A 144,179-nucleotide genomic window follows, 5' to 3' on the forward strand; every position below is an offset into this window, starting at 1 on the left:
CTAAAACCTGACATCTGCCTCTTTTTGCCCATATTAATAATAGCTTTTCTACCTCATCTAACACTGTTGATGTGACTTGCTAATTTGAGTAGCACCTTTAGCAACACTAGCTTCCTTATACAAATCCTTTCTCTGTAAAGCTGTTGAGATGGTAGATTTCAACATACTGTACATGCTAGTGAGATCAATCATATGAATGCTGTTCTCATTTTTTTTGCCAAAATTTCCTCCTCCTTTTCAACTGTGATTGCTTTCTTTACCTTTCCTTCCATCCTTAGCTTGTTTTCCAGGTTTTTGGAAGCCTATTTTGTTATCTTTCTAGACCTTATGGTTTCTGCTGGCTCACAGGAAGGGCCATGACTGTCCCTGGTTCCTTAGGTCCACTTTGATAGCACAAACTGTAGTGATTACATAAAGCATTGACTGAAATCACACCCACAAAAAACATATTCAGGCTCAGACTGATGCTAATGTTTATTTACATATGCTTTTCTGGCATTGTACAGAATCATTGTTTATAGCTGCACAGATGGCTGATATTCAGGTTGTAACTCTGAATTTAGGTGGTAGCTAAACCTAAAATTCTAGTCATAACTCAAGTTGTTCACACGTGGGGCCAGTTGTAACTTGAGGGCCCACTGTACCATCAATCCTGTCATATTTTATTGGCCACTCAGATCCAGCATGGTACAATGTGGGGGTACCATGGGAGGAGATGAATACCAGGAGACAGAGTTCATCTGGGGCCATTTTGGAGACAGCCTGCCACAAGTTCTTACACTTTAAAGATAGAGAACGCTTAAAAAACTGAACAGAAGATACAAAAAGTTTATTCATAGAAAATACAAATAAATAAATAAATAAACATTAAGACATGTCTTAAATGTAAAAGGATGGTCAGTCAGAGCCCAGTCTTCTCCTGTGAGTCAGCACCATTTGCAGACTCCAGGGGAAGAGAACAAGATGTCACCAAGAAGCAAGCCCTCCTTGTGAACTAGTGTCATGTTCGGGCTGCGACCAGAAAGACAGCCAGACCCCAGCCTTTTCCCATGAGTCAGCACCATTCATGGGCTGTGGGAAAAGTGACCAAGAAATGAAGAAGTAAGCCTCCCTGTGAATCCACACCAAGTGCAGGCCACACTGGGGACAGCCAGACCCCAGCCCCTTCTGGACACAGGCTGGAGAACAAGACCTCCCCCCACCCCCCATAAGCAACTTGCTGATCCAGGGAACACAGCTATTAAGGTGAAATGCAGTTTGATGCTTGTGTTGTTTGGTGTTTCATTGACTTTGCAGGTCTAGGGCTGGTGGTCTGATCATCTATTCAGAGGACAATGGTATGCAGTGTGGCATCTGTGGGGAATTACCTTCTGAAGATGGTAGCCATTGTTAATTCCCTATTATCTTGTTTTGAAGTCCTTCATCATTTTCATTGTTTTGTTGGATTTCATTTTATTCTGTTTTGTTTTGTTTGAATTTGTGATAGCCGATGGCCTGGGCAGCTGTTTCAAAGATAGCAAGATATATTATGGTAGCCATTTTGGATTTACTCTTATCTTGCTTGGAAGTACTTTATTGCATTCATTATTTTGTTTTTATTGGTTCTATTCTGTTCTGTTTTGTTTGATTTTTACTGTCTGAAGGTATGGGCAGCTATTTGGAAGACAACAAGAGGCATTATGGCAACCACTGTTGATTTCATATTGTTTTGAAGTCCTGTGCCACACTGGACTGTTTTGATTGGCTTTATTCTGTTTTATATTGCTTGGTTTTATTCTCTTTAAAATAAAAAAATGTAAAAGGACATTCCACCTTACACAAAATAAGAATAGTGTAAGTCAAAACTATATTGAGATGCCATTTTTACCCTCACTGTTAGTAAAGATAAAACTTACAATTATAACTCACTGTATTTCTGAGAATTCAGGAGAACAGAGAATCATTTTGTTAGTGGTGATAGACACTGATAAAATCTCTATGAAGAGTAATTTGGCAATAACTATCAAAAGTAAAAATGCATATATATTTTTGATCCAATAATTCTACTTCTAGGCATTTATACTAAATATATTTTGGCACATGTGCAAAATGATGTTTGTATGAAGATACTTAGTGTAGCACTAAGTTGAAATAGGGAAAGATCAGAAGCCAGCTGCATTTCCATCAATTGGGGATTGATTAAATAAAGTTTACATATATGTAGTAGTATTCTATGGATTTCTTTAAAACATGTACTTGTTTAGAACTTTTTTTATATTGGTTTAGAATTTTCAGCAGTGTAGAACTGAAAGATATAAAAGCAAGATACCAAATAGCACATCACTATACACAATATATATGCACAAAAATATATACACAAGAGAGTATCTCCAGATGCATGACCAAGAGATTGGGACTAATAGTCAATTTTGCAGAACTTAATGGCTAAGGTACAGCGAAGTGAGAGATAATTATTTTTTATGTATTATAAGCTATGAATTTTATATTATTCACATGCACTGGTCACTCAACCTGTTTTCTATTGCTATTTCAGAATATTGGAGACTGACTCTGACTTACTCCAGAGAGGCCTAGTCCAGTTTCAAGAGAAGTAATCCAGTCTTTCAAGCAGTTTCCCCATGATCTATTCCTCTCTCACTACATTCCACTCCTTAGAGGTTCCTCCTCTTTTCAGTTATTAGAGGACCAAGCTTCCAGCACATGAAAACATAAATCACAATTTTATCTTTTGATGAACAAACCAGAGTGACTCCTCAAAACATTTTCTGAAATGTATTTTTAAAAACTATATTGTAATACTCTGACATGGTGGTAGCTTTGGCTAAGCGGGAGTCAATAGGAACAAAAAGAAAGAATTGGCAGGATATAGTGAATAGTTAGATTAAGAGAAGGAGAAGAATGGAGGACAGGGAACCTGAGAGCATAACTCTGATAACAACATTTATGTGTTTGATAAAACAACTAAATTTTATGGAAAAAACACATCTTTATAAGTCAAAATGTATTGTTTTCTGTACTCTACCATAAGCTTCTTGCAGTTGAAGATGTACTTTAAGATTTTTTGTATCTCTCACAGCACTCGTATAGTATCTGTTATAGTTTGTGTTCGATGGCCCCCTTCAAGCCTCATGCAATCATGGACATGACTGAATCCATTTGACTTCTTCTAAATGCCCATCAAATATGTCAGACAGATGTCTAAAAATTAAATTTCTAAAGCTGTAATCTATCTTTTCAGAGGTAGATTAAATATTTGCCCAGGTGCAGAATACAAGCACCAAAAAGATTGAAATACATCACATCATCTCATTACTCAAAACAAATGGAGAGAAGATGGAGTTCAAGCACCGAACTGCTAATTAGAACAAGGCACAGGAATTTCAAACCACAAGGTTAATTTGTTTTAATGCTGCCAAGCAAAGGGAAGAGTCAATTTAGCCACCAGAGGGCTCTCATCCTCAGCTTCTTATTTAATAGGCCTGAAACCAAATAGGAGATAAAGAAAAAATGCAGTTGAGGACCAGAAGAAAAAGAACACACGCATCCTCCTCCTCCCCCCTGAATTGATGGTACTATTGTAAGGACGTGCTACCGATTCATCTCATAGGATGAGGGCACCGAAGCTCCTCAGCAAACATGCTTTAAATGCTCCATCTCCAAATAGTGAGAACCTCCTTGGCTTTGGCTCATTGTGACTTAGATGTACCATATGTATCTCTAGTGCTCTGTAGTGCAAGGGCTACCAAGAAGCTGCTTCTATATGTTGGGTGGGAAGGAGGAGGATGTTGTCACTACCTGTTCTCCTTTAGGTGAGTCCATGAACATGGTTATTAGTTGAAATCTTAGTACTTCAGGAATACTTGAAGGTTCTAAAATGCAGGATTGCTGAAGTCCATTGCATTTATAATGGTTTTATTCTAGTTGAGGTTTGTTTCAAGGGATAGATGATATAGTATGATTTGAGAGCCTCTTGTTGATTTTGTGAATTCGTGGTGACTTATTAATCTCTTCTGACTCCTACTATTGCCATCAGCTCCTTTGTGCCCTGTGATTTACCACTAAATCCACCAAGTGCACAAATTATAACCTATAAAATCACTTATTTGATTTATAAAGCCTTTGAATTAAGGGAGCAGAGAAGGAAACGAATGCTTATTGAGAGCTGACACTGGGCGGAATGTTCTAGATCCATTATTATTATTACCTGCCTCACAGTAACTCTCCCACCATGTGAGTACTGCATCAGCAATTTGCATGAAAGAGAACCATGCTCTGCAAGGTTGAATGAGTCACCCAGGATTGTAAGTGCTGTGGAAATGGGATAATTGAATTCAGAGTGCCTATAAAGCAAACATTCTTTCACCCTGACATTTTAGTAGCCCCAGTACTGTGAGTTTATGCTTCGGACTTTTTTCCTTTCGATGCCACCCTGTCCTCAAGTCCTCCAGGGTCTCTGGGCCAGTAACTCACTGGTGGCACTTTAAGTGGCATGTTCTCTGGCCTCCCCAGTGTGTACTTGGAGTCTGGTTTAATGGTGGTTGTAGCAACACAAGGGCTTCTCCCCATGTGGTAAGAAGTGGGTTGCGGGGAGTAGGGCCTCCAACTCTTCACCATCCATAAGTGTGAGGCCAGCTGTGAGACCCTTACAGGCTTTTTTTTTTTTTTTTTTTGTAGTAACTGTCATTTTTTGGCCTGTTTTCATTCCAGTTACTGCTGACCTCTGAATTGAGATGCCAGCTAGTAAACATGGGAGAGGTTGGTGGGTCACCAGATATGAGACTATGCTCTTTGTTGTGGATCTTATGCATTGACCAGTCACACTGAGCTTAAGGAATCATAGGTCTCACTCCCAGGATGAGCTCCTGGCCAAGAGGGAAGCAGGATTTTTCTGGACTCTCCTATACCTTCTCATCCAAGTCACCTGGTAAGCAGTGTCTATGGGTGGGATGGTGGCCTGAGCTGGTGTACAAGCTGCAGCCATGAAGAACAATGGACTTCAGCACTCGTTTAGGGAGCCACACCCAACACTACATTCTCTGAGCATCATGAGCCACATGGGAAGATGTGACAAACGCAGACCCATGTGGCACAGCTCAAGGCACCCCCCCCCAACTAGAAGACGAGAGAATTTGGATCACCAAGTCCCCGTCCTGTCTTGTGTAAAATAGTCTCAAAAACTGATTTTTAAGGTAACATTTGTACATTTGAGTCTCTCCTGGAAGCCTGTACCCCTGAATGGGTTCCTGTGAGGGCGACAGACTGTTGTTTCCCTGGCTGGATGATGTGGGGTTTCAGGAGACTCTTGAATGAAGACAGGAGAGAGCTTGGCAAGTGGAAACTGAAGGATTATTATAGCCCTATGAATCACTGCAGGCAAATGACGTGAGTGAGTGAGAGAGGCGTGCAGAGCGGGCTGGAGGCAGAGCCAGAGGAAGCAGGGGAGCTGGGGGGAGCAAAGGCACGGGAGAGTTTAATCAGGGTTCTGCGGAAAAACAGGACCGATAGGGTATAGGTATACCAGGGTAATCAAAATATATGGCGAATGTTCAAATTTTAGAAGTTTTATTACAGTGAAAGACACATCGAAATAAAACACGCTCAAAGTACCGTGCTCCAAACATATGGGGTCATGCTTGCAGCTCTGTAAAGCTGTTCTGGAAGTCTTTCATGACTGCCTTCACAAAGCATTATACAAAAAATAACAATGAATGCAGCCGCTCAGTGGCATCCAATGAAAAAGCAAGCTCAGGTTCATGGAAACATCATGTGCCCTTGTTACCTTATTTGCCAGATTGGCACCACGCACTTGCTGGCTCTTCTCCAAAGTCAAAATGACCATGAGAGGTAAGAGTTCCAACTCGATTCAGGACATCAGGGCAGTCACGATAGCAAAACCAAAGACCTTCATGAAGGAGAACTTCCAGAGCTAGTTCAGGCAGTAGCAATAATTTTGGATAAGTATGTTTGAAGTAAGGGTAGGATTTTGAGTGGGATACAGGGCAATGTGTCTTTTATTATAATAGATTCTTTTTAACTTAAACATTCACCAAAGCTTTTGATCACAGCACCTATGTAGAAAGAGATTTCTTTTCAGGGCATCAGTTCATGTGATGATAGAGGCCGAGAAGTCCACAATCTGCAGGCTGGAGCTATGCAGGTCAAGCTGGAAGCCTGAGGGCAGCAGAATCCCCACTAGCCCGGGCTCCTCCCGCTCCTGCTCAGGAGACGCATCTACAGAAAGGCAGGAGGAAGCCCGATCAGAAAGCTCAGCAGAGGCCTGAGCACCATACTCTGCCTTGAAGTTACCTCTCTGTTGTCTCCAGAGGGGCAGGGCACATAGTCACACCACTAGCCAGCACCCTCCCACATGCTCCAAGCACTTTATCACTGAGCACACTTCGCTACACTCAAACTGTTGAAATTGCTAGGGCTCAGGAAGTGGATGTTGCAACAATGATGTAGGTTTTCTGAGGCTGACCCTCCCTCACGTAGCCTCAAAAGGTTGAAAGGAAAATGCTCACCTTTTGACCCTAAGGAGTCAGTAGGTAGGTTAATCTTTAGGCCACCATGAAGGAAAGAGAAGCAGGATTTGATAGCGCTTCAGCGATATACATGGAAGGGGCAAGCAGGCATCGAGCTGACCAAACTGAGCTTTGGACTCCATTCTTCTCGGGAAAATACCATCAACTGTTCCAAGCCTCACCTTTTTTACCCATGACATTGTGATAGTGATGTCTTTCTCTTTGAGCTGTGGGGAGGTCTTGAAATAATGAATAGATAATACAAATTACTAGGGCAGACAAGTGAGAAGAGTAAAAAGCTAAAGTTTAGTAGGCAATGGCCTCTGATTAGTGAAGCCGAAACAATGTGTGAGGTTGGACAATATCTCCTCTCCATCTCCCAGTGCTCGTGTTCATCTGGAATCTCAGAAAGTGACCTTACCCAAGAGTAGGATCTTTGCATTTATGGTTAAAGACCTTGAAATGAATCATCTTCATTAATGCAAATCCTATATCCATTCAATGACTTGGGTTTTTATAAGAGAAAGGAGAGATTTAGACAATTCAAATTCTCTGTAAGTAAAAAGACACAGAGGCAATCGGGCATGGTGACACACACCTGTAATTCCAGGACTGTGGGAAGCGGAGGCACGATGATCCCAAATTGGAGACCACGCTGGGCAATTTAATGAGATCCTGACTCAAAATTAAAAATGAAAAGGGTTCGCTCACTGTGAAGGCCCTGGGTTCAATCCCCAGCGTTGCAATAAAGCAAACAACAAACCCATAGGAGAAGAAATGCCACGAGAAAATGGAGGTAGAGATTGGGATGGCATTGCCGCTACTCGAGGATTACTGGGAACTCCCTGAAGGGAAGGCTGTTTGCTACCACTTTTAGAAGGATCAGGGTCCTGCCACATGTGACCTAAGACTGCCTGCCTCTGGGACAGTGAGAGGGTACAATTCCATTGATTTCAAGCTACACAGTCTGTGGTACTTTGTTATAGTAACTGCAGGGATCTAAAGTTGAAAATAACTATACTACTATGTTGTTTTAACTGCCCTTAGATTGTTGCAGATACAATTAGATTTAGTAATAAAATTCTAGCTACATGCTATAGGGACTATGTGGGACTGGATAACCAGTCTGGTGTGAAGGTGATCTGTGCTTGGAAGCCAAGGCCACTAGCACCCAGAGAACCTACCACGGTGCTCATGTGGGGATGAGGCAAGATGACAGGCAGAGAACACAGGGGCAATAAGTCATCATCAAAGAGTTGCCCATCAAGGGAGCCATCCATCTACCAACCAGTGAGGAGACCCCTCGGCTTTGGTTACCACACACGACATACCCATAACATACCTGTCTTGGTTACTTTTCTTCTTGCTGAGATAAAATACCTGACATCCAAAATGAAGGCAGGAAATGTTTGTTTATCTCACAGTTTGTGGAGATTTCAGTCCATAATCAGCTGGCTCCAAGGCAGGGTGGCACATAGCAGAGGTCACAGTTCATGGCGGCAGAAAGCAGCAAAAGCAACAAGAGCAAAATGGGAGGAGCACAGAGAGAAGACTCTTCCTGTGCCTTGTACTGTGTGCAGGCCACACCCACTTGGGTATAGCACTCATACCCATAACCCCAGCATTGGACTGGAGTCATTCACAGATTCTAGAAGCCCACCCCCATGACTGCATGAGGCTTTGGGGGGACATCTAGACATGAACATAACTATACCATAGACACACTCTTACACGGACAGCTTAGGGTTCCCTGGGCTCTGGGCTTGAGAGGACCTCTGAAGTCGAGCTTTCAGCCCCCTCCCCAAGAAGCCACCAGAGAACCATGACTGTGCATGTGGTGCTGTAACTTGCTCATGGGAGGGCACAGGTGACCTTCTTCAAATCTGTGATTTTGCTTTCTGAGGTTGTAGCTACTTGAAATCGACCATCATCCAAAAATATGAAATGGAAAATTCCAGAAATAAACCTAAGTTTTAAAGGGACTTTTATGCTACCATTGTCAAATGCTTCTATTTCATTATTGGCATGTGTCTTACTTTGTGCCTAACTTGTGAATTAATTGTATGGGATAAAAGCACAGAGGCTCTGGCACCATCAGACATGGTGAGCATCCCCTGGGGATACAGGTCCACATCCCCAAGGGTATGGGGTGCAATAGTTTTCTTCTCTATCTTGACTGAAGGATTACATGGAAGTCCACATCGTTTCTCTGGGCCTCCTTCTCTTAATTTGATCATGTGTGAGGACAATAAAGGGTGACAATGTAGAAAGAGTCTGGTGGAGGAAAATATCAGCAATGCCAGTACAATCTATTGTACAATAAAGGGAATTCTATTTAATGACATGATTTTAAAAATTGGGTTAATACATGCACATCAACTGACAGCATAATTGCCTTTAAGAATGTAGTTAGGAAAATACTCATATGGAATAAAGCATCAGTCTGAGGGTGTTCAGAATCACATAGCAGATTCCCAGCAAGGTAAAAGCCAGGCAATATTTGTTTCTCTAACTCTGTGTCATCATTGAACATCATAATTCAATTCTTAATAAAATTTAGTGTTGAGTGAAAACAAATCCCTAACGTGTAACCAAATATGTCTGCTTGGGCCAGACTTAAGCCACAGCGGAAGGTTTGTAAGCTCTGGCGGTGGACAGGATCCCTCCCTGCTTCCCGTCAGTACCTCAGAGGAGCTGGGTCCAGCTAAGCAGCTAAGCAGCTGCCCACAGAGCCGCTGGGGGACCAAGCTCAGCTCCGCCCTTCCAGATTGCTGCAGGATGGACATGTGCAAAACTCCAGCCCTCCGGCTAATGGTCCGCTAGAGGCCACCATGTCCTTACCCAGGCCGTAGGATGAGATGGCTACAGCCACACACACAATGGACACTTTATAATTATTTGTTTTATGATTGCTTGAGTTTTACAGAGCAGTACAGTGCCGTGTGATTTCCCTCATTGAATTAATTCAAACTATAGATTATTAGTTTAAGAAATGTATTATCTTTATAACACTATTATTGGATTAGGAAATCAATTTATTGGCTGCAACATAGTCTAAATAATGGAAGAGAAAAGACTGATGGGAATAAAGGGGTCTATTACATTGTAAAAGTGAACATGGTTCAGTGAAACTTTGTTCTGTCTACACACATGAACCTACATGTGTGTTATGTGTGTTTCATGTTTCTATGGAGTCATGATATGAAGTTTATTCCTGAGGGCATCTGACAAGAGCTCAGATCAGAAGCTGCTGGTGGAGAGCAGGTCAGTGATGTCTGAATTTCAGTTCTGATGCCACCATAAGTTGCCGAGTACATTACTTAAATCTGTCTGAGCACCAAATAGGTATTTGAAGTCTATGGGACATTGTTCTCTGTGTTCTGTGTTTGGGAGTTACGATGGGAAATGTGAACCACCTCCCCACCAAAGCACAGGATCCACCTTTCTCCAGCATTTCAAGGCTCTGAGACTAATTGATAGACAGGTGTTTGGGTAAAAAGAGACATCGTGGAAGCTCTGTGCTTTCAACTCTTCAGGTGTTCGTGGAATCTAGGTTTTTAACTGACGACCTCCATCTTGGGATAGAGTAAACTTCAACTGGATCTCTCAGGGAGGAGTGAGGAGGCACAATACATACTCAGTCATCTCACAGCATCCCCTTGATGGATAATTACAAAGTGAGGCTGCTGCTGGTCCCTTCTGAACCTGTTCCTTTATTCACAATGCCCCTGTTTTCGCTCTGAGCAGCATGCCCCCTCCCATGTTAAAACATTTTCAAACCACCTAACATTCTTCAATTCTTCCTCGATAGCTGCCCACGCAGGTGGTAAAGTCAATAACAAGTAGTTACATATTCACATAGTCTCTTCCCATGTAAAATGGGAGCTCTTATCCCTGGTAAAGGATTTTGTTTTTTTTACATTAGCAAAGTACTTGGGGTGGCAATAAGGTTAGAGCCCCTTTCCGTAACTCATGAAGAACTGTACCACTCGTCTTGACAGGTCAGCTTCACTGGTTTAAGAAGTGCCTAGCAGATTAGTAAAGCCTGCCTCTCTGGGTGTGTCTGAGTGGCTCATGGAGGCATAGCCTTGGATACTACATAGAGCCTCTTGCCTGCTCCCCTCTGCCAGGTCCCCCTGTGCTGCTTCCTGGCTGCCATTAACCAAGCATCTTTGCTCCTCCAGACCTTTCCACCATGATGTTTCTGCCTTGGAGCTGGCATCCCATGGACTGAATCTCTCGAAACTGTGAACTAGATTACACTTTTCTGCCTTTAAATTGTAGATGCTAGGTTTTATGTCTCAGCAATGATAAAGCTGACAAATGTAAAAGCGGTTGATGGTCCTAACCATGATGATGGCATAATAAAGTCAAACTAGGACAGTCCCTATGACAGCACACATCATCCCCTAGGAAGGGATGTGCAGGCATCTAAAGTAAAATAGGTTCTGAGGTGCATGCCATTTGCCTTCAGTGTTTCCTGTTCCATTAAAGTGTCACTCTTCATGCCTTGGACTCTAATTCCGCAAGGCTCTCTTCTAGGTACCCAAGTGTGTCCATCTGATCCATTTCAGAGCTCCACTTTCCTGCAATCCTTAGGCTCCAGCCCCTGCCCATCTCCTTATCATCAAAATCCTATGTCCCATCCTGTTCAAGTTCTTTTCCAGTGCCAGACCACATGCAACTATAATCTAACCAATACCAGGGATTCTGGTATTGAAGATGGAGAGAGATTCTTACATGAAACAATTGTCTCTAAGGGTGGAGAGCTCAGTTTCTGGGGAAGCCCAGGGTGATGATATTTGGTGATGAAATCAAGCTGTAAGTATTCCTTAAGTCAGTTTATATTTTCACTACTTTCTATTGGTGCAGAATTAAGCCCTATTGGGAATAAAGATGGCCTTTGGCTTCAAGAGTTTACAATGAAGATGAGGTATCTTAGGTGTCAGGAACTTTTACCTACCACTTTAAATCATCTTATCTAATCATACGAGATAATATCTTTATAGATAGGAATCAAAGCGCAGCAAAGCAAACTGTTCTCCCTGGTCTCAATACACAAAAACAAAGAGGGAGCCAGAGTCTGGTCTGAAGCGGGTCTGAAATGGTGTTCTTTCCAAGATTACATGCTGTGATGGAATCAGAGACCCAGAAGCTAAGCGAGTGGAGTGCAGCACAGGACTGATGAGGAAGGGCTGGGAGGTTAGAGAAGATGGAGAGCCAGGGCCTGGGATATGGAAGGACGTGAGGACTGGTTATGAAAATGCTTTCTAGCAGAGCTGGGAAGTGGTCTTGGTTGGTGGCTTTCCACTGCAGCCACCAACATTTATTCTACCATACTCTTTTTTATTTATGTTTCCTTTTGCAATGCTGGGGACGCCCGGCACCTTGGGCATGCTGGACAGGCACTCTAGCACCGAGCCAGATCCCCAGGCAATCCACCTAAGCTGGCAGAGAAAGGTCTCCTGGGGTTCACGTTAAGACTTGGGAATAAGGAGGACAATGTGCTGGAGGCCAAAGGGAAGACCATGAAGGGAATGAAAGGTGTCCTTTGTGGGCCACTTTCTCTTTGATGTCACTGTGGTCAGCTGAGGGAAAGACAGCCAAAAAGGCAGGAGGTAGTGTCCCTCTAGAGCAACAGGAGCACACCCAACCTCTCCTCAGTCACTTGGAGCCATTGCCCAGGTGGAGGGTGTCCAGGCCCCGGGGGTTCCAGGCTGGGGGCCTTTCCTTAGTGCCCTCGTGGGGTGCTGCTTGCGAACCCATGGGGAGTGTGGCAAAGGAGGTGGCAACTCCCCTTCCCTTCCTGGAATCCTGACCAGTTTCAATTTACATAACACAGCTTAATCCACAGAAACAAGAGCTGCTGCAAGGCAGGTTTTCTCTCTTTTTTTCTCCTTTCCAAGACATGGAAACCTTTATTTTCTCCCTACACCACAAACCGGTGCTGTTAAATAATATTGGATAATTGCACCTGCCGTACTCCCCATATTGTGCCGAGGGAAAATAATTGCTGGTTTTCTACTTTGCCATTTAGCTGTGACTCCGTCATTTGACTCGGAGCGTGTCATTTTCTCCCATTTTAGACTGTGTACAGTCAAACTGTGTGAAAGAACTCCCAGATAGCGGCCCTGCGTGTGTGAGTGGGCGCGGGCCTCATTCAGCAATGATTTCTAATTTATACAGCATTGAAAATCCACAGCTATAAATAAACACCTCTGACTGGCTCTGCTGCCTACTCAAATGCTTTATTAAAAAAAGAAGAAGAAAAAGCCAGCCTCACCACCAGCTACATGAGAAAGGAAAACAAGACTGTCTGGATGTAGAATGGGGCGTGTGACTCCTCCTGGGCCAGGCAGGGAGGACTTCAACCCTGGGATGGGCTCAGGGCTCAGCCTGCATCCCCGGCGAGGCCCAGCCTCGCCAGGCTCTCCGGCCCGCTCGCTCTGTGCTACACGTGCAGGCGCAACGTGTGCTGGGGGATTACAGTATATGAAACCCGCTTCCTGTTATGACAGATACTGCAAGCAAGTAGGTGCAGAGCAGCTCAAAATAGCTTGGGAAATGTGTGACCCTTCTGGGGAGAAGAAGAGGTAGTGGATTGTTTAGGCAGCCAGAGGCGTCTTCCACCCCCATTTAAAATTGGTTGCACATGTGCGATGGTGACCTGGGAACAGGAGCATGGATGTGGGCCAGTCCTGGGGTAGGGGAGGGTTGCTCCTCCCTCTGCGGGGATGAGGTACAGTCTCTGCCAACCAGAGAGCCCCCCCACTCCCCCTCTATCCCCAGCATCTTTTCTTGTCCAGTTTTGCAGATGTGCATACTTTTTTGTTTAAAGACTTTCAGATGACCAGTTATGGCTTTGACCCCTGACACAAAAAAGGTGGGAGGTGGACTTGGGAATTGAATTATCTGTGTGACTCTGCACCTGTCATTTTCCTGCTTTAAACTCAGAGCTTAATTTTTTCCCCCAGAGAGTTAGTTATTAAATATTTACCAGCTCAATATTACCAGAGCTTGGTTTTCACACTGTAAAGTAACGGCACAATACATTGTCTACTTGCAAAATATTATGAGGCTAATGTAAGACTAGCTTATAAATCACCTGATACTATGTAAATACTATGTATCATCATTTTGGCTCTATTGTTGCCATTTTTCAACTTTTAAGGGATTTACACAGCCCTACACAGGCAGCAAATGCTATATACCTTTTAATAAATGTTTAATCAATGTTCATTAAGGGGTTTTGTTGTTTAATCCTTTCTTAAACTACAGCAGCTTATTGTGTGCTTAATATATGCTTGATGGGAGATGGTGTGGAGGGATTTCTGGTGTTGGGATAGTGGCCACCAGTGGCCAATTCATGTTGCAATCAAGGTTTAATTCAGTCTTAGGGGACAGTAAAGCCACAAATAGAAATCTGCAGGTTCATCCCAGCCCCAAGCTTACTAGGACTCTGAGAATTATGTAGCCCTTTGAGTGTGGAAATTTGGGTGATTTCCCTGCAGGCTTCACAGTTGGGGGGTTTCCACCCTGACAACTGCTTCTGGACTCTTGCTGAGACCAGGTGCTCAGAGCACTTAAGAGACAGCAGGTATGGGGAGGAGGTGGTGTCCCAGCTGAATCCAGGCAAGGCTGGAGGCTCACGTTTATGAAACAGCAGAGGAGGGGAGAGCAGCCCTGCTGGAGCACTCTTCCCTCTTCACTAACCCTTTCTGTTCTAGTGCCTCCTTTTCCCAAATTTCTCCTTTATAAAGTTAGGTTGGAAAACCCATGTCCAGTTGGCTCTGGTGTCCACATTCCAACCCTCCTGACCTCCACAGCATATTAGAAGACTCTATCGCATGTATTTAACAATAGACACTAGCCATTTGTGTTCTTTAAAAAAATGTGCCTAAGAATAAATGTCTGGAAAACACCACCAGAAAAATTTCCACAGGGTTCAGCAATCCTTGTTAACCATCTGACAATCAGCTTTAAATCTCAGGAGTTCTTAAAATTATATAATTTCCAGGCTGTTCCCTAAGTTGTAATGCACAATTTTATTGAGGAATTAATCAATATCTGATTGGAAGAGATTTTAACAATGTCATTATGCTCACTGTTCATATCTGATCCAGATGCTTATCCCTTCAAAGGACAGATTTCCCAATGTTTTCATAACGTGTTCTTTTGCTGACCCAATTCATCTGCTGTCGTACCAAGTAGCTCAAAAACTTCAGTAGTGTCTACTGCCTACATTTTTAAATCAAGAAAAGATAATGGATGAGAAATGTATGCAAATAACTAGATTAATAAATACTTATTTTTTTTTTAAAAGAAAGTTAGGCTAATTTTTTAAATTGGCTCAGAACTAGAGTTAGGAAACCTGAGAGACTGAAGTTACCATTTTTATTTTGACTTAACTTCGATGCATTAACTTCTCCTTTGGATTCTCACCAATCCTCCTTCGGACTTCTAAGTTTCTCTCTCTCCCTCTTTAAATATTCTCTCTGACACCAAGACTATGTGAGCTTCCTTAGCCTTTGGCTAGATTTTGACCAAAAGCCACTCTCGGGGAAATCAGACACAGGTCACAAGTTTTGAGACAGCACGAATTGTTTTGGATGTGTACCATCAACATTTCATCAGGAATCTCCAAATAAAGCTACTTATAACCTCTCATTAAGTTTAAATATCGCCCTCTGTCCTTGTCTACTTTCTTACATCATTCTACTGCCTCCTCCTTATTAAAAGAAATAATAAGAGAAGATGAGAGAGAGAAAAAGTGTTGCTTTTTCTTCCTTCCCAGGTGTTGGAGAATAGCACATGATCACTCCATTTTCACCGTCCGGAGCATCCTGTTACCTGTGGAAACAGGAACAGAGAGAGACAGCTCAGGCTTCAAGACTTCTCTAACAGGTGCTCCTCTGCGAGAAAAGTCACCTTGATGGGGCAGTGGTAGGTGGGGATACTTTTTCGCAGGGGGGCAGAGATTCTGTAAAACGCAGGCACCGTGAAGGCAAGGGTAAGAAGCCAACCTCTCTCTCTTCCCCTGCTCTGGCCTCCATGTCATTCTGTGAATGAGGTTGTTGCTTTTGGTGTGTTTACAGCCTGCACCCATCCGTGGACCAGGGCTGAGTCCACAGGTGGAGACCGAGTGACCGCAACAAATTAGAAAGGAAGGTGAAGAGTGGATGTCCTGCTAATTGGGGTTAGTTCTATGACCTCTCAGCAAATTAACTTAAATCAACTTGGGTGGAAGGGTACTGACACATGAATCTTGTAAGCAAACTTCGAAGCAGCACTACATTGAAATTGCAGCATTAAATTTCTAGACTGACTTCCCTTCACCCAGAAGTTGTTGTTTCTGTATTTAATGGTCATAAATCTTCGCAAAAGCTTTGAAACTGATAAAATTTCATTACCTCATTGTACTTCCTGCCTGTTGCCAAATGCTATCAATCCTATGTTGAAAACTTTTTCACATTTCCATGTCTTTTCCTTTACTCTCGAAGATAGGTTTTTGGTCATCCTGATTTGGTATTTGTTCCTAATTCCAGATTAAATTTACTCTCTGCTCCTTGCTACGTTCACTGATTCTGTTTGCAAGGGTGCACACTAAGTATCTTACACCAATTCTATTTTGTTGCACTGATCAGTGACTGGGAGTCTTATTTTGTGCCCTCTTAACCACTCTGATTTCCTAGGACTGCCACTTCCGGATCCCACAGCTCACTGCTCACCCTTGTATTCTACCCTTTCAGTATTGTTAAGGTCAGAATTCTCCTCTTTCCTACCCTCATCAATCCCAACTCTCTCTGGTCATGCTAGCAAAGCCTTAGTATTTATTCAGTGGTGGAGGCTTTCTACTCTGTTATTTTCCGTTGTTGATGTGAAAGTCCTCCTCCATTAGGTTTTCTCCATATTACAAGTACAATAACAGTATCTTCTCCATTACAGTGTGAACTTTGGGCCTTTAATGAATTATTTATCAGCCCAATAAGCTCATTCAAGAGCTTCTTAAATCCACCCCCTCTGTAGTCACTCTGAGAGCTCCTAAATTTTTTCTTTATGTTTACCAGTTCCAGCCTTACTTCTAACTCGGATTGTAATTTCCCTCCTTCAGGGTGAGATGCCAAGGATTAGAAGCTCCTTTCTCCATTTAGGAAACACAACAGAACGCGAACACTCAGACAGCAGAAGTGATGGTGTGCAGTCCTGCTGGAGGAGGAAAGCAGCTGTCTCCTTCCACTAGCTGCCAGCCCCTCCACCCAAGACCAAGCAACCAGGGAGGACACGAAGATATGCCTATGGACCCGTGGCTGTGTTGTACATGTGATGTGGATGTCCCCCAGGGTTCACGGTAGTTGAAAGCTTGACCCCCAGGCTGGAGCTCTTGGGAGGCCCCTAGGCATACAGGTTCTCATGGACGCCTTCATAGATCCCACAAAAATTTGCATTTGTTCCTCTGTCTGCCTCTCTCGCCTCCTGATTCGAGACACAATCACTTGCTTGCCTTCCCATTGTGATGTACCACCATCTATTTGCCCAGTTACCAAACCAATTACAGACTTTCAGCATTTTCTCTTTGAAGTCAGCTTCCTAAGGCATTTCATTACAAGAATGAAAAGCTGGCCAATACACTTCGCGCTATGCTAAGGAAGGAATCATTCCCACACAGTTTTCTGTATTGAGTGCCAACAGCACTTCGGTTTTGAAAGAACAGAAAAGCATGTGAACCAGTGATATGGGAATGGTAGGTGACTCTTCTGCCTTTCCTATGCACAAAATCAAGGCAGGGTTTCCATACATCTCTTTGTGCATGAAAACGAATCATGGGTATTCTGTAAGCCTACTGTAAGCTTTTCTTTTCTTTAAATTTTAAAAATTTAGTTATTTTATTTAAGATAAAAAAGACACTGAAAAGAAAAAACAACAACAAAAAAACCCAAATAAATAATACAATAATAGTACCAAATATAATAATAGTACAGGTTTACAAAACAAGATGATAGGAATTTGACAATGGTTGTGATATTGCATATTGTTACCTTTAAGAGGATTGTTTAGATTAACACATATAGGCATGTAAAATGGATCTAAGCATATGAGTATTAACTGTTTTTTTCCAATAACTAATACAATTAGTAGTAGAGTCATTTTAGCTATGATATATATATATATATATATATATGAATAAATATACACACACACACACACACACACACACACACAAATTTGTCTTTTTCCTTTTCCTTTTCTTTTCTCCTTTCCTTTATTCCAATTACTTTTCCTCTTTGAACAGTTTCTTACCCTCACACAGTATTTATTGTAGATTTTGGAAAATACATAATTTTTCAGTTTCTTTTTTTTTTTTCCGTCTTTTGAGACAGGGTCTCTCTGTGCAATGCAGGCTGGCCTTGAGCTCACTTTGTAGCCTAGGCTAGTCTCAAACTCACAACAATCCTCCTGCCTCAGCCTCCCGAGTGCTGGGATTAGAGGCATGAGCCACCACGCCCGGCTCAATTTTTCAGTTTCTTATACTAGGGAGACAATTTGGTATTTACACATGTGAGTTTGATTTATTTCACTTATGAGTATGATCTCAAGTTGCATCCACTTATAAAAGTCTCATTACAACCTTTCTTTATAACTGAGTAGTACTCCGTTGTATAAAAATACCACATCTTTTTTATCCATTCTTCAGTTGATGGACACTTAGGTTGTTTCCAAGATCTGACTATTACAAATTGTGCTGCTATAAACATGGCACACATATATCATGGTGGTATGATGTTTTCAGTTCTTCTGGGAAAATGTCCAGAAGTGGGATAGCTGGGTCAAACGCGACTTCTAATCCCAATTTTTTAGGAACCTTCAGATAGGTTCCCATGGTGGTTGCACCAGTCTACACTCTCACCAACAGTGCAGGAGAGTTCCTTTTCCCCACAGCCTCTCCAGCATTTGTTGTTGGTCGATTTCTTGATCTTGGCCATTCTTTCCAGAGATGGAATCTCAGAGTTGTTTTAATTTGCATTTCCCAAATGACCATATAGAAAATTTTCTCATATATTTATTTGCTGTTTGTATTTCTTCACCTGAGAAATGTGTATTCATCTCAAATGCCCATTTTTGGATTGGGTCTTGGAATTTTGGGGGCCTGATTTTTAAAAAATTCTACATAGAAGTCTTTTGTCTGAGGGACAATTTGCTAAGATATTTTCCCAATTCGTGGGTTTTCTTTACACTCTGCTGGAGATTTATTTTGACATGCAAAAACTTTTTAATAATAGGAGATCCCAGCTGTGGATTCTGGGAAGCGTTTCCCATGCAGTCTGATTTTTTTCATTAACTCTCCGCCGACCACTATGTCATCAAGATTTCTACCTACTTTGTCTTTCAGCAGATTTAGTGTTTCTGTTTTAATATTTTTACATCTTTGATCCATTTTGACTTTAGTTTATGGCATGGTGATAGACATGGATCTAGTTTTAGTTTTCGGCATATGAAGAGCCAGTTTTTCCAGCACCACTTATTGAAGAGCCTATCTTACTTCCAGTCAACTTGTTTGGCCCCTTTGTCAAAGACGAGGTGACAGTGTGTTTGCAGTTGTGGCTGAATCTTCAGATCTGCTCATTGATATTCAAGTCTGTTTTTTATCCCAATAACATGCTGATTTTATCACAGTAGCTTTGTAATATAATTTTAAGTAGGGGATTGTGATGCCTCCTGCCTTAGCTTTGTTGCCCAGAATTGACTTTACTATTCTAGGACTCTTCTGGTTCCAGATGAATTTTAGGAATGATTTCTTTAGATCTGTGAGGTATGCTAGTGGTATTTTGATTGGAATTGCATTGAATTTGTGTAATAGTTTTGGGAGAATGACCATTTTCACAATGCTTGTTCTTCCTAACCAGGACAAGGAATATCTTTCCATTTTCTGAAATCCTCTTCAATTTCCTTTTTCAGTGTATTGTAGTTTTTCACTGTAGAGATTTTTTTTTTCCTTCCTTTGTTTGATTTCTAAGTGTTTCATGTTTTTGGATGCTATAGTGAAGGGGGTGGTTTCCAGTATTTCTTTCTCAATGAGTTTGTTGTTTATGTACAGGAATGCTATTGATTTTTGAATGTTGACCTTGTATCCAGCTACATTACTGAATTTCATTATTATGTATAGGAGACTTTTAATGGAGTTTTGGGGGTCTTCTATGTAGAATATCACATCTTCTGCAAATAATGATAATTTAATATCTTCCTTTCCTATCCTTATTGTTTTTATTTCTCTTTCTTGTCTAATTGCTCTGGCCAATGTTTCCAGAACTATATTGAACAGGAGTGGTAATAATAGACCTCCTTGTCTTGTTCCTGATTTTAGATGGAAAGTTTTCAGTTCATTTATGTTGGCTGTTGGTTTATCATACATGGCTTTTATTAGATTGAGGTACAGACCATCTATTCTGATTTTCTGTAGAGTTTTTATTATGAACAAGTGTTGGATTTTGTTGAGAGCTTTTTCTGCATCTATTGACATGACCATGTGGTTCTTGTCATTGGCTCTGTTAATACGGTGTATTATGTTTATTGATTTGCTTATGTTGAACCATCTCTGCATTCCTGGAATGAATCCCACTTGATCATGATGTATAATCTTCCTGATGACTTGTTGCATTGTATTTACGTAGATTTTATTGAGGATTTTTGCATTTATGTTCATTAGAGAGATTGACCTATAATTCTCTTTTTTGGCTGGATATTTCTCTGGTTTTGGTATCAGGGTAATACTTTCTTCCAGGAGTGAATTAGGGAGGATTGATTCTCTTTCAATTTCACTGAAGAGTTTGAAGAGTGTTGGTATTAAGTCTTCCTTGAATTTCTTGTAGAATTCTGCAGTGAACCCATTAGGACCTGGACTTTCCTTTGTTGGTAGGGTTCTAATTAAATTTTGAATTTCATTAACTGAAAGAGGGTATTCAGCAGTTATACATCTTTTTTATTCAGCTCCGGTAATTCATATGTTTCTAGGAATCTGTCCATTTCTTCTGTGTTATCGAACTTATGAGAGTAAAGGTTTTCAAAGTAGGTATTGATGATCTATATTTCCACAGGGTCTGCAAAGATTTTAAACTTTTCATTTCTTACTGTATGGATTTGCACTTTTTCTTTACTCTTTTTAATAAGGTTGGATAGGGGTTTATCAAACAAGAACCACTTGTTTGATTCATTAATTCTTTGTTTTGTTTTCTTAGTTTTAATTCCATTAATTTCTGCTCTGATCTTTATAATTTCTTTCCTTCTTTGAGCTTTGGGCTTGACTTTCTCTTCTTTCTCTAGAAGTTTGAGGTGCAGCATTAAGTTGTTTATTTGTGTTCTTTCTATTTTCCTAATGTGGGAGTTTAGTGCTATAAATTTCCTTTTGAGGACTTCTTTCATTATGTCCCATAGGCTCTAATAATTTGTGTTTGTATTTTTGCTCCATTGTAGATATTGTTTAATTTTTAAAAATTGCTTCTGTGACCCATTGGTTGTTTAGAGGGGTGTTACTTAGTTTCCACATGTTTATGGGTTTTTTGTCATTAATTTCGAATGTATTGTGCTATAGGCAGGTAATATACATGGAATTATTTCAATTTATTTGCATTTACTTAAGCACGTTCTGTCTGTTAGTATATGATCTATTTTAGGGAATGACCTCTGTGCAGCTGAGAAGAATGAGTATTTTGATATTGTTTGGTGGAACACTCTGTACACTTCCACTAGGTCCATTTTTTCACAAGTTTGATTTAGTTCCGTTATTTCTTTGCTGATTTTTTTGTTTGGTTGATCTGTCTCTTTGTGACAATGAGATGTTAAGTTCCCCTATTTAACTATATTATTGTTTATTTGGTTTTTTTATGTCTATTAAAATTTGTCTTACATGGTTGAGTGCTCCCATATTTGGTGCATATATATTTATGATTGTAATCTCTCCCTCTTGAATTTTTCCCCTAACAAGTATGTAGCCATCTTCTTTATCTTTTTTGATCATTCTTAGTTTGAAGTTCACATTTTCGGCAAACAAAATAGCTACCCCTGCTTTTTTCTGGGTTCTTGTTGCATGGAGTATTGTTTTCCATTTTTTGACTTTTACTCTATGAATTTCCTTTTAAGTTGAATGTATTTCTTATCCACAGCATATTGTTGAATTTCATTTCTTAATCCACTCTGCCGGTCTTTTTCTTTTCATTGGTGAGTTGAGGCGATTTACATTGATGGTTATAACGGATAAGTACTGGCTTATCACTGTCATGTTATCTTCTGTTGTTGGTTTTCTACTTTTTCTGTTTAATTGTATGCCCTGCTTAGTGTTTTCCTTTTGTTGTTGTTCTTGGGACTGTAGTTATCTTTGTCTCTTTCTAGTGTGTCTTTCAGTACTGTTTGTAGTGTTGGTTTGCTGGCCATGAATTTCTTCAGTTGTTCTTTGTCATGGAAGTATCTTATTTCTCCATCTATTTTCAAAGATAGTTTTGCATGCTACATCTATCTAGGTTGAAAGTTATTTTCTTTCTTACTTGAAATGCTTCATTCCAAGGTCTTCTTGACTTGAATGTTTGTGTTGAGAAGTCTGTTGTGTTTCTGATAGGCTTTTCTTCATAGGTGATCTATTTCTTTTCTCTGATAGCTTTTAGTATTTTGTTCTTATGCTGAATTTCTGATATCCTAATTATTGTATGCCTAGGTGAAGATTTATTTTGGTTATGGTTACATGGGTATTTTATGCCTCACTTATCTGTATATTAGATTCTCTTCCTATGTTTGGAACACTTTCTGCTATTATTTCTGCAAATAGTCTTCACAGATCAATGTGTTGCCCCCTGCTTCTTCATTGACACCTATCAATTTCTCTTTGCATCATCTTGAAACAGGTGAATTGTTATTTCCTGGTTTCTTGTTATTTTTAAGAGATCGTTTCTTTCATGGTCATAATCTTCTATCCTGTCTTCAAGGTCTGATACTCTATCTTCAACTTCATTCAAATGGTTTTGCCAGCTTTCAATGGAATTTTTAGTTTCTTGAATATCCCTTTGAATCTGCTTCATGCATTCTAATTCTGTCTTATATTCTTCATTAAAAGTTTCCATCATTTACTTATGTTCCTCTGCTTTTTTATTTAGATTTTCTTTAGATACAGCATTTCTTTCATAATGTTTGTTGCTTCATTTTTTTACCTGAGAGATTATTCCTGACCTGATTTCTTCTGTAACTTTATGGAGTTGTTTCTTTACTTCATTTGCTATCATTTCAGAAAATTCAGTCATGCCATTTCCAGTGCCTTCTGTTTCAGTGTTTCTTGGGTTTGCTCTTAGTGGGTTGGAGGACTGAGACTGCCTCTCGCTCTTTGGTTTTGTCATTTTCCTCTGGGATCTGTGTGGCTGGTTAGGCACCCTCCTGATGGATTTCATTGGAGCACAGCACTGGGTAGAGTTTCAATCCTCTAACATCCCTGTGGCTACCTGGGGTGCACTTGCAACCTATGGTGCCAGATCCTTGTGCTCTGTGGTCTGTGGGGCTGGCTGGATGTTCTGCTGATATACTGCCCTGGGTTGTCATGCTCTGGGTTGCTGGGCTGGGCAGAGGTTGGGTCCTCTTGCTGCTAGGAGGGACACATTCTAGGAGTGTGTTGCTGGGGCCTAGAACCTGGTTAAGTGGAGTTGAGAACCTCTGGCACCCCCAGTGTGTCATCAGGGCCGAGCTCCTGGCCAGGTGGAGTTCAGAACCTCCAGGACCCACTGCACAACTAGCTGGGCTGCACCACTGAACAATGGAGCTGGGGCCTTGTGCTCTGACGGGCAGAGCTCAAATTCTCCAAGACCTGTTGTTCCCTGATGGGTGACTCTGGAGCTCTGGGCTGGGCTGGGCTTGGTACCTCTATGACAGTGAGGTTGGCTGGGTGTTTCCCTGATGGATTGTGCTGGGTTGCTGAGCTGAGCAGAGTTTGGATCCTCTGTGACTCTGGAGTTACTTTTCTCACAAAAGGATATTTGGTGGGCAGTGAGGTGAGACGAGGGAAGGAAAATAAAATTTTCTTTTTTTAAATCAACTAAATTAAGATTATTATTTTCTGGTGGAGAAGCAACACAGTTCTACCCATCTAAAATTAGAAAGCTTAGCTCCCTGACATGTCCTAAGACCTTACCTAAATGAGAATTCCAGCTTCAAGTATAACATGTGATTTTATCTAGTGAAGGCTTCATTAAGATTGAGAAACAAACTAATAGAAGATGGATAAGAACTCATCTGGGAACGCACTGCAGAGATTAGTAGCACTAATAAGGTCACCTGGATCCATTTCCTTCAAAAAGGAAGTCCACATCATTTTAACAGCTTGTGTCCTGCAAGTTCTCACCTGTGTGAAGGGAGATTACAAAAACATTTTTAAATGCTTGAGATGATAATACCTTCTCTAAATCTTGAGGTTTCTAAGTGAGATCTAGCTTTCAAGTTAAGTGAGATGCTGTTCAGGGGAGGAGAGGAAATAATTTGATGGCGCTCTCTGACTATCAGCTTGACCCAGGCTTTTCCTTTGCTACTTTGGTGAGACTTATCAGAGTGCTTTGGACAAAGTCATCACACACCATTTCCTTCTGTTTGGGCTACTTTTTCTTTTGTGTCTAATGAGGAATTGGGAAAGGATAAGGAAAAAGTGTCTTTGCACAACAGAGACATTCACTGACCCCATTTCCAGTGGTTGAGCCTCTCTCCAAGTAGGAAGAAGCTGACAGTCGAGATGTAGCTGAGAAAGAAAAAGGCTGCGAGGCCCACAGGGCTGAGTTTTTCCAACACAGGATACACCCAGTGACCTGTCTTTGAGTACAACCACAGGATCCTGCAGAAAACAAGAGTCACAATGATTAGGACAGTGGAGGCCACCATGCCATTTGCTCTTAACCAACCATGAAAAATGAGTGTCAACAGCTGAAATATTTCCAAAAATCTACTGAAGCGAGTGCTTCCCTGGTAAATTTACTTGACTTCGTAAGACATCTTGTTTCATGAGGCATTTTCCTCTGATGCATTAGAATCAGTATTGGTGAAAGCATACAGGAAAACACACAACACTTTGTTAGGCAAAGACAGTGTGTGAGCACATGAAGAAATCATTCCTCTCCCTGAAGTGTACAGCTTGCTGAGACATTGAGCCCACTGGATGCTAGATGGTGCCCATGTGGTGATTCCTAACCAAAGCAGTGAGGTTTGCTTTTTATTTATTTATTTTTTGGTGTCTAACAGTAAGGACCAGTCTTCTATCTATTCTCCAAATCCTGCTGGAATAGGATAAAGCATAATGCCACTGCCCTAATACAGTATACTTGAGACTTAGTGTTGGCCCTGATACTAGCTCATGCATATAATCACGGATTGAGTGTTAACTAGGAATGGATGGGCTTTGAGGGACGCTCAGATCCTGCTCATATTAGGATAGAATGTAAGTCACTTCTGTGAGCCAAGAGAAGGAAAAGAAATGCTAGGAGAGAAGCTGTGATATCTAAGTGGGAGTCTGAAAAATGCAGTTTGCTGGAAACCAACTGCATTGGAAGATGCCAAAGTCTGAAATAACTTATGAGTTATATATGGGAAAGATGTTGCATCAGCTACATTTATAATTGGTTAGGAATACAGAATCTGGAGCCAGGTTTCTGGGATACAAATTCTAGTTTGACCACCTATTAAATATGTCATCCCTGCACTTAATTCAACCTATCTGTTTACGAAGTGGTAATCTAAGCAGCGTGTAACTTCTAAGGTTGTTGTAAAAATTAAGGTTGTTCACATGCATTAACTGCACACATATGGTATATGTAAGACACATAGCATACTGCCTGGTAGTAATCATTTGACAGGAGCTCACCTCTGGGCATCAAATCAACAGAGAGCAAAGGCTATCGATGGAATGGGAAAATATTTGCAAAACAGGTATCTAATAAGGAGTTGATATTCAGGGTATAAAACTTGCTCATGTAACTCAACAAAAGCCATTAAGCAACTCAAAAATAGCCCAAGATTCTGCCTACGCATTCTACAGACAAGATATACAAACAGCCAAAAAGTGAGTCAGAAGGTGTTTAGCATCATTAGTAACTGGGAAAATGCAAGCAAAACCACAGTGAGATACCATATCACTTATATGTATTAAGGTGATTGCAATTTTTGAAAACACAGAAAATAACAAGTATTGGGGAAGACATGGAGAAACTAGATTCCTCGGGCAGTTCTGGTGAGAATGTAAAATGGTACACACACTATGGAAAACTGCAAGGCAGGTCATCAGAAACTTCAAATAGAATCATCATACCATCCAGCCATTCCACTCCTGGGGATGTACCCAAAGGATCTACAGCAGGGACTCAAAGATATATTTGCACATTCATCTTCATAGCAATTTTTTAGACATTAGCCAAAAGGCAGAAATAACCCAAGTGGTCATTGTGGATGACTGGGTCAACAGAATGTGGCACATACTGTACACACTCATTAAAACAGAAACACATTCTGATGATGCTACGGCCTGGGTGAAGCTTGAAGATACTGTGCTAAGTGAAATAAGCCAGTCACAGAAGAGCATATACTGTATAATTCCACTTGTATGAGGAACCATTTGTGTCAGCATCAGAGAGACAGAAAGTACAACGGGAACTGTTAAGGGTTGCAGAGAGGGAGTAGCTTAGTCATTTTCCTTGTTACTCTAACAAAATACCCGACACTCATGATGGAGAGGTTTGTTTGGCTTGCATTTCAGTCTGGTCAGCTAACTCAAAGAAGAAAGAGCACGGCAGAGGGGCTCACATGATGGTGTCCAGGAGGTAGAGAAAGAAAGGAGGCACCAGGAGGGAGATTTACTTCCGGGCCACGCCCTCAGTGACCTGCTCTTCCCACCAGGCCCCAACTCCTAATGGCACATTTAGCTACAGCAACCCACAATTCAATATGCGGAGATGTCTAGCTGCAAACCATAACAGGAAAGATGGGAGTTCATGTTAATGGGTTCAGAGTTTTAGTTTGGGAAAAAAAGCAAACTTTTGGGGATGGATGGTGGTGATAGTTGTACAACAGTATGAATACACTTAATGCCAATGAACTACTCAGCTGACATGGTGAAAACGATACATTTTATGGTATATATTTCATTGCAACAAAAATGGGAGGAAGCCTCAGTTCTAGGGTCATACAAGTACATTCAATGGTTGGTCCTGGTTTTCTGGTATTAGTTTGTTCTCACAAAACCTGTGTGGATGCATTTTCCAAACTGATAATGAAGTCACTCTAACAAATCCCATTATTATTATTACTACTAGTGTTAAAATTCTTTAATTTTTTAAACAATTTATGGTCCTGGGGATTGAGGCCAGAGTTTCATACATGCTAGGAAAGCATTCTAATGCTGAGCTACATCCCCTACCCCTGTTCAATATTATTTTCAGATAGGATCTTCCTAAGCTGCCCAGACTGGAATTTGTGGTCCTTGTGCCTCAACCTCCAGAGTAGAGATTTATAAGTGTGCTTAGAATTCTCTCTCTGTGTACATACCAGAGATGTATTATAGGATATTTACAGTGCTCTTTGCCTACCTCACTGCTTATCATGATAGGACAGAGAAACTACAAAAGGCAGAAGCTCGATATCCTCAAGTAGATGAAGTTAGTGGGTTGGGTAGCAAGATCAGAACATGCTCCATAGAGGTTTTGTCAATTAGTTTCCCTTGTTTACATACTGAAGCTGAGACTTCCAATTCCCATGCACATTTATATAAGATAGTCTACAAATAAGGCCATCTCCCTAGACTGTTCATGTTTGTTTCTTTCAGCATAAAGCTCTTGGAGGGAAGTTCCTGAGGTAAGTGAATGAATTGGCACTTTTCACAGAGAAAGTACCACAAAAGTTATAGATGTGTTAGCTGACAGTGGAAGAAGGAATGGAGATACAATATAATGCAGGGCACTTAGCAGAGAGCACCGGTGGGGAGAGTCCCAGGAGATAGCAGTTCTTTAAGGCTTGCTCAAATATACAGGGGGAAGGATAGAAGGAGAGAAGGAGAAAGGGAGAGACAGAAAGGAGGCGGCCAAGAAGGAAGGGAAGGAGGAGAAGAGAAGGAGGGCAGGGAAGAGAAAGAGAATGAGAGAGCAGGAGGGAGGAAGAAGAGAACCTGATACTTCCAGCCACCAAGTAAAAGTCCATTTCTCAAAAGAGACCTCCTGGTACTGCTTCCCTCACCCCACTGGGTTAGCTTCCTTGGCCATGTCCTTCCCATCCTCCAAGACATTGTCCTTGCGGTTAACTGGGACGCTTTCCTTGCCTGCCTAGAAGCTCCTCCATGCCACAGCTGGGATCTGCCATGCGCTTCCCTGTTCCAAGTCCCTGGGACGCAGACAGCTCTTTCCATTGTTAAATGAATGGTGGTTTCGGCCACTCTGATGGGAAATGTTTTTTTTTTTTTTTTTTTTTTTTTTTTTTTTAATATTCACAAAAATTGCAGACAGCTCCCAGCTGCCAACCCACCATGGCCACTGCAGCCTTTGAAGATTGAGAAATGTACCCAGTGGCTTTCCCACTGAGGTCACCTTAATACTTTGAGGAAACCAGCATCCTGCCCCTCCATTCACGTGACAGGAAGGTGACCTGTGTCTTTTTTAGCTGTCTACCATGGGAATCTATGGGAGCCAGGCTGAATGGACACCAAACTTTAGCCAAAAGCTAATCTCCTAGAGGCTTCTCCTGCTAAATCTCACAGCACCAAAATGGTCGTTATGAAATTCGGATCTTTTCTGTTTTATCAGTAGGAAAATACCAGAACTCTGGCGTTAGAGGTAAGTAGATGACAGAATGTTGTGGGTTTTGGGATGTAATTCTTGAAGTGTTAACACTCATGTCATATTTGTCTAGCCCCATAGAATAAATCAGGTAAGAGGAGTGAAGTGCTAGGGTTTGGATAAAATTTGTCTCCTCCACCCTCTGCAAACTCACACAGGAGTGTGATGCCCTAAGTTTTGTGTCAGTGGTATCAAGTGAGTGAAAATTAAACTGACTGTGGGGTTTAGAGATGTGGTCTTTGGGAAGTGACGAAATTAGATGAGATCAGTAGGGTGGAGCCCCTCAACTGAGTTCTGGTGGCTTGGACTGGGAGAGAGATTACACAGACACAAAGACTCACCAGACTCCCACGAGGATGTAATGAAGTCATGGAGGCCTTTGCCAAACCTATGCTGCTGTTTGAACTCTGCAAAAGTATAAGCTAAATAAACCTCTTTCTTTATAAAGTAACTTGCCTCAGTTATTTTGTCATAGTAATAAAAACCTGTCTAACACAAAAAAAGCAAGAGTGTTAGATAGGTAGTTTGCCTGGATACTGATATCAGCCATGAAGAGAGCTGTTGTGGTGGCAAACTTTTCATGGAAATTTAAAACTGTGACCCAAGGCCTAGGGACACAGAGCATAGAGCACTTGCCCAATATGTTCAAAGCCCTGAGTTCAGTTCTCAGCAGTCAGTCAGTCAGTGGTCCAATCTCTCCCTGAATTCTCTCCAGGGAATTCTTCCTTTAGAATCATGGCCTACTTGTCCAGTCTTGTTTTTTAGCCCTCAGTCAATTTCTGCTTCCTTTGCTGTCCTCTTGCCCTAACCTGTCTGTTAGATAAGGGCATTTTCCCAGAATTTTCTTCTGAATTCTGTCCTCTTCCTTTTATTCCTCCTCCACTGTCTCTACCATAATTTCAACCCACCATGAGGGTCTGCCACTTGGATTTCCCTAAAGCCATCTCTCTTAAGATCACCTGGTGTGCACTTCCAAATGGGAGCTCTGTGAGAAGGTGCTTCTCAATTTTGACTAAAGATTATAAATACCAGGTAGGGTTTAAAATTCCAGTGCCCAGGACCAATCAAATCAGCTCTGTTATTAGTTTTGGGCATAGGTCCTAGTGTGGGATTTTAAACCAACATTTTTACTTTTGTCCAAAACTATTTTATAGTTCACCTTCATCTATTCATGGAATCACCACCTTCCCAGTTCATTAGCTTAGAATACTTACAAATAACCTTATTTTATTTCTTTTCATTTGTCCATTACATGTCAACTAACAAACATATTCTGTTATTTCAACTATGGGTCTCAGATATATCTCTCTTCTTGAATTGTACAACTGACTTTTGTTATTTCTAACTTCTGTTGGAGGACTTGTGATTTTAGACAGAAGCTAGACTTGGCCATGAGTGATGCGAGGCAGATAATGTTTTTGTCTTTTTGCTCCTCACCCCCATAACTCTTCAATTCAGACCCCAATTGGGCTGAACCCAGAAGCTGATCATAAGAAAACACTGTCTGGATTACTTATCTTTATTTTCATATGTTCACTTGCATGACAGCTAAACCACCCTTTGGCGGAAAATGAGGCTAGAATCCTAATTCCCACCAAGGTTCCAGTCATACAACTTGGGTTGTCCTTGAGGTCCCCTATGAAGGTTAACAGAGGCTCTGGGAGCAAATTTACCATAACGCATTAACAGGAGAAGGGAGAAATTACTGCTGCCCGTTGAGGCAAGGTGTCTGGCCTAGAACTCAGTTTAATTCACATTTTAATGTATTCGTAGGGTGACATGTATAAATGTGCATATGTAAATGAGGCACAAATTTAAAAAGATTGCCATCCTTGAGGGATCCAGATAGCTTTGCTGGGAGATCGCACCTGTGTGAGCATAGTATAGAAGAAAAGAATTCTCTGCCTCATAGGAACTGCTGTAGGGAGACAAACCCTCCCCCAGGACTGGGTAGCATCTGCCTACCTGTGGGATGCTGTGCTAGGCCTGCAATCTCTACCCACACCCCTAGCAGATACATCTGTGGAATCAGCAGACTTCTGGTCTACCCAGAGCAGTTGGTGGTGCCCTGAAGGCCAGGAGCCATGGCCAGTAGCATTTTCCTATTTCTATCAACAAATAGAGGGTCCAGTGAATGATGACACTGTTGGTATCCTTGGCAGTGGGAGGGGCGTACTGAGTCTCAAGGCAGTGCCAAGTGGAGATGTTGTGTCCAGGGGGCTGGGAGTTATGGCTTTGCCATTTGTATGGGGAAAAAAATGCTCAGGACCTGTGTGCAACACTGACATATGAGCGCTCAGTAGGTTACTGGAACTCTTTAGGGATGGAGTCCTTGGAAGACTGGACCACCCACAGCTAGGTGGAAGGGAAGCACTCAGATGTGAGGTAATCCCTGCAGTTAAAAGTCATCTTGGACAAAGAAAAAGATGTGATTAAACAAGACAGTGCCCTGGCTCATTTTTATTTTCATCTAATTGTTTTATTTTCTGTTGCTTCCTATCCCTTGTTACTTCAATCTATTTTAAACACACTCATCAAGATGGAGTTTCTAAAGCATAATTCTCTGACCAAATTATTAATACTTCTCACCCCAATCTCCCCAGAAATGAACAGCAGCAAAAGCAAAGTCTCCCATCATCTGTCCAGATAGTCCCCCACTTATGGTTTGACTGATTTATGATGCTTTGACTCAATAATGATAGGAAAATGATAGTGCATTCAGCAAGTCTGAGTTCAAATCTTACAGATCTAACCCATCTTTCAGTGCTGAGCAGTGACAGTGATCACAGGTCCAAGTCACCCACAAAATCAAGAGGGGAAATAGTCCATGTTCCACAGTGTGCTGCAATGCTAAGTCTCGATATCCAGTAGGCGAGGTAGAGTCAGTGAACTAAGATAGTTTCAATCTTTGCAGGGTGTACAGGGACTGTAAGGCCATAGTAAGCTGAGGAGTGCGTGCCTCCTCTCCTCCAGTCTGCCTTCCTCACCTCCCCATGAGTGGCAAGTCTGGGGCTATTTCTTAATAGCCTCTTGCACTAATACATCCAGCTGGAGAGAAGCACTGACTGCTGCTGTCACGTGCCCAGCACCTTCTAGACATCAGGACAGTGATGGCTGCTTCTCCATGGCTCTGTTTCTCCCACTTTTCCCAGCACTAACCCTGCTGGTCCTTCAGAGCCCAGGCCTGGTGTGTGCCTCTGCACACTCCTCAGCCAGATGGATGCTCCCCCCCGCCAATGTGTTCCTGTGGCTCCTTGTATATTTTCATGACATTTCATCACTTCCCAGCTTGTGTTGTTATAATATGATGCATGGCTCATTTCCACTTATTAAGTATAAACCCCTGCAGGCTGGGGCTTGGCCTGATGCAACTTTGCTTTTCCCAGCAGGACCAGCCCTGGGTTAGGAGAAATATTTGTTCAATAAAAGAAGGAGTAAAAACCAGGAGAAGGAACATTGCTATTTTCCTGCTCCCCGCCACTGCCTTGAAGAGCGCGAGATGAGGTGTTTCAGGCTGAGAGAGGAGGGAGGAACGAGTGACTGTATTTACAGGTGACTAATGCTTTCCAAAGGAAATGAAAGATTTGCAATCATTACTACTTGCAAAGCTTTATTTTCCCACTTAAGGGCCAGCCCTCCAATTTCGCAATCTGAAAAATAACAGCAGGCCAGCAGCACGTGGAAGGCCATCCCCACAGTCTCAGTGGCTATTTTTAGGTCTTCATAGCATGGTTTGGGCAGTGAATAGCTTCTCCAGCTCCGAGGTCCTGCCAATTTTCTTACCTATGTTTGTTCCCACGGTCCCTGGGGCCCTCATGCAGGTTTCTTACCTCATCCGTTTCCCCACTGGACCCTCCGAGTAGGCGTACCTAGAGCTCATCAATGCACTTGCCTGCACATCTCCAAGGATAGCCAGCTGGTGGAGCTTGCTGATGGCCATCTGTGGTGTGAGGACCCATGGGCCTCCGTGTGTTGTAAAAGGGTTGAGATGGCAGGCAGCCCTAACCAGGGAGTGGACAGAGGCAGGGCAAGATAAAACGCTCCTTTACAAGTGTATTTGATTTTTTTCACAATAACGACAACAAATAGGAGAGTAAGGCTTAATGGATTAAATCTTGATTCTACTTCTCATTAGTAATTCAAGTCATTGCAGCTTCCCAGCACCGGGGCCCAGCCTGCCACATTCCTGCTGGTGATTGGTCCCTTTCCTTCCCTTCACTGGCTTATCACTCTGACTTTAGTGACCCAGCCAAACACAGAACTGAGCACAAATACCACGAAGGGATGAGGGCAATCTTCTTGGGTTGCTCATCATCCCAGCATTTAAAAAGGTGACCTTTTAAATCCATGGAGTATAACAAGCACCTCTCATGTGAGTCCAGTGGAAAGAGAATGGGGTTTTCCATAAGAGGACGTTGGCTTAAGTTGGCTTAGTCCTACTTTGCACCCCCTACCTCAGCCACAGGACCCTCTGGAGTTCCAGTTTTCTAAGGCCAGGTGATTTCTCAGTTCTCACCCATCACCCACGCTCTCTGATTTTGCTTGTGAGTTCATTAAAACTGTCACCTAGCAGTCAGCTAGTATCAGTTGTCCTGAGTTTCCACAAATGCTGCCGCCAGTGAGTCTACCCATCTTGCTCCTCTGCACTCTGATTTCTACACTTCAGCCAGAAGCACCTCACTCATCACCTTTCTCACACAAACAATGTCATTTAACTCTCTGGTTAAGACTTCCTCTCCAGGACAGCACTCAGTTTAAAAGTCCAAGTTCATTGATGTGGATTCATAATCTCACTTTTCCCTGTTCTCCAGCCCAGCTGGCCCTTGGCTTCTCCAGGCTTTTCCTGAAGGCCTTTTCCACATCTTTGCTGATTTCTTCTTCTCACTGTCAGTTCACACCTTCTTTCCTACCCAGTCCTCAAGTGCAGCTGGCTTTGTGTACTCCACCTCATCTCTTAGCATAGTGCCTGGCACTCGGAAACAACTGAAGAGACACAGGAGGTGCATCAACCACCTCCCTCCTCACGTATCTTCTTTCCCCAATCTCCTGGGTGCCCTGGATCTTTGGAACACCTACCCAGGTCTTGATTTTATGGCTACCACCTTTCAACTTTGTGGCCCTTACAATTTTCTCCAATAATGACAGTGGTTTTTGGTGTTCTTTGGTCTCCAAAGAGGAAAAGAACAAAGATTACACATGCAAATTCAAATCGGAGGTTAAAAACAAGTTAATATGTCAAAGGTTCTTATATAAAAACTCCAAAAATTATACTTGGCAAAAGGTTGAAATCTATAAAAAATAGAGCATGCAAATTCATGTCTAGTAAGCCAGGTTTTTACCTTGCTTTATTACAACATGTAAGACAGAGGGGAATATCTCTGTGTTCATATACTCATTCCCCAAGCCAAGTTTCAGTCCTTACAGGGATTAATTCTTCTGGGTTAAGCTATAGAGGGTGAGTACATGATGAATTTCCCACCACTTTCCAACCTATGCTACTATAAGGCACTGCTTAATATTCACACAACTTTTTCTCCCTCAAGCTTCAGACTATTCCTTACACAATGCTCCAGATATCAACTGCTGTCCCAGGAGATCCCCAGTGTTATATAAAAGTTCCTTGTTTTCAAACTCAAGACCTCAGAGGCTGGAGAACAGGGTAGAATATTGTTTAGGCTGGGGTATATTATTGAGCAAGTACTTCTTCAAGACAGGAAAAGCCAAGACTTTGGGTACTCAGGAGAGAGGGGTATGGACAGGAAGGAGAGAGGATGGCGAAAAGAGGAAGGCAGGGCTCGGTAGGAGCCAGCATGTGAGCTGTGGTCACTGTATTTCTTCATTCTATAACAGGGCTGGTGAAATCCATGAAATAGCCCCAAACTGTGTTGGGGGCCTGATTACCAACTGAGGGTTTTGAAAGGATTGGATCATAAGGACTCTGACCTAATCAACTGGATTAATCCACTGATAAAATCATAATTTGATAGCATCATTGAGAGATGAGAAAGTGGGGTTTAGGTGAAGGATGTGGATTGTGGGGTTGTCACTGTATCGGGCCCGCTTGCTCTGTGGCTTTTTGCTTCTCTGCTTCCTGGCTGCTCCGAGGTGAGCAGCTTTCCTGTGCTACACCCTTCCACACTGATATTTCTGCTTCCTCACATACTTACAAGCAATGAACTGACTCTTCTGAAATCATGAGCCAAAGTAAACCTTTCTTCCATTAAATTGCTTTTCTCGGGTATTTTGTCACAGTGACAGAAAGCTAACTGACACACAGGCACTGCTAGAGCCGTGGTCCTTTAGAATATGCTCTCTCTCACTTCCATCCCTGACAGAGAACTACATTAAATTACAGCCCCAACACAGGGATGAGGGAATTGTACACATGGACAGATTGTAAGGGTCTACAGGAGGACCACTGATTGGCCTCTGATATTTAAGGGCTCAAAAGAGCCCTTTCAGAGGATACAAAGACGTGGTGCTGGAGGAGAAGGCTACAGAACAGAAAGATCTCCCTCCTGATCAGGGAGTTGGTGGAAGTTCTGGCACCTGCCTTGACCACAAACCATAAGGCAACATTTCTGGGAATGAGGATTACCAGGTGGCCAAGTGATGAAATCCAGGGCAGTCACTTGTGTATCTCCCACACCTTCAGTAAGGCTGAGCTGAGGCCTTCGGGTGATGGACAAACCCTCACTAGGTGCTCTAGTGCCCGGTGCAGACATAAGTAGGCCCATAATGACGTGGTAACAGGAATGATCAAAACTAGTACCTCCACCCATCCAGTTCCTTTTTAATGGAATGTATGTTAGATGCCTCAGATCATTCAGCCATTCCAAAATTTTAACTGTGAATGGAACCAAAGATAATATTTTCTTGGGACACCACCATGTATGGTTTTGGAATGATGAATTCTTCATGAGGGGGAGAAAGGAAGTTATGATATATGCTCAACACTTGTGTGTTGTTTTGCGTGTGATCCTCTGGCATTTCAAAGTCAAGTAGTAAGCGGTATTGTGGTGCATGTCTTGTAATTCCACCAGTATGGGAGGGTGAGACAAGAAGATCACAAATTCAAGCCTACTTTGGAAACTTAGTGACTTAGAGAGACTGTATCTCAAAATGAAAAGTGAAAAATAAAAATGGTTGGGATATGGCTCAGTGCAAAGGTCCTAATTTTAATCCTCACTAGGAAAAGAAATCACACAAATAAGAATCATTCTTACCTGGAAATTTAAAGATGGCCCATTCCCCATTAAACCAACATCAAGATACTCTGACAGGGGGGTGTGCTTTTATGGAATATGCTTCAGGGTCTGGGGTGCCAAGCTTAAGTGAACATTCAATGGAATTCCTACCTCCAGATGTAACCAATGCTACCCACAGCCAATAGGATGAATCCTGTCGTCTTCGATGGATAATGATGAGGTCTGAGGATGATTTCAATCAACAAGAATAATAATATGAAAGAGTGCTGTAGAAGAAAAGATGAAAAATCATAAGGACAGGAAGCACTGAGTGTGGACAGTGCCCATGACTCTCTTTCCTTTCCACCTGTCTACTTACACCCAGAGCGCCCTAAAACTTGGTCTGTATCACACTCCTTAGACGCCTATGGAATGATGGCTGCTCACCACACTGGTCTAAACTCGTCCGTCTGGCTACCAAAGCTCTTTGAAATGCTCTGTCACCCTCTCTGGTCCTGCTTATTGCACATTGCTTCCTTAATCGCACAAACACACACACACACACGCCAAAATGTTTACACAGAAGCACAAACACACACACTCTCAAAAACACACTTCTACATGCCGGCATGGTCTATTTGTCTCTGTCTCTACGTCTGTCTCTGTCCCTGTCTATCTTGCACACACACACTCCTCCTCCACTGGAACAAGGCAGGGTCCCTCATTCTCCTTTGTACCCGGTGTGCTTCTGGCACTCCCCATTCTTGTCTGTGTCTCCCTTCCCTGTGCAGATCTGTGTTCTCTCCTTCCATTCTAACCCCCCAACATTCTTTGAAGCCAGTGCAATCTTCCATGCTGCTGTGTCTGAGTTTTCCTCTCCCTGATGTCTCTCTCAGGTCTCCTGCCATCATGCCCCATGCCATGTAGTCTAGCACTTACAGCATATGTCCGCAAACTGCAGAGAGCACATCCCTCTGTCTGTATTCCCTACTGCATGCAGCACCACGGGACTGAGCTCGGCCGTGTTGAGGTGCCGTGGGGTTTGCAAACATCTCCCTCCAAAACCTTCCCTGCTTCTCTCCTCCCCGGTATCACCCCTTCCTCATAATCATCTGTTTTCTCACATCATCTAAGCCCTTAAAACAAGATTTTTTAACATGACTTAAGCAAGGAAATCCTCCTTTAGGAATAGAGGTGCTGTAGACTCAAGGCTGCTGGGGCTCACTCACTTCTTGGTTATCCTGGAAGGTCATGGGGTCTATGAGCGATGTCCTCCCACCTACTGAAAACATTTATGAAGCCCTCTGCCATCCTTTGTCCTTCCTGATAGTGTCCCGTAGTGTTACTCTGCTCTATTTGTCACCAGCACAGCTGTCCTTCCTCCTTCACTGGCCCCGTTCCCACAGATCTTCACAAGCTCTTGCTCTCAGAGCCTCCACTTTAAAGACTCACTCCAGTCCTTATCCTGAGCCCCTCGGTGGCTGCCAGCCCCTCAGTTATGCAGTCCCCAGGGCTTGGGAGTGCCACCATGCTCCTATGCCAGCCTTATGCAGCTGGAACTCCTATTGTGGCTCCAGGTACCCTTTGCCATCTGTCCCATGGGTCTCACATGTAGAATATATTCCCACGAGGCAGTGGCTTGCTCCAACCTTGGCTACACTAGAGAGGGCCCAAGTGGGAGATCAAGAGGACTCTCAGATGACAAGAAATATGACAAGCTTTGATGGAACCAGGATGGGGTCAGAAAAGCCAAGTCTTAAGGATGGATAGAGTTCTTCAGGGAGATTGGCTGGACATGGCCTTCAGGGGTGCGCAGGCAAGGCCACAGCTGGGCGACACAGGCTGTCTCTCAAAGGGCCTTGAGGATCTCACATTTTAGGACAAAATCCACAGGAACAGCATAGTCAACAATCCATTACTTTTCCATACCTTGTCTGGCATTGTCCCGAATAGCCTGGCTGGACAGACAAATGGAAGAGCTTCCAGGCCCACCCTCATGTCCTGCACTTCTCTTTGGCCTGGTTTTAGTCTGCAATTTCTGTATCTCCTCCAATGAGGAAGTATCATGGTTAAGGGTGCACACTTTCTGCCGATGGATTAGTTTCACAATATCTCTGAACTTCAGATTGGCTGTCCCCAAATGGGGGCAATAAATAGGAAGGATTTCCTAAGGGTTGCTGGTGAGAGCCAAGGAAAAGGCATGTAAAGAGCTGCCAGGGAGCCTAGGCTGTGACTGTCACCCTTCCTGTCAGTGGCGGACCTAGGGTGGCTGAGCACAAGGATCTGGGATACCTACAGCTCCAGGTAGCAGGCCTCCTCTGGCTTCCACGTCCCCTGGTCTGTGGCTGGCAGGAGGGTGCAGGATGCATAGCTCAGAGGGGGCATAGCTCAGAGCCCTCTTGGGTTGTCCTGAGGCTCCCTTTCCCTGCCCACAGCTGGTGCCAAGTCTTATAGATATGGTGGCCTCCGGACCCTGACAATACTGGTGACTGCAGTTGATCCAAGGGCCACTTCCTGAGACAAGAGATGGAAGTGTCTGTCCTACACAGCCATCTGCCTGCTTGCCTTGCCTCAGCTGGAGGAGGGAGGATCCAACCTCTATTAAGAGCCATTAACAGGCTTATTATGCTGGCCATTGGTCTGACAGATTTTATTAACCTCTCCCACGATCAGTGGCTCCCAGTTCTCTGCATTAATGATCATTGGAAACAGGATTCCTGTGGAATAATGTAGTAGGTTTGCATTCGGAGTAAATGAGTTCATTCTGATTAATACAACTCGGGGATGCATGGCTGGTCACCTTTTGGAGGAGCCTGCCCTTTGCCAGTGATGTTCAATTGGATTTCCAAAGAAGTTCTCCCTGATGGCTTCTGGGAAATTCACTTCCATGATGTCATTAGCGATGGGCCATAGATTGTGGTTTCAAACCAGTTAAAAGGTCTTGAAAAGAACTGCATTTTCTGGTTGGGGCTGAGAGTGAGCATGAGCCGAGGAGGAAGACCACATTCTCTGAGCTTTCTAAATGTTGAGATGCAGTGGATTGGAGAGCCCAGTATCTTACAAATGCACTGGGGCTTCACTTCGCATTCATATCAATTATATAACCTTTGTCAGATAGCACACATATCCCCCCCTCCCCAAAAAGGAAGATAAAAAGTCAGTAGCAGAAAAATCAAATATGCTTTCTGCTTCCAAAAATCTAATAATTAGGCTGGGATTGACACAAATTAGGATGCTGCCAAAAAATACTGAAAACAGTGACTCATTCTGTGTTTCAATTAACAGTTTCTCAGTTTCCCTTATAAACAGTGAAGCTGACAAAAATTAATTATCTCAGAGGGATAAAATATTTCCTTCCAAAGTAAACAAAACACCGTGTGCTAAAACAATAGCATATGCAAACAAAGGCGGTGGAGAGCCTTTCTCCTGCCTCATCAGTGAAGTCATCCCTGGGTAGACTTTACTTTGAGTGGTCCCCTTCCAAATGTACTGGGAGTAAGGACACTGTTCTTCTTACCTCTTTTTTCTCCTTGCATTACTCATCTCTTCCCCTCCTAGTCTTTGCATAATGCCAACTTTTATCTGAATGTCTTGGACACAACCATAAGCATGAAATATTGATTTCAGTATTAGCATGATAAGTGCACTTTCAATTTTCTGCGGGCAAAATAGTCTTGTCAATAAATACTGAGATTTAGCAGCTTGTAGAACATTCTTGGTGAGTAGCAACAGGGAGAAGGATGATAGGGTGATACTGACTTGAGAGTTGTCTCTACCCACCCCATGCTAGCAGATAAGTAGGTGTTATAAACTGTTTCCCTGGAGAGAGGCATAAGTGTCAGCGATGACATTGGGCCCAACTTGAGAAAGAGGCAAGACTTAGTCACCAAGGCAACCTGGGAATTGACAGTTGTTCTCTAGGGTATGGAGATTCCAGTAGTCCCCATCTATAAGGACCAATCAAATGCTTTTCCTAAGGATTTTTGATCTTCTCAACTGAAGGAAGTTCAGGAAGACTACACATTTCAAACATCAGGCATGGTGGCTATAATCCCAGAACCCTGGAAGGTTGACTTGAGAAAATAAAAGTCCATGCCCATTGGGGGAAACTTAATGACTCAACAAGATTCTGTCTCAAAACAAAACATTAAAAAGGATAGGAAATAAAGCTTAGTGCAAAGACTTGAGTTCCATCATCAAAAAATTAAATGATAATTTTTAATATGATCTTTGCTCCTTTCCTTGGTTATTGAACTATCTCTGGTTCAGCTGAGTTGAGTTGAGTTGAGTTAAATTGAGCTAAACCAAGGAGCCAGCTTCCAATCGGTCATCTCAGTCATCAAGAGGCTTTCTAATAATGGGCCAACACCACTTTGCCCACTTCTTATGTGCCTGAGGTCTCCTGTCCTTTTTTCAGGCATCAGTTAACTCTGATATTCGGTCTGCCCAAACTATGTCCTTTCCCTCCAAGTCCCCAAAATAATGCTTATGGTTTATTTTTGGTGCTAATGGATAGAGACCTTTAAATGAAGGTTTAGTTCACTAAAAGATCCTATGGTTTTCAGGTACATGAAGGAGAATTTCTGGGCTATGTTATATTAGATATGTCTTCCTTTATTTAAAAAATGGAAGTCTTCACAAATGCTCCTTGGGGACAAACAGATGGTCAGAACATCAGTTATAAAGAGCTATGGAAATGGAAGCCAAAGCAAGCCTTAGTAGAACATCACTATAGCCTGGCTTCCTGTAACGTTGCCAGACTCGTTCCTGTAGCTTAAAGACTTCACACAGTAAAGACAGTGATGGTAGTTGGTTTGCAAGTCCAGCTAGGGGAATCCCTGGTTCTCCATCCATTTGCCAGCTAAGAACCCTCTCAGCACTAACTCCCCTCTCCCCACACCCTGCTCTCTTTGCCTCTAACCCCCGACAGGACAAGGATGAACGTCTTGGATACTCTTCAGGAAACACTCTGTATCCCAAAGCAGAGATTATCTGTTTCCTCTCTGTTTTACACTGCTGAAGGTGTAGTTTTGCTTCAAGGAAACCTGATCTTGGGAAATCAGGAAATACATACACAGGATATAGAGCTTACATCTCTGTGGGACTTAAATCTTCTATCCACATTACTTGCAGGAACTTTTTCAGTCTCAAATGAAGTTTAGGAAGAGGATTCAATTTGTAAAAAATTTCTTTCCATTTTCTAGGAACTCAGAGTCAAGGCTGTTCTTTTATAGAGTCCCTTTTGGGGGCTGGAGATTTAGCTCAGCGGCATAAGCTCCTGCCTTGCAAGCAGGCAGTCGTGAGTTCGATCTCCGGTACCGATAAAAAGGAAAAAGACAAAAAAAAAAAAAAAAAAGAGTCCCTTTTAAAATGTTTGAGGGGGCCTGGAAGAGACTTAGCAGCCACAGACAGCGCCCAGGCTTCCCTTCATCACCACCGAGGTGGAGTGGCACAGCTGCCCACTAAGCAAGCAGAAGTTCCAAGCCAGCAGTCTTATTTATGCTGAAGAATAATAATGTGTACTGCACGCGACCCTGAAATGCACCAGAAGCAAGATGGATTAATACGTGGACAGATAGCCACATTCGAACTGAGGCAAAAACAGGCAACTAAGAATGGTAGGAGCTAAATGATGAACGGCACAAGAGTTCATGGTGAAATTCTTTCACTTGTGCTTTATGCTGAAAATCTGTCATAATAAAAAATGGAAGGAAATAAAAGACTGGGAGGGAGGAGTAAATCATCTTTACTGATCGACAAAGAGAACTAAATGGTCCTTTGGGCCGAAGAAGAAAAACATACCACTGTTTGTGAACTCTTCTGTGGATTACACAAATGGCTAAATGACAATGTTCTGAGCTGCCTGAGAAGTTTCTAAGTGATCTTTGACTTGCTGTGCTGGTGTCCTTTGGTTAATACTTAGCTTCGTTAACAACTCAGAGCTCTTTCTCCTGCTAAGAAACTAGTTCGTTATGCAAGAGTCCAGTATGGGGAAGAAGTGGCCTTTTTCATTCTGCACAGGTTGGAGTGACCCAAAATAAAGCTCTGGGGTCTCAGGCCTCACAGTCAGGGGTGCCCTGCCTCTGCTGGTCCCCTTCTGCTCTTTCTCTCTGCCCCTGCAGCCTGTCCAGACCCTTGCTCTAATCGAGTGCATCCTTTTATAACAGAACCCTACGCAACTTCTATAGCTCTGGCTCATTCCTTTATGCCTCTATTCAGTTTTATTTGATTTCCCTCCAAATGCTTCCCAGAGTTGCTTCTTCTTTTGTCTTCCCAAGCTTTACATTGCAGGCTCCTTCACAATCAAATGCATATTTTGATACAACTCCATCAGGCCAGTCTTCTAAGACAAACTGTTGCTATTTCCCCACTCAAAACCACCTGATCCCATTGGTCCACCATCTAGACTCCTGCCCTGATCTCACCTCGCCCTCCTCGAGGTCTCAGCAGGCTCCCTACAGTTTCCTTATTACTCTTTCTTATTTCTGTCTGTTTCTTTCTCTAGAATTCTCCCATATATTTTCATTTTAACGTATTTCTTTAATTTTTCTCTCTCAGTCCATCTAGCACACCTTTGAGATACCCAAAAACCCTACCCATCAATATGAGAAGATATAAAAGAAAATTAGGACTCAGAAGGCTGGAACACAAATACAACAAGCAGAAGGCTTACTGGGTTGCTCTTACTGAGACTCAAATTCAGCAATACGCTTGCTTCCAGACAGCCAAAGTAGAGAGAGAGAGAGTTGGAATAGACATGGATTTTTTTTTTTTAATTTTAGAGAAAGAAAAAAAAAGTTCCTCTAGTAAGTAGACTGAAAATAAAGTTCTACGATGCATTTCATTAAATTAAACATGACAGTAAACGTGACAGTGACTCCAACATCAAATAGCTCAGAGTTCTAGATTCCATAAACTACTAACACCTGAAGATAGCACCCTAAAACACAACCCAATCAATGGGTAGCAGTAGACTAGTATTGCATACTTATGTAGACTTCTGTGAGCTGAGAAGTGGACAGACTCCAGAAGTAATGATTTTTTAATGAGTGTTTTTGTTCCAATTATCAGTAGGATGCTAGGCAGTATCCTTATTTAAAGCCTGCTGTGTAGGTATTATGTACAGTTAAAAGCATAGAATTGCATATGTTTGGAGAAATTTTACAAAACAGTGATAGCCAGGCATGGTGGCACACACTTATAATCCCAGCAATCCGAGAAGCTAGGTCAGGAGGATCACAAGTTCAAGCATAGCCTGGGCCATGCAGTGACTTAGCTAGACCCTGTATCAAAAAATAGAACATGACCTGGGGCTGTGGTTCAGTGCAAAGGTCCTAGGTTCAATCCACAGTATGGAAAAAAATATAAAAATTAAAAGGCAACATATAAGAAGCATCACCACTGAAACCATCCCACCTAGCTCTCGAGGAGGTTTGTCCTCAGCCCTTCTGCAGCCCTGGATGCTGTGTCTCCAACTATGTCCTTCTGTGATGTCCTCTTTCCTGTCCTTTCTGGGGCTTTTTTGGCCCAAATGAGCCCTAAGCTTTAGAATTTAAGGAGACTTCTGTTTTTTACACTGTCAGTTTCATGTGTCTTTCCTGCTGCTATTCTCCATGAAGCTAGAAACTCCTAGAGGACATCAGCTTCTATTCTCAGGATTTCCATCCCAGGCTCTGCTGCCTAAATGGTTTGACTGATATTCTTATTAAGTAGGATGGAGTTATCAGTGTGGCCTCAAAAGCCCTAGCAATCTGGGAACCCGTCCCGTCACTCCCACGCATGCTTCCCTTCCCTCTCCCCCTCATTTCTCTGCATTCCCACTGGAAGCCACCATTCCCATCCACAACTTTCATGTCACTTCTGTGTCCTTCTCTCCCTGTATCCCCCCCCCCCCAAATTCCAGAGCTCCGTGAGCCTCGGTTGAATCTCCACCCTTCAGCAGATGCCCACCCCAGCCTTGGCTGGAGCCCCTGTGCTTGGTCCCACCACACCCTCACACTGCTGCCTGGCACTGACCACGGCCTTATAGAGTCAGAAATAAGTCAAGCCTTGGGGTTATCACCACTCTCTCTCTCCAGGGCCAATTCCTATTGGGACATTAATGATATGTGGGAACAAGGAGGTAGAAGAGGTGAGAAGGCTTAGTCTGGAATATCAACCCAGACCAGCTTGCATCCAAGATAGTGAGTCACACACTCAACCTCACTTCTGGATTTTCACCCTTTATCCCTCTTCCGGCCTACAAATGGCACCTAAAGTCTTAGAAATTGGTTTGGGGGTTAGCAGAGATGTGGGAACAAAAGTGACTCCTGGAAACAATGAAAGGGTGCCTATATCATGGCAACTAAGCCTTAGGCTGCATGAATGTGCCTTCGTGTAGTAGTTAGCAGCTCTGCAGGACACTGGAAGATACATAGCCAGCAGATGCAGCCCTTTGTCCAGGTGGGACTCGATGGTCTGATAACCTCCACATGGAGACTGGGCCAAGTGGAAGCCTTGCTGGATGTCTTCCTGTGCCCTCTTCTCGTCTTCAGTCGGCCACCCACTCTTCCTCCGTGCGTTCTCGCCTTCTCCACATGGCACACATGGAGATTGTTTTAAAGACAGACAGATGGGCAGCTCTCTAGAAATCTGCTCCAAGTTAGAGGGAGGAGATTGTTCTTTTCAACAAAGAAGTTGCGGGAGCACTGGGAATTTGTCTTGATTTGGAAGTACTGTATTTTATTTCTTTCTCTCCAATATCTCAGCACCATGTCAATAAAGAAATCAGAACATGTAGGCTCCTCCTCTCACTGTGAAATGACAGTGATTCAGAGAAATACCCAATAGGCTCTAGCTTGAGGGCAAAGTTCCAAGCCCTCCAAATGCCAGATCCACAACCAACCAATTTCCACATATTTTCCTTTCTGCCTGCATTAATCACCTTTCCACTGCAGGGCCAAATGCCTGATATGCACCATTGAAAAAAGAAAGTCAGTTTTGGGTCACAGGTTCAGAGGGTTCAGTCCATGGTAAGTTGCTCTATTTTGTTAGGCATGTGGAAAGACACAGACATGATGCCAGGAGGGTACGAAAAAGGAATGCTATGCACCTCATGGCAGGCAGGAAGCAGAGAGAACTGAAGAGGCAGAGAAAAGGATACCAAGGACTAGATATAGTCCCCAAGGTTGTGTCTGCATGATCTGCCCAGATCAACTGAGACGTGTGCTTTAATAATCTCCTAAGCATCTCTCAAGCCAACTGAGTTGACAATCCAAATCGACCCCTCACTGCCTCTGGCTTTCTCATGCTGATCATCATGGTATTCTAAAGGGACTCACCAGCTGCAGTGGAGAAGTCACCCAAATTCAAATCACCAGCTGACTTAGGACTGGTCTGTATCCATGTGTTTGGGAACACACAAGCACATTGCAATAGAGAATGGGATGGCTGTTAGTGGGCTGTTAGTGGGGACCAAAGAAAAGGAGAGACTCTCTAGGAAATGCTTTCATTCAATGTCCATTAAATACAATCTTACAAGACATAGTTCTGTTTTGGCACTACAGGCAATTGAAACATATGTAAGATAACGGCATTTGCACTTAAAGAAATACTAATGAATTTAAACATATTTATAGCAACTGCACTGTGTCAGCCCAGGATCTAGCTAATCCTACACCATTATGTGACAGATGATCTACTAAGGTTTGGCAGTATTAGGCACCCAGGTTTGAGCCCTTGAGGTCCACAATGAAAGAAAACAAATCTTTGTCTAATTAAACGACCTGTTTCCTCTCAGGAAAGCTTACCAGACCAAAATCTGCCAGTTAGAACAAACTGAAGGATATCTCACCAACAGTTTGTTGATCTCCTAAGCCAGGTTTGATCATCTCATAGTGTGTCATCAAATTGTGTCTTTTGTATTTCATAATAAAACTTAATTTTAGATAATTACACACCACAGGCTATTTTTTGAATTATGATTTTTTTTTCTTGCTGAAAATCCAAAAAGCAACAAAATGATGACAAAAGGGTTGTCCATAGACTATTAAATTGAAGACGTCCAGTATACTGGTTCACATGATGAGTTTGGATTAGAAGAGAAATCTAGGTGAAAATGGAGATTTGGGGGCCACCTGAGTATGGGTGAAGCTTTTAAAGCTGGAGGTAGCATGGACACAGCCAGTGTTTCTAAGAGTAGGGATAATAAAGGACCTGAGAGTAAATGCTGAGGAACCATAACCACAATGTCAGGGTTTTTAAGCCTTTGCACTACTGACATTTTAGAACAGACTATTTGTGTTTGGGGGAGCATCCAGTACCAAACCAGTAGCGTGCCATTCACCTTCTAGTTGTGACAATCAAACCCATCTCGACATTGCTAAATGTCCCCTGGAGGATAAACTCAATGTCAGTTGAGAGTTCCTGACTCAAATGACAGACAAAAGAAGAGTCATTTGCAAAGGAAATTTACAGGAGTGGACGGTAAGTCCAGAAGTAAGGAAAAGAAGCTGTTTCAAGAAAAATGTAGACTCATGTGTCCAAGATTGAAGAGAAGTATCAGGACACAAACTCTGAAACTACTAGGTGTGGAGACAAGAAAACAAACTGTCCTTCCTTCCAGGCTGAGTCCTGCATTCCTTGCCCAGGACTTTGGATTTCAACCTCCCTTGAGCATAGACAGGGGTGGTTAGCACCAAGGCATCTGCACGGTGGCCATTGCTATCGCTTCCATGAACCCCAAGTGTGGGCAGAAACCTTAAGTCTTCAAGTCTAAAGTCTGGTGACCTACATGCAGAAGTTGGTGAGAACTGCACTTTATCAAAAGCCCCACACTCCTGAGAACCTGTGCGCCACTGGCCGTGGAGGCAGACCTCCCACCACTCGCTTCCTTCTTGTGGTCGTCTTAGCAAACAAAACAAAACAAAATTTCTCCAAACATTACAGAACACCTTCTTGCCACAGAACAATAAGTTGTAGCTTTTAGGAGCTTGGCATAGGTCTGGAACACATGAGCTGAGAACACACAAGCTTTCTGACCACTTTGTGAAATGATTGTGTACTTTTTAGTTTATACACAAAAACAAAACAAACTGTTGTGTGTGTGTGTGTGTGTGTGTGTGTGTGTGTGTGTGTGTTTCAGCTTTTGAATCTGAATTTTCACTTGTAACATCTGTTCTTACTAAGGGAAGAGAAATACTAAAATCGTCCCTGGATATATGAGGATTATTTTTAAATTCTGCCTTTAAAATGAGGGGACCCTTGAAGATAACTGATCTGTGAAAACTTTACACTCCAGAGCAGCCACCGAGAGCTGGTTCTGCCCTTACCTGTAAAGTTCTACATTCAAGGAGTCACTATTCAAAGACACAGATAATGCAAGTACTCACCCTTTTTGCCCATTAGTCTGAAACTCTGATTGGGTATTATCAAAAATCTCCCAGGACTCCTGTTGATCTGGCAGCAACAAAAAAGAGAGAAACTGGCCTTTCTGGGGAGAGAAAGAGAGACAGACAGACAGACAGACAGACAGAGAGACTGTTCTACCATTTTTTCTTTCTCTTTTCATTGAGCACTAACTACTCTTTCCCTCTTTCCTCTAGTCACCTTCATGATCCCCTATTATTCTTCTTCCTTTCGGCCTGTATCACTCTTTTTCCTCAATCCAGTGGCCTTTTGAACTCTCTTTGGCTATCTGAACACACAGTGACCCTCATAACACCCGAACCTGGTGGTAACAGGAAAGTGTAAACCTAGAAAAATGCCTACTAGAGAGCATCCACCTTTACTGCCAGCCTGGATCACTGCACATGTCATTTCTCACTCCATGAAATAGATGTAATTGTTATGACTGCATTTCTTTGAACATTAGTTGCTAACATACCACGTTTCACATATAAAAGTCAAAAGCCTCGGTGATAATTCAAGATACCAGGAAATTCTTTAGAATTTTCCTCACTGGCAACTTTATGTACAAGATAATATCCCCAAAATTCAGTGCATGAAAGTTTTTTATTCAAGAGAATATCTCCAAAATTCAAAGCATGTGTCAAAATTCAAAGCACATAAATGCCAATAGCATGAAGCTGATCTCTCAGCCTTCAAAGTCCCTTGGTCCCTGCACGCCCCACTCTATCACAGAGCAGGAGGAGCCCTGGCGCCAGTCAAAGTCACAGAGAAGCAATGAGAATTAGAAGTGAAGCTTTCCTTCTTTCTCTCACACAGCAATCTTTATTACATGACATGCCTGCCACATGCCAGATGCTGCAAGACACACTCAGGATAAAAAGACAAACAAATATGCCCCTGCCATCACAGACTTGACTGTCTGATGGTTGAGACTTTCTAGAAACAAGGGAACACATAGATAACAAGCACATGGTGTTGATTCGGGAGACAGGGTGTGGCAAAACTGTTGGGGGGGAGATGGGCAAAGACCTGTCTATGATAAAACCCCAGGACAAAGTTAGGACTGTGTTCAGTATGTAGCACTTCTCAAAAGCTCCCAGGAATGTGGCCAGTATAAAGAAGAGCAGACTCCAGGAGGAGCTCACTATCCTGACTCTGCACCATCGCCCACCTTGTCTCTCCTAGACACAGGGTGCAGGTGAAGTTTTGCTGTTACCTCTTACTTTACCTTCTCCTCACCTTTGAAACAAACTTTTGGTGCCATTTTGGCTTGTTTTTCCCAATTCTTTGTTCAAGACAAGAAGGACCTGGGATATTTTTGTTTAGAGAGCCATTTTTAAAGAAACTACCTAATAACACTGTGAAAAAATACAGAAAGGAATCTGTATCAGGGTACAAGTGGAAGTACATATTTTATGCCATGTAGTCAGGGAAAGCCTTTCCCAGGTCATGTTTAAGCTAAATCCTAAAAGATAAGAATAAATCATGAGCACTGGGACTCTCCCACAGGTCACCAGCATGTGTGGGGAGAAGCAGCCTGCCCAGCCCCCATGTATACACAGGCCACCATTGGGACTCTCCCATGGGTATCCACTTCAGTCCAGGAGAATCAGCCAGCCATACCTAGAAGAAGCTGTGAGTGTCTGGGGAAGCCTGCCCTGTACCCCACTACCTCCTGGTTTCTCCTGTGTTAGGAGAAACCCAGATGCCTGACCCACCCCCCTCCACTGTGGACAGGTAGCCAATGTGGGATGCACCTGGGACTCCATAACGTACTTGTCCAGAGGAACCCAGGCAAATGCCAAGATAAAAGAGCAAAAGGCAATCTCTGACCTCCAGGCCAAACAGAACAAGTCCAGGAGACATGGGCATCAAAGAAAGTGGAAGTTGCACACCTGAAATTTCTGGGGTGATGGTGACTAAAGTAAAGAAACTACTTCATGAGGCTATAAAAGAAGTCAGATCACAAATAATACCTCATGTATAGAAGCAAAGACAAACATAATAAAAAGGTTGCTGAGCATATCTAAAGAAGACATAAATTTTTTAAAAAGAAGCATAGGAAGCATAGATTAAAAAAAAAGAGGATGAGGGAAACCTTGAATAAACAATATAGAAAAGATTGAAAGGCATGAAACAGACTCAAAGAGATATCCAGGAAGTTAAAAAATCCACGAAAGCTGGCAAAACCACTTGAAATAAGCTGAAGATAGACTTTCAGACATTGAAGACAAGATGGCAGCTAGTGATTATGAAAGGGAAGATCTCTTAAAAATAACAAAGAACCAGGAAATAACAGTTTGACCACTACGAGATAACACAAAGAAAAATAATTTAAGAGTGCTAGGTGTCAATGTAAAGGCAGGAGTCAACATAAATGACATAAAGAGATTATTTATAGAAGTAACAGCAGAGAACTTCCCACACATGGGAAAAGGACCTGACATATGGATAAATGAGGCTTATAGGACTTTTAACTAGCCATAACTAAAATAAATCTACACCCAGACATATAATAATAAAGATCCTAGAAATCAGCACAAGAATGGACTATTAAAGGCTGTTAGAGAAAAGAAACAGATCACCTGTAAAGGAAAATCCATCAGAATCACATCAGACTTCTTGGCTCAAACCATCAAATCAAGAAGAATTTGGAATGAAGCATTTCAAGTCCTGAAAGAAAACAACTTCCAACCCAGACTCATGTACCCTGCAAAACTATGTTTCAAAATTAATGAAGAAGTAAGATATTTCCAGGACAAAGGACAACTGAAGGAACTCATGACCACCAAACCAACCCTACAAAGAGTACTACAGGATATTCTAGAGATAGATAAAAATAACCACAGTCCTAAGAATAGCAGCAGAGTGGGATGATTGAGAAGGGCAGACAATTGAATGGAGGAGAAAAGCAGGGAGCAAGCAGCAGGGAGAAAAGCATGGCAGAGCTGAACCAGTGCATATTGGCCATAACCATTATTATAGATGGCCTCAATTCACCAATAAAAAGAAACACAGGAAGAGTGGATCATGAAAGAATATCCATCAGTATGCAGTATATAAGGAACACATTAACTCCAAGGGAAATTCATAAACTGAAAGTCAAAGGAGAGAAAACAGTGCTCCATGAGACAAAGAACCATAAAATAGCAGGAATAGCTTGCCCATCAACCACAGAATGGTGGTCATGAATTTCTAGTGTATTTTTATATAGTAGAAAGCTACTTGCTATAAGGAGAAATAATCATGAGGCTTTCACGGGTAAATGGATGCAACTTGTGATTATGCTCTTGAGTGAAATGGTCTGGACTCACATACATGAGCATCATATTACCTCTATAGAATAAAAAACTGAAGGAGCTCATGAGATATAATACAACAGATTTTGTGAAAGTGAAAGGGGAGTAAATGTCTAAAATGGGAAGGTGATCACCATTGTTAATTCCCCATTGTTTTGTTTTAAAGTCCTGTATCATTTTCATTATTTTAGTTTGATTGGTTTTATGTTGATTGGTTATGTTGTTTGGTTTTATTTTCTTTGATTTTATCTGGTAAAATGGGCAGCTATTTTGAATATAACGAAATATATTATGGTAGGCATTGTTGATTTCTTATTATCTTGTTTTAAAGTCCTGTATCAGGTTTTGTTTTCACTGATTTTCTTCTGTTTTGTTTTATTTATTTAGGTCTGATGGTATGAGAAGCTATTTTGAAGATAAAAAGAAGCATTATGGTAGCCATTGTTGATTTCCTATTATCTTGTTTTGAAGTCCTGTATCAATTTCACTGGTTTTTTTTTAAATTTATTTAAAAGGAAAAAGAGAAAAAAATCAGAACAAAACAAAACAGTGTAAGGGTACAAGTAATTCAGAACTACAAAAAAAAAAAAACAGTAAGCTATCACCAGTTAATAGATTACACGCTATCATCTTAGAAACGGTGTTTCAGGTCACAGGAATTTCAGTTTTGTTTTGATTGGCTTTATTGTTTTATTTCGTTTGGTTTTATTCTCTTAAAAAGAGAAGAAGAGAAAGAATCATGAAAGAACAAATGGGAAACATTCCAGGCAAGAAAGACACCATGGGCAAAGGTTCTGGTAGTCAAGAACTCCCCATAGGTTCACAGGAAAAGAGGAGAGCCAGGAGCAGATGGGACACAAAATACCAAGATGAGAGAGTTTTAGTCTAGGTCTAGCATTAAGTTTGATAAACCAGGCAGGCCAGTTCTAGTTGGCCACAGGGAATTCAGGCTTTATTATAAGGGAAATGGGAATCCACTGATGAGAATTAGGAAGGGGAATATTTTCCAGTACATTTTACTGTTCGCTGAAAAAGGTCAAGAATGGAAGCAGGAAGACCAGATTGCAGATGTTGTGTGTTTTGGGTGAGAGGTCAATGTGAGGCCCCCAACTGATTCTGGGATTACTGAAGGGCTGCACCATGAGGGTGGTGACATGGAGGGAAATGACACGGTCAAGGCCAGTTTCTGTCTTGAGCAATTGGGAAGAAAATGGTTTCATTATCTGAGGTGGAAAAGCCCAAGCTAGGTTTGGCAGTGAGAGTATAGTATGTCCTGGACATGTCAACCCAGAAATATTGGTGATGTCTGCAGATGCATCTGTAACAGCAAGGCTAGGAAGGCAGGTAGAGATGCAACCCTATAACTCAAAGAAGGTCTTAGCTGCACGGTGACATATGCAGAGAACGGGCCATGAGAATGAATGGGTGTGAGCTCTGGAGAAAAGATCATGGCAAGGAGAAGGCCCCGAATAAAACCATCATCTGGAGAGCAGACAGAGGATACAGGCAGAGAAAGACAGGAAAAAAACCAAGGGAAGCGTGGGCCAAAGGAGCCAAGGACATTCAAGGAGGCACATGCCTACTGTGTCTGATGCTCCAGAGAGGTGAGTAAGCTGGGGATAAAACAGGGACCAGGAATTTGTCAATGTGGAGACAGTTAGGGAAAGCAGAACAACAGACCACATGCGCGGGCCTTGGGCCAGGTTGACAGGCCCTGTCCATCCTGAGACAACACCTTGCTGCTTGCCTGGGCTGCTGAAATGACACTGTTCTGAAGGAAACTCCTAATTAGCTCAGCCTGCTCTCAGCATGTGAGAATTCCTGTGAGGATAAGAGCAGGGCTCAGAAAAACGAAGTGATGTTGCGAGGTTCACCTCAGCTTCAGGGGGTGGGAGGAAGTGCTGTTCTGTCCACATCTTTCATCTTCTCATGACAGGTCAGTTCCAAACACTGAACTCTATAGAAGGAGACTCAGAAAAGTGACCAAGCAGCAGGTTATTGTCCTGTTCCCAGAATGGTTGTAAGCTAAAGGGGCAAGATGGCCCAATCTAATTTATAATTATGTAGTGGTTTGGGGGTGGAGGCAGGAGCTTCACATCCAGGCATCTGGCAGCAACCCAGGCTTGGGAAGGGGAGACCTGAGAGTTACTTTCTGCAAAGTCTCCCAACGTGAGAATCCCAGTGAATAAATGGGACTTGTATTCTAGCCTGCCACTCATGAAAAGGCCCAGGTGGTTCTGTAGGTTTGTATACATACCTCCCAGTATACTAAATCAGTCAACTATTTCCTGGGGATATTACAAACAAACCCTGAAACTTTAATAACATATTAACTAAACAAACTCCACCCAACAAAATGGGAAAAAATTCAAATTTATAGCTAGCTATTACATTTCCCAGCATGGAAATCAGACAATTTGATCACCTCCAGTGATCTTGTTATGATCATGAGCTTTGTCTTTGTTGCCAGAAACCCTCAGGGTCTCTCCCTCTAGGGCAGCTGTCAAGATCAGAAGGAGATCACTCCATTCACCAAATGTATACTATAATCACAACTGCTATTATTAAATAGCAGCCTGTGAAAATAAGCCTTAGCTAGTGGTGCTCCTGGCTCTAATAAAGGATTGAAAAAACAGATTACTTACTCTTTAGTTCTTTCTTTGCTTAGAATGAATATTTGAGAAACTTTGCATTTTTCCTTTCAAATGTACTCAGTCTGTCCGTGTTGTCCCTCTGCCCCAGGTCTGACAACAGTACTGACTGGAATAGCTGAATTAGAAGTTAATTGTGTGGCGTAAGATCTATACCTTCAACAGCAGCTGAGACTTCAGTGCAAGATGTATGCAAGTCTGTGCAAAACATAATTTTCACCAGGGGCCACTTCCACATTAGTTGGTTCTAATCCACCTTGTGCCACTTCTCTTTGCTGTACCCTGCTGTCATCAGGGTAATCTCGGACCATGATTCTCATTATTTTTATCCTTTTGATTTTTCCTTCTACTGATGCAGAAGTCATATATTCCATTTTTGTTATGGCTGTGATTATATTAGATATATACCATGTCATGTAACCTGGTAATGGCTAGCACACATCTTTATCTCTAGGCCCACAAGGAATCCAAAGGGGCCTGCAAATCCCTTAATTCCAGTCACCTCCTCCCAATTTGTTTCTTGTCCAGTATTTCAGTTCATTTTAATTTTACAACTGGACAAGTTGCTTATGCTCTGGAGGTCTCTGATCTCTCTTCTGAATTCATGTTTCTTCTTTCTGAAGTGAACTCTATAGAACTGCTTTTATGGAAAGTCTATGGTGGTAAAATTATTTTAGTGTCTTTTTTGTGTCCCTGTTTTAGGAGACACTTTCAGTGAGTAAATAGGTTGACAGATTTTTGTTGTTGTTTTTTACACCTTGGAGCAATTATTTCACATCTTATCTGCTTTGTGGTTGTTGAGAACTCAGTCACAAGTCTAACAGTATAATCATCCCTTGGTGTGCAAAGGAGATTGGTCCCAGGATCCGCTAAGATACCAAACTCTAGGGATGCTCAAATGCTTTATAAAAAACACTATATTGTTAATACAGAATCTATGTACATCATCCAATCTACTTAAAATAATCTCTAGATTACTTATTATGCTTAATGCAATATAAATACTATGTAAGTAAGTATTGTATTGCACTATATTTTACTGCATAGGGAATCACAACAAGGGAAAAGTCTGTACTCATTCAGTACAGATGTATCTTTTTTCCCAAATACTTTCTGTCTATGTTTGAGTCTGCAGAATCAGTACTTGTGGAAGGTAGAAGTGGAATGATAGTTTTCTAAGAAATAGGTCATATTAATATGACTGTATTCAACATCTCTTTTCTGTCAAATGTGTCTGCAGTACCACACAAATGGTTAGATGAGAGTAGTTTTTGGTCTTCCCTTAATCCTGTGGGGACTTATTTTTTTATATCTTTAATCTGTGTGTCTTAGTTACTTTTTTTCTTATTGCTGAGACAAAATACCTCATGCTTAAAGTAAAGGAAAGAAAGATTTATTTAGCTCACAGTTTGTATAGGCTTCAATCCATATCGACTGGCTCCAAGGCAGGGTTGTGTGGAAGAGGGGCAACAGTTCAAGGTGGTAGAAGACAGAGGAAGCAACAAGAGCCAAAGGGGAGGAGAGAGAAAGCAAATCTCTTTCCCTCTCTTATATTATATGTTGACTACTAGACCCAGGGCAGGTGAAGCACTCATGCCCGTAATCCCAGTACTAGACAATGAATCAATCACAAACTCTAGCATTCCAGACACAAACCATCCAGACACAAAGTGTAACAATCCATTCATGACCTTCCAAAGACTCATGTACATCTCTTTATGTAAAAGACATTTTAGTACAACTCTAAGAGTTGCCAAAGTCCTAACAATTTCATCATTGCTGAAAAGTCCAAGTCTTGTGTGAGATATAAGGCAAATTCTTAGCTGTGAACCCCTGTACAAATGAAAAGAAAGTAAAACACTTCCAATATTCAATGGCACATGATTGACATTTCCATTCCAAAAGTTACAAAAAGGGAATGGGACCAAAACAGGTCCAAACTCCAGGAGAGAGTATATTAAGTCATATAGTTCCATATGCAGCATCTAAGGCAATCTGTAGTAAGTTATGAGCTCCAAAGGGCTTGGGTGGCTTCACCCCTAAGGCACTGTTGGTGCTTGTAGCTCCCATGGCTTCTCTCTTGGACCCACTTTGTTCCATCCTTGCAGGTTTCCTCAGATGATCCACATTTCTGGATTCTCCAAAATTCTGGGTCTCCACCACACCTTTGGCTTTACCTTCACAGATTCACACACTGCCTTCTCAGGCTTTCTTCTGAAATCTGAGTGGAAGCCTTTTAAACCTCAGAACTCCTGCATTCTGCTTGCATCTAAAATTAGAGCCTGTGATGATGCCAAGGTCCGCTGCCAGTTGGAGTGCTAGCCAGGCTTTCTTCTCTCTTGTCTTATAGGGGTTGAGTGCCTGGATTGCTAAGCACTCTGAACCTGATTCTGAGAAGCAAATTCTTTATGCTTCTGGAATCTGGTGCAGCTGCCACTATTCTGGAACACTGTGCTTTGTGACTTTCTCCTCAAAGCAACATCTTTCACTTTTGCAGTTTTGAGGCTGCAAAGGCCAAAGACTTGTTGCTTCTTGTGATACCTTCAAGCCATCTTTTATATTCTTCTGTTCTTTCTCAGTAACTAAGAACTTTTTTTTTCTAGCCAAAATTGCAATATTTTAAATCATCTTGCTGGGATCTTTGCCTTTGATTTTCAATATAAATCTGGAAAAATCCCAACAAAATAGTTATGCCACCACCTCAACATTCAACTGCCTTGCAGTTTCTTCTGCTAGATTAGTCTGCTGCCCTTAATTGTAGTCTCAGGCAAAAAATCATTGTACATGGCAAAATGCAGACAAACTTTTTGTCAAGCCATAACACACATTGTTTGGAGCCCAACAACTAGCTCAGTCCTTCTTTTTTCCAGCAGAAACTCCTGGAGTCTGACCTTTACCAGGTGGATTTCTGTCAGTCTTCTGGTCTTCTGAACTCTGAACCAGAATCTCCCATACAGAACAGCCAAAAGCACTCCAGCTATCCTCTTTCAGGTAACATCTCTGAAACTTTCCAAACTTTTTCCACAAGTCATTTGCAAAGTCTTTGAACCACACAGTATATAGTCACAGCAATGGCCCCACTCCTGGTACCAAATTCTGTCTTAGTTACTTTTCTCTCATTGCTGAGAGAAAACACCTGATGCCCAAAATTAAGGAAAGAAATGTTTATTTAAACCATGGTTTGTAGAGGTTTCAGTTGATATCAGCTGGCTCCAAGGCAGGGTGGTTTGGCAGAGGGGCAACAGTTCACAGTGGCAGAAGAAAGAGAAAGCAACAAGAGCAAAAGGGGAGGAGATAGAAAGAGAAAGAGAGCACACCTCTTTCCCTCCCTTATATTGTATGCAGGCTAAGAGCCCCAGGGCAGCGCAATGCTCACACCCATGATCCCAGCACTAGACAATAAAGCAATCACAAATCCTAGAAAACTCTAGATGCATGAGGCTTTCAGGCTTTCAGGGGACATCTGTACACAAACTATAACACTGCAGATTTATTTTTCATAAATTATGGAAAATAATCAATGATTATCTCTTGAAATACTGCCTTTACATCATTCTTTTGTTACTGCCCCTTCTGTTTCATTTTAGATTTTGAGACTCTGCATTCTTATCTTTACACAAAGTATGTTTTTAAATTAATGTTTTGTTAACACTGCAGGTTCCTTTTTCTTTGTAATGGAAAATTATATTTCAGGTGACTGTTCTACTATATGGCCAGAAATGGAAATCACTCAAGACTGTGTTTCTATTGAAAATAGTTAACTTTCTCCTCATGTTAATGGTTGTGGACATGATTCAGAAGCAAGCATGGATTTGGTTACCATGCATGAAGAGAGTTTATTCAGAAGGAGTCCAGCCAGAGATTCCTAGGAGGAAAGGTTTAGAGGCAGCTGATAGAAATATAAGGCCATGAAAATCAGTGAATATTTAGTTAGAAAAGGCTGATTCCTAGGAGCTCACCAGAAGACATTGTCAATGAATGTCAAAGTGTTATGAACTGCTGCCTTTGATCTCAGCTCTTTGTTACATGAAGTGTGTGGTTCCCAGGTGTTCCACTAGAAACCTCTGCTAACGTCAGGTCTACACTTTTTTTTTACATATATACTTTTCATGGCAACCAGATAATAATAATAATAATAATAATAATAATAATATATCATAAGAATGCCTTTTCTTATGCCCAAGCTTCTCTTGCTTGGGATCTTCCCACAATGCAGAGGAAGAGAGAGAAGAGGCGAAAACTGATTTCAAGTTGACATTGATTTGGCATAGGCTATTACATTTCACTGGTAGCCCTGTGTGTTGCCTATATTATCTTATTTGCTCTAAATAACAATGTGGAGGCTTAAGGATAATAAATATTCATTCCCTTTTCTAAAGAATAAAACCCAGAGAGGTTTATTAACTTTTCCAAAACGATAAGAGCCAAACAATGGCAGAAATGCAACCCGAATCACTTTTATGCTGTGCAAGCAAATTCTTTTTTATGAAATCAAAGATAAACTTGTAAAAAATATTTGAGATTGTTCATTTTTGCAACTTGGACATAGAGCTAAGAAATTTTGCTTCCACTCACCCTAACTGTTCTCTATTCCCAGTAGTTACCCTAGTTAACCCAGGTAGACAAGTCACAAAGGTGAAGGAACATTCACAAATGTATAATTTCACTGAACAAATGATTCACTTCCTCCTGACTCATATCTAGAGATAATGGTGTTGTCTGCAATGTTCTAAAATTCACAACCTCAAAAATAGATCACTGAAACTAAGTATCCTTCCATTGGACAAGCAGCTCCATATCCTAGTTGTCAAATCCCATCTAATAAGTATTTCTTAAGCACTCTTTTTTCTTTTGCCAAGCTTACAACTACTGTGATCACAATGATATTTTAATGCCACTGACTCTGACAGTAGGTTAGTGAAGTCTTATTTTAAAATATGTCAGTGAAAGTATGCATATTAATTAAAATGTTCCCATATAAAAGTCTTAAACTAGACTCCCTGTGCCAATTGGAGACAAAAGGCTTTTATTAAATCCTACTTGATAGGTTAAGTATTTTAATATCTCTGCCAGTCATTGCTACAAAAGAGTATTGTTGAACAAGAAATGGTGAAAAAAAGTAAATCTCATCATCTGGGTATCTGCCAGCATCTGTGTCCCATGACAACAGCAAGAGTGGCACTTGCATGCAGTGGCCATTCCCCCTCTCTTGGTTGTCCCGTGATCACTGGGCTTTCATTGCCTTTTAATACCATCATAATTCTTTGAGTGGATAGAGGGAGTGGTCACCAACATACTTAGCAGAGAGTTTTGTGTTGATGAAGATACTCTCTAATGGCAGCTGGAGGGATTTTGTTAAAGAATTACAAGAACAAAAATGGTACTCAGTAAAGAATCACTGAACATTTAGAACAGAATCCCAAATTTGAGCAGAGATTTAACTCGCATTTGCACAGACTCTGGCAAATACCTCTGCCTCTCTCATAGTTTAACACACCTAAGCTTTCTAGAGAAAGAGCACTTTCTCATCTCCATTTCACTCTCCTCTTTAGTTCTATTATAGCAAAAATGTTTTAGAGGAAATGAGTTAATCCAGCAAGTGCATGAAGATGGTGGAAAGGGATGAAGCTGGGTGTTTGAGTGTACTTTGTGTTATTATAACAGAATACTACAGACTGTAACTTACACAGAAGGAAAACATATTTCTTATAGTTCTGAGGATGGGAAAGTCAAGACTGAAGAGTCTACATCTGGTGAAGGTCTTCTTACTATATGATCCCATCACAGAAGATGGAAAAGCAAGGGAAGAAGGAAACCACAAGTAGAGAAAAAAGGATGAAGAGAGAGACAAGAGAGGGAGAAAGACTTGGAGAGATGTGTTCATCCCTTTATCAGGAACTATCCCAGAGTCATTCAATTACGCTGTGATTAAGTCTATTTATCCCATTACTAAGAGTGGGGTCTTGACCATCTAATCACCTCTTAAAGGTCTCACCCCTCGATACTACTGCATTGGGCATCATTTGCAACAATGAACTTTGGGGTCCACATTCAAACCATAGCAGTGGAGCTAGTAAAGTTGGGAGTAGGTTGAAAGAGTTGGTGGGATTTGGGATAGAGGCGGTGAAGCAGGAACATTGTGGGTAAGTGAATTGAGCTCAGAGACTAGGAGAGATGATTGAAAGAGAAGCTAAGTACTCAGAACCTCGAGACATGAAGCATCTAACAGCTAAGAGTGCATGTGAGGGGTTCTCATATGAGGACAAACATAATTATACCATCAGGAAGACTACTAGATAATGCCTGGCAGAATGATTCTAGTGGTTGGTAATCCAGAGGCCCCGAAGTAGGAGGGAGAGTGAGCAGTTGGACATATTTGAATTCCCAGCTGGGCACAGGTGGCTGCAAGTTGGGCAGACAGGACAAGAGATGCAGGGGTGGGGTGAGGACCTGTCAGCATCTCCTTGGTCATGGAAAGGGTGGGTCTCCACCACTGTCAGAGCATCTCCCTGTGGGGTGATTAACCCAGCAGAAGTGCCATGGGGGGCTTTTCTGAGCTGGCTGTCTAACCAGGAAAGGGGTGCATGTCCATGCAAATCTGGCAGAGAATTCTCCCCAACCACTGGCCAGTTGCTCTTGGGCATTCTCACTTCTGTCTTGCAACTAGGAGACTTGAGCTCTTTCCTACCTACTTAGATTATTTTTGTCCCTTGGTATTTCACAGAGGTTGGGGAGCTTCAGAGATGAGCTTCTTTTTTGTTATTCACCAGCACAAAGAAAGTCATCTTCCCATTGGGGTATTACACACAGTTGCCATGGAGGTGAGGATCAGTTGATTCACACAGGAGAGGGGAGGACCCACCAGCAATCTCTCAAGGTCCCTATGTGAATTCAGTTACTTAAATCCCTAGAAGATTCTCAGAAGACATAAACATTTTTTGAACACTTTTGAAAGTCTTTGACCTTGGTTTAGAAATTCAGATATATCTTTACTGGTATTCTTGAGTTTAAAAGCAGCCCATTGATAAACAAAGAATCACTGCCCAATGGAATTTAGAAAGCAGGGGAGTCTTCGGCACACATTAGAAACTCTTTGAGTTGGGTTTAAAGGGGAAACAGAAAGGTACACTTATGACATCCTGATTCCTGCTCTTCAGAGCAGAAGAAAGCAAGCACAGTGACTGCTTGTTGATTCTAGTTATAGAAAACCTCAAGTGACCTGGTAATCCTCTGGCAGTTCCTTATTAGCATCTTTTCTGTTTGCCTTAAGACTTCCTGAAAGATGGTTTTACTGCTGTTGTTCAGGGAACCTGACTGCCTAATCTCGCTTTAGCTTCCAATTTCATGAAGACTTTTATGTATCATTTAGCTTCTCAGCACTTCCCAGGTAAATATGCGGGAGGGAGTCTAGCCTACCTGAGACCAAGAAGTGAGTAGGCAAAAAAAGGAGGAGAGTGACTTAAGAGTGTTTAAAATAGGACTGACTACCCAGAAGTAACACTAGTGATCGAGTAATATACAAGGAAGTAGCAGATGTGGAGCACAATACTGTTTTCATTCTGTTTAGAAGCTTTCGTACATATTCAGCAATGCCCAGAAACGGGTCCGCCCCACAGTGAGCCATGGAAGCTTCCATTTAATGACTTAGTTCAAACCCTCCTCCTACAGTCACATGGGAAGTTATTTCCCAAGAGTGTTTTGTGGTCAGAGCCAACAGTCATGTTTTCTCTTTCTAATGGACACCTGGTTATTACGGTTTTTTTCCCCACTGAAACTTGTGTTGAATTCTGGTTGCCAATGAAGCCATTCTGGGTCACAAGGCTTTTAAGAGACTAATATCTTTCTCAAGCAACTGGATTAGTTCTCCTAGGAATGGATTAGCTCTTTACAGAGCTGACTGGTATAAGGTGACTGGTCCTCTTGGTCCTCTCTCTTCTACACATGTTGGTCACCATTCTCACACTTGGTCCTGCCGTGCAGTGCCACCCACATGGATGTCACAGCATGAGGCCCCCACCAGGAATAGCCACCTGATTTGGGGCTTTTTTTTTTTTTTGCCTCCAGAACAGTGAGCAAAATACCTCCTAAGTTTGTATACTGCCTTGGCTCAGGTATTTTGTTATAGCAACAGAAATGTATGAATATGCTGACCTACAATAGGAAATAACCAGGGTAGTTAATAATACAACAAATTAGACTCAACAGCTCAGTGACTTGATATGAAATGACTGTTTTTAAGATTGTGACTCAGAGGTATTTCACAAGCCCTTTGGGAAGCATAATATTAGAGATACGTGGGAGCCAGGCACGGTAGTACATGCCTGTAATCATAACATTCTGGGAAGCTGTGGCAGAAGACTTCAAGTTCTGCCACTTAGAAGACTCTCTAAAAATCAGAAATAATTTTTTAAAAGGCTAAGAATATAATCCAGTGCAAAGGCTCTGAGTTCAAAAACCAATGCCCTTCCCAGGAAAAAACATTGATGGGGAGATATAGGCAAAGGGCACAGAGAATCAGTATTATTTCTTATACCTATATACATATCTACAATTATCTCACAATAAAAAGTTACAATTAAAAGTGAACTAAGAAATAAAGGAAAATGATAGTAGATGCTATACTTGTGTTTATATAAATATCATGCAAGAAAAAACTCTTTCTGGCCCTGCCTCCTGTTAAGGATGTGCAAAGTATCTGAAAATTAGAGCAAATTGTTTATGGGTTAGGATCACGGTCCAGGTGTAGCACTGCCAGTTCTATGGTCTTGGTCAAGTTGAATAAACTCTTTGAGCTTTACTTTCTTCATCCAGATGATCAGTTTGTAGAGACAAAGTATTTTTAGCACTATGATTGATCTAGGCCTATGCTGATGTCTCCAGGAAGCAACAGGGGAGATGAATGGGTGCTCTTTGATGGCAATCACCACTAACTGAGGTCACTACCCACACAGAATGGCAACAATCTGCAAATACCACTTTCACTGAAAACGGGAATCAATGTGAGTGTTTTAAGCATGTGTTGGAAATAGATTTTTATACTCTTGTCCTTTTGCCTGGAAAACAGGACTTAGAGGAAAACAAATGTATTAAGTTTTTCCACCACTGCCATAAAAAATAAATGTAGAATCCGATTTTTCCCACTTGGTCTGGCAAGTGTTTCTAACCCCAGCTCTCCACATTTGGGTACCATCATCTCCTAAACCCTCCCGCTACCCATTTTTTCTTCTCTAGTCCAGTGATGGTAAACCTTTTAGAGACCAAGTACCAAAACTGTAACCCCAAATCCACTTATTTATCATGAAGTGCCAACACTGCGATTAAACGTGGATACTGAGGTCTTGGTTTACAAAAAAACAACTCTACATTAACATCTTTTTCCTTAAAAGAAAAACAATGAACACACATGTCGTAGGTCTGCCATCACTGCTCCAGTCTAATAATACATTAAGGAAAGAGCAACTTCAAATCCAAAACTTTCTGTCAATCTTTACCGATGAATAAGAATCTAAGTTCTTACCACTCATGCTCCTTATCGTTTGACCCCATCCATCTCTCCACACTTATCTCCTGCTTTTTCTCTCTCTGATACTTCTGCTCTTGCTAATCTGTTTGGAGTTCCCCTTCAGACTTCAGGCTCTCCCTGGAACTTCAGAATGCTACCTGATTTAGAGATAATGCAGATGTAATTCAGACAAGGTCCCACTGGACTAAGATGGAAGGAGAGTCTGGAAACTGATTTGATTGGTGTGCTTATGAAACAGAAGAGGAGATATGGATGCACAAACACACATGAAAGATGATGTAAAGAGAAACACACAACTAGCAAGAAAACGCTATGCGATGACAGAGGCAGAGACCAGAGCCAAGAAATGTGAGCAACACTAAGAGGAAATCATGGGACAGATTCTCCCCATGACCTCCGGAGACAGCACAGTTCTGTAAAACTTGGAATTCAGACTTCGAGTCTCCAGAACTGCGAGAGAATACTTTTCCACTGATTTATGTCATAGGGTAGAAGCACATGTTGCTAAGCCAGCCCTAGCAAACTAATTTACTGTTCTGCTTATGGTGCCTTCAGCTTGCCTCTATTAGACATCACTTCCTGTCTTATCCATCTACCTTTTGAATCTAGTTCAGATCTCCACTTCATTGATCATCCTTTGCCAGCCCTCACAGGAGAAAGTGATTTTTCCCTCTTAACACTATGTTCAGCCAGGCAAGGCAGTTCCAACCTGTAATGCCAGCACTCTGGAAAGAGGGTCACAAGTTTGAGTTCAGCTTGGCAACCTGCAACCCAGCAAGATCCTGTCTCACAAAATGGAAAAGGACTTGGGGATATAGCTCAGAGCAAAAGCCCTGTGTTCAAACTCTAGTTTCATCAATCAAACCAAAATGAAACAAATACTCATACCATTTACTGGGCCATGTCCTGTTCTTGTTGGTGGCACCTTGTGGTTTGTTCCTTGAATTTTTTTTTTTTTACTCTTTTCACAATGGCAATCTTGTCTTTTATCATGCTACCCAACACAGTGACTGGCTTGTACCCAGCACTTTATAAATATTAGTGAATATTGGCCATTGGATCAATCTCTTCTTTATGGAACAACAGTAACATTCTTTAAAATAAAAACCTTGTATGTATAGCTCCATAAAGCCCATAGCACTAAATTCCCCCCACAGTCTCTAAAGAAAGTGGTTTTTAAAACCCACATGAAACTTCAGGGTAGATGGCAGGAGCACTGGGAAGCGAGGGGGATTTTTATTCTGCTTATGAATAGTAACGTCTGATCAAAATCTACCCATATGTTGGTCTCCCATGCTCTTTGGAGGGTGGGCTGTGCTGGGTCTTGGGCCAAACCCTTCATTCTCATGCTTCCTTCCCGACCACCTTCTCTTGCTCATATCCAGGCCAGTGTCACAGATGAAAAAGATTCAGACCAGTGTTCTTTTGGACGGTACTGGTGAGCAGCACTGGTAGCAAGATGGTGCTGGCAGAGTGATTTGTGCCATCTGACACTGGCAAAGGGAGGCCTCCTGTTTGCCACTGAGATGCCACATCATCTCTTTGCAGGGTCCTTTAGGAAGCTGACAATCAGCCAGAGATTCTCTTTGAGGGAATGGGGCAGGGGAAAGAAATAGAAAGAAATGTAGAAGCTAAAGTAGGAGCTGAAATTTTCAGTATTTGTCAGTGTGGTCTCATCTTTATCAATATCCTACTTATTGCTACTTATCAGTATCCTTCTAAATTTAGTTTATCTGCTTCCCACGCCAGCCATTCTTAGCTCTCTTTTCTTCCATTACCACAATTCTCATCTGTATCAGACAGTCATTCTCAAATCTCATGAACTGTTACTTTTCTATTGATCGGCATTGTGCAACTTTTTAAAAAAGAATTTAGAACACAGGTCATTATAATGAGTTTAAATCATTTACCACTACAATAGAACAAATGGAACCCTTATTGTGTATAGTGTGTGGACAAGTTTTTCAAAATAGGGGAAGTAAAATGAAGGGACCTAGTTATCACATGAAGTAGGTAGGCTGGATCCTGGCCCCCCAAAGTATCAACATTCTGATTCCCAAAGTGTGTCTATGAGGCCTCTCATGGCAAAGGGACTGTGCAGATTGCTATGGCTTGAATTCGGTTTGAGTGTGTTCCTCAAGGGTTCACATGTTGGATTGATCTTGAATGTAGTGATGCTGGGAGGCGATTAGAGCTTGAAAAGATGGTGCCCAGAGGAGGAGGTCTTATATCACTGCGGTACCCTCAGAAGCAGTTAAGGGCCTTCTCTTGAGAGAAAGAGGTTACAACAGTCTGTACCCGCCTACTGGCTTTCTGGTTTCCTGTCTGGCCATGTGATCTATTCCTCCCACACACATTCCCACCACCCACCATCGGGCCCTCACCACAGCAGCGCTTATGTTGGATTTTCAGCCTCCGAAACTGAACTAAATAAACTTGGGAAGGAGAAATAATCCTGGAATAGTCAGGTGGACCCAGTGTCATCATAAAGGCAGAACCAGAGTTCCAGGAGATGTAGAGATTGGGGTGATATTCTCCAAAGAAAGAAGAGGGAGCTTTGAGTCGAAGAAAAGGAGGCAAACTATGAATGCAAAGGTAAGGAAACAGGCTCTCCTCTGGGGGATTCACCAATACCTGGGTTTTATCCCATAATACTCAATTTAAACATCTGACCTTCTGAACGATAGCAGAAGAGATATCTAATGTTTTCAGCAACTAAAATTGCATTAATTTGCTGCAGCAACAAGAAACTAGTACAGGAAATAACCAAGCTTCTACCTACCTCCAACGTACCTTGGAAGCCTGTTGTTGTGTCTGAGTCTAATGGAGAGGTCTGTCTTGTGTCCTCTTGCACTGACATCATCCTTAACCTCTGAGCAGACTTGGACAAGAAATACTTCCTCTTTCCTGAAACATTCTTATGCTTTGACTTCTAGGGACCAAACTGTTTTAGGTTTCCTCCTAGCTTAGTGACACTTCCTTTGCCTTTGTTAATTCCTCCTTTTTTCCCAACCATGGAAGGTTGCAATATTCTAAAACTTAGTCCTGGGATATCATGTCTAACAATATCTGATATCAGATAACTTTACTCAATTTAATTTTGAAAACAGTCTTCATAAGAAAGGCAACTAAATTTATATCACCAGCCCAGAAACCTTCCCAAGAAATGTTCAGGCTGCAACATGTCATGCCCTTTGCCACATCCTGGCTTCATGATCTAATAGGCACCTCACTAAGTGCCCAACAGCAGACTGATTTCTTCAACCATAATCCTCATACTACCCTAGAATCTCTATTCATATCCTTTCCTTGCATCTTAGGCTAAATCTTATTTGCTTTTTTCCCATATGGCATTAAAAATATATTATGTGTGTACTGGGGAGGAACAGGGAAGGTCTCCCCAAAATGTTAACTCCCCATTGCACTCAGAATAAAATCTCAACTCCTTCAGATCATGGGAAGTACAATCTGAACTATCATTCTCCTCGCTCATGCTGGAACTGACCACAATGACTTTCTTCCTATTTCCCCATGATGCCAGCGTCTCCTCTCAAGTCTTTGTACTTGAGTCCTTCTCCTGTCAAAACTTTGCATGGCTACTTCCTTTACTCTATCCTCATTGCTATAAAAATATCAGCTTATTGTATTTCTTGACCACCTGTTATGGTTGATCCTAACTGTTCCCCTAAAGGCTCATGTGGTACAGGTTTGGTCCCAGCTGATGGGGTTGTTGGGAGTTGTAGGAAACGTTAGGAAGTGGGGCTTAGCACATGGAAATTAGGTCATGGTGGGGGGTTGTCACTGCAGAGAATATGGGACTCCAGCTCCTGTTTTTCTTCTTTGCTCGCCTATCATAATGTTTTGTCTTGTTATAGGCCTCAAAACAATGGAGACATGTAACCAAGAACTGAAACCTCCGAAATCATGATCCTTTCTCTCTTAAGGTGGCTACTTTTAAGATATGTTGTCACAGCCCAGGAAGCTGACTGACACACACCTCTAATTGCTCTATACCCTCTTAAATCTGCTTCTTGTCTACATATTACAGGCACACGTACTCACACATTTCCACAAATACCACTCTGTCTCTTATCCTCCTTTTTATTTTCGGTACTTTCATTATCTGACATTATATTATACATTTATTGTTCATTTTTTTGCTTATCTCATCTGCTAGGTTATATGTATACTGCAAAGAATAAGTTTTTTTCGTTAATATTACTTATTGCTATATTCTTGTCTCTCCTAAGACAGCTTAGGTATAGTATGCACGCAGTAAGTACTTTGTAACATTTTCTTACATTAATTTCAAAAGTCTAACCTATTTTTATACACATCAGCTACACTGTATATAAATATTAGACTGGGCATACAATATCGATATATTAAACTTCCTAAGATTAACAGACACATCTCATAGTTCTCCCATCGTCCCATACAGACAAAAGCAGCACTAGGCACAAAACAGTGATATTGTAGAAAGAACGTGTCTCCTCCAGACTCCCTGATCTCTACTCAGTAGTTCAACAATCTCCCACCACACTTAACGAGGAAAGGAAGAGGAAAATCTAGGACTGGATTTGAGTTCCAGTGATAGACCCATCTCGCCTGCTCTGACTGAGGCAGGAACCAGAAGACTGAGTTTCCCTCCTTGAGCATCTAGAATTTCTCAGCATTCCCTGGGGGAGTACGCAAAGATGTCCAGATCATCCAGCTAAGGCCGGCATGGAGGTCACAACCAGGCCAGGACACAGAGACAGACAGCTTCCTACCCTGATCATTTATCCTTCATTTGACAGCTTATCTCATGACAGAGATCATCAAGCCCTACCCAGTGTAGGGCTATCGATCCTGGGTGGAAGTTCTTATAGCTTGGCAGGTCACCAGGAGTGCTAACTGTTGTTTTATCCATTCAGGTTTGTGGTGTGTTTATATGAGTCCAATCACACTCAAGACTGCTAGCTGCTAACACCATTATCAAATACTGATACATTATCACACAGATAATGGTGGTTAATAATTATTTTTCAAGTGAATAACTTATAACGTATTTGGTAATCAAACAGCTGGACTTGGTGCTTCCTCCAACGTGAGGAGCCAACGAGAAGCCTGCCTGTCTCTTAGTGGCTGATGGTGCTGAAATATGCCTTAATATCAATGGGGTTTTTTTAGTTCTAAGACTGTGATCACAGACACAGTGTAGAGCTATCAATCCTGGGTGGAAGTTCTTAAGTTTCATGATACAATAATTTATGCTTAAGTGTTCTTGACACTTTATAATTTGTTTCAGCACACATTTGCAATAATTGTGCACTTATTTTTAAACTCAGAGAAGTTCAAGGAGGAGCTCTGATCTGTTTCACTGCTGCTTTGGGGCAACCTGAACAATTTAGGTTGATTTCCAAAGAAATAAGTTCCCTGGCTCCCCTCCGGTTAGGATCTGATAGTTTTCTCATTTACTAAGAGTCATCTTCCCGCTATTTAAATCTGTCTGCTCTGGTTCTATCTTTAGCAAGCATTTAGATAAGACCTGAGGAGTTAATGTTTTCCTGGCAAAACCTAGAGGAATACTTTGCTATTCTTCCTCTTCTTTTTATGAAGACTGGAGAACTGCTTAGCTACAAAATAGTTGGGTTGATCCACTTTAACTAAGGCAGCCAGGCCAAATGGAAGCTCTTCTTCCCGGAGCAGGCAGCCTGTCCGAGGTAGAGAAAATATCCCACTGATGTCACTGCTTGGGCTGAACACATAGCAAGGGCAGGAAAATGAACATTAGGGACAACAGTTTAGACGTGGCCCTGCTGCAGTGATGAGTTTCCAATGAGTTAGGAGGGTTGGGCCAGGAGGATTCCAAAGACCTGATTAATCAGGAAGCTTTTAGAACCACATTGGAGCAAAGCGGGGAATGATATTTCTGAACTTGACAACTTCTACTTATAAAAATGGGGACGATGTCACACAAGTGGCAACGGGGAAAATATTCCAAAGCTAAAACCAGAATAACAAACAGTGTCGTGAAGTGAAAGGACCTTTCAGGACAGCAGTCCTTCTGATCCTGTAAGGAGAAAAAGGAGTAGGACCAGAGCCATTCCATTCCTCAGCAGGGCTGGTCCCACACACAGGCTGTCCACCACCACCCTGGCTCCCATGAGGAATTTCCTGCATGGTGTCCGCTGCCCCAGGTCATCATGGAGGGCATTGGTAAGATGTGGGAATTGTGAAGACACTGACCCCGAGTGCTTGTCTGCTTTCCATTACCATAACCAATCCCTGGCATAATCAATTTATGCAGAGGAAACACTTTGCTCCTTGTAAGTTCCTGTCCATGACTGACTGGTCCCATTGCCGATGGGCTCATTGGAAGGCAGCATAGCAAGGCAAGGCATATGCAGAGGAGTGAAACCTCTCACTTTATATCCCAGAAGTAAAAATAGATGAAGAGGAGACCTGGGGACCCTCCTTTCCCTTCCAAGGGCATGTCCTCAGTGACGCAACTTCCTGTCAGCAGGCCCCGCCTCTTGAAGATTTCACCACCCCCTAAACTTTAATCCACGAGCCTTTGGGGGGCACTTGAGTCCGGGGGACTCGCAGGAGCAGTCACTTCTGCAATAATAGTATTAGTAGGTGCATGGAAAAGAGCATTCCTCAGGCAATAGACCTGGATGATTCAACAGTGAAGACAGCAAATGTCCAGGGTCGAGGAGACTGTGAGACAGGGATGAGCAGTAGCGTGGAATATATTCTCTTTTTTGGAGCAGATACTGAAGAGAAGCAGAAGTTTGGCGATGACTGCATCAGGGACTCCCCACGCTGGTTTTGCCAATACTGAGATTTTCCGAAAGATGGCTCTGTTGGGAGTTTCTTCAATTAAGTTAAAAGAAACAGATGCATCTGTGTCTGACCCAAAGCGGGCTCTGTCTTCTCCTGGTCATCAGTACCCCATCTCCACTGACTCTGGCCTTTTTCCTCTAAGGCATTTGAAGTACTCTTGCTCAGAAGGACAATGGGCAGGATTACCAGCACCTGACCCTCCCAGGCTGCAACAGCATGAAAAGCCTTAAGGATCTCGATTGTACAATATCTGTCTTGCTAATTAGCTCATGGATGTGGTCTACGGTATCCAGCTCTCTGCTTCAAAATGATCAGCAATCCATATGGCTGTTTATTTAGCAAGGTCACAAATATTGGGTATTGCCACCAAAACTATTTGGAAGAAATCCAATGATACATCAGTGTGAAAAATAGATCCCCTTGGCAAGATGTTTGAACACGTCTGGGCCTAAATAAAAGGCACTTTTGTGATGCTGCCTTTGTTTATTATTTTAATAACATCTAGGTTAGCCAGTTGTTGCAAATCACTTCACTTCCTCAGCATTTTGACGTAGCATACTGATGGAGACTTTAATGGCTTTTTAAAATGAAAATTCTCACTCTTCTATATTAATTAATCAAGTGACATGCTTTTGATTGCCTGATTGATTGTAAACTAGATCGATTCACAATTTCTGGATTAAATTTTAGCAAAAAGGGACAAAGAGCATAATTAGCCTTGGGTGACTATCCTGGCTGTCCTGTCCTTGATGGAAGAGGCCCATGCGGGTCAGTCACTCTGTCTTAGCTAGCTTTTCTAAAATCAAGAGAATCACAGTTATCAAAAGAAGCTTGCATGAATTAAAGGAGCTCATGCCAGCAAAGCAGGCATTGTGCGGTATATTGTACCATTACCAAAAAGCAAGAAATATTTCCCAGGTGGGAGTCTCAGATTCCTGTGGATGTTGGGGAGTTAGGAAGACAAGAGGCTGGTAGGAGGGACTTCTGAGAGGTGAGGCTTATCTAATGCATCGGTCTGGTCCTGAATACTACATAGGATCAGAACTGTGATACATTTGTCAGTAATTGGAACAGATGTTTAACTGAAAGTAGTTTTTTTTCCCCTCTGAGAGTTTTTTTCTTGGGACACAAAGAGGAAGGGAGCAGTGTTAGTATATTGAGTTGCTTTTCCTGGTCATCATTAGAGTTTTAAGACTCTACCGAAGTGTTTCGGGACAGAAGAAAGTCTATGAATGAACTCAGAGCCTTGATACGCTATGCCTGGGTGATTTCCCCCAATTTTAAATAGTCATTTGCTTCCCAGAATTGATTCTGCTTTATAAACCTCAGACTAATGAGGAAACACCGTTGTAAGTATTGAGAAGCTGACCTAGGATTTTGGATGATCTCTTGGCACATAAAGCCTCTAAAATTCAGGCTCAGTCCTCCAATGGGAATTGAGACACACTGCTCCAACCCTGTGTGTCTGGGCCGGTGCGACTGCCCTGCCAGTTCCAGCGGACTGAACATCCCTGAACAGATGCTGTTTGCTACCGTGTTTCCCTGAAAATAAGACCTAAATGGAAAATAAGCCCTAGCTGGTCATTACCGCGGTGACAGCCAGTGTCCTGCAGAAGATTACACCTCACTCTTCTCTTGCTCACTGGCTATGCTGTAAACCAAGTAAGGCAAGGAGAGTCTGATTGGGCTGGAATGTTTGATCTTTAGTTTCTAATGTTGGTTATTTTTCTGGTAGGTCTTATTTTCAAGGAAACACAGCATTTACCCCCTCAAGAACACATGGATAAATAAAAATAAAAACCAAATTGCAATATATTCATGGAACTAGGTAAATAAGCATCTCATCTGTGATGCTCAGCCCTGAAGAAGCAACAGTTAAGGAGCCCTGCTGGAGTTCAACTTGTTGAGAATGCTTGCTTTACGCAGGTCCTACCAAGGAATTTCATTACGTACTTGTTATTTGTGACAATTGCTTCCCTTTCAGGACTGAAGCCACCCAAAAATTCCGTGGCCTTCTGACTTTTTACTGACTTCCTAAGCTAGGTGACAGTCTTATCTGGACCCCATCTCCCTCTGCTGTCAGAAGACTCCGTCAGTACAGTACTGGTTTCCGCTGATTTCCTGCCCTAAAGCAGAGTTGGGCAGGAGTGAAGTGGATGTTGGGGGTGCCAGGAAGCTGAGGTTCTCTATACCAAGGCTTTGGCGCTCTGCATTCATTGAATTTCCCCTTCACTCACCATTGCGTGATTCACCCACACTGGAAAAATGCCATCCAGGGTCTTGGGGTAAATAAGCTCTCGATCATAGAGATATATGGTCCAGAATGCCAGAAACACAAACTGGAAAGTAAAAGACCAAAACAGGGCTGTTAAGTTTGTTTGCAAGAAGAATTCTCCTAAGACAATCAAGGAAACATAGTAGACTAAAAATAGATACCTGTTTTAATATCTTAGATACATTCACATTGTGGGACTGTAAAAGGGGAGATAATGTTTATTGTATGGTTGCTCTAGCTGCTCTCTCTGGGGACACCACTCAGAGAGGTGGGGAACAGTTATTTTTCAGCATGCTAGGGAGAGAAGGTACAGAGAAACAGGAGCATGGACAGTTAGTCCAGGATCGTAACCAGTGACTTCTCTTCTAAGCTTTTACCAAGAACACCAAGACTTGGCACATGGAATGGCTTCCAAGTTGACTGCCCACTTTAAATGGGTGTGGCAGCCTGGTGCAGTGGCACATGCTTGTATTCCGGCACTCTAAGAGGCTGAGGGAAGAGGATGACAAGTTCAATCTCAGCCTGGGCAATTTAGCAGCACAGTAAGCCCCTGTCTCAAAATAAAAAATAAAAAGGGCTGGGGATACAGCTCAGTGAGAAGGTCCTGGGTTCGGTCCTGGTAACGATGGATGCATTGTGTCAGTCTGAGACGTTTAGGAGTTTAACTTAGGGATTTAGCAGGGAGCCAGAGTTCTCACTTTGTAAACATCCTCATTCTGGGCAAGAGGAGGACATGGATTGGTGTGATGCTACATCCATGTTAGAGGGCGGGCAGCCTGCTTATGATATGAAGGAGGAGGAGAAGCTTGTTTTCCCCGTTTATGCTGTTGCTGCTTCTGCTGTCTTCAGCCAGCTGGAACTGTTGCCCCTCACCATGCCATGCTGCCTTGGAGTGAGCTGATTATGGATTGAAACCTCCATAAACTGTGAGCTAAATAAATCTTTCCTTCCTTAATTTTTGGGTGTCAGGTATTTTATCTCAAGATTGAGAGAAAACTAAGACAATTCCCTAGTCACACACACACACACACACACACACACACACACACACACACAGAGGCATTACAAGAAGGCTGGGAGAGGACATGAGAGGTCAAGCTTCCGGGACTGTTCACAAGCTACCTCACCAAGCATCCATCTCTACCCACTCAGAACTTTGCATTCATCTCTGTTTCTTGTTCTCCATGATGTCTGGTCAGAAGCTCTGTCCTTTGTGTTACAAAGTCAGTGCCCACACAGGGTGGGGGGAGGTAGCGATTAATCTTATGATTTTCCTATGTTCTGAAATTTCGTAGGCTTAATTCCTAACCTTAAAAAAGGAATGAACTTCTTTGTTAGAAAAATTTAATCTTTGGAAGGCTTTAAGGGGGTGGTCTTCTGCAAAGCAAACCTGGAATGCCAGAGCTGGTTCTGTTAGCTGTGAACCTGTTAGCCTTTGCAAGGACCCATTTTGCGTTTAGTTTTGAAGATCACAGGAAGCAGGACAATGACAGGTGGATGAAGGTAGTGATTTCTAACCCTAGGTCCCATCGGGCAGCCAGCAGGCTTGACCTCAGTGTATTTCCATTCCAGGCAGTGAAGGGAGACAGCGATGATTGCACAGACACATGGCTGGCAGCAGCTGCCAGCATCCTGTCCCCGGCATACGCCTTGCTTTTTCCCGATGTCCATTCATTCAGCCCAGTGAACGAGGTGCCCACTAAGTGCCTTGACTGTCTTTCTCATGTGCCAACTTTGAGTCTCGTATCTTTTGTTCATTTTATTTTCTTATGGATGGTTTCCATTTGTAGAGGTAGCATAAACTTATTATAACAAAGAAAACAAGATGTGTAAAGGGAAATCATCACTTAGTTGTTGGTCATTCCTCAGAGTCCATGGGGGATGGGTTCCCAAGGATACCAACCATCAATGTCCAAGACTCTTGTATAAAATGGCCTAAGATTTGCATATAACCCATGTACATCCTACTGTAGTTTAAACTATCCCTTCGGTTACTTTCAATGCACATGTTATTTAAATAGTTATGAAAAAAATGTGTCAGTTTTAAAATTTTTTATGAAGATGGTTTTACATTTATTTATTTATGTGAGCATTTCTGACCCATGGTTGGTTGATTTAGTGGTCATGAACCCAACAGATATGAAGGGTCAACTGTTTTATTAAGAAGAGTCCTTCAAAATTCCCTTTGAGGCGGTAATACGGGCCTTGCACCAAGCCTTCCCAAAGATACAAAACTGAATGATAAAGCTGACTGGTAATATACATGCTTCCTGTCCACCCTGGACACCAAAGTGAAGCTCTCAGACTGAACACTTAGCAAGTCTGGCTACAATAATGGATTCCCAAGCAGTCTTGCAGCCCCATAAAGCACTTCCCATTCATACATTTCTGTTATGGGAGACGCAGCATCTCAGTGACTTACTGTGCCGATTGGAAAAGCCAAGGTGGCAAAAAACAGGTCTCTGAAGGCAGTGATGAACTTGATGTCTTTCCTCTTTTTGATTCTTTTCAGCACATCATCCAGGAAGGCGACCCCGAAGAAAACAGCCTGCAAGAGCTAAATTCATTACAACAAATGAGGGCACTTTCATTTGCTTTAATTAATACGTTCTTCACTGATGTAAAGCCCCAGCCCTCTGGGACCAATGCTGATTCGAGAAGGAGAGAGATGCTAGGCTGTTCTGGTGGAGAGCCAGATTCAAAGCCCGGGCTTCTGGCTCATTGGTTCCTGCCCTAGCTCGCTAAAACTGATTGAGGAAATTCATTTAGGGGATCTTAATGTGTACAGTATTTAGTGTAATGGACTTAAGCTAAAATGGAAACAAAATAAAGACTCAGCTAAAATGGAGGATAGAATTAGATGAAAGATACCTTGGCTGCACAGAAGTGGGAAAAACCAAACAGCAGAAACCAAATAGTGAGGCATAAGGGTGGAAATAGTTAAGTGGCTTCCTAGGAAGAAAACTAAGCAAAAGGCCCAGGGCAGAAGTCTCACTAAGAAAGTCAGCCTCGGGGTTAAGAGCCAGGGAAGACCGCCGTACCACTTGAGGGGTCCAGAGGACAGAGCAGATGAGCCCAGGCTCTGGTGAGCTGCTCAGTACTGTCAGATCCTCAAGGAGAAGCAAAAGAGAAGCCGAGTCTTTTTTAAAGAAGTACAGATTAAGTGTTCCTTATTAAAATGTTTGGACCAGAAGTATCTCAGATTTTAAAACATTTTCACATACACAGTAAAACATCTTGGGGATGGGATGTCAGTCTGAATACAAAATTCATCTTTGTTCAAGTATTGTCCTTCTCCTATAAATAACCAGAAGGTAATTTTGTACAATATTTGTAAATAATTTTGTGCAGGGAACTGAGTTTCACGGTGTGGAATTTTCCATTCAGGCATCACATCAATGCTCAAAAGTTTTGGAATTTGAAGCATTTCAAATGTCAGGCTTTTGGATTTAGATGCACAACCTGCAACATGACTTGGAAGGAAAAACTTTGCTCAGTCTTAGGGCCTTTCATAATCTCTGGCTTCTAACTTAAGGCCCGGGGGGGGCACTGCTATGTGAAGTTTGGGTTGGTTCTGAGTTGTGTTCACATCAGAATCCATGCTAACTGTTGAACGTAGATAAGAGACAGCCTGGACTCTGCTTTCAAGCACAAAGTTCTGGAACTTGAGAGCTGAGGAGGTGACTGACTATGTTGGATGTTGTGCTAAGGTTTGGACTTCAGAAAGATCTCTCAGAGTTGACCTTGAGCTGTGGAGGGATGAGACAGGATACAGCTGGTTTCCCGGATCCCCAGCACCCAGATCGCTTGCACCTCACTCTGGACTATGGCATCGGAATCTCAGGAAAAGTGTGCATGAGGTGATTTTTTTTTTTTAACAATCTCTTCAGGTGACCCCATGTAGGCTAAAGTCCTAGGACCAGTGTACTAGAAGTAACTTTATCAAAGTCCTTCCTGACTCTCTTATGACTAACATTCACCATGTGTCATGTGCTGGACACCAAATGGAGCTTTTCAATGGCATCGCAACCTTATGAAATAAGCATTACCATTAAGTCCTGCCATCCCCAATTTACAGACAAGAAAAGTGAGGTGAAGTGAGACCAACAAACTTGCCTAACATTTCATAGCTTCGGAGTTTGGTCCTTGGGCCAGACTTTAACTAGAAAATCATCAGATTCCTAAGGACAACTGACGAAAAGCACTGCGTCAGAAGAGACATGATGTATCCAGGTGAAAGAATTAAAAACAAATTTAAAATAATACTGATCCTTGCTTTCTAGCCCCAGAGGGTCTGCAGTAATGGTTCTGGGGTACAGGCTAGGCTTTGGGATACTTAAAAACCCTCCCACACCTTCTAAGTCTGGGCAGTGGAAGTTGAGAAGCTCCTTGCACCTGGAATTCGCATCAGGCAGGCCCTGGAGAAGTCTGGCCGATGGACCCCAGGCAGTTGAATCCTCATAGGGTTGAGATTGTGAGAGGTGGTGGGAGAGGGAGCACCCTCATCCAAAGAGCTGCCAAGGTAGCAGAGAGTGATCAAGCAGCAGAAATCAGAACTGGACAAGAACCACATGATGCCTAAGAGGAGAGGAATCTTGTCACCAGGAGACTGTGTGGGGGGAGCTGGGTGACAGTTTTAAATGTCACGCAGGACTTGCCAACCCACCGATAGTCATCACTCTGGTGCTTTTGACATTCAGCCCCTGAGGGTTTTAGGATTTGGACTAGAGGTCACTTGCACAAGGATGCTAGAAGCAGGTGCCTCCTGCTCTTCCCTGCCCTGCCCAGGGAGCTCTCACCTCACCCCTGCATTCTCTGCCAGGTGCTTGAGCCATGCCAAGCTGCTGCTGCATTCAGGGTAAGCAGGCATGGGCCTGGGCCCCTACAGAGAGGCCTCTGTTGTTCCCTGAACATGGAAATTAATCACACACTGAGCATCCGCCAGGCCTTCCCTTTTTAGGGGAGAGGCCGCCTCATCTACATGTGAAGTCCACATGACTCCTGTCCTTATGCCAGAGCTTCTTCAAGTCATCGTGAGTCAAGATCAGGCTTTCTGTTGATCTTCCCAGGCACAGAATGTGGAAATCAGGTTAGGAGAAAGACCGCATTACTCAGCTCTTCCAGAATTTCGTCACCAATCAAATTTGGCTCCCCCATGCAGACTCACCAATCACAGCTCCTCCTCCTCCTCACCCCAACCCCTGCATGCGCTACTATCTTGCAGGAACGTGCCAACTGGCTCCACAGATATCAACTGTGTGAAAGGGAACCTCATTGCCACCAATCCTACCTTGCACTGGTGGATCATCCAAGGACTCTTTCGGGAGCCCCTACCTGGGCACCCAAGGAAGCTGCTAGGGTTTTCTGAGAAAAAGACATAGATAAGGCCTGGGGCAAACGGAGGCACAGAGCAAGTCCTAGGGGTTAAGCAGGGGAGGGTGACAGGCCACAGACTTTGGAGGTAGGAGAAAGGTGAAGTCAAAGACAAGTCAGACAAGCTTATCTGAATGGACAATGGCCTGCTCTTTCTCCAGAGACAATGCAGCGCAATGGGTACAAAACATGCGTAGAAGAAAGAATGCAGGGAGGAAAGGTCAGCTGCGGTGGGCTTGGGCTTGGGTGTGCCCCCCCTGCAAATTTACATATTGAAGTCCTAATATCCACTGGAGCCTTTCGAGAGATAACTAAGCTAATTAATACGGGTAGGCGCTAAGGCAATATGACTCTCATTCTTGTATTAAGAGGATGTGAGGGGGCTGGGGATTTAGCTCAGCGGCATAAGCGCCTGCCTTGCAAGCAGGCAGTCATGAGTTCGATCCCTGGTACCAATAAAAACGAAAAAGACCAAAACAAAAAAACAGAGAGGATGTGAGGACACAGGTGCACCCAGAGGGTGGACCACGTGGGGACCCAGGGACAGGTCGCCAACTGCAAGCCAAGGAGAAAGGAATCAGTCTTGGTAGCCTCTGGGTCTCAGATTCCAGCCTCAGAATGAACTCTGGGACAATTGATTTCTGTTGTCAAGTCATCCATTTTTGTTATGGCAACCCTAGCAAACTACACAGCAGCATTAAAATAGAATAGCGACAACTAGTCTGCGCTGAAGAATCGTGTCACAAAATTACTGTCATTTTCATCTCTCAACTATTTTGGGTGCCCAGGAGAGCAAACTTCCTGTGTTGTGTCGCCTTGTTCAGAGTTTACTTCAGCACCGTGGCGCTGGCATTCCTCATCTCTCCTGGTTTTTCCTTGATTCTGCCCCAGTGAAGGATTCAGGGCTTTTTCCCGAAATGCTACTGTTCTAAATTTGTTAGCTGCCTTACACTCCTGTTGCTAGCAGACAAACTCACTGCCAGTGACAGCTAGATTTACATTTTTTATAACTAATGCAATTCAAGAAACGGTAGCTAAGGATTCTTTAGTTTTTTATATTCACAAATCTCTCCCCCAAATCTTAAAATCATAGAAATGTAACCTTTCTAAATCATTGACTTTATGGTCTCCTCTTAATGCCAGAACCCTCCTAAATTACCCCCAGGAAATGAGACTTTCTTTGATTAAAAAAATTATTCCAGAGTGGGAGAGTCCAGAAGTTCCCTGAGCAAGACGTTACAAACTCCAGCTGCATGAGTCAAAGAACCCACCAACCTCCAGCTGGAGATTCTGGGCCTGACTCAGCCAGGCCGGGGCTTCCTTAACTCCTCTGCTTCAGAATGAAGCAACCCTGCCATGACAGATGGCCCCCGAATGGGAGAGCAAATGGGGAGGGAGCGCTGTCTCTCACCCTGGTGGAGAGACTGGTGTGCTCTGGAGCTGGCATGGGGAGCTTTCTCCCAGTCTGTCTACCCCGTTGTGCGATGTGCTATTCCAGGCACGATTCCTGTGCTTTGGCTGGAAGAAGGACCCGGGGTAAAAGAATGAGATAAAGAACATGGGAGAAGACACGGTGTGAAGAACACAGAGTAACAGGGAGGAGAAAAAGCAATGGAGGGAAGAGGGGATGGGGAAAAGGACAGGAGATGAAAAAGGGAATTATGGTATGCTTCACACGTGCACCAGCTCCACGTCAGCAATGGAAATGTTATGGACTGCAAACCATGTACTAATAAGAAAATCTAAAACAGAAACATAATATTGTTTACAATCAGGCAAAATAAAAAAAGAATATGCTGGGGTAATCTGGAGAAAGGATGCTGGCTGGTGCTGTGCAGCGGATGACGCTTTGGGACAGGGGCAGGATGTCTTCAGGTAGAGTGGGTCACAGGGTAGCTGGGCTTTCCTCGGCAGTGGCTCAGATCAGTTATAAACTGATCATCCTGATCATCGGGGTACTCAGCCAACATCATAGGCAGCCAATAAGGCCCCTGAAATTGAATGAGGCCCCATGACACTGGTCAAGGCTGGCTCTCAGTCTCTTGTTAGAACTAAGGAAAGGAAGAGAAAGAAAAGGAGGAGGAAGAAGAAGAGGAGAGGAGGGAAGGAGATCCTTTGTGTCCTCACTGATTGCATGATGGACCCCTCAGAGCTGCCCCAGAGCTGAGCTTCTGTACTCAGCTCAGTTAGGTACTGGGCACGGGTGCCTCAAGGAGGGCCCAGGACCTCGAAGACACAGCTTCCTGATGCTGGTCAGGTCTAGAAGGTCAGCCATCTGTGAGCCATTGGAAGCTAATCCTCTTTCTCCTGGAAGCTGAGGAGTAAGAACCTCAGTGCTGGGGCAGTGAGAAGATCCAGGTTCTTCAGCACTACCCATGGGTAAACTGAGGCACAGAGAAGTCAGGTCACAGAGCCAGAGAGCAGACGGCTCAGCTTCCCCTCACTTATCTCCGTGCTGTGTGTGAAGCAAACACTGTCTGTCGTGGTTGCTCAATGTTTTCCAGCCACCTCATTTTAGGAGCTGGTGGTGACCCTTCCCAGAGTGCTCTTGGCTCTTATCCTGTAAGCCATCTGAGAGCTAAAACACAGTCACATGGTTTGACAAGGGGAAGAGTTGCCTGTGTTACTACATTAATCTGATGGCGAGAACTAAGCACTTTCATCCAAGCACTGAAGTGCGTTCCAGGGTACAGAGGGGACCCCTGTCTCTCTCCATAGGAGCTGCTCTGGAGTTTGAACCAATGGAGTCTCTCCGGGACTTCCCTTGCCCTGGCCCTGAGTCACCGTCCTTGAGTTTAGAGAACGAGGAGATCAGAGCTGCCTGAATCTTGGACCACTGGAGGGAGAACCAAGGGAAATATCTCATCTCTGTGGCCAAAGTGAGGATGGGGAGAATGGGGGGAAGGGGGACCCAGAATCTCCCCTGGAGATCCCAGTTATGCTGCACCAACTCTAACAGAGTTTCAGAAGGAAGTTTATTTTTAACAAGGGGAAACCTCAACAAACCCATCGAGCTCTGCACACTGCACTGCGGTGGCTGACTGACCTCCCGCCTCGCCTCCCAAGGCTCACATTCCCCGGGGGTCAGGGCTGGTGCCAGAGGAGGAAGACACTGGAGGGCTTGCACCAACATGAGTCCCCTGGGGTGCCCTGCTCTCCACGCTGTGTCCAGGGCTCCCTTTCTGTTGACTGTGCCTCCAGAGCACCTCAGGCATGAGAGCATGCGACTTGGCAGCTACTGTAGGGAGGACAGTGGCCCGCAGGGTTCTTTTCTCGCTGCACAAGGCAGGATAATGCACAAAGGTGGCCAGTGACCCTTGCCTGGATCCGTCATGCCCCAACCAGTGCTCAGTGACGAGATGGGCATCTGGGGAGTCCCCTGCTCAGCTGCGCTGTCTCTAACAACGCTCCCTCTGCTCCCGTCTTCTCTCTCCACCCACCGCGGTGTCTCCCACCTGACAGGTGGGTTCCTCTCGCAGCCACACTGCGGTTAGGTACTATTTTAATTTCTACTTGACAGAAGTGGAAATGAAAGACCTGAACAAGTGTTAAGCCCAGGTCACAGAGGGGTGAGGTGGAACTGAGAGCCAAGCCCGTCGCTGGGGGCTGCAGACACCTGGCTACACTCCTCCCTCCTCGTACCAGAGCGTCAGAGTCAGCTCACTCTACATGAGACAGAGGCTGTGCTCCTCTCTCCTTAACTGGCACTGCTCTGTTGGTGGCTCTGTGCTGCAGCCACCAACCCTGCAGGTGGGCCCTTCTGTCTTCTCTTTAATCCCTTGAGGTATTTTTTTGGGGGAGAGGCAAGGGAGAAAGACTGAATGATCCCTAAGATGAGTTTTGCTCCTCCAAAATGGGACATAACAGGTCAGGCGTTGTGGGACACATCTGGAGCTGCAGCCCTCTGGGAGGCTGAGGAGGAAGGATCATAGGTTTGAGCCCAGCTTAGTGACTTAGCAAAATTCTGTCTCAAAAAAATTAAATTTATATTTTAAAAAGGGTTAGGAATTTAGCTCTGTGAAAGACCTATGGTCATTCCCCAGTACCGCACACACAAAAGGAACTTAACTTAAAATCAGGCAATTAGAAATCAAAGCTGTTTAACAGGATACTAACATCATCAAGCCAAGGTAAATGAAACGAAAGAGGTAAAATAAATACCTGAGTGTTACAACAAGTTATAAAGCCTCTATGATTTGATCAGACTATCAACTAATTAATCATTAGTTAATATATGTCAGCAAAAACAAAACAAACAAACAAAAAAAACATAAGCCCATGAGACTTCAAGAGCTGGACATTCTGAAGCCTCAAATGATCCTCTAAAATATACTCTGCCCATCTTTGTCAGGCGGGAAACGACTCTCAAATGACACTTTTAAGAAATGACCACAGAGCAGTCCCTTTCTGTTCATGTATCAAGGCGGAAGTCAGCAGAGGTTTATTGCTCAGAAATGCAGGTCAAGCCAAGTCATCAGGCCACGTGACCAGGTGTTCATTACTGGGGCCCTGCGTGGCAAATACAATGTAGAATTGTAAACTGTTAGGGTTGACAAAGACCTGGGAGGAGAAACTTCTGTATTTGAGCCAGGCTCTGACTGGAAGTTTAGGACTCACATGGGGGAGAAAGATTGACAAAACTGTGCTCCATAGATAAACAGTAACTAGGAGGTGTTCTAAAAAGTCAGAGAAAGAAAACAAACTTGGACTGAAATTTGTCAGTAAAGATTTTTAGGAAAAGTGGAAGGTTTCAGGTGGTTGGTGAAGGAGACATTTTATGGAGGCAAGGAAGCCCACAGAACAGTAGTGAGGAGATACAGTCCTCTGTGCAGGACCAACCAGCCTTCTGGGGAGAGAGAAACCAGTGTCAGCATAAGCTCCAAAATCACGAGTTGGGATTTGTTCCATAAAGCAGGAGAGAGCCAACAGAGTTTCTCAATCAGCAGAGTTTATTGGAAAAAGAGGTCATGAAAATACTGAGCTTTTGGAAGATGAATCTGGAATGTGAGTGGTAAATGGATGGATCGGACAGGGAGGGCACAGGAAAGGACTGAGGTGCTGACCCTGGAGTGGGAGAGGCAGTTCAGATTGGATGGGATGGAAAGGTTGAAGAGGAGGTTGATTACCATTGAGCCAAAAACGAGCTCAACCTCAGGATATGGTCAAGTGTTCAAAAGCTCTTGGGCATGTGAGGGAACTCAAATAAGAAATCAGAGAGCTGGGTTATGCGAGTAGGTGACAGATCCGTGCTTAGCCACAGCTGTGTGAGATAGAATGGAATTTGGCTTTTGATTAGGCATTAGGGATTATCAGATTGGCTTTTAAACAGTCCAAAATGTTTATCTGCTATCATTCTGTTGGGTGATCTGTGCTTTCAGGTAGAGCTCAAGCCTATAAAAAATTGAGGTGGGAGCTGAACATGGCAAAATGTGTTTGCTTTTCTTAGATAAATCTGTTAGTCTATGTGTGCTGTAAAATGGCGTTATTCCTCCATTGGAAATCACACTTCCTACACAACATACGCCTCTCTGCCTTCTCTTCACAGACTTTCCCAAGCTAGTCTCAAAATCTCTCCTGTCTGTAGTCAGTTCCAAGGTGAAACTATTCATTTGGTCCCTCTATCAGGCTCCAAGGCAATTCTTCTCAAAAGACCATGTAACAATTAGCCAGTCCAAAAATGCAGCCATGGATAGTTTCTAAACTGTCTTCTCAGCATGCCCTGTTTAGGAAGGGAGCAAAACTCTCCAACAATAGAGGAACACAAAGAATGGATTTTTATACTGAATAAAGTACAAACTTGATACACTGATACTACAGATATATCGGTTCCCCAATGAGCTTTTAGACTCACCAGATTGAGGAGAGTCAAGTACTTCGACTGTGCACCATCTTGAAAGATAGCTCCAAGCTGCGGGATGTAATAATTGAGGAAAATGTACCAGTTCAAGAGAATGAAGTGGTACAGACACGTTGAAGTCCCCATCACGGCTACCTCTGCCCAGGCCACTGCTGATATGTCCAGTCACACCCTTCCTGTGTAGTCACGGTTCAAGTCCTACGCAGGCCGCAGAGCTGTAAAACACATCCCTTTGGGAGTGAGAGTTCCAACCTGGGCTGGAGTTTGCTTCTGTTTTATTAGGTTCTTTTTCAATGTGGGTGAAAGGGTTGTTGCTGGTTTGCAGACACCTGTGTTTAGATAACAGTAGATAATCTGCAGATTGACTAGTTTCAGTGGTGAGCTTGAAAGAAGGTTTGAAACAAGGGTTGCACTTTGCACTATTTGACTAGGCACTGGGGCAGTGGCACAGTTAAAGGAACCTATTATGAAACACCCACAAAGTCTATAGGAAAGTATTGCCATGGCCCTCCTATCTTTTTATCAGAGCAGAACAGGCAATTCCAATATTATCTCTTTTGAGAATGAGCTGCAGGTTGATAAGGCAAAAGGTGGAGACAACTGGGTGTGTCTAGGGTCTGAAGAAAAGCAAAGATCTTCTCCCAAGGTCCCTGAAACAACCTTTGGTCCTCTAGGCCCAGGGACTTTTCTTTACGCTTGCTTTAGTTTTGTTCTTTTGCACTAGAGAAAGAAGGGTTACCCGAGTCTGACCTGACACTATTTCCACAGGCACTTCTGGGCTCAGAAGGAAGAAGGGTAAGAAGTTGCCCACATACCTGAGTGCCGGTGGAGCCGGAAGAGACCCAGTGTCTCAGCACCATCCTGGCGGCCAAGAGACACAGCCAGGCTGGGCGAGCACAGGACTGAGTCCTGCCTCAGCCTCAACAAAGAGGGCACCAAGGGAGACCTGGAAATGAGATGCCTTGTGACATCACCGGCTGGTTTCCCCGGGCAACTAAGTTGAAGGGTTGAGCAAATTCTTCAGAGCAAGGCTCCCAATATGCTGCTGGAAGGCTGCAGTTGGTGCCATGGATGATTTCAACAGGGCTCTCAGGGACTGGGAGAAAGAGTCATGGGGTAAACAAGGAGAGCAAAGCAAAAACAGAAATAAACCACTCTCCTAAGAGTCCATGGACTCTGCAAATGGGGTGAACCAGCAAGTCAAGGTTTGCATGGTAACCATGAGTTAGTCTGTTGGGACCGCTTAAGAACACACTGCGCTCTGGGTGGCTTATTAAACAACAGAAACAAATTTCCATACTTCTAGAGGTTGGAAGTCCAAGACCAAGGCAGATTCAGTGTCCAGTGGGAGCCCACTTTCTGATTCATAGATGACCATTGTCTCATCCTTGTGTCCGCCCCTAGAGAAAAAAGCCAACAAGCTCTCTTGGGCCTCTTTGTTAAGGGCAAGAATTTCATACATGAGGGCTTTTCCCTCATCACATAACCACATCCTCGAAGCCTTGGATACAAACATTTAGACCGCAGCAAATCCTTTCCAAAGCAAAAACTACTGGAACATGGGTGACATAACCCTGACCAAACACCACAGTCTGGGCTCAAATTACGAATAAGACTGGCAGCTAATAGTTTAAGGGTTTTGTCTGCCGAACACTGCTCCAAGTGCTTTAATAGGTTCACTCATCTGACCCTTGAACATCACTGTGAGGCCAGTGAGTTGTCACCATTGTCAGATGAGCAAGCCCAGGCTGCTAAAGGACGCGCTCGGCAGCTCGTCAAGAGGCAGAGCCGCAGCCTGCACTGATAAGCAGTGCACTAACTACAAAGAAGTGATAGAAATGATGCACTTTCCCTTCTCAGTACCCTCCCTGCCCCGCTGGCTTTTATATCTTCATTGTCCATCGGAAAATTCAGAAAAGAGTCAGAAGTTTTGAAATCAGGTGCCAGCCTGGAACAGGACCGCATGCCTCATTTTAGACATCGTTGTAGATTTACACAAAAGCATTGGTACAGGGTAAAACTGAGGCAAAGGGGGAGAGGAAAGGACGAGAAGGGCCACGTCTCTGAAATGTGTGGGCCCAGTGCAGAGCCTGGCTTTCCACCAACTACAGCTCTTCTCTCCATCTGCCCAAAGCCCACAGATGAGACCTCACCTAAGTATTCATACGATATTCAATTTTATTTGTAAGAGGTTCAGTGTTTGACATTGGAATCCAACTAGTTTAATAAATAGCACCAGGTAATACAGCATAGGAAGATGTGTATATAAAAAATATGTAATTTCTAAACTCTTGTGATCTCCTTTTTTCTTTTTCTGTACTGGAGAATTGAATCCAGGGCTTTCACACTGAGATACATCCCTAGCCCTTTAGACATTTTATTTTTTTAGTTTTGAGACAAGGTCTCATTTATTGCAATCCTGCTGTCTCAGCAGCCCAGAGTGTTGGGATTTTAGGTTTTCACCACCACACTCATGGCCCATTACCCTCCGAGTCCCACCAGTCACCTCCCATGTCCCTGTCCCTGTCTTGCAACCCTTCCACAACTACCCTGGATCGAGTTTCCTCTGTCTCCCACAGTGCCATAGCAATCGTCTTTCTAATTGGTTTTCTAGATTTTGATTTTATTTTCCATTCTGTTCCTCACAAGGTCAGGGGTAATTCTTTCTAAAGCATCATGTTTGTCCTTGGCTTATGTCCCTTTATTACATCAATGCCACCTACAGCATGATATCTGTGTTCATTACTTGCCATAAACTGCCCTCTGCCACTTGTTTTTGGTACTCTCTCTCTCTGCCTTCATCTTTTTTCTCACACCTGACATTCCTCCAATAATACAAAAATGACAATAATACCAACCACATTGGCATGTCACCCTGCATAGAGACACAGACACACACAAACATGCATGTGCGCACATACATACACACATACATACATACACACATACACACATACACACACCGTCTTCCTCCTCCTGTCTCCTCTCCACGAAGGTCTTCCTCAGCAAATTCTGATTGGTTAGCTCAGAAGCATCCTCCAAAATGCATCCCAGCCGTTTTCTTCTCTAGGAACCATTTCCTGAGCTCTCCTCAGCCAGGCCATGTTTAAAAGCCTTCTCACATCTTCCATAATACCCTGAGCATCTCCACAGTTTGCTTCATTATGAGGAATTCATCTTCTTCAAATGTAACTATCTCTTAGGGCTCATAGGTACTACGTTTGAATTCCTAGAGCTTGGAAGACTGCTGCGCACAAAGTCTGTACACTTCAAGAAACTAAGTCACTCAATTAAAAAATGCACAGAGGATCTAAATACAGTGGTGCCTTGGTTTATAAAGTTAATTTGTCTTACAATTTTAAGGAAGATGGCTTCATTTGTGTTTAATGGGGAAGATACCATGGTCCTGTTTATCACCCGATGCATAGTTTGCAAACGGAAGCAGAATTTTGAAAAATGCTTTTGTTTGCAAATAGAAGTGCTGGTGAACTGAGGTATTAGATGTTTTTCAAAAGGAGATCTGCAAGTGACTAACAGGTATATGAGAAAATGTTCAAAAGTGCTAATCATCAAATCATCAAGGCAATGCAGTAATACCATGAAGAGATACTGCTTCCCCGCTGCCATAATGGCTGTTATTAATAACAAGTGTTGTTGAAGATGTAGAGAAAAGGGAACACTGCAATACTGCGCTGGGAATGTAACTTATTAAAGCTATTATGGAAAACAATACAGAGATCTTTCAAACAATTAGAAGTAAAACTACTTCATGGTCCAGCAATCTCACCAATCATATACAACCAAAGGAAATGAAGTCAGCACATCAAAGAGCTAAGCACACTCCCAATGTTTATCACAGTGTTATTCACAACAGCTCTGATACGGGACCACCGGGGGACGTTTCCCGGTGGAGGGATAGAGAAACTGTGTTTTAGGCCATCTACACCCTGGGATAGTACTCAGCTTTAAAAATGCTCTGCCATTTGCAACACAGATGAAACAGGAAGACATTCTGTAAAATGAAATAAGACAGGTACAGAAAAGCAAATATTACATGATTTCACTTACCGTAGGAATCTTTAGAAAGCAAAATGTGTGGAAGCAGAGAATACGAATATGGTGTCAGTTACAAGGGGCTGGCAGTAGAGATGGGCTGATGAAAGTTGGTTAGAGAATGAGAAATTTCAGTTTGAAAGAGTAAGTTCGAGAGATCTACTGTGAATCATAGTGGCTCTGACATAGTTCACAAGTTAATAGCGGCTGAATTGTGTTCTTGAAAATTACTAAGAGATTTTAAGCGTCCTCACCATAAAAAATAAATATGTGAAATAAAGTATATGATAATTAGCTTCCTTTAGTCATCCCACAGTGTGTACATACTTCAGAACCTCATGCTGTATATATACCATAAATGTATATAATTTATATTTATGAGCTCAAAACTAAATAACTATAAGAAACATTTGTGTTGAATAAATGAATGTGTGAATAGTAGGTATACCAGTCTCCTGAGCTTCACTAAAAAGCCAGCTCATTCATACTGTGCTCAGAACATGCTGGGTCCACAGAAGGAAGGAGAATGCTGGGACAAGTGACGTCAGAGCCAAAGGCCTGGAGGAATTCAAAGCCAAGTGGTGAAGACAGATGTGTAAGCAAAGAATTGTAGTACAATGTGATAAGCACTGTAAGAGAGGCATGTATAAGATACTAGTGGAGCCTAAATTGTCCTTCACATTATTCTGTCACTTTATATATACAGCAGATTGAGCTAAAGATGGATGCATTGAATAAACCACCGGAAGAAACCCTAGATGTCATGCAGAAGATGAAGATTAAAATAACCCCACCGACTGTAGTTGTCTTGGCCGCCAGCACCCACAATAGTTCTGCCTGGTACAGATGTAACCCTCGCCTGAACCAGTCTCTGAGTGATAAGACACAAACGACAAGGACTCACACAACCCGGGCTGGAGTCTGAGCCTGCATATGTGGAGTGGACCGGGGCTGGTCAGCCATCAGCCTCATGAGATTGTTATGGTTTAGATCTTAAAGGTCCCCCAAAGGCTCAGGTGGTAAAGACTTCAGTATCAGTCTCTGGTGCTGCTAAAAAATAAGGGAGCTTTAAGAGGTAGGGTCAGGCAGGAGGAAATTAGGTTTCTGGGGGCAAGCCCTAGAAGGGGATTTGGGAACCTCTGCTTTTCCTTTGCTCCCTGACTGCATGCAGAGGGAGTCATCTATGCCACACCTTCCTGCCATGATGTACTGCACCACCATAGGCCAGAGCAGTGTGATCAAGTTGCCATGGACTAAAAACATGAGCCCAAATAAGCCTTTCCTCCTTTAATTTGATTAGCTCTGGTATTTTGTCACAGAGACGGAAAGCCACCGAATATAGGGGACCTCAAGGAACCCCAAAGGGTGATTATTTTACCTCCTAAGGGTGGGAGCCATCAGCTAGGGAAGCTAAAGGGACACTTGACCAGGCTCTGAAGACACTGAAGGAGAGCCCCAGGTCCACACAGGTGCGCACCCATACCCTGTACATGTTGGAGCCAGCCCCAGGCAGGGTTTGGAGCACACTAGTGGACACAGCTGTGGGTGGCAAGAGCCTTGTTGAGGAAGAAATGAAGAAGCAGAGCAGAATGCTTGGAGTCATGGTGAAGGACACGTCTGCAGGAATGTGACTTCATTCAGGCTGTGGACAGGCCCTGCAGTTGCTGCGCTAACCAAACAACCATCCAACGAACCCAATACTTTTAAATTTCAAGGCCAGGAACCCTGGCAGGACTTGTCCTTGTCCCCCTTACCCTCCTAACCTGCAGAGAGCCCCTTCAAAATGGTTCAGTCACTTCATACCTCTGCGGCTTCAGGTGTTCATTTAACTCTGCTGCTTCATGGTGACCAGTCCCACCTGTAAGCTCCAGATGAGGGAACCCCTTTTCCTATACTGTACTAGCTGACGCAGCCGGTGGGACTGTGTGGTCCTCCAGGGCTGTCTGAGCCAGCTCCATACCCTCAGCAGGCTCCTGGTAAGTTACAGAATCTAATGAGAATTTGCTGCCTGCATGCATCAGTTCTGGCATTGTGGCATGCCTGACTTTTACCTAGGTTGATCTCTTTGCCCTTATTTCCTGACTGTTAACCCTGATTGATCAGTACTGTTTATAATTCCCAGAAGCCCTGCTGCCTCTGAACCAATATCCCCTTGTACTGCCTTTTGACATATCTCTCCACCATGCAAGGTAGAATTTAGAAATAATGAAAGGTGTTTCCAGTACCCAGTTGAGGTCCAGGTGCGTGAAGACCTGGATCTCTCTGTCTGTGGACTTTGTACCCCTGGGAACCTAGGTCCACTGGTTGGACATAGGGGCTGGGAACTAAAATCTTTCACCGTGGGTTACTTCTGCCTCACCGAAGAGCACTTGTTTTTCTTAGAGGCCACTGCGTGTGCCCTGTTTTTTAAAAACTAAAACTTGTAGGAAAGGTCCCATCTGAAATGCATTTAGGGAGACCATGCATGGGTTTCCAGTTACCGAACTAAGCCCTAGAACTTGGTTGTCGGATTTTTAAAAGTCTATGACAACACTCTACACCCACTGCTTTGCCTGTCACATGGGAAAATTGATTCAGATCAGTCTTCCTCTTTGAAGTGCAACGCTGCTTTTGCTGTAGGAAGCACCACTCTCTGGTGACCTGAGACTGACTCAGAGGAGCCGACTGCCCTGTGTATATTTCTGAGGCTGCAGTTCTGGTTGAAAAGCCAAAGAACTTTTCCTGTTTACGAATTTGGAGTTGACTCACATGATGTCAAGAGTTTAGATTAGGAAAAGAAAAATGCGTCTGAGGTCAGGTGGGACAACTTCTTCTCCTTTCAGATAAGAAAGTTAAGGCTCAGACAGCTTAAGGGATTTGCCTGACATCATCAGCTATTGATACAGGGTCTGGTGATCAGGATACAGGTCTCTCAGTAAAAGCAGTCCAGTAAGCTTTTACTCTTTCCTGTATCATACCATGTTGTGTCTATGTTCTAGAATTTTCAAGTGGATGTCTCTCACCTGACTTAGTCTGGATATTCCTCGATTATGTGAGACCTGATGAAGTTATCAAAAACAAAATTTATCTCAGAGAAAACATCTACCTAGAAATGCTGTTTTTAAAGCTGGGCGTCGTGGCGCACCCTTTGAATTCTTGAGCGTTCCTCAGCACCTTTCACCGTGCGCCATCCCCTCCAACACGTGTTATTTCAGATCCCAAATGTTCAGTCGTGGTTTCAGCGTGTGTCCTCTATGTGTGACTCTTCTTTGGCTGTCTCGAGACTTTGTTTTTAGTCTGTAGAAGGTGGATTATTGTGTGCTGAGCTGTGGATTTATTTGGTCTATCATATTAAAGATATTTCCATTTCCTAAACATGTAGGTTTATGTCTTTCATCAAATTTGGAAGTTTTCCGTCATTATACCTCTTCATTTTGTTACCATACTGTGGATCGAACCCAGGGCCTCATCATGTTAGGCAGGTACCCCACCACTGATGCACACCCCAAGCCCTTTTTTTTATATTTTACTTCCGGAAACATGGTCTCACTAAGTTGTCAAGGCTAGACTGAAACTTGTGATTCTCCTGTCTCAGCCTCCTGGGAGGAATACAGATATATACCACCACACTCTGCTCAACTGCTATGATTTATTTTCAGGTAGTCTTTTAACCCCACTCTTTTTCTGTCTTCATTGAGGGTTTTCAGTTGATATGATTTTTTTTTAATGAAAAACCTTTTGTTGCCATCTAATGATCCCTTGTCATTTTTATTTTGTTTTCAATCTGTGTGATCTCTGATTTTCAGGCTGGATGAATTCCCTTAACACACTTAAAGTACTTGAAATCTATCCACTCTCATCTCCTCCCTACTACTGCTCAGAGATTTAATTTCCGTTGTTAAATTTTTCAGCTCATCATTTCCATTGTTGGTTCTTTACAAATGTTATGTCTTCACTGATATTTTCTGCTTTTCATTTGTTTCATGATGCTTTATCATCAAAACTGTTTTATACCTTAATTATTTGTCAGATTATTTTAGTAACAGATGTGTCTTGGTGTCAAATTAGTTGACTGTCTTTTTGTATCATTAAGGTGTGATTTTCTTCCTGGTTCTAGCTGTAACTACTATTTTTTGGTACACTGTGGCTATTTAGGCTGCTGTCTTAGGACATCAGAGTCCCCTTTATACTTTATATTATAGCACTCAGTTGCTCTGCATAGGTTTGACATTGGGATCCTGGCCTACATTTTGGAGGTCATTGTTTGATGACAATTGAATTCTAATTAAATTAATTTATTGATTTAGCCTTTTTTGGGACAGGCTTTTCTTACACAGTTCAGGCTTGAATTCACTTTATAGCGTAGGCTGGCCTCAAACTTGCAGTAATTCTTTTGACTCAACCTCCTGAGTGTTAGGATTATAGGCAGGTGCTACCCCACTCAGTGATAATTTAAAATTTTTTGAGTCTGTTTTCTGTGCTCCTTAGTTTATCTAGTGCTAGTTGGGCTCTGGGTGTGACAAATAAAAATGTCCCAGACACCGATGAAAGCTCCCTGGGGAACAAATCACCCCTAGGAGAGGACCATTGCTCTTGAGAAACCAGAAGTAACCACAATATAGAACAGAGCATGATTCTGTGAGGAGAAATAAAGAATTCTTCTCCAAAGCTTACATAACTTTAGGATCCCATCTTGCATTTTCTTGTACAACTCTTGTCCCTGGGTGTTGGGAGTGGCTGAAGCTGGAGACTGATCCACACACATGGAGCTAGAGAAAGGCTGGTCCAGTCCTGAGAACAAACAGTGCCTAAGGTGAGTCATGTGAATGGGCTGCTCCAGTCCAGAAAAACCAAGCCATTAGCATGCCATTCAGGCAGGTTGGGAGGCTAAGGGGTGTCATGTGACATTAATCTGCTGAATGTAGAAATAACCAAGCTGTGGTAGCTGAGCGGCTCTTTTCCTCTCATTTGGAGAGAGGGCTCCCCCTGATCCCAGCTTTCTGGGTCTCATCTTGATTTCTTCATCTTCATGGGCCTCATTCTGGGAAGGCTGAGAGCCACACAGGCTGCAGAAGAATGGCACTTGAACAGGGACTCAGGGCATGAGGAAACTTGTCATTTAGCAGATGAGAAGGGCACCTCTAGTGCACACACAAAAGGGTGGGAGATATATTGATATCCTCAGTATTGAGCCCATCAATGTTACCAATATTGAGCACAGAAGTGTACTGATATCCTCAATCTTGCACCCATTAATATCAATACTGAGACCCTATCAGGTTAAAACATGGGGCACACAGATTCTCAAGAATCACAGATTGATACACAAATGCTTGTTGTATTCTTGATTCCTATATTTTCTTTTTGTGGATTTGGATTAGAAAGTGTCTTAATGGTTATAAGCCTGTTGAGATGACCACAAAGGATTTAACTTGGAGCACTATTTTAAAATAAGTCCTAAGCAGGAAAAAGATGGAACAAAAGCCACCCTGATAGAGCTTAAACCCTCTAACTTTGCTCAGTTAGATAAGGAAGGAGTTATGGAGGACAAAAAGGACTCTACCCCACTAAAGGAGTGCTTTTTGATGAATTCCATTTCACAACATCCAATAACTTTAACTGAGTCACAAGTGACAGCTCCCGCCATTTCAGTTTAGAGAAATTTTGCACAGGTTGGAATTTCCACCTCAGGAGTGGAGCCATTTTTTTCTCTCTCCCTTGCAATTGGTGCTAAAAGAAGCCAGACAGGTGGGGGAGTTCATGGAGGCTTTTCAACATGTCTACTCTATTACTGAACTTCAACTCCCGAATAACCCAGAACAAGTTACATATCTTCAGGAAGCTGTATTCTTTATGTCCTTAGAAGAGTTGAGATGAGGTACTGCTAACTAGGACCACACAGCTCTTTTTACTTTGGGTTTAGTAACACTCTTAGGGCAACAGATTTTTGCCCCAAATGATTGGAAAGGAAAAACTAAAGCATGTTTAAATCCAGGGGATTATTTGTTAAGGAAAAGAATTTTTTAAAAAAATTTTTTTAATTTAATTCTTTTTTAAAAGAATGGTGTGCATATCAAACCATTCGCAATGCCACTCACAACATAGCTCTTACAAACAAAATGTTAACCACAGAAGATGCCTTTGCTGCCACAACTAATCAACTTACATTTGAATTGCAAGCACATGAACAATTTAAAACAACTGCCACAGGGCTTAGAGGAAACTTCCTTCAAAGGGTGATACATCCCTTAATTTGACTTCCATTTGTCAGAGTCCTGATGAAAATTTCACAATTTTGCAGCATGCTTATTGCACACTAGTAAGAGAATTATAAGCAACACAGAGTTGTTCAATAATTGGCCTTTGAAAATGTAAATACATGCTATAAATGGTTTTCAGAGTCCCCCAAAATGGGCTATGCTGAGATGATTAGGATCAATGCAGATATTGGCCTCCCATATGTACAGGGGCTGCCTTGACCGCAGCTATCACTCAGGTTATTCATTCTTAACCTAGAGGAAAGGGAAAGAACAAGGATAGTAATTTCAGCTGTGAGGGCAGAGGGACGAGAGCCCAGCTGGCCCTTCCTCCTGTATGTTGTGGAGCAAACTTCACTGGGTCCCTGCTGAGCCTTTAAACTGCTAGTCAACTGTATGTGTGATGGCAGTTGCACTGTACTCAGCTTGGGCTTTGGGAACTGCAACAATGTTTAGGCAAAAAATGAAGCAGCTATGACCACTGAGGCAGTTACTGTCCAGAGTGGGTACCAGAGAGGGAGCAGTGAGGCAAGGGCTACAGCTGGAGGTGGGAACAGCGAGCAGAAGCCCCAGATGCTTGAATACAGACTACAGGTTTTTTTTCTTCTGCACTTAAGACCAATAATGGTCCACTCTATATGAGTGCTGCCTTGCAAGCATTCTGTAAATCTTTCACATTTCCCTTACCATGGGAATTCCTTGTAACTCTCAAGATAAAGGAATTGTTGAGCATGCTCACTGTACACTCAAAATCCAATTATAAAAACAAAAGGGAAAACTCTTCCCTACAAAAACCTCACACTTCATAATACACTTCACTTGGCAGTATATACTGTCAACTTTTTAAATTCTACTAGGGATGGAACTACAGTAGCAGAAAGATAATTCAATCAGGTAAAGCAAAAGAAGCAAGTAAGGATTCTTGGGAAACTGGACAATGGAAGGGATTCAGCTCACAACTCACCTGGGGTGGAGGCTGAACAGCCACTGTTGGTGCCTGAGCACACTGTCTTGCTGTGTCGTGGACCCAGACCCAAAGAAGGAGTTGATTCCACCTCTCAAGAAGCTAATGCTCAGTCCTATGACAATGATGCTTCAGAGACCATGCCACAACTTACAGATAAGAATGGGGCTAGACTCAACCTGGGGCTAGTTAAAGGGACTGACCCAGGATGCCCAGGAGAGGTAAACAAAAATAGGAATCAAATGTCTAAGTAGATGACTGAGTTTATAGGGATAACTGAGCTGAAAGCTATGTGAAAGAAAGGGACAGGAAAGTGACTAATATTCTTAAGACAAAATAAAGTATAAAAATTTTATATTACTCATATATAAAAGATTTTATTCCTTCCAAATTCTTCTTACAAGAGATATCTATTAAAGGATCCATAAATAATTCTGACTAGCCTATTTATAATTATAAACTTCTAGAATGATAAAAAGTTATTATAATTCAATTTGGTCAAAAATATCTTTGAGTGCACTCGAATTTTGGAAGATGTTCATCTGTTTGTCCATCAGCTAGGCTGTGTGAATATTTCTTTGTCTGTTTGTCCTGTCTGTGAAAAATATTTCTTTGTCTGTTTGTCCTGTCTGTTTTTTGTTTCAGCTCAATTTTTTTTCTCTTGTCCTTTTTGGATGATTTGCTCATAATAAAATTTGGGTTATAAATTTAAAAAGCATTCTTCCACCTGCTCAGATATTTTGGCAGTTGATCAAAATATCAAATTTGGTTTCTCATAAGTCATCAAAATTATTAAGATAATTAAACAAAAATCTTGGGCTATGAAGAGACTATTGGACAGGAAGGACTTTGACTGATGCCTGGGGAAGCAGCTGCCTATATTTTCCAGTCTTTGTTCATTAATAAGAAGCCCCAGTGATCTCCACAGCCTTCTGGGAGACATCTCAGTAAAAGTTATTGGAGTGTATTATTGTGATGTGTGTGCATTGCGCCTTCATCAAAAGATTAAGGTTTTGATTTAAAGATTCTCTGGTACAAAGATTTCCATATGGCTATGATAATAGTTATTAACCTCTTGGTATATTAAATGTATTCATGCCTCCAGATGCACAGGTGTTCCAAAATGTAAAACAGAGATTTTTTTATGGTAATAATCTTTTCTTTCAGATTCAGACCTCTGTCTTTAACAAAAACTTATGAGATGTACATCCCACTAAAGTTAGATAAAACCTTCTTATGTGTAGGTGACTGACTAAAGGAGTATTTTATGTCAAAAAAGAAATTCAGGTATGTTACAAAAATGTCATCATGATTGTCATGCTACAATATTATGTATAGTTTTGATTTCTAATTTTCTGTGTAAAAAATGTAACTGTTTGTTAACATCCCACAGGGCTTTAAATACTAGAACATCCATGGATGTTAGGAAAAAATGGTTCCATTTTATGCTCTAAGGTGCTTGATATTCAAATAAAATGGTAATATTAATCTTACTGTCTTTATTACACTGTAATGGTATCAGTCTTTTCTTCTAGATGTTCAATAACTGAAGTTTGGAGACTAAAATTTAGAAAATAGATGAACTAGGAGTATAGCCAATGTTTTAACTCTAGCCCTTTGAGGTCATTGAGGACTCAGGACATAAGAGAAACTCTGCTGTGACATCCTGTAACTCAGTGAGTCCCCAGTCTTCTGACCAAGGAGATTGTGGGACTGTAGAGAAAAGTGACCAACAATATGTAATGTCCCTAAGGAGAGTTGCCAGGAGAGAAAAATCTCCCCTGCTTTTGTAGAAAGCAACTTGGTCAAGCGATGGTTGTGACTCAACCAGCCAGCCGACTCTGACAGAAGAACTAAGATGCTTCCAAGGTAATTCCTGAGGAGACTTAGCTTTCCTTGATAAATTCCAAAAGATTAATTTTAATTAATACAAGTCTCACTTTCACTTGGTCTTGAATATCCAGCAGAAAAATATAATCACCAGAAAGAGAATCATCAGCAGAATCCTCCAAACACAACTCCTCCAACTTCTTTTGGAGACCCATTGATTGCAACTACAAAAACAGAAAAGGAGGAGATGTTGGGAGCAGGTGCAGCTGGAGATGGATCAGACTGCAGGGCTAGAGCGAGGCCAATTCAGTCCTGAGAACAAAGAGCGTCTGAGGCAAGCCATGGGAACAAGCTGCTCCAGTCCAGAGAACCCTAGGGCCCCGAGGATGCCATGCAGGCAGGTTGGCAGGCAAAGGGGTGTTATGTGATACTAATCTGCCAAATGTGTAAATAAATGCGGCTATGGCTGAGCAGTTCTTTTCTCCCATCCAGAGAGAGGGCTCCACCTGATCCGAGCTTTCCAAATCTCCTCTTCATTTCATCACCTTCTTGCCCCTCCACGGTCCTCGCCCTGGGGAATTCCAGAGCTGCGTGGACCATGGCACTTGGGAGGAGCACAAGTCTTTACTTCCCTCTTTCTACACCTCTCCACCCACACTTTTAGGGAGGGTGCTGATAGTGGCCGCTAAGGTGAGCAGGAAATGATTTCCTGTATCACCTAGCTCAGAGATCAAAATATCCCTTGCCAAACAAGTGACTTTTACTAGGGAATTACGGCTCTCAAATTTCAAAGTGGAAGCTTTCTAAATTTACATATATACATTTCTATTCAGCTTCAAAGTATGCTACCAGAAATCATTATCAGATACATCCTCTTACTTGTAGTCAATTATTTTTTATTTCTACATTGCTAATCACATCACATAAACTTTTGAAAGCTTTTACTTTTCTGCATGGAACCATAGGGTAATATTTCGTGAAAACAAGCAAAAGCTTGTTATGCTCTGAAAAATCCCCTTATTTAAAAAATAAAAATGAACCAACAAAGAAACACTAAACCAAGTTGTCAGTTTTTTGTGTTTTGTTTTAAATTGCAGAGCTGTTCACACTTATTTGGTTCAAAGGAATTGTTTTGGTTAATCATTCTCCACCGTGTGACTAAAAATGCCGTCTTCCAACAGTATGAAAATGAAATGAAGCCTTGCAGAACATTTGTTTGCACAGTAGCTGGTGCTGAAGGTCACACCTGTTGGCCTCTTGGGCATTTTCTGACTGCCAGGAAGATCTGTGCTATTCCATGTTAATTATAGTCATCTGGGGTCATTTTACATTACCTGGTTATTAAGCATTTTCCACCAATATTTTCTAGAGTGTTCATGGTTCTTTGGCCCACTAAAGTGACTCTGATTTGTTTTATTGGTGCCCAGGTAAATCACATAAAATAAAGTCAACCTCTATTTCTTAACTTCAACTGAAGTAGATTTTTTTGAAATGAGACCTGTTAAGGAGCTTTATAAATTATCTCTTGGAACAGAAATATGAGATTATCAGCACATTAGAGCCACTGTCTCCTGGCCCTTCACTCTAGTATCCAGTCTCTTGTATACTGTTTCTTGAAAGATGGCAAAACCTTTTGCCACGATGTATTGCCATTTCTTTGCGTACTCCTTGAGGTTCAAAAGCATAAGTATATGTCTCCAAGACTGTTCCAGCGAGGCTACTTTCCAATCCGTGTGGTTGAAGTGGTGGAGAGCTGACTGCTTTTTCTATTTCGAGAGGCAGGAATTACTGCACCATTCAGTAGCACCATTTCAAGGTCCCATTGCCAGAGACAACCTCCTCACCACTGTGGTAACAAAAAATGTTTTCATGCAATCTTTGGCTTTCTAGTGGAATCAGTGTGAGCCCCATGTTTCTATCAATCTGGCTGTCCTCTCGAAGCGAGCACTGGATCAGAAGCTAGGAGACAACATACCGGGCCTAGAACGCACTGAGCCAACTGACCAGATAGGAAAGTCCTGGTTCTGCTCACCACCACCCATTTGAGGCTCTGATGTCTACCGCCAATGTCGTTATGAAAGAAGGACTGGGGAAATGTTTGCAAACTGCTGGACAATTAGTCTCTCACATTGCTTCCTCTCATTTTGATGAGGCTGTTGGCCTGCAGTTCAATGTTGGTTCCTGATCATTTTTACAAAACAGTCACCTGGTTAAGATTCAAAGTCAGGGGTCTCTACTTCTAAGACTGGGTCCAGTTATTCTCATGTGTGTTGCCCTGATGCATCTCCATTTCCTCCACTGGGAAACTGGACCAATAGTAACACCCATCTCATAGTGTGGCTGTGCAGATCGAACGGGGCAGCACTGTGGGTGCTGTGGGTAGGGCAACTGAAGTTGTAATTACTCAAAATGCATTAGGTTTGACGGATGGGAAGACATGCAGGAATTTTGTCATTACAGTCTCACCTAAACAGAATGAAGTCTCTGTGAGTGCCCATCCTAGGACCTGTGCTGAAGGGAGCAACTTTCCCAGGGTGTCTTTAGCCAACAGCATGGCAGAGGTGCTAACTCTATCGCTAGATCTTGCATTGTTAGCAGCCTGAATTCTTCCCAGAAAAGTTTGGTGAGGACCATTTCCAAACATATTTCACAGTTGTCTTAAGGCCAACATTGACTTTCAAACTGAAAGAAAAAAAAAAAAAACTTCACTTTCAACCTGGGACTTTCCATAAAGACCATAATGACCCCAAATTTCCCACTAGCGCCTGCTGAGTTTCTTAAGAATTGAAAGGAGCAACTATAACTGACCTATAATCCGAGGTTTTGTGAATTGTTTTGGGGGGTAGAGAGAGAGAAAGAGAGAGAGACAGAGATAGAGAGACAGAGAGAAAACAGAAAATGCTGAGTACCATGTCTGTGTCTGTTAGGCGAAGACTAAATATTAAGTTGAAAATTGTCCTCTGGGTAACAGAAATATAGAGAAATTCCACTGTTCTCAATTATTTATCATGTTTTCCATCCTCAGAAAACTGATTTTGTATGCGTAGCCCAATTATTGTCTAGGTAGAAGCATATTCTTCTCAAGACACCAGGCAGTAGCAGTGATTCTTGTACAATGACGAAGAAAAAGATGTGTGAACTGAGTGATCCCGTGGAATGTTGCGGGATTTGGAGAGTCCTGCGTGTTTGAGGCGGGGAACGGCCCTCAGTATCTTGGTGATCACAGAAAGGAATGGAAAGAGAATGCTCTGAAAACTGGTTGCTATTCTGGTTCCTCTCATTCTCCACCTCCTCTGCAGCCCACAGGGAGTCAATGGGGAGCTGTGTTGTGTACTGTGCACCAACCACCTATAAGAAAGGCCAAATACCTGTCCCTAGAGCTCCTGTGATGGCTGTACAAGCCCCTTCATTGATCTCTCTTTGAACAGATCAGCAGAGCCCTTCAGCTTCCCACCTAGGATGTGCACTCCCAGACTGAATGTCTGTGACCCACTCCTCAAATCTGTCCAAGTCTGCTGGTGTCTGGAAATAAGCCCTTTTGAAGGAAATAAAGACAGGAAGGAGAGTGCTCAAGATGGGATTAGTGCTCCCGTAAGAAGAGATGCTTTCAATCTTATGTCCCCTCTCTCCCCAACCCATGGCATAACCAGCTGGAGTCCTCACCACCAACCAATAAGACTGGCCACTTGATCTTGGAATTCTCAGTCCCCAAGACAATGGGGAATGGGGAATTATAAGCCGCCCAGTCTATGGCAGCTTTGCTAAAGTAACCTGAATGACTAAGACAATGGACATGTCCACTCCATCTTCCTCATCTCTTTAGGTAGGAAGAGGACCATGGACAACATAAGATAAAGCAATGGGTCCATTCAGCTTGGAGCAAACGGGGCTTGAGGGAAGCTTGGTGATGAGAGCTCCTTCAACTCCCTGAAACACAGAACAAAATAAAGTTTGTCCTTTGAAGAAATAAACCAGTCACTATTAAATGGCAGCCATTTAAAATTATTGCAATGTGTGATTTTTATTGATTTGTTAAAAGAAATCTATCATCAATAGAAATCAAAATAAATGTTAATGATTATTAAGCATCTCCATGGTCTGAGCATTTACTAAGCACTTTGGATATGTTCTCTGTCTGTCTCTGTCTGTCTCTGTCTCTCTCTCTCTCTCTTTTTTCCTTTCCTACCACAGCCTGAAGCAAACACTACTGTGTCACTTGGTGCATGAGGAAATTATATCTGTAGATTTGAGTGGTTAAATGACCTGTCCAAGGATGCACAATGAATAAATGGCAGAACTGGGGCTTGAAGTCACTGTTATCTCACTCAAAATGAATTATCTTATGGGGATGCCTGTACTATTTTTGTGACTATTCAATAAGCCTAAAACTATTCTAAAATTAAAAGTTTATTTTAAAAAATAAAACAAATTCTATTACATACAATGCTCACTGCGCTTGCCAAATAACTTCTAAGGGGGTTGTCTTTTGTTTAAATGCTAAATTTCTTGGAAATCTTAAAAAGTAGAATGTCATATTTTTGGCTGAGGATCCTGCCAACACCTGTATTAATTCCCAAAGTGTTGCCTTGTGCTTTTCTACATAAAGCATAGAGCTTTATTTCCTTGTGCTTGAAAAGCTCCCGGGAGATGTTAGTTCTCAGCATTTGCCATCATCAACATCACCACCATCCCCACAACCATCTGCATGAATCATCACAATTTATGTTACATTTTAAAATCAGTATACATGTTAAACTTCCCCCCCTAGTATCAGTAAATGACTCAGGAGCAAAAACCGTAGTGAGTGTCCCATGTCATTTTCTGAGCTGAATAAACTGCTATGTTAAATTAGATCATCCAGCAATGAATCTTCCAACAGTTGGTTTGGCTCCATTTCTGTTTCTGATTTGTCTTTGCCCCCTGGGGAAGAGGGACACTGTCAGAGTGTTGTTCTCCCCATGAGTCCTGACTACTTGGTGGCTTCCATCAGACTGATGCTGGGGGTCAGGATACAGTGGTCTGGACTTGCAGGTCACGTACTCCAGAAGTGGCTTTCCTGATGCATGTCCTCCCTCAGCTTTAACTCAGATCCAACTACCTGGTTGGCTATGCTGCACATCAAAGTAAAAGCTATAAATGAGAGCAAAATTAGTGTACCCTTCCTGCTCAATGGACACAATTTAAAAGGAGCTGAACTGTTTTCTCTTACTGTGATCAGTGTTTCTTATCCTATGCTTTCATTTCTACTGAATGCTAACAAGTGCTTACAAATTCCTGGGCTCTAAGAAGATTAAAGGGATAGACCCAGAAGCCTGCTACAATCTGAAAAGCTAGTTTTCACTGTGGTTTTGCTGATCCAGCAATCTGTGTGTTCATGGAGGTGGCGGCACCATCACATGAGCTTGCTAAACATTTGATTAGGGTACTGTTTTAAAGAACGTTACAATAGTTCCAGGAAATTGCAGGAAATACCCTCTAAGCTCAGCACTATACAACAAAACTGTCTACAGTGATGGAAACTTCTATTTCTGTGTGGTCGAATATGGTAGTTACCAGCTGCATGTTATTATTCAGTCCTTGAAATGTGGCTAGCACAACTAAAGGACCAAAATTTTAATTTTATTCTTTCATTGATTGCAAATTAAATAGCCCAAAGCATGTAGTGGCAACCTTACTGGACAGCACAGCATCACCATGAAAAAACCATCTCAGTTTACCTAGAACGGAGGGATTTCTTAGAATGTGAGTCTTTCTATGCCCAAACTGAAACTATTCCAGGCAAACTGGGCCAGCTGGTCACCATAGGTTGCAGGCCTTTATAAAATGTGTTTGGCATGTTTGGAAGAGAAAACTAGACATGTTGCAGCTATAGCTGGAAAGGGGAGAAACACAAAGGCAGAGAACTAGTCAGGTGTAGGGGTGCTTACCAGCCATCCCAGCACTCTGAAAGGCTGAGACGAAGGATAGCAAGTTCGAGTCCAGCCTGGACTACACAGCAAGACCCTGTCTCAAAAACTTAAAAATAAACATAAAAAGCCTGGGAAGGTGGCTTAGTATAAATACCCTGGGTTTAATCCTCAGTACTAAAAAATAAAAAAAAGAACTGAGTTTTCCTTCCTGACAAAAACACAAATAAGTGTTTCTTCTTTAATAATAATGAACTGATAATGGCCAGAAGTTTGATCTCATTAACTGAAGCAGTCTGTGTAAAATCTCATTAAAAGCATAAATGTAGAAAACCATACTGTACACTCATCCTCAAGTACTTGTAAAACCTGATGGTAACCTATATGATTACATTTTGAATCTCATTAGAAACTGAAAGGCCCACTGGCAGCTCCATTGAACTATTATGATTGCCTTCAACTCCTGACCCCAGCCAAAAGTGTGGTTAAGGTTCACTATAAGTTTCTTATCTGATACCATTTTCTTGGAAAAGACATCTCTATTAGTCAGCTTTCTGGCACTGTGACAAAATATTTGAAATAATCAATGTTAAAAGAAAGAAAGATTTATTTTGGCTCTTGGTTACAGAGACTTCAGTCCATGGTTACTTAGGCCCATGGTAGGAGACATCATGGTAGGTTGGGTCCCAATATGCCCTTTAAGTGCACACCAAGAGACCTAACCCCCTCCTTTTAGGCTCTACTTCCTACAGTTTCTACATCCTCCCAGAAGCAACACAGGCAAATAATAAGCTTTCCACACATGAGATTTAGGGGACATTTAAGGTCCAGATCATAAGAGCTTCTGTATCTCAACATCTTACCTAACTGACCACCAGAGTCTCAACTTCACCTGTAGAAACAAACTCCTTTGAGGATTGTCTTTTGTTAAGTCACAAATTTTTTCTAAAAATGGCTCATACATGACTGTGTAATAATACCAAGTTGTAACTTTTTAAGTGCTCAAGTTGATCTCATTTATCAAAGTCCTAAAGGAATGAAACAGAACATTTCTCTAAATTTTAATCATATGTCCTTATCAGTAAAATATTTTGAGCTGTGTTGTCTACATGTGTATGTTTATGGGTGTTACGATCAATTCACATGTTAATTTAATATAGATTTTATTTGTTGAGGTCAAATCCCACTATCCATTTGTTATTCTGATTCATGTTGCTTTGCTTTCCTGCTCTCAATCTCTGAATCATTTAACCTGAATCAGAGTGAGTATGCCTTATACAAAATCCTTGGGACTATGTATCTTTCAGGATATTTGCACAGATTTAATTGGATGAGTATTTATAATCCAAAAAAGCTGAAATCCAAAACTTTTTGAGGGCTGTGTTAGCATTAAAAATATTTCAAATTCTGGAGAATATCTAATTTTAGATTTTTTGTAAAGATACTTGATCTGTATTTATATACATCAGTAGCACTGGTTACACATTGAATCACAGTGGTTTTATATGTCATGATGTGTTGGGTGTTTTTGAGTCATGGAGGACAGTGAGAGAGCATTCTATTTTCAGGATCCTAGCATTTATTACTTAGATTTTATCTCTTGAATTTTGTTGTTTCACATTTCATTATTCCTCTTGACTTTCTTTTTCTTGTAATTGGGTTATTGGGGGATGACGGTAAAGAGTTAGGCCACAGTTGCTGAGGTAAGGCTGAAGTCAAAGCCTTGGGTCTGGATTTGGTTTTTGTTTATGTTCCTTTTTCTAAAGAGCCAGATTATTTGCAATTTTTCAGGCACTAGTTACCAAATGTCATTCTGCATAAGAATCACTCGAGAATCTCATTCAAAAACAAGAGTTTTGACCCCACTCCTCAAGATTCTGCTTTAGTTTATCTGAGTAGGGGTCAAGAGTCAGTATTTGTAGTAAAATTTCTCCCCTGTACTCCATTCAGGGCATCCTAGAGCAGACTGAGCTCTTCTCTCCAGAATGGTGGGAGGACTGAGACAGTCTGATCCCTAAACCAACTTCAGCACTGGGCATAATAATCCAGACTTTGTTACACTGTGACTGGTATGAGAAGCCAGGCCGTTGTCACACAGTTGGCAGGAATAAGTGGGACAATGGAGGGAAGGGGTACGTGGTTATGGTTGTGGGTACAGTTGTGAGTGTGGGTGTGGGTATGCTTGTGAGTGTGGGCGTGTACAAATACAACAGCATGTTTCCAACTGTGAAGCCACTAGCAAGTTACCACTACCCGTATCTTGCATGTCTAACACACTGCGTACAGTTGTGCCCTGTGGTCACTCTGAAATGCTGCCTACAGCCTGTGACACAAAGTCTCGGCAGTAGCGGGGCACCAGAGGCCTAGACAACAGAACAAACAAGGCTTTGTTTCTCCATCTGTAGTAGTGCAGATCTGTTTATTGCTCATTGAAATCTCCTTTCTCCTCAGGGAACAGTGTCCCCATGGGATTTCTGACCCAGGTTCTCCAAGATTTGCTCTTTGGGCTCAAGAGGAAGGTCTCATGGAAAGTCACTCCTCAAGAAATAAGAACACTGATGGTTTCCATTCAGGTCCTCTCCTGTATCATTGTTGCTTTCCCATCTCCCATGCCAGCCACTTCCATTTGGGGCTCTCACATATCCTTTCTCTTGTACTCCGAGTATGACCTTCAGCGTTTCCCATGTACCTATCCGTTACTTTCTTCCCCCGCTGATTGGAATATCTAAAGAAGGGTAATTGGTGGAGCAAAAAGGCAACAGCCTTGACTCAAACCCAAGACAGAGCAGCCAGTGATTTCCCCATTAGCCTGTAGTGCGTGGGTGGCAGGGTGGGGGGAGACTTCTCTCCTTCAACCCACTCGCCAGTCCCGGCTGGATCACACGCCACTCAAAGGCTAAGCACTGTGGCCTGCAAAGTGTGAGAACTATGCAGACCAGGCTGAACTACAAATCTCTGAGTTTTATTCTTTCTCAGAAAATAGGGAAGATTTTTCCTGATTGTAAGGAAGAAAATAAATTATAGTTGGATTCCTAGCCTTTGAAGGGAAGAAAGCTCGGGAAACAAGCACTTTCTGAACTTCAGGACATCTAGTTTCCCAGGGATGACTCATGCCCTGTTGGAGAGGCTGGGGCCTGAGGACTACACTTATCTGGGTGGGCCAGGTGGGTGTGGCCCACAGCTGCAGGTAGGAGGACACACCTGTGCTGGCTTTGATCTGTGTCTCCTTGGAGTGCTGTGGCCTAGATCTTCCCCAGGTGTCACTAAGCAGCTGAGGCTGCTCAGCCAGCCATATCAGACCTGGGACTTACTGAAAGCACCACCCCCATATTGACTGGCTCATCTACTACTTTAATACTTGAAAATCCAGGAAAATTTAGGCAGGATTAGTGAAGAAGTGCCCAGGCAAGTCACGGGGGAGGTCTTGGGAAACTCACCTCTTCTCTGCTCAGTAGTTCCCATATGGCCCCAGCTGACACTGGTGCAGAAGGTGACAGAAATACCCAAGACAGAGGGAAGACTTTGGGATCAAAAGATGGATGCAGTGTTTAAGTTAGGGGAAGGGAGAAGAAAAAAAAGCAAGAACTGGTGAAAGCCTGGTGAAAAAGCCTTCTGCTGTCGGGTTCCTACCTAGCCGGCCAGGAGAAAGGTTCCCTAGCACCCGTTTGTCTCTTTGGCCAAAGCCGTTAATGACATTACAACTGTTCATGTGACTTCCTTGGAGAACCATATTTGAGCAGACGTCTGGCAACCATTTATGGTACACAGGAGAAATGTGTAGAAAAACCAAGATGCACCTCCTCGCAAATCATCCCAAAACCTGCCTCCTCCTGCGGTCTCAGCCTGGAAGTTGCCTTGGCTGCCCCAGTCTCCTACAGGGAAAATGGAGAGCGCTAGGGACCTGGCACGACTTCCAGGGCAAGGGGGATTTCCAGGCCCATGTCGCGGTATCCTGACACCCTGGGTCTGGGGGAATCCGTGCTCCCTGGGAAGCTCCTTGTGCCCCTTCCGCTGGTCCCAGAGCCACCTGTGCTTCCCAGCAGGCAGGGAGACACTCACCTGCCAGCTATTTCTCTGGGGACTTCGCCTCAGTGGCTGGGGGTTCCTCAGAGCAATCTCTCCCCAGCATCGTCATCAGACCCTGGATGGTGAAGAGCTAAGGTCTTCGTCGAGGTCTGGTAGAAAGTCATCTTGCTAGTGGTGCAGGAAGGTGGCTGCGGTTTGGAGAGCCTCTTGGCTGCTGAGGAGGCCGCACAGGTGAGCAGACAGCATACCTGACTGATGAGGGCTGCAGACTGCCGGGAAGCGTGGGCGTGGTCACTGGCAGGAGTCTCTTTCTTGTTTCTTTTCTTTTGCTTGTGAGTAGTTCAGAGGCAACTCCCTCCAGACCTGGACCATCCAGGACTGGGGAACGGAAGGCGGGTGTGCCAGAGTGTGATGTGCTTGTGCACGCTTGTGGTCGTGGGTGTGTGCAAATACAATACCGGGTGTCTCCTGAGAAGTGTAGAACTGGTTTCCCCCGTAATGAAACGTCCATTGTACAAGAGGTTTCAAGAGCTTTGGGACTTTCTTCCCCGGGAGCAGCATGAGTTAAAAATTGTATAGAAAAACCAAGTTTGTTTCATTTTCTTTCTTTCTTTCTTTCTTTCTTTCTTTCTTTTTTTTCTTTCTTTCTCTTTTTTTTTTTTGACACTGGAATCCTCGGCCACCTCCCCCTAACTAAAATCCTATGCTAGAGCTCCAAATTACAAAAGAAATCAAAGCAAAGCTCCCTCTGGTTGGAACATGCATTTACCCAGAGAACCAAACCCTTTCCTATAGTGAAGAAGGTCCCCCCAAATCCCTTGAACAAAAACTGAGCAAATCTGCAGAAGAGTTGGAAGAGACCTGGCTTTTAGGTTACACAGACCTTCATTTGGAGAGTGGGGAAGACATTGGCCATTCATTAACATACCTGTACCTCAGTTTACCCACCAGTAAAATGGAGGTAAAAACACTTATGCTTTAGGACAAGAGAAAATAGGCCAAAGGAATATCAAGTCTTTACCAGACCAGGGAAAAAAATAATAAATGATCTAAGGACATTTCTCTTTGCTCAGAACTTTTATGGCTGTTATCATCCTGTTTTTCCAATAGCAATCGAGTGCTCTGTGTATTATCTTCTCACTAAAAACAGGAAAATCAAGACAATAAATAGATGACTCACCAAATCACAGAGAATATCTGTATATCGTCTTCCATTCAGGGCTTTCTATTGCACATATATAAAAAGCTCTTGCAATTCAACACCAAAAGACAAAATAGGCAAAGAACTTGAAAAGTCATTTTTCCAAAGAAGACATAAAAATGGTCAGCAAAAACAATAGTCATTTGCAGAGGTGAAGCAAAACAAACCCACAGCGAGACACCTTCGTAGGATGGCAATAATAATAATCCAGAAAACAGCGCGTGTTGGTGCGTATGTGGAAAATTTGGAACTGTCATACATTGCTGGAGAGAAAGTAAAATAGGGTAGACCCTATGGAAAACAGTTTGGTCATTTATTAATGAGTTGGTGTAGATTACCATTTGACTCAGCAATCCTACCCTTAGATATATACCTAACAGAGTTAAAACATATTTTAAAAAAGAAAACTTGTACTCAAATGTCCACTATGGCTTTATTCGTGGAATTCAAAAGGCAGAAACAACCCAAGTGTCCTTTGAACAAAAACAAATGGACAAACAAAATAGGGTATCTACGTGCACTGGAATGGAAATCAGATTAATCTTTTTAGAGGCTGGAGGGAAGCAGGATTTGAGAAAGACTCTTAGTGGGTACAGTTTTCCATTTAGGTGATGAAAACTTTCTGGAATGAGGTGGTGGTGGTGATGGTTGAACAATGTCGTGGGTACATTTAATGCCACTGACACATACATTTTAAATGACTACAATATGTCTTTATGGTATGTATGTTTTGCCGTAATACAGAAGAAAATGTCTACCTAGCTGAAATATAGCTTGTGCACTTCCTAAAGTGATTTCAAAGGCTTCGTTTTCCCTTTTTTTCTTTGACCCTCTTACATGGATAATGAAACAGCCCTGAAGTGCCAGGGTCTTCATGTTAGTGGAATCTCTCTCTTGTTCTGTGGCTTACTTTCCTCCCTAGAGCTAAACAGAATTGGCCCAGGGAACGTGAGTGCCCACTGTTCTCATAAGACTTAAGAGGGAGCCTTCTAGGAGCCCAGCCAAGAGTCTGTAGGGGCCCCACCAGGCTCCCCAGCTCATTGCCTCAGCCCTGGCTCCTCCCTGCTGGGGCATCTGCCCACATTTCTTGCCTGGACTTGCCCTGTGTTCCCTTTAAGCCAAGAACCCTCTCTTTCTCCTGCCCTTTTCCGCAGAGGAGATCACGTTGAGAACCATGGGCTCAGGGATCCTTGAGATTTTGAATGTGATCCAGCTCTTGGGCAGGTTTTTAAATCTTTGTGGGCTGAATTTTGCCCAGATACCACCCCTTTGGCCACTCTTGCTGTCACTATTATTTTTAACTGGGGAAAGGGGCGGTCACTGTATGCTTTTGTAGAGCTTTCATCTGTGAAATCTTAAAGCTCTCTGCTTCCATTTCTTTCTGTCATGTCCCTTTGGGGAATCATCATTCTTCTGTATAACAAACTAGGAAAGCAAAACTCTTGGTGAGGGAAACCAAATCACTTCAGCCAAGCATGGGATCCCCGCTGGGAAGGGAGCACCTGCCCACCATCTGCGTGACCTCTCCTCACCCCCGCCTGTTGCACATAAATACTTGTCCTGCTCTGAGGGACCTCCTGGGTCCCAAACTCTGAAAGAGGGAAATCACTTGATCTTGCATTTCTGTTTTCAGCTACTTCCTACTTCATCATTCAACGGCCTAAATGGAGCTTAGCACCCCATCTTCACTTGCAGATTTCCCATGTGCCACAAGAAGATGAAGAGGAGGCATCGGAGATGGCTGGGAAGTGCCCAAACGGACCACGAAGGAGGAGGTACAGCCTCCTCAGTAGGAGAGCTGGGTGATGATATTCCCAGGCTGCCCTTGGACACATCACAGACTCCAGTACCACAGGGTCCCTCTGAGTCAACTAAAGGGAGGAACACAGCTGCCTGCAATGAAATAACTAATCAGGCCTCTCCGTCGTGCAGCCATTCAGGAATACGGTCTGTTGGCACAATGCACAGTACTTGTTAACCACTCCAGGAAAAGAAAGAGCCACTCATCCTGATTAGCTGTCAGAACTAATTTTAAGCCATGTTATTATATGGTAAAGAGCAAAAAAGGAAATCCAAGGAAACTGTACTTAAGGCCAGTGCCTAATCAGGTTTTTTCCCCTTCGTCTATTTCATACAAAAGCTGCCTGGAATTACCAGTGTGAGCCATTTCATTCCCCGTTCAAGTGTTAATTAAATGTGATATTTTAAAACATACTTTCCTCTCTCCAGGTAGAACAAACTGAGCCTTTTGTAAGTTGCTCAAAGCCTACTGGTTTCTCCCAACAGCTCTGCCTCATTGCCTTATACCTCTTATTCACTGTTGGGCCACAGCTCCTGCAGATATAAGTATAGAGTAATTATTTCTGCCAGGGAAATGCTCCTCCTCAAAGAGGTTGGCCTGCTTGGAGGGTGAGTTATGTGCACACTTGAAAGAAAAGCATATAATAATATAAGGCCTCCTTTGCTTTCCCTCTTTTGACACCCACTGATTCCCAAGATGTCACTGGCAAACATGACACCCTTGCTTTTGTTCCCTTTACAAATATTTTCCACTCAGACCCTATTTCTCACTTACAACTGCTGAGTGTCTCACTATGGAAAGCAACTGTTCTAAAGTAGTAAACTGAACAAACTAAGCCTATGTGGTTTTGAGTTAGGAAATATTTACTAAGCTTTTGAAAAACTCCTCGGAATCTGAAGCAGCTTGGGTTCTCTTGGATCCTTGAAGGCAATTCAAATGGCAATTATATGCATGTAAAGTACGATATGACAGTGACATGGGGTGGGATGGGAGGCCTGGTAACTCCAGTTTATCTGTCTGCAATGATTGTTCCAGTCACATAATTATCCACTCAATAGATAATTGTTGAAAGCTTACTCTGTGCTTGGTGGGCTAGTTGGGACTAACAAGGGTGGACATTCAACCCAAGGAGAGTGCTCATTACAATGAACTTCTGCAAGAACTGAGTATGCTGTAATTTAATCTGGGCAGTTTATTATTGCTTTAAAAAACAGTATGATTTATCCATTAGTATACAATGGAGCATTAGTATACAAAGCTCTCCAGTTTATCCCCAAGGCATTAGTGAATTCTTGAAACCACAGATCCTATCAACCTAACATATACTCCCTCTCCCAATATATACACACTTTCACTTTGCACTTAAGGGAGAATTTAAATATAGCTTCCTTTGACATACCTGAATTTCTACCACCACTGCTTTTCTACTTTTATGGCCATTATAAAGTAAAATAAGAGTAAATTGAATCCAAGTGTTGCTTCACTGTGACTGTTAATCTGATAACTGAGATAGTTACTGAGTAACTAATGGATTGATAAGGTATACAATAGGGATACACTGGACAAAGGGATGATTCATGTTCCAGGTGAGACAGAAGAGATTCAATCATGTTACAATTTAAACCTTATGAATTACCTTGGATTTTACAGATAATATTGTCAGATTTCAACTGACCACAGGTAAATGAAGTTTAGAAAGTAAAAATATAGATAAGGTTGGGGGGGGTACTCCCATATAAATTTTATTTGCTTAAATGTTTTACATATATTATGATATGAATTATATCTTAGGATGAGTATTATTTCCATACAGCACTGACTTATTCCATTGACTTGTGGTCATTTTGTTGGTCCTTTGGCTGGAACCACCAACACAGTATTTTCACTTGGATTACATGGTCACTTTTGGTAGTCCTGACATGAGCAGGGTGGCATTGGTAGAGGGTGATTTTTTATACTGAGCTGGGGGATTTGGACCAGAAGGTACCTGTGGGGTACCTAGAGGTTCATGATGCAGAATTCAAGTGACAAGATGAGTTGTGAACAACAAAATGGGGCATAGTGGATTAATACAGATAAAATGGCCAAATTGGACCAGAGTAGAGAAAGACTGTGGTTAGAGGTATTATATTTGCTTAATAGGAGAAAAATAAAGTAAAATAATACACCTGGACCTCAAACTTGTGTACAATTGTCTAACCTATGTAAGCATGTACCACAGAGAAAGATTCTATTAAAATTACTAACAGAATTTGCTAAGTGCCCTGAATCATGACTGTGAGTCCCAGGAGTGACAGCCTGCATGGAAGGGGAGAATCACATCTGAGAATAGATCACATACCACTTACTTCCAGGGCACTCATGGTAGGAGGAAGAAACAGGCTCCCCTGCAGTCAATCTGTCAGAGTGAGTCTGGATTTCTGAGTTCCCATCACCAAACCCAACCAGTGAAGGTTGGGGAACAGAATCCATCTCTTCCAAATGGCATCTTCTATATGCAGCCACCCAGAGGTTTCTAGACTGTCAAAGAGTGCTCATTCTTTGAATAGAAACCCTGAATTAATGGAATTCCTGGCATAGAAGAGCAGATGGTGCAGGGGTGGGAGCATTTGATAAATGGACTTTTCCAATCTCTGAAATCAGTCATTTGGTTTCCTGACTGCTCTTACAAGAAATTTGGAAAGATGGGAGGTGAGAAGAACCCAGACATGTTTTTAGTTAAACAGTGACATCTTTAAGCCAGGCCCTGGGGGTTTACATGGCACTCACGTGCAGAGAATGCTCAGAAGGGAAAGAGATGAAGTCAGGGATAATTTCCACTCTTGTTCCCCTGGAGGGCTTTCTAGACTTCGCGTCTAGCTTTCCTCATCCCCTAAGGCTAACACTTATTTTAAAAATCAAAAGCAAATTTTGCTCCATGGAAATCAATGTTAATTGTTTGTGAATATCTCTAACAGTGCCGAAGCTAAAAAGACTTTCTTCAAAGCCACATCAGCTAGAACTCCCACCTCAACAGAAGCCACCGCTCTGTTCTCATTAGAGACTTTCGAAAAGATTTGCACTGGGCAGACATACTGGGCAGAGGCTAAGAACTTCTTTCACTAGACTTGGAAAAGTTAGGGGAATTTAAATCTTGAGATTAACTGAAGATGAATAATTAAAAATTAGAGTGAGCTTGCCTTGATATTCCCACGGGACACATCCATCTCATTAGGTCACTCTGCATTCAAAACCTCAGCTGAACTTCCCCTTGGATGGAGATAGTTATGTTACAGAGCTAGACTTCCCACAATTTAGTGTGCACACAAGTCACTTGAGGCCTGGCTCTAACGCAGGTCCAGCAGTTCTGAGAAACGCCCAGGGTTCTGCATTTCTAAACAACTTCCAATGCTCCACAGGTCATGTTTTGAATCCCAAGTATGTGGTGAATTTACTTGACTGTAAATGGGTCAATCGATAATGGGTTCAATCCAAGTTCTTCTAGACTGTGCAAATTACTTAATCTCATGGAAATTCTGAATTTTCATCTATAAAATAACAAGTCATCGTACCTGCTTCTATGGATTGTTTTAAGAGTGCCATGAACCAGTAACACACTGGCTGGTGATTTTGAGGTTTGAGGAGAGCAACGAAGGAGCTTGATTGGAAGCCTGTACTGACCAACTGTTCTCCCACAGGTTTTCCCCAGCAGAACTGAGAAGAGGAAGATGAGGAAGCCAGCTTTTCAGTAACTGTCCCCACCACTGCTCCCCTGGTCTGAGTGAGGCATGAGAAAATGTGAGAACATCATGGTGCTGCCATCAGGGACCATTTGAGACCTTGTCCCATGGAAAATATGACAGCAAGCCATATCCCCTCTTCATTTCTTATTAAAGAGAAAAGATGAAAAGTAGGAACTGATACTCTAACTGAGATATTAGAGTCGGCATATTCAGGACACAGATGAAGCCCTTCTCTCCTAAGGTTAAAAGCAATGTGACATGAAAGTGTTACAGGCAGCTGAGCTGCCTTTGAGGGCTAGGCCCTCAAAGAAACCAGCAGAGGACCAGATGTCTTGTGACTTTGGAGGAGATACACTCTTGCTATGGGTCAGATCTCAGGACAGAAGGCAAAACAACCACACCCTTGACTATAATCCTTAGGGATTAAACCTGGATCATTTTGAGAAGCCAGGAGTCACCATCCCAACCCTCTGTAGGAGGAGTCACTGATCCCTAAGACAGCTCGCTTGCTACACGAATCACTTCCCTATTTGTTCCTGATTTGGTCAATTTTACCTATATAATTAAACGTATTGGTTGACCATAGTTCTGCCCACCTCATGCCCATCTGCCTTGCGAGTTCCCAGTTTTCCCCAACTTTAGATCTGCCTCACCTCATGACTTTATTCTATAAAAATCCCTACAAAAGACAGAGTCCCTGGCAACCCACTTGAGACCCCTTCCATCTCACACAGAAGCTTTCTTTCTCTCAATAAATTTTTCTGCTCTTAACCTCTGTTGTTTCTACAAATCATTCTTCGATTTTAGAGAACATGGGTTTTTTTTCCCCCTATATCAAAAGATTTTTGAAATCTAAAGCCTTATTATCAGGGAGCTTCACAGTTACCAAGAACCTCCTCAGCCACATGTTGACTGTGCTGAATTGGTAAAAGTCTTAGTATAATTCACCCATATGGAAGCAGTTTGCCAAAGTCTTGGCTGGCTAAACTGAATTAGAAGTAAGTGTGAGTGCTTTGAGAAATTCCTTGGGTAAAGGTCAAACAAACAAACAAACACATTCCGTTCAATAATCAGTGAATTTCTAAACCAAATTTCTACCAGCCCCTGAAGATGTTCTGTGAGGTTTCTTAAAATTATTTTTTCACTTTGGTTTTCCGCCCAGAAGCGAATGTGGATGCATCAGCTACCTCATAAGGAAAACCTGTTCTCACAAGTTTTATCGCACCACTTGGCAGAGAAAAAAGCTTGAGTAGAGGCTGAGAACTTTCACATATATGCAGAAAGCTTGGGAATTCAGCCATCTTGACTTAGTGCCCACCGCTGCCAAGAAACTTCAGCAAACTCTGAGATCCAGGCATCTACGATTCATCTCCTAATCAGAAAAGGGAAAATGCCACTGGGTCCAACTTTCGCTTCAGAGAAGAGGTCGGGTTGTTCTGGACCAGGCCATTTTAGAATTTCTCTGGGCAGGCAGGGAGTTCAGAGGGAATTTTCAACCCTCAGATGGCCCTCTCTCCCCTCCCAATCTCCATTGGCTGGGGAAAGTTCTCTCAGAAAGTTGTACCCTTAGGAAAATGTCAAACCAGGACCAGGAAGGTTGAGCAGGTCTCAAAGAAAAGGGTATAGGAGGACAACTGCATTTTGTTGAGCCATTCTATGTGCTTGGGAGTCCACAAAAAAATATGAAAATGTTACCTTCTAGAAGGAAAACTAAGGAGATATTGGGCTATGGAACTGGAAATTAATTGAGATTGTCTTCACATTACCCACAAATTAATAATTTCCCTAGGAGTAGGAGCTTCTTGAGGATGTTCATGATTTATTTTTAAGCTGTTGAGAGCTTTGAAATAGCATGGTTTCTCTTTTACTGTTTTCATGGTAATCAGAGATTTCAAACCTGAACATTTTAAAAACCCACCCATCTTCAACAGACGCAGGCAAGTCACATAGAAGCACACAGGAAACCTCTCTTGCACACTCGTTACAGAGTTGTTGAGGGCATGTGAAGGACCTGTGCATTCTAAAGCTTGCTGCCTTCCTGGGATGCCGTGTGGTGATTTCCTTGTAGGTGTGAAATGCTGGGACTGCCACCTATCAGCACCACTTGTGCTGAGTCACTTTCCACAAACAGCACTGTAGAACATGGGTGTGTATGTGTGAATGGAGGGGCACGGTGTGAACCTACCATGTAGGCATCACTGCATAGGGGCCGGGAAGGAAATACGGTATGAGAAGAGCTGATTCTCCTTGACTGGCCAAAGAAGCTTATGAAAAATTATACAGGGAGAGAAAATGCCATGCTAAATCTGTATCTCACTCAGACCCACCCAGGTGACCCAAGTGGAAAACAGATCCCTGAACTTGCACAGTATTTGTTACTTTCACAGATAATTTTTCTTCCAGGTGTAATTAGCCCTAGAACATACACAAAAATGAGTACAATGTGACTACATGAGTCTACTCAATAAATCCCAATAAATCATGGCACAGTAAGAGTGAATAAATTGTTATGGTTTGGATCTTAAATGTTTCCTTAAAAACATGTTTTGAATGCTTGGTCCCAAGTTTAAAGCAAGATTGGGAGGTGGGGGTATCTTCAAGGGTGTGGCCCACTAGATACAAAGTAGGCCACTAGGGTGACTAGGACCTCAGCCCCTTCCTGTTGCTTGCTTCCTGGCTACAGGAATGTATGGTGCTGCCACCCGCCCAAAGCAACAGCATCAGGTGACCGTAGACCGAAGCCTCCAAAAGGGTGACCCCAAATAAATCTTTTATCCTTATATGGTGTATACCTTATCTATTTTTTCACAGTGACAGAAGGCTAACACAGGAATGCTAGCTTCTATCACCATTGTATCCTTATCTTCATAATCAAAGACCTCTAAATCAGTAATATAAATGCCACTGTCCTGTTTGTAGAAAACATAAAATACAGAGCCTACTATTGGAAAAAATAAAATTCTGTAGGAATCAAGAGAAAGAAAAACATTTCTGGTCTAATAACTAAAACATAGTAAAGTACCCCAATACCTTCTTCCTTTCATAATTATTGTGTGTGCAAGGGGGCCATTGCGGTATTAGATACAATGCCTGACACTACCAACTCAAAGGAGGACTTACCAGTTCTTTATTTGGAAGGGTGCAGTCAATGGTTCCAAAGCAGGATCATCATGACAGAAAGGGGTGGTGGAGCAAATCTGTTTGGCCTGGGAACAGTATAGGGGAACAGTGTCAGAAGGGAAGGAGACAGGGACCATATGTAATACCACAGGACATAGGTCCATGGTCTACCCAGGCACACCAGGAGTGTTCTCCACTCATCTGCTAAGCATTTCTTAATCTAATGAAGCTGACATTTTAAGATTAACAATCACAGCCATCAAGTAAGATTTTTGCAAGGCAGCATGGTGCTTTAATTTGCTCTTCACCACAAGAACTCCAAGTGTTCCTCATTTCCCTAATAATGTAATGTGTCTCCATGAACAATTAGTTAATTCTAATTCTCCTAAGATTTATTTATATCTTTAGTCATGTAGCCCTCAGATAAAGGATTCTCTCACTACTGTTTGCCTGATATGTTTAGATGGTAAAAGTGTAGGACGTGGTAGGTAATTCTGTGACCACTTGATTTTTCTCTTTATGGTTTCATAAACTTTGTGCCTCTTACCAGTTTTTTGTAGTCTAAATAAAAGATTTTTAATATGTCAATCGTTTTTCCTAAAGCACCTCTGCCCATTAGAATGCTGGCTCCTGGGTCCCTGCCACTTTCGGTTCTCACTTTTAAGATAAGCCAACAGCATGGTGCCTCAAATTCTTCATGAAGCTGTATCTTGCTTTGTTCAAAAAATGTGATGATGCTTCAGTCTGATTACAAAAGAATGCATCCTCGTGTCAGCGTGAGCTGGAGGATCAGCTTCAGGGAACTGTGCGTGTTGCTGTCTGTTATATAGGTTGCAAAAATAATGCTCAGTTATAGATTGATGATTGTTTCTCATGCAGTTGCTTAGAAAGAAGCTGCCATAATATGATTAGTCTCTAACACGGCTTTTCACCCCTTGGGCCTGAGGCTCTAACAATCACATTAATCACTGAACATCACCTCCATACCCAGCTGTGTGCCAGAAACGGGGCAGAATGAAATTTTAAAACAGCACATGACATGTCCCTTGTCCTTGAGAAGTTCTAAATCTAGAGGACAATGTGGAACACAGGAGGAAGGCACATGACCCAGTATAGTACATACAATAAACATTCTGCAGTCAGCTTCAGGGAAAAAGGATTTTTTAAGAGTTCAGAAAGGAGAGAGATCAATGCTGGCCAGAGTAGTTAGGGTAGGGCATGTTTGGGGGCTGAGGAGAGCTCTTTCTGTCCACAGTGTAGAGCAGAAACAGCCTCTTGTCATAGGACCAACTACCCAAGAGCCTTTAGAAATAAAAATCACAAGCGGGTTGCTTGTCTAATGAACACTCCATGTATCCTCACATGTTTTCAAAGGAGGTGGCTTTAAAGGCTGGATCTCTCTGAGCGCTTTCATGCTTTCCACTTTCCTCTCGAGCAGAACCAAATGATCAGTCACCTTTCCCTGAGGAAAACGTCCAAGTTATCTTGTCAGGGAAGATCAAAGTTTCCTGTCATCTTCATCCTTTGCACAAAGGAGAAAGGGAATATTTCTCAGCTGAAAGGGACCAGGTCTGGTCATATTCTCAAAATGAGTTGACTTTCTAAAAAAGTTATACCTGCCGCCTTGGAAAATACAGGAGTACAAGGACCCATTTCACATAAAAATCAACTGTTTTCTCTTTTCACAAATTATCCTGAGTTCCAAGGCAAATTAGAATAACAGAGCCAGGGTGAGAATGGCTTGGGCTGATCCAGAAGGCTGCCATCTTGAATTAAATCAATCTCTCTACATGACAATTTCTGGAGGTTTTTCTAGTCACAGACCCTACCACAAGGTCACTGTCACCTGTGGGAGAGGTTTTATGACTGAAAAGTTGTGACCTGAATTCCATATATTCACAGAAAATCTCTCTTTCATCATGGTAGCAGACAGAGAGCCATTGGACTGCCTGTTACCAGCATACACACTCTAACAAAGAAACCTGGATCAAAACTTGCTGGTCAACCAAGCAAAGACAAGAAAGCCTCACCTCTGAGCTGTAAATCTGGGCAGCCATAGACTCAGGCACACACACCTGTACACATGTATACATTCATACGCCTCAAACACAGTATGGAGAGCATGACAGTTGAGTTACAATGAACATGTCATTGATATTAGAAGGAGGAGCTACTAGCTCTGCATAGCATATCAAGATAAGAGAATTGTTGAGCTACTATATCTTGCAGGGTAACTTAGAGCTTACTGGAGAAACAGGACATCCTAGAGTGTATAAGGAATTCAAAATGGTCCCACATGGATGGAGTTCAGGGTCGAGGTCACTGGAGACGATGCTGGCAGTGAGTGATAAAATCCAGCTGAAGACAAGCGCTCCACTAACCTCTGGAGTCAACTGAAGAGCTGCTAGAAGTTTCTCACCGAAAGGATTACATCATGAATGAAGTCTCCGCCTTAGAGGCTTGGCCCTGTGGCCAGGGATTCATGGGCAGTGGGTCTGATGCAGGAAGAGGGATACCCAGTTAATATGAGAGGCTCGATGGGGTCATGAGGGAGAAACAGGGCTCCTGGTTGAAAAGGAAACTCAGCCATTTGGTCACCCCATTGTTTGCACATCCAGTCTTTCTGGAGAAGTTATAATGTGCAAGACAATTTATAGGTATAAAATAGTTTTACCCACTTAGAGTTTAGACTCCAGTTAATTTAACAATTAGAATCAAGCTAAATATAACACCTAAAATTTCACACTCAAACCATGATCACTGTTGATTTCTGTTAGTAGGGATTGGTTTCATGGAAGACAGTTCTTCCCCCAGTCCAAAGCAGAAGGAATAGTTTTAAGATTAGATTCTCAAAAAGAGCATGCAACCTAGATCCCTCACATGAGCAACTCACAAGAGGGTTTCCATCCCTGTGAGAAGACAGGAGAGTGACATTAGGGTCACCGAATCTAGTGCTTCAGCTCATCTGACAGCAAGTGGTGGTCAGGTGACAATGCTAGTGACCAGAGTGGCTGGAAATACAGGGAAAGCTTCACTCGAGGCCTGCATCTTACTTTACACTGTGTGCTATGGTTGGGGACCCCTGCTCTAAAGCATGCAAAAATGGTATGCTTCAATTTTCCGGAGTTGCTATTTTCATAATAGCAGCATTGTTTTCAGAGTCTAGAACACTCCCTGGTACTAAAAAAGTTAATTTCCAAATAGAGGGCTACATAAAAGAATGAGCCCTAACAGGAGACTTTAGGTCCTCCGAGTTGTCTGCCCCTTGGATCTTCTCTGGCTGTAGGGCTCCATCTCTGTATTAGCTCATAAGGAGAGACAGTGTAACGTAGTGGAAAGGGTTTGAATTCTAGAATCTCCTTTGATACTGACAATTTCACCTCCTTAGCTAGGGATAGTGGAGCCAGTTTGTTAACCAATCTGAATCTCAGTTTCCTCATTTTAAAAAAATCCCTGCATTCTGGGAGACTGAGGCAGGAAGATGAAAAGTTCAACCCAGCCTGGGCAACTCTGCTACTTGAGAAGACACTGTCTTAGAAAGGAAGAGAGAGAGAGGGAGATAGACAGACCCAGACAATGACAGAAAGAGAGAGAGAGAAAATAAGAAAGAGAGAGAGAGAAAGCTAGGTATGCAGCTCACTGTGAAGGCCCTGGATTTAACCCCCATCACAATAATAATAATAATAATAATAATAACAACAACAACAACAAAATAATAACAACTACCTTTCCAGGATAAAGGATAAAGGTTCAAAGGATTTAAGAGTAAGAATGAAGTAAAATGCTATATTCCCATGCCAGGCACAAAAGAGCACAGATAAAAGTCAATGTTATGATTTGGTTTAGTCCCCAGTTCAACTTCCTGCCTCTAGAAAATGGGAAAAAAAACATCAGAAGCAGTCCCTATGGGTTTTCTACTCTCTGCCAGGAAAGGAGCAGATCTCAGGGAGCGCTGCTCCTTCAGCGCGGTCCCAGGGCCAGAAGACACAGGGAGCCGAACCAGCCAGGGCTGCAGACAGGCAGCGCCCTGCGAGCAGGAGGTAAGGATTGCGGCCATAGCCTCCCGAGGTGGGGGAGTCATAATCCCAGCAAAAACTAATCCATCTTCAAGAAGCTTCACCTCAGCAAAGGTAAACTTGTAACATTACACCTGCCCCATTCCCCCCACCCTTCTCATTTCCTGATTGGCAAAGTAAATGACTCTTTCCAAGCTTCCTGCACTAAATCCAGTGTTCACCTTGGAAACCAGCTTCTTCCTGATGCCCCGCTGGAAACAGTTTCTCCAAGTTTAACACCCAAAGCATTTGGCTATGTCTGCTTTGTAGTTCATCACTTTTTATGTGTCTTTTATGGCTTTTTTACATGTTTATTGTAGCACTTATTGTTAATTTCCCAACATCTACTCCATCAGGAATGGCAGCCTATGCCAAATGTTGTAATACCAACATTTTACTAGTGATAGGTTAAGCAACAGTTGTAGGATCAATGGACAAATAAGGGAAAGCTCTGGAGGATTTCTAGGAAATCCTTCTCTGCTTGTACAAGGTAAAACAGAAGGACCAAGACGATTCTTTCCCCCTTTCTTTCTACATTGTGACTGATGTAAAGATTAAACAAACTCGAGGGAGGAGATCAGCACATAAATGAGCACAGAAGGCTGCTCTGATCTGAAGGGAATCCTCCGCTGCACCCAAGGAGGCTTTGCCCAAGAAAGACACTCAAACAACTATTCCTTGAAGCAGTACAAAGCAGGCTTTCCGGGTTGTTATTTAAGTTTGGGATATGAGATCTTTAAGTAAAGTATAAGGAGACAACAATGATTATTGGAGCCAGGAAAGCTAATGGAAAGATGGAAACAATAGTTGTCATGTGTACTTTTAAAAAAACCAAGCGAGCAAACAAACCTTTAAAGGAGACAGCTATCACTGACGGGGAAAAAAGTGAGAAAGAACTTCCTAGAACCAAGCTTGTCTAATTCTGGTTTTTGAAGTCTTTGTAAGCAAGGTTAAAGATTACATAGATTTTCATCTGTCCAGGAAATCTAGATTTAATTCCAGTGAGTGTGGCCATGTCAAATAAGGATGGGAACCAAAATTACTGACCAAAGATCACATGTTTAAAAAATAGTCATTTAATAGATGAAATAAAATTAATGGATCTTTCCAGTACTCTCCTAGCATCCACCTTTGAAAGTTTTGTATCAAGTCTTTGGAAGAACATTTCACCATCCCAGATTAAAGCCCTCATCTTTCTCTTGTTTCAGAAGGTTGCACAGACATCTGATTATCATTGTCAATCTATGTATTGAATATTTCTGAATTGAGTGAAATAATAAATGACACTTCTTTGGGACCTATTAGGACTTTGAGTTTATAACCTTGAAGTGCCAATAGAGAAAATAATGTTTGGATTGTTGTTAATGCCTCTGAATTGTTCAGCTTCCTAGCATAGAATATTTACAGTTTCCTTTAATTCCTTTAATAAAAAGTGAAGTTTTGCAGGATTTGGATTGGTCTCAAGATGTTGGTCATCGCTCTGAGGATAGAGGCATGTGAAGTTTTAAACCTTGGAAGAAAAATGATTATTACAAAATGCATCACATGGTTATTAATTCCTGGCCTCCTTCACTATGAAAAAAAAGAAAAAGTTGGTTTTCTGTTTATCTGTGGTCCATTTTTCCCTTACTGTAAATCCTAAATACAGAAGAGAATTAACAGAAGCAGGAAGAATGTGATTACAGTACCAGTAAACAGAAGTCCTCATTTAAGTAGCCAATATACGTGAAAGCTGGAAAACCTGTTCTACCACTATTTTTTTCCTTCACACATTGAAAAAGATTGCTTTGTGCAGTTGCAAAACTGTAGTTATTCATCTTCTTGTGGACACGATAAATGATTCTCAGTTATCGAAAGGAGCACAATTTCAAGCCAGCTGAGATGGTGTAGAATTAGAAATGTTCACGTTACACTTCTGACTTGGAGGTCAACTTTCAAGGAAGTGAAAACACAAAACATTCGTTATTCTGTGACTCAGTTTATGGCTTTTGAAAGGAATACACAGAGTCATGTCATTCAGCTGTAAGAAGACTAAAACCCTGTCTTTTGTGGCATGGGTGGAACTGAGGTCACTGTGTGAGGTGAGAGTAGCGGACACCGAAGCACAGGTGCTGGCTGTTTGCACTCACTGTAGAGAATTGAAGTCCATCTTGCAGAAGAATGGAGTGGAATGGTCGCCACAGGAGATTGGGATCTCTGGAATCAGGAGAGAGGAACAAAGAGGTGGAGGCTGTCAGCAGCTGCTGAAGTGCAGCTGGGTGAGAGGAATTTGTCCTGGTTTTCTGTGACACAATGGGGTGTGAGTACTGGTTACAGTGACCTCTGGTGTGTTTGAAAATAACTAGAAGAGCACAAGGACTCCCTACCCACGAAGATAATCAATGTTCCAGAAGATCTAACCATCGCACGTTGCGTACATGCATTGTTATCATACTGTATTCCACAAAGAGGTACAAATATCGACTCAGTCACAAAAAAGAAAAAAGCAGACACATGATATTACAACTGTCTCAGCACACAGCGGAGAGAGGAGGAGGCCGGTTGCTCTCTTTCGCTTGTCCTTTCTCAGACAGCCGTAACAGTTGACTCACCGGATACCTATTTTGCAAAACCTGTGTTCTTTGTGCACAGCTGTTGAGTCACGTTTTTAAAAAGACAGAAATGTGCATATTAGGACAGAATTGCTCTTTTAGCAAATGCATTGAAAGTGAATGCATTGATGGTTTTGGCCTTCTGGGAAGTGATGTTAAGCAGCAATCTGAAGAGCAACTTTTTAGACAGGAAAAAGGCTAAAAGACTGGAGGGAAGGGGAATCGGGGTCTGGGCTGGTTCAAGATGACGGACCTGTGATGTCACTGGGAAGGCAAACGGAGCGTGTTCTTTACCGTTCTCCTTTGTCTTGTCTTACCTGCTAAAAGATGTTATATCATCATTTTGTGACAATGCCTTAAACGTTTATGACAGGAGGTGAATCTCTTATCAATTAATTCGAAGTTGCCCAAATTATAATATGTTTCAGTCAGTTGTTGACTTATTTAACTAAGTAGCATTCTTGCTGTTCAGTCAGATGACTAGAGACTTAACAAGAGACTATTTCAAGATTTCCTTTGAAATGCTTATTTCTGTTCACTCACTTTGTGTAGAATAATTGTATTGAATAAGGAACTCCACGTAGACACGGCACGTGAGACGGCTGTCACAACACGATTTTCAGCCCATGGCTGCAGGTGGCATAATTGAACCACGGTTCCGCTTCTGCATGTTGAAATTCACCACGCATCAGTACCAAGGCTCTGCCCACATGCCAAAGCCCAGGGCCCCGCTTCCGTAGGCCTCCCCTGGACAACGACCAAGTGTGGCAGGGACATGGAGCAGCTGTTCCCTGGGAGACCTCTGATGGGCACCTGTGTCGCAAGAACTCTCCATTGCCTTTACCAAGACTTCTTAGATCAAGTCTGTCCCCTAAGATGGTCCGAGCCACGGATCCCTTGAAGACCCAGTGACTCTCCCCACCATTCTCCCAAATATATTTCCACTATTAAGTCTCTTGCATGGCACAGCTGTTTTTATCTTGGTGCCTTCTTCTTGGAGGGTACAGACTAACACAGGAAGAGGAAGAAAATCAGCCAGTTGTTAGCTCCTGGAGAGTTCTTACAGGAGTCTACCACACCCACATTCTGCCCCCGGGGCCCAAGCATGGAGCTGTGAGAATTGTAATAACCTTATTCATAAAAGTTTAAACCCTCTTGGACTTTTTTCCCCAGAAATGGTTCAATATGTCACAGCCACTAGTGCTACTTTCCTGGTGCCCTTACCCCTGTTAAATCATGTAAACGTGCCCTTAGTTTTTACTTCAAATCTCTAATTTAGCAGGGTGCTTTTTTCCTCTAGTTCCGAATGGTTGTTATATTCTGATGTATCTGCCCTTCAAATCTCTTTTTATTTTTCTTTGACCAGCAGAAAACGAACTCATTTATTGTTTGCTAATTTTTAACTTTAGTGTCCATTGTCTTGAAACTGCATTTCTCCTAGTGGATGAGCCCTTCTCTCTTTCCCTTCACATTTGTATTTCTTGAAAGTGTTAGTTATGCATCTGAGCTCCATTTATTCCCTCACCTCCATGTCTTTTTCGAGATCCTTTAATGATTTTCTACCTGCAGCCTCTCTGTCAGAGAGCATCTGTGACCCTTATTGTGTATGCTAGTTCACCAAGGCTGCTATAACTAATTACCACAGGGAAGGTAGCTTGAAAAACAGAAAGGTTTTTTCTTATAGATTTTAAAGTTGAAAGTCCAGGATGAAGGTGTGGGCAGTCTTGGAGCTCCAGAAGTTACTTAATCTCCTTGTCTGTGTCCTCAACTTGGTTTTTTCTGTAAGCACCTTTTCCTTGTATGTGGACACCAGTCATGTTAGATTAAAGGCCAATTTTATACTCCTGTTCAATCTTATCAACTTGCTTATTTTACCCAATTTTACTGGATAAGTCAAGAGAATGCCCACAATTACCTTCCTGGAACACTCTCTTCTCTGAGTTTCTACATCTCCACTTACGCCTGGTTTGTCTTTTATTCCTCTGACCAGATCTTTTTCAAACTCTTATCTTACTCTCTAACAATTAAACAATGGCATTCCCACAGCCTTGCCCTTGACCCTGCCCATTCACATTGTCTTTCTAGGTGACCTTGTCTACCCATGAGGCTTCAATTCATTAACACCAAGAAAATTTAGGGTTTTTTTTCCCTGTGGACCAGAAATATTGATCTGATCTTGCCATGTGTTTGCCCTGCCTGAGATATAACTGACACTGAGAAAAAACAGGGTGCTTTTTTTCTCTAGTTCAGAACGGTTGTTATAGTCTGATGTATCTGCCCTACAAAATCACCTCCCATTCCCTGTACCAACCCGTGTAGAGGGAATTCCCAGGGTAGCTCAGATGAACTTGTATGGCCTTTTAGAGCTTACTCACATGTGCTAGCTGCTCTTCACATCAAGGTGGCGAGGAAGAGGGGAAATTCCAAGGTGCACAGTGCATGAAAACAACTTTGAAACGTGGAGTGATAAGAATCTGTACTGCAGCTGTTCTGTGACACTGTCAGCTTGTGATTAAAGACTGATGCTATTATTTCACATTGCCAATGAGGGGCAGGGGAATTTTTGGTCTGAGTTGAGTTGTTTCTTGTGCTTGGTTATGGTGAGTCTTGAGATTTTAGATGTAATTGTTATGATTCCCGGGATAATACATTTACTAATGATTACTAATTAAAAATGAATGGATACAATCACTCACAGAGAACATGTGCTTGGAGTCTTGTCTAGACTAAGTGTCAATCACCACTGTTAAGAGAAAGAGAAAAGGGTAACAGAAGACCTGTGGGAAGGTGCCAGAGACACCAGCCCATTCATCACAGTCAGATTTGCTCCCCAAGCCTGTGGAGCCAGGCTGTGCCAAACTCAGGACAGATTCTGCCCAAGCTATACCTAACTTCCTTCTTGTCTTTGGTGTGCAATTTTGGTCTCTTGAGCCTCTTTCACTATTTTATTGCATGTACACCATGGTGTCCTTCGGTAAATTAGCCTAAGCGATAATTGTATCAACACCTCCAACCAAATTTTGCTCAAGGACATCTAATTTATGAAATGCCATAGAAGTGAACATAGCCATACTTAAGTAGCTATATTCTTTCAAAGGTTCTAACCCCATGAAATTCTAGTAAGTATCCCTTGGAGTTGACTATCCCTTGGAGTTGTTTTCTTTTTATCTAACATGCTTAATTTTGTTTTAAAACAACAAACCCCAAAACTCCAAAACTTAAAAATATTCCTTTCTTTAGGAAACAGGAAGTCATCTACCTTACCATAGGCTAGGGATAAATGGGATGTCCATGCAAAGGCCCAAATCGGTACATGGAGAAGCTCCGGACCACTGGGAACAGTGCAGATATAGATATCTAAGGCAACTTTTCTTAGAAGGGAAATCATGGAAGAAACAATTTTTCTCTACAGCTACACTGTGCTGGAATGAGTTGTCTTTCCTATTGCCACCTCCTTTCCTGTGACAGCTGTGCGTTTTTCCTGTAGATGGGACTTTTGCAGAGTTCTAAAGGCATCAGGCAAAGTGGAGCCTTCCAGGTGGGAGGGATGAGAGGGAGGAGAAGACTGAGCTCTTAATCACAGCCGAACTCACCCCGATGGGAAAGGGGGTCAAGCGACAATTTGACCTTAGAAAGCACTATCACACAAGGAAAAATCAACTTAGCTAAACTCAGATATCTTGCTTGATGCCTAAATACATGTCCAAGGACTGTCAAATGTTTTAAATGACGGATTTGGAGGTTGCTTCGACCTGTATTGTTATGTTGTTATGCTCTCTTTTATCTCAACCTCTCCCTTATTCATTAAAAAATTATTTAATTTTTTAAATTTCTTTTTTAAACTAATGGGAAAAAATAAAAAAAAACCTAGCAGGATATATTATAGTAACTTTTTTGATTTCCTATTAACATGATTTGAAGTCCTGTCCTGTAATACTCCCACTATCTTGTTTTGACTGGTTAGACTCTGTTTCGCTCTGTATGACAGTATTAAGTATCAGAGTATAGGCAACTACTTTGAAGTCAATAAGATTCACTTGATGCCCATTCTGGTTTGACTATTATCCTCTTTTGAAGTTCTGTAAGGTTTACAATGTTTAGGTTTTATTGGACTTGTTCTCTACTGTTTGTTCAACTTTATACCTAATGAGATGGACAATTCTTCTTAAGGAAGCAAGAGGCATTATGGTAACCATTGTTGATAAGCTTGTACTCTGTTTTTACATCATGTGCTATGTCTTTCCTTGGTTTTGACTGACAGCTTTGTTTTATCATGTTTGATTTTATTCTCTTACAAAAAAAGTAATAAGATCTATGGGAGCAATAAAACCCAAAATGTGTAAATTTTGTTGTAATAAAGAGAGAGGGAAAAAAAAAAAAAAGATGAGCTACATGCATAATGCAAGCCCCTTCCTGGGACAGCCCATGGCCAGCTTTTACAGCTGGGTTTTTATAAACTCCTCCAAGAGTTGGGTGAGCGATGGGTTTATGAGGTTGCCATGGCAGTGCGGCAGTTTTTGACAAATATTGTGACACTGTGGCAGACGTACTATGGGGAGGTAGGATAAAATAGTGGGGCGAACAAGTAGGAAAGAATTTAAGACCCTCAGTAATATTTCAGGGAAGAATGCCTCCCCAAACTGCTGCTGGATTTAATTAGCTGTAGAGTGAAAGGTGAAGGGTTAACCCAAGGTCATTGTGGGGGGGAAATGAAGCTGGGGACACATGTAGCTGTTTGATATTTGCTGAATCCCACACTATCATCAGTGAGACCATGGATGAGCTCAGCAGGGGAAGGAGAAGGCACAAGGTTTCTTTAAATCAACTTGGTATGATGGTGTTCAATTATCTAATTTCCATGTGTGTTCCTTTAAGATTCTCCCTGTCAATCCAGGAAGGTGACTGCTGAGTGAGTCAGAAGCATTCTCCAATTTTCAAACAGAAGTAATTTGATTGAACTCAATTAAAAACAATTGGATTTCCTTGAACAGTGTTGGGTGCCTTGTATTTCCCCGTTGATACTGCTTCCAGTGGGTTTTTCTGTCTTGTTCACAGGGATGAAAAAACTGGTGGGCTGGCAATTCCTGCCCCCGCCCCGCCTCCACAAAATCCAGAGCAAGTCTGTGTGCTGGAATAGAATGGAATCTGTAATTCTCTCTAGAGGAAGGGAAGATGGGTCCAGCACACCAAGTACAACCATCCCTCACTGCTGACTCAGCAAATGTTCCATTGGCAGCTGGTATGGGCCTCGCAGTGCAGAAGGCACAGTATTTCTGGTGACAAATGGGACAGGAGCACCTCTGTCTATGAAGAGTCCCGTGACATGGAACAAGGGCATCTCTCCAGGGCACTCCCAGGTGGGCAGAAGTTACTCTGAGGCTACTGACCAGAAGACTGATGGCATGCTTAGTCCCCCCGACAAAGAACCCCAGTCACAGAGCTGCTAACTGGCCTCCCAGAGTTAACCAGCTACTTAGTATTCTTAGACATCTGCACTAACTCTGATTTCTATTCTCTGGTTTAACCACCAGATAGATTCTCTGTTGTATTCTTCCTGTAATTTCCTCTTATTTTTGTGATATCTTAGGCATATTTTGACTTTTTTTCATTCTCTAGGATTGGAACTCAGAGTAAATTCTCACATTTGCACTAAAAACTGAGTATTTAGTTTGGCTTGAGTGGTGTGAATGAGTCAGTACCTCCTATTCACCACTGATGTGGAAGGACAGAAAGAAAAATCAGCTAATTTTAGCAAAGTCACAGGATAGTAACCTCACAGTTTCCTGAGTAATATGAAGATGAAAAGATTCCATAAATGAGGAAGACCATGTGGTGTTTGTCTTTCAGGGCCAAAATTATTACTCTGGACATAATGTCCTTGAGGTTCATCCACATTGGCACAAATTACAGGATTTCCTTCGTTTTGAGGCTGAAGACTTCCACCAAGTATATGAACCACATTTTCCTTATCCGTTCATCCATTAATGTGCATTTGGGATGATTCCGTACATTGGCTGCTGTGAGCAGTTTTTTAATAGGGTGGAAAGAAGGAGAGATGGGGAAGGACAGGTCAGCAGGCACAAAGCCATTGCACAGGTGGTGACTGTAGTTGACAATACTTTACTGTGTATTTCAAAATAGCTAAAGAAAGGACATTGAATATATTCACCATCAACAAGATATGTTTGACGTGATGAACATGGTAAATAATCTGATCTTGTCATTAAAGTATATATATATATATACACATATATATATATGGAGAGAGAGAGAGTATAGTTCTGGAACTCATATGTGTAAGACTATTAGGTCAATTTAAAATAATAACACTTAAAACATAAAAGAAAAGCATGAGGCATCATGCAAGCACATTCTTACATGAGACAAAAACATCCATCCAAGCCAAAGTAGACACCTGCATTAGCCAACAAAAGTTATCTTTAGCAGAAAGAACTGGGAAGTCCTCACAGCACAGATATCTGCAGATCTTAAAGGAGCGCCAGTGCAGCAACAGGCAAGGAGAAAATCGTCTAAGATTAAGCACAAGGCTCCAGGAACGTGAGAGCCTTCACCAGCTGCCCAAGGGCTGACCTTGGCATTTAAGCAATTGTGGAAACGAGATACTTCAGTGTCTCTACCCCTAACCCAACAGCTCGTGTAATTCCTTCCTTTAAAATCTGTTTGTCGAATGCAATTCTGCAATCAACACTGTACTAGGTACTAAGGACAGAGTCCTGCACAGGACAGACTCTGCCTGAGCAGGTCAGTAGGACTGAATTGGTGTTCTAAATATTTCAAGTCAACTGACTTTCTAACTGTGTGGAGTTGAGAGCACCTTTCCTTGGTCCCACTGCATGTCTCTGTTATTCTGAAAGACACAAGTAAAAGACATCTACACTTTATAGAGGTCCAGTGTGGCTGACACAGAGAACAAAGCATCTTAGAGACTGCCATCCCAGCAGCCTGTGTGTGGCAGAAGGTTGCAGAGGGATGTGAAGGGTTCCTCTGAGCCTTCTTTGTGCTTGGAGGATCCAGGTATCACTCGCAGAGCAACCACTTAGAGCTGTTAAATGACTCCAGCCGAACTGGCAATGGTACTAAAGAAAGATCAGATTATTTACCATGTTCATCACATCAAACATACCTTGTTGGTGGTGAAAATATTCAACGTCCTTTCTTTAGCTATTTGGAAATACACAGTAAAATATTGTCAACTACAGTCACCTACTGTGCAATGGCTTTGTGCCTGCTGACCTGTCCTTCCCCATCTCTCTTTCTGATGTATAGTGATTAAGTAGAATTACTTCCTTTAGTAGTTCAAAGCCAAACCCTCCTTGAGAGCCATACTGTTTTGCAAATGACAAGTATAGACTTGTTAATGTACGGTATGTGTGTCAGAAACGAACAAGAGCAGGCGACTTTGTGCTCATGGTTCAACAACATACACTGTCATGGGTCTTCAGTTGGTTACCTCATAAATGTCCAGATGACTCTGATACTAACTACTCACACTGACTATGGATTTCTGTCTTTCATTCAAGGAGTCGATCCACTTAATTTAAACTAGTTTCAAGGAAAATAACATCAGAGCTTTTCTGTGAAGTGCTACTTAAAACCAGCTTTGGAAATCAGAGCTAGCTCTCAGAAAGAAAAGATATGGGGCTCTAATTCAGAAGTGTTTTTGTTGCAGAGATTGGAAGTCAATGGCACAGTTAATCTGATTCACGGACCCTTGGGGAACCACACCAATATTAGAAAATCCTCCTTTCTCCCTATTAATGGTAAAAAATGTTTCTATGAACATAAGTCTCTTCTTGTCAGGTCAAGAAAGATGATTGTTTCAATATGTGTAGTATATTTTAAAATCACATACACATAGTCAGCATAAAACAGAAGCAATTAAAGAAAAGCTGGAACTTCAAAGTCTCTAAGACCCCTTTTGGAAGTCAAAGGTTCCTATTAAGATCCGCTATATTGATAATCAGTTAGATGTCTTATGAGCCAAATTCTCAATAATTCTTCAATAACTTTATTGAGTACTTTCTAAGGACAAGACCCAGCATAAGACATCCTGAAAGGAATGCAATTCTTATTTAAGATCTGATGTATAGTGATTAAACCTCATTCTCAGAAGCAGGGCGTAAGGAGTGCTGTAGTTTACTGGTAAAGGCAATTGCTGAGCTTTGGTCTGTTGTCTGTTAATAGCTCTCTGGGGAGGAACAATGCCAAGTCAAAGGCAACGGCACTGATACAGATTTATGTATGCTTTTTGGAAATGGAGGGTGTTTGTGCAACAGAAATTTTCCAGTCCTAATCAAGTAAGAAACAAAATAAATAAAAGACATCTGAGCCAACTTTGAAAGGACTGCTTTTGCCTTACTTTTGAAAGAACCCCTATGGCAGCAGCTCGAATTCCCACTTGGAAACGAGCGCCTGTCTGTCGTGTGGTTGCTGTTGGTACCAGCCTTAAACTGGAACTCACTGACATTTTCAATGGAAGGGTTGAAGGGTTTAAATGTCCTGAAACTGTGGGCAGCAGAACCTGCCCACCAAAGGGCACCCCCAGAAAACACTTCTTGGCAACAGGAAAGCCAGAGGCCTGAAGGTGGCAACTAGCGAGCCAGATAAAGAATCAGATGCAGTAGAAAGGAGGAGACAACCCAGCTGCTATGGGCAAGAACAACTGAGGAAGCCGGGAACCTTGGCAGAGTTCCCAAGGACCAGGGTTGGGATTTTGAGGTTGCGGTGAATTGTGGTGGGAGGTATTGGGATTTTCCGAATTGTGAGTCAGTTTCACTATTCAATAGATTTGATGGACCATCATTATTTTATGCCGTTGGCACCCTTGAGCTTATTCAGCTAATACTCCAGAGAACTAACTTGCAAGCGCAAAGGGCCCCTGAGAAGAAAGCACCCCTCGCCATAAGCGTCTCTGTCATCTTTTATGGCTCTGGAGGGAAGGGTCACCTGAAACGTCTCCAAAATCAAAATCACTTAAGAAGATATGACAAAAAGGTTCCAGGGTCGGAGCACTGAGGTGCGAGTTATTTACAGCACCATCCTGGCTGCTTCTAGAATGCTTCTTCTTAAAATAACCAGCAGTTGGGTGGGCTGGCCTGGGGGAAGAGTGTGTCTGAGCGTGTAAAGGACACAGGACTGCTCTCTGTCCCCTCTGGCTTAGTCAGCCCTGCATGGCTCTCCCAGTGACGTCACTGACTTCTGGAATTCACACAGCAGCAACAATGAAACTATTAGCACAGTGCTTTCCGCACAGGTATTTAACAAATGCCTGCTTATACATTGCATAAAACCTCATAAAACTCGTGTGTGTGTGTGTGTGTGTGTGTGTGTGTGTGTGTGTGTGTCTTAGAGATTATGGGTTCGAGACTGTTCTATTCTGATCACTACGATCATCCATTAATCTTGTTCTGCTTGCCAAGGCTGATTGACTTTTTTCCTACAATGTCTGTACTTTCTGCTTCATTTTCTTAAAAAATTGCAAAACTTGGCCATGTTTTGCCGCTCTTGAAGGGGAACAAGAATTCATTTCAAAAAATCATTTAATTAAAATTTATGTCCTGTTGCACACACAAAAGAGCAGCATTTTCCATCTTGTGCTTTGACTGTTCACTGAGGAGAGGAGAAAGCTGGCGCCGGAGGAAGCCACCCTACCCTGCCTCTCCAGAGCTGGGAAGCAGGACTGCGCGGCGAGCATCGCTAAGCTGGCACCCAGGCCTGTCTCTGGCCTTAATGGTTCTGCTGATGACTCTAGGATTTGCTCCACAGCAGTGATGTTCAAATCCCATGAGACACATGCAAACCCAAGAATAATGTGTGGCCAAGAAGCAAGTCCTGGAACTGGTCATGCAGCAGCCTTGCTTTGTGGCAAACCTGGAAGTGTCTGGCTAAAGCAGACACAAAGGCCAGGCATGGTGGCTCCTGTCTGACTCTAGGAACTCTGGGAGATGGAGGCAGGAGGATTCCAAGTTCAAACCCAGTATGGACAAGTTAGCAACTTAGCCCTGTCTCAAAGGAAAAAAAAGGGCTGGAAGCATAGCTTAGTGAGAAGGGCCTGGGTTCAACCCATAGTGCCATAAAATAAAATAAAATGAATACCAGTCCAAACAGGGACAAGGTCAGCCTTCGAAGAAAACAGGATTTCGAGAGACCAGGAACAGAGGTCTCCAGTGGGAGACACACCGAGAAAGTGGGGCTGAGTGCTCTGAAGCTGCGGAGTTTAAATTAAGGACCAGCAAGGGGAGGTGAGGAGAAAACAGATGAAAGGCAAGACCCCAAGTGGATGACAAGGAGAAGGAGGTGAGATCCCAAGCCTGCGCGTCAGAGCATCAGAATCATGTTCTGGTCAGCTTTCTACCAGCTCTGGGTTCTTGGCCAAACATTTACCCCATCCGAGTCTCAGTTCCCTCCCCAGTGGAGTGTAGGGCTCAGATCAAATGACTTGTAAATATTTTTCATTTTTATTTAAATAGTTATTTGCTTGAGAGAAATTGTCATGTGGATTTGGCCGTACCGGGGCCATGTTTTGTAAAGCTAGATAATAAGAGAATTCTGAGTGAGGAAGTACTTGTGCTCCTGGCATTCAGAGTTCCTCTTTCAGCTAATGTTCTCACATATTCCGCTTCATGGAAAGGGCCTCCCCATGATATTAATGACCTTTGCTCCTGTAAGAGGCTTGAACTATTCTCCTTCCAAAAAAAATTTTTTTTAAAGAAAGGAAGAAAGGATATTCATTGTTTCTCCAGTCAAACTTACCTGAATCCCTTTTCCCATTTCTATAATCATCAGTTGTTGATCTTGTGGTCTGTGTTACACAGTAAGATTTATAAGCTTGGTTTGGAGAACTGGAGGTGGCTCAGTGGTCCACCAGATGTCCATTAGCTCCAAGAATTCCAAAAACTCCGTTTCTTCAAAAGTCGTGAAACCACCATTCATCCCTCTCAGTTGATTTTACGTCTATAACTTGTACTTATGCTTGCCAGAGAAAGGCAGATTTGAGGCTCATCTTCACCCCCTTTTGTTGTTTCAACTTAGTCCACCCGAAGCACTGGTGATTGGTTGCTGCATCTCCAGCCCAGGAAACAGATTTGGGGTTTTGGTGACATCAGGTAGGTTCGTGATATTTGTCATCTTCGAGGGTCTGGGTGTTCTGGTGCCCATGTGGTGAGAATGCTGATGAGGATGGTTGGGCTTTGTGAGCACCCAGCTCTGTTTTACCAGGCAGGTGACACCAAGCATCTGTGCATCCTTCATCTGCCCCGGGTCTTTGCATCACCTTCCTAAGAAAGTTATAGGTGTAGCCACAATCAGTGGCAAAGAGATAGTTTCATTAAATAATAGGTAGGCAATAAATTTTACCCTTTCAAAACATCCAAGGAAACTGCATTTTCTGTAACCTTTATGCTTGGAATGTAATTCCTCACCTAGGTTAACTTAGGTAGTAGAAAAACATGTTGATATAACAGTTAAAAATTGACAAAGACCACAAAATCCATTTCTTTTGCTTTTTTCTATTTTTTTTTTATCTCTCTGAGGAAACAGAGAAATTGAGAGAATTCCCCCAGGAAACACAGCTGGTTAAAGACAGAACTGAGGTTCGACCTAGCGCAGCTGACTTCCAAATTGGTACTTTGTCTTTATTCCCAATGAGTTACTTCAAAAGGAAACTATCTACAGATATAAGACATCACTCCCTGGTGGTGGCATCAAAACCTACACAGCTGTCCCCAGCATCTCCAAGTAACTTGTGCCAACACTTCCTTTTTCTTGACACAGTGTCCAGCCTGTCCAGCCTCACCTGGTTTGGCCTCCCCTGCTGGGATACCTGTTTCCAGGCAGTGCTCAGGCTCAGACCGAGTCCTCTTCCCAGCTGCATTTCCCACTTGTGCACATTGCCTGGCACAGCCGAGACTCAACAAATGCACGGTGAGTCCAGTAGCCAAAGGCCTGGAGAACACAGCACTGAGCAGGTGTGCCCTAGCCCCAGATCTCTCTCTGCCATTAAAGTCACATGGGAGGGTTACAGCACTGTCCCACATTGAATGGAAAAACACCTGGGAGAGAAAACCATTACTATGGCATCTCAAACTACCTCGTAGAGTCATGAAATAGGAAAACATTAAAGGAAGACAAGAATGAGAGAGTCTGGTAGGGGAAGAGCAGAGGGTGCTGCTAGAGTTGGGCGTGGTGGAGCCCAGTGGGCAAAAGTGTTTCTACTGGGAAGCTGCAGGAAGTGGGACCCAACACAACCCAGTACTCCACTCCTTCTCACGGTGGCTGGTGCTGATCTTGCTGGGAATCATTCCCCTGCTCAGAATTGGTGTGTTCACTACTGACCACGATCGTGCGAATGTAAGATGTTTGCCTCTGTGTGCTTTCCTACTGTGTGTCAATTACAGTTCTGTACAGAATGATCACATCCATTACCTTATTTAATTTTTCATCTTTGAGAGATTTGGGGAAATTGTATTATGACCACTGTCATTGAGGAAACCAAGGTAGGGAGCTGGTATTCAGCTTTACAGACCTCTGCTGTGAGCATCTGACAAATTCCACTTCTCTTCCCTTTGTTGAGATTAATGCTAAAATTTGGTAAAATGTTTTCTTTGTTCTACGTATTTATTTTATGCAAATAGTTTCCATTTTTCAATGAATGAGAGCATAAACTATAACAACCCTGCAAACTTATCTTGCAATCTGAAATGTGGCTATACATTCATATAAAACTCAATTTGACCAACTGTGCCTCCTGAGAAGCTAAAAAGAAGGGAAAAAGAAGGGCTGGAGGTTTAGCTCAGCGGCATAAGCGCCTGCCTTGCAAGCAGTCCTGAGTTCGATCCCTGGTACCGATAAAAAGGAAAAAGACAAAAAAAAAAAAAAAAAAAAAAAAAAAAAAAAAAAAGAGAAAAAGAAGAGCCCCAAATGAACTCTTAGAAGAACTCCAGGATGACACTATTAGCCCTACAATGCCTACACAGTTTGTGTTTTCTGCCTGAAACAAAACATTACATCTTTACCAAGGAGAAAGGAATATTGCAAACAAGGAAAGCTGGACTAAGAATGTTGTTTGTCGCTGTTGTCGGTCACACTTCTGCAAGTTATTCGTTTCACTGTTTGTTTGCACTGACCTCTGTGATTTGTGACAAGTGAGTGCAACTGCCATCATTTTGTACAAACAAGTTATTTTTAAATAATAATGACTTTATCACAATTGACTCCCTCCTTGCCCTCAAATCATGCAGTAATAGGTGAAAGTCATTACGAAAGGCTAGAAAAGGGACAGAATTGAAAATGACTTCTCCTCCAAGACTTATTTTTTCAAGATCAAAATCAGAGCCCACAAAACAGTTCTGAGTTTGATTTCCTCTCCTTTGTTCTTAGTTTTAATTTCACTCACGCGGTACCTGAGTTTCCAACGTTCTTCTTCCCCATTCAGGGCAATTGCAATTCACTAATTTGCATTTCTGTCATCCTTTCATCTGGGGAATCACAAGGCCATCTGAAGCTTGCTCTGATGAACTTCAGAGAGGTGGTGTAACAGCCAAGTCCTTTGATAACCTTCTTTGCAGAATCTGTAGCAAGCATACACCTTTCATTAAGAGAAGCCCCTTCTGGAGAAGGAAGCACTGGTGATTTGGTAGGGTAGCTGGATTTGGGTGGAGGAGGTGCCCTCAACGGGGGCAGGGTGGAGAGTGCTCACAGGCAAGGGTTCATAAAGTTGTATGTACCCTTCGAAGACAATATAGTCCTGAGTCCGTTGCCCTACATCAATAAACCTGACTTGCTGAGGATGTCTGCTCTGGGAAGGAAAATCCATTGCCATGTTTACTCAGGACACGGTTGGCTAGATTTGGGTAAGAACCTGTGTCTTGACCACTTTATAATAGGGAGTTGGCATCAAGTAGCCAATAAAAGTGTTTCCTACAAAATCATCTTATCTGATTACTTCACCCGGAAAGCTTAGGTGTAAGGTGAACCAAAAAAAAAAAAAAAAAAAAAAAAAAAAAAAAAAAAATCCTTTTGCTGGGGCTCAGGTTCATTTCCTGAGTGACTCTGACATTTTCTTGGCAGAATCTAAAATATACCACAGACTCCAGGGCCAGAGTGGAGTCTAAAACCCAAATGGAGGCTGAGATAAAGAATTGGCCTTCTATCTCACATTTCCATGCTATATAATAACAATTTTCATGTTACAAGTTTGTCATCTCTGTGTACATTGCCCCTGCAGCCTCAGAGAACTTGACTGGTAGGACCAGTTCTCCAGAGAGAAACCACCCAGGCATGCAGCCTTTTCATGGTTCGGATTACGTGGGTGTAGACCTGGGGAAGCCTACTGATCAACTCAAAGTGACCCAGAGCTGTTCTGAGATTAAAGCAAGTTTAGAGAACCAAATTAGCGCTATGGATGTTATGGTATTCTGTCATTTGAAAAAACTAAGATGTTGCCAGATGTGGTGGTGCACACCAGCACTCAGAGACTGAGACTGGAGGATCACTGGGAATTGGAGGCCAGCTTGGGCTATAAAGTGAATTCAAGTCTTGCCTGAACTGTGTAGTGAAATCTTGTTTCAAAAAGACAAAACGACTAAAATGTTAGTAAGAGACAGTAGGATGAGTTTGTCTTATGAAGAAATACTGTATGTACATAATCTTTTAAAAAAGAAACTGCATTGTGCTGGCGTCCTTCATCAGTGAGGCTGGTGATTTCTGGTATCTGCTCCTGGTTCTGTGCTATCCTAGTCCGAGATGCTGTTGAGGCCATGAATCACCTGATGAGGAAGAAATGAGTGAAGTCTCAGGAGTGATGTGCACCTGCAATCCCCAAACTGGGAGGCTGAGACAGGAGATTTGAAAGTATGATCCATCCCGGGCAATTTAGTAACATGGTGAGACCCTGTCTTTAAAAAATATTAAAAGAGCTACAGGTATAGCTCAGTGTGAAATTCTGAGGTTCAAACCACAGTACCACACCAAAGAAAAGAAAAAAAAAGAAAGAGAAAGAGGACGAGAAAGAAGAAAAGAAGGAAAAGAAAAAGAGGGGGGATCAATGATCCTGCCTTCCACCTTTTACTCCTATTTTCAAATTACCAATCACACAGAGCGAGAACACCCTCAGTTGACAACAGGGTTGAGAGGAGACAGAGAACATTCTAGGTGTTACATTCTGCTCTTCCTCCCAGTGGATAATTCTCCTCATTGGTAATCCAACTGTCTTCTTTCAGTTGTTCTAAGGAAGTGAAATTTACAAAGAACCAGTGGTCAAGATGGGTGCCCCTATAGCATATGGACATGCTGTTAGATCCAGTGTTTCCTGCTCCACAAAACATGCCAGGTCCCACAGGGAAAATGTTTCAAGATACAGGACCATTTGTGGATGGCTACGATAAAAAGACTGAGGCAACAAATTTATAAAGAGAAAAAGTGTGTGGTGTGGGGGTTCAAATCTAGGGTTGGTTTGGCCTCTGTGGACAATGGTGGGCACCTTGTCAGAGTGATTAGTCACATCCCAAACAGGAAGAGACAGCCTGAGAGATAGGGGTCCCACATTTTCCTCTAAAGAGCCCCTAGGAGCCCAAACACCTCCCACTAGATTCCATCTCTTAGAGGTCCACAGCTCCACCCACCACTGTCACCCTGGGGATCAAGCCTTTATTTATGCACTTTGGGGGACACTCAAGTTAGCCCAAACCTTATCGCCCTATGAGGTCCTCAGCACCACACCCCCATGCTCTGTTTTCCAGATGGGGCTCTTTCTCCTCAGAACAGCCATGGAAGCTCCACTTGCAGCCTACTTCGTGGCAATAGCTGACTTGACAGTACTGCTTCCACAGTGAGGACAGGCTAGAGTGTGATACCAGGTCCTCCAATGAGTCCCCCCATCCACTCGTGGCTCAACGGCTACGATGCAGAGGACGTCAGACACGGCCCTAGCTCACCTCTCTTAGAGTGGCCATTTCACTGTCTGTAGGGCTTTTTTCCTTTTTAAAAATTTTACCGAATTATATTTTATTTATTTTATTTTGTTAGATGTAATCTGGCCTCTTTCCAGAGAGAAATTGCAAAGGGGGACTTTCTGCAGTTCACCTAAAATAGGTTACACCGCAAAAGGCTGTTTCAAATTTAAGGATGAGCAAGAAGAACCACTTGAGTGTAGTTGGCTGCCACTTTCTTTAAGGGTCACCAACAAACCAGGCAGGACAGAATCAGAGGAAACTCACAATCAGTGACCAGCATGTGGACACCGCTCCAAGATGGTGCTATAGGTTCTCACAGAGATCTGCCCGGTGGTCAGTGCAGTCCCCGAAAGGAAGGAAGCTGTGGCTGTGGCTGGAGTGCATAACTGAAGTTCCATTAGCCCCCAGGAGCCTACCTATCCCCATATAAGGACATCTCTACAGCACCAAGCAGCCAGCCACCCACTTCCATGTTAGTTTCTCACGGTGTCGCTCGGCTCCTGCAGTGTGGGAAGCAGAATGAAGTCTTTAGTCCTAGGGTCTGACTTCCTACCAAAGGAAAAACTATCGGAGTCTTAGCCAAATATCAGAAAGCATAGGTCCTCGCCCTGGCTCTGTTCCTAACTAAGCAGGTGTGCACGCTTGCACAAGTCACGTAATCTCCAAGGACTTTGGCTTTCTCACCTGCAAAGTGAGTATCAGGTAAATGCTGGGGTCCCTTCCAGGACCTGAAATTCTGCTAGTGTGATCCAAGGTCTCCCTTGGATGCTTAAGTGGAAGATTGTATGCTACAGACTTCATGGCCAGATGTAGGAAACAGATAGTGTGCTTTTGAAATAAACCATGAAATTGGAACAAAAGCAAGGAATGTAAATGAGTGATGATAGACTCTAAGCACCAAGACGTCAGCTCTAAATCTCATTCGGTAAAAAGCCAGAGCACCTGAGAAGCCAGACAATTCAATCATTCAGATTCTTAGACAGTAAGGGAGGGAGTCATCTATATATTTATTAGATTTAAAGAAACTGACTGGTAAAGCGAATTTGGTTAGAAATTTAGGAGAAAATAATTCTTTATATCTGAGTAAAGAAGGTGACACCTGGTTAAATGTCAGGCAGACTTTATAAAGTTTAAGAAAAATACCAATGTGTCTCAACTGCATGAGATACTAAAGGGGCAAACAGATTTGTAGTTTTAGAGGGATGTTCTATAATATTTTCACTTGATTATCATGATAGACATCAAATAATAAGAGAAAGAAAGACACATAAGGATATAATTATGACTACCCAGGATACAAATTTAATAAAATATGTATAAACCTGGAAATAGTCACATAAATCTATAACTTATTTCTTTCCTTAGTAAAAGTACAACCATCTATCCAAATGCTTAGCCAGAAACTAAGGAGAGTCGCTCTAGGATCTTGTAACTTATTCCCACCCCACTCAATCACTCGCTGGATCTTTCCATTCCCCTGCCTAAACGCATTATTGCTTTGCTAAATAGTGCTCCTTTCATCTCTGCTACCACTGCCTTAATTCAGTTCCTTACTGGGTGCCTGTTAGTTTATTGCACAACAGAACTCTTAATTGCATCATTTTCCAAACTCTAAGAAATCTGCGTAACCCACAAATTTTACTATGTCATTTTCCTACTTGAAACTCATCATCACATCTCCACTGGGAATAGAATTCAAACTCCAAACAATTGCACGAAAAGGAGGCGTTGGCTTTATTTTTATCCTTGTTCATTCACACATGGTCCTTAAGCCAAAACAAACAGCAATGCCCATAGGTGCTGTCCGAACAACTTGACCTTATAAATCCATCTCTCTTTCTTACAGAAAGCTTTGCCCAATCTCCACAGCCTTCCTGGACAACCATGCTGAACAAGGTGCACCTCCGAGTTCTCACAGCACCCTCATCTATCTCTGAAACATCATCATTGTTTTCGTTGGAAATATGAATTGAAATTTTTTGTCTCTTCATCTCCAATATACACTACACAACACAACTAAATAAACTGGGCACAAAGAGACATATAGTACATGATACATGTCATATACAACATGCTATATGTGAAATTCAAAATATTGAACTCAAAGAAGTAGAAGGTACAGATGTAAGTAAAATATACAGTGAATATTTAAATTAGAAAAACCTTTTATTATAGTAAAAGACACATTGCTATTAATCCCCCTCAAAATATCCACCCCAACACACTCAATTCATCATTTTTTTACTGGAGACTAACAGTGTGAGAGCACCGAGGAGATGTTAGTCAGAGGATGCAAAACTTCTACTAGGTAGGAACAATAAGTTCAAGACAATATTGTAGAACATGATGACTATTCTCAATAACAATGCATCACACTCTTGAAAACTGCTAAAAAGATAGATCTTTAGTGTTCTCATTCTCAAAAAGAATAGTAAGTATGTGAGGAAATGCATAAGTTAATTAGCTTGTCTCAGCCTTTAAACAATGCATACATATTTCAAAATATTATGGCATGCATGATAAATACATGTGTGATGGTTTATATCTAGGCACACCCCCAAAGCCTCATGTGTTCATAGTTGGTTTATGGATTAAGAACTGGTGGTCAATTTAACGCCAACTGGATTATATAAGCATGGCATTGAGTGAAGATGCTCCACCTGAGGAAATTTACTGGGATAAATAGGTGGAGAAGAAGGGAGGTGTTGAGGCGTTGAGGCGTTAATGGGTTATTGCATCGCGTGAAGGCATTGCGGGTTCTCCTACATGTTGCTCTTTGAGTCATTGGTTCTTCTGGAGAAGCTTTGGTCCTCACATCAAGCATTGCTTCCTGGCTCCAGAGGGGAAGATGTGTGCTGCTTGGTCTCCAGGATGGGCTCGTCACTCTGGCTTCCTGGCATGTACCCGACTGCTTTTTGTTGGAGGAGCTCAGGGCCTCTGTGTCGCTGAGGATGGCTGTGGTGCCTTTCAGGAAAGCCCTGGTCTTTGTTGTGAGTGTGACTTCTCAGCTCCAGCATAGATCCCTCTTCCCACCAACACAGCTCCTTCACCCCACTGGCATGGACTTTTTAGCTTCCACCACTGACCTTTGGGCCTTCCCGGCACAGGTCTGTAAAAGAGACTGACATGAGTCCTTCTTGTGGACTCTGGACTCCCAGTTGGACTTGTGCGAGGCATTGCCACGAGCTCTGGGTTTTCATCTGGACTCATGTGGGACATTGCTGTGGGATTTAGACTCTTGACTAAAAATCTATGTCTTTGGTGTTGCGGATAGATTTCCTGCATTTTCTTGTGTTAACTCCTGGTGACCTTATAAAAATAATATTATGAACTCCATGTCCTGATTCTAATTGTTCTCTATATAACCCCTAACTACAACAGGTGGGGTTTTTGGAGGTGGCTGGATCTAGGGTATGTGAACATGGACTCAAGAGTGCATGATATCTGGATCAGTCCCTTGACTGGATTAGCATAGTTTTGGGTATGGCCCTATGGATTTACCAAAGAGGGAAGCCCCATCCTCCATCTGGATAGCACCAATCAATAGGCTTGTACCTTGGATGAAATATAAAGGGACAGAATGAAGGCGTGCTCTCTGCTTCCTGCTCACCCTGCCATGGACTATTTCTCCTCTTCCATGCACCTCTTCCGTGCCATCCTGCCTTGGAGCTAGTCAACTAGGGACTTGAACCTCTATGAACTGTGATCTAAAATAAATCCTCCCACCTTTTAAATTTGGTATCAGATATTTTGTCACAGCAACAGGAAATGTAACTAAGACACCTCAAATATTCTCAGAAACTCATTCCACACAATCATTCACCCACAGATAGGACATCAATAATACATATATGCTTAAGGCTTGTTCGCCTTTATCTCCATTTCATAGTGTTGCATAAGACATAACAGGTATTTAATAAATGAATAATGGATAGAGGAATGAATTCATGTGAAGGTTTTGATTTCTGAGCTAAATAAAAGATGCATGTAGCTGCCTAATGAGCAATAAGCAGATCTGCCAGCCTCAAAGAGTAACATTCCTGTAGAGAAGGAAAAAGCTGACCTCAGGCCTTCTGAACCCACTGCCAGCATCCTTTGTGGACTATATAATACCAAAAAAAACCACCAGGGATTCAAAAAAAACTGGTTTTACAGTTCTCAGACTGGTGCAAATCTCAGAAATAATTATAACGAGGAAGATTTTGTGAAGACTGACTGAAAGATAGTTGTTCTTACCAGGAGTCATATGAATCACACTTCCTATGGGGTAGATTAAACTAGTCTGATGAATCAGAATGAGACAGACACCACTGAAGTGAATTGGATTCTGCTCCATTCTGAAGTGAGGGGGACACATAAAAGCTACATCAGAAGATGGTACCATTAGACAAACTGCCTAGGTGCCCATTAATAGGCTTTTGGTGGCTTGACCTGGAGTTTTGCCCTCACCTCTGTCCTACTGGACAGGTTACCCCAGCCTAGAATAAAAATTCAGAATCCGCATTGACTGGTGCCATTAAAACATATCACTAACCAACATCAGGATCCTGAGAGGTTTCAATAACAGGGGGAAATGCCATTAATGCTTAAATGAAACAGGCAAGGAGAAAATATTTTCTTCCTAAACCCTGTCTCTAGATGGGTTGGGGGAAACTGGATTCTTGCAAAATCTGAGTTAATCTTGCAATCAAAGGAATTACTAAAGGAAGTCAAGAACAAAGAATGAAAGAAAAATATTTCTCTTTTCTGCTGGTGGATCACATTTGGAACAGTGCTTTGGGCTCAGATAGGTATCAGACTTTTAAGTGGGGATAGAGGAATGGAAATAGAATGTGTCCAAGCCTTGCAATCACAGATGAAGAGAAACAGTGTAAAAATCTGAGACAAAAGGCCCATGAAAGAGATTGCCCACAGGTCAGGGCACTCACCTTACATGTCAGAAGGACCATGCATGGACATCAGATCCAGCTTATATAAGTGGTCCTATAAGCAGAACCAGTGGGTTGTAGGTACATGGATGCAAGCATACTTCGTTAGAAGCAGAAGATTTATAATACGCACAGCAAAGGCCGAAAAGCAACTCACTGGTAGCTCAGCCTTTAGGAGCATTGCTTAAATAAATTTCTTTCATTCTATTCAAGTTCCATTTTTAAAAGATGCCAGTAGCCATATTGGGTAGATTTTTAAAATGTACCCAAAGCTCTATTTTGCATCTGTTTATGCATATTCCTTTGCAATATGATTTAGTGGCCCCTTGAATCTGGGCTTGGTCCCCGTGGCTTCCTCTAACTAATGGAATATCAGCAAATGTGACCCAGATTAGCTTTAAAAAGACTACTTGTCAGGGCTCTTCTTATGGTTGCTCCTGGGAATCCTGAAACTGCCATGAGCCCAGAACACCTGGTTGGGCACCGTGGATTTCTCAGCCCTCTCACTCAGGTGACAACCAGTACCAAGAGCCAAACATGACCGAGATCATCCTAGACCAAGCCCCTGCACAAGCTGCCTTCTGACCACGGGTAGATGAATGAGCCCAAGGCAGACCAGGAGAATTGTTGTTCTAAGCCTGATTCAAATTCAGAATCTTTAGCTCATCAATGTTTTCTATTTAATGCCCCTGAGTTTTAGGGTGATTTACACCATAGAAAAACCTGATATGAACAGTTGGGTAACTATGGTTAATTGTGTATTTAAAAGTAGCTGGTAGAGAAGATTTTGAAGGGTGAATGTTTACGGGATAGATGTACCAAATGGTCCAATCATTCCACATGATATAAAATATTGAGGTATCACATTAACCCCAATAAATATACACAGATATTACTTTAATTTTTTAAAAAAATATTAGATAATAATTGACATCGTCTTGCCCCCAGATACTTCTCATTTCTCTTAGCTAAGATGGCATCAACTCTTAACTCATTAGGAGAAGCCAGTATGGCAGGCTGAGATAGGACAGAATGGTGGAAAA

At 42.5% G+C, this 144,179-nt stretch overlaps 1 protein-coding gene and 1 long non-coding RNA gene across 4 annotated transcripts; both read right to left on the reverse strand.

Annotated features, from left to right (window-relative positions):
• Positions 1-14,547: 14,547 nt before the first annotated feature.
• Positions 14,548-83,685, reverse strand: Adtrp (androgen dependent TFPI regulating protein). 2 transcript variants are annotated; one of them, XM_063259881.1, is made up of 7 exons: positions 83,548-83,685; positions 82,727-82,947; positions 73,925-74,059; positions 71,465-71,566; positions 35,707-35,822; positions 24,218-24,369; positions 14,548-15,371 (listed from the first exon to the last, which is right to left on the reverse strand). In XM_063259881.1, the coding sequence occupies exons 2-7, from the start codon at positions 82,856-82,858 to the stop codon at positions 15,337-15,339; spliced, it is 672 nt and encodes a 223-aa protein (XP_063115951.1). In that variant the 5' UTR covers positions 82,859-82,947; positions 83,548-83,685; the 3' UTR covers positions 14,548-15,336. The 2 variants fall into 2 exon arrangements, with proteins under 2 accessions (XP_063115951.1, XP_063115952.1); XM_063259882.1 differs by lacking the exon at positions 83,548-83,685 and adding an exon at positions 23,823-23,889 and having other exon boundaries at positions 82,727-83,061.
• Positions 83,686-95,876: 12,191 nt separating this feature from the next.
• Positions 95,877-106,097, reverse strand: LOC106027442 (uncharacterized). 2 transcript variants are annotated; one of them, XR_010051142.1, is made up of 3 exons: positions 105,781-106,097; positions 105,159-105,241; positions 104,095-104,446 (listed from the first exon to the last, which is right to left on the reverse strand). It is a non-coding gene; the product is annotated as an uncharacterized LOC106027442 (long non-coding RNA). The 2 variants fall into 2 exon arrangements; XR_001201033.2 differs by lacking the exons at positions 104,095-104,446; positions 105,159-105,241 and adding an exon at positions 95,877-98,497.
• Between the last annotated feature and the right edge of the window lie 38,082 nt (positions 106,098-144,179).

This window comes from Cavia porcellus, unplaced genomic scaffold, assembly GCF_034190915.1.
Source record: "Cavia porcellus strain 051 isolate PalLab524CR breed Dunkin Hartley unplaced genomic scaffold, mCavPor4.1 scaffold_13, whole genome shotgun sequence".
NCBI lineage: Eukaryota > Metazoa > Chordata > Mammalia > Rodentia > Caviidae > Cavia > Cavia porcellus.

What these genes read in the sequence shown, in the direction of transcription:
- Adtrp (XM_063259881.1), bottom strand. Translation starts at nt 82,858, where the DNA reads ATGGGGACTTCAACGTGTCTGTACCACTTCATTCTCTTGAACTGGTAC. An exon ending in TGGCTTTTCCAATCGGCACA is followed by an intron (nt 71,567 to 73,924) that starts GTAAGTCACTGA and finishes TTTACTTTCCAG; the next exon opens with TTTGTGTTTCTGGCATTCTG. An exon ending in AGCATTGGTTACATCTGGAG is followed by an intron (nt 24,370 to 35,706) that starts GTAGGAATTCCA and finishes TGTTTTCTGCAG; the next exon opens with GATCCTGTGGTTGTACTCAA.